The 123,027-nt window shown below is 47.5% G+C and overlaps 4 protein-coding genes and 1 pseudogene across 19 annotated transcripts; 3 read left to right on the forward strand and 2 right to left on the reverse strand.

The window, feature by feature from the left end:
* Positions 1 to 365: 365 nt before the first annotated feature.
* CENPM (centromere protein M) lies at positions 366 to 12,216 on the reverse strand. 4 transcript variants are annotated; one of them, XR_010125905.1, is made up of 7 exons: positions 12,033 to 12,187; positions 11,430 to 11,509; positions 10,919 to 11,011; positions 9,565 to 9,644; positions 7,945 to 8,036; positions 5,984 to 7,244; positions 2,420 to 2,551 (listed from the first exon to the last, which is right to left on the reverse strand). XR_010125905.1 is itself a non-coding variant. In XM_054469952.2 (6 exons), exons 1-6 carry the CDS (start codon positions 12,087 to 12,089, stop codon positions 2,411 to 2,413), a joined length of 543 nt encoding a protein of 180 aa, XP_054325927.1. In that variant the 5' UTR covers positions 12,090 to 12,216; the 3' UTR covers positions 1,524 to 2,410. The 4 variants fall into 4 exon arrangements, 2 of the variants coding, with proteins under 2 accessions (XP_063519033.1, XP_054325927.1); XR_010125904.1 differs by having other exon boundaries at positions 5,984 to 7,268; XM_054469952.2 differs by lacking the exon at positions 5,984 to 7,244 and having other exon boundaries at positions 1,524 to 2,551; positions 12,033 to 12,216.
* A 5,808-nt stretch (positions 12,217 to 18,024) lies between these two features.
* Positions 18,025 to 24,676, forward strand: SMIM45 (small integral membrane protein 45). 5 transcript variants are annotated; one of them, XM_054469956.2, is made up of 4 exons: positions 18,059 to 18,386; positions 19,205 to 19,454; positions 21,791 to 21,905; positions 23,130 to 24,676. In XM_054469956.2, exon 4 carries the CDS (start codon positions 23,427 to 23,429, stop codon positions 23,631 to 23,633), a length of 207 nt encoding a protein of 68 aa, XP_054325931.1. In that variant the 5' UTR covers positions 18,059 to 18,386; positions 19,205 to 19,454; positions 21,791 to 21,905; positions 23,130 to 23,426; the 3' UTR covers positions 23,634 to 24,676. The 5 variants fall into 5 exon arrangements, with proteins under 5 accessions (XP_054325930.1, XP_054325931.1, XP_054325932.1 ...); XM_054469957.2 differs by lacking the exon at positions 19,205 to 19,454 and having other exon boundaries at positions 18,081 to 18,386; positions 23,413 to 24,676; XM_054469959.2 differs by lacking the exon at positions 19,205 to 19,454 and having other exon boundaries at positions 18,108 to 18,386; positions 21,858 to 21,905; positions 23,413 to 24,676.
* A 9,620-nt stretch (positions 24,677 to 34,296) lies between these two features.
* On the forward strand, positions 34,297 to 63,654 carry SEPTIN3 (septin 3). 4 transcript variants are annotated; one of them, XM_054469960.2, is made up of 12 exons: positions 34,297 to 34,423; positions 37,208 to 38,730; positions 47,464 to 47,655; positions 51,416 to 51,544; positions 52,641 to 52,722; positions 53,053 to 53,190; positions 54,976 to 55,093; positions 56,989 to 57,084; positions 58,084 to 58,183; positions 59,704 to 59,755; positions 60,035 to 60,128; positions 62,326 to 63,654. In XM_054469960.2, exons 1-12 carry the CDS (start codon positions 34,398 to 34,400, stop codon positions 62,389 to 62,391), a joined length of 2,616 nt encoding a protein of 871 aa, XP_054325935.1. In that variant the 5' UTR covers positions 34,297 to 34,397; the 3' UTR covers positions 62,392 to 63,654. The 4 variants fall into 4 exon arrangements, with proteins under 4 accessions (XP_054325935.1, XP_054325936.1, XP_054325937.1 ...); XM_054469961.2 differs by lacking the exons at positions 34,297 to 34,423; positions 37,208 to 38,730 and adding an exon at positions 42,536 to 42,833; XM_054469962.2 differs by lacking the exons at positions 34,297 to 34,423; positions 37,208 to 38,730; positions 51,416 to 51,544 and adding an exon at positions 42,536 to 42,833.
* A 514-nt stretch (positions 63,655 to 64,168) lies between these two features.
* Positions 64,169 to 98,333, forward strand: WBP2NL (WBP2 N-terminal like). Of its 6 annotated transcripts, XM_063662969.1 has the most exons (10): positions 64,169 to 64,329; positions 84,606 to 84,714; positions 84,959 to 85,100; positions 85,300 to 85,392; positions 87,475 to 87,582; positions 92,004 to 92,374; positions 95,347 to 95,432; positions 96,125 to 96,239; positions 97,800 to 97,894; positions 98,038 to 98,333. In XM_063662969.1, exons 1-6 carry the CDS (start codon positions 64,268 to 64,270, stop codon positions 92,291 to 92,293), a joined length of 804 nt encoding a protein of 267 aa, XP_063519039.1. In that variant the 5' UTR covers positions 64,169 to 64,267; the 3' UTR covers positions 92,294 to 92,374; positions 95,347 to 95,432; positions 96,125 to 96,239; positions 97,800 to 97,894; positions 98,038 to 98,333. The 6 variants fall into 6 exon arrangements, with proteins under 6 accessions (XP_063519039.1, XP_054325950.2, XP_063519037.1 ...); XM_054469975.2 differs by lacking the exon at positions 97,800 to 97,894; XM_063662967.1 differs by lacking the exon at positions 97,800 to 97,894 and having other exon boundaries at positions 64,190 to 64,329; positions 95,382 to 95,432.
* On the reverse strand, positions 66,393 to 67,367 carry LOC129023340 (ADP/ATP translocase 2-like; annotated as a pseudogene).
* Positions 98,334 to 123,027: the final 24,694 nt, after the last annotated feature.

Below are 123,027 nucleotides of genomic sequence, written 5' to 3' on the forward strand. Positions count from 1 at the left end.
GATCACGTGAGGTCAGGAGTTTGAGACCAGCCTGGCCAACATGGCGAAACCCCATCTCTACTAAAAATACAAAAATCAGCTGGGCATGGTGGTGCGCACCTGTAATCCCAGCACTTTGGAAGGATGAGGCGGGCAGATCACCTGAGGTCAGGAGTTCAAGACCAGTCTGGCCAACATGGTGAAACCCGTCTCTACTAAAAATACAAAAATTAGCTGGGCATGGTGGCGTGCACCTGTAATCCCAGCTGCTCGGGAGGCTGAGGCAGGAGAATCACTTGAATCAGGGAGCAGAGGCTGCAGTGAGTTGAGATCACGCCACTGCACTCCAGCCTGGGCGACAGAGCGAGACTCCACACCCCACCAACCAAAAAAAAAAAAAACAAAAATGCAGAGAGGCCCCGAGGTGCTGGTGCAGTGCTGCCCAGGGCTTCAACTGGGGTCCATCCTGAGGCCTGAGGCTGGTGAGCATGCCCTGGCACGCGCAGGATGATGAATGTGGGGAGGGCACTGTCATGTTCCAAGGGAGTCAGGACCTGGCTGTCTTCCTGAAGTTTCTCCCTCCAGACACCTCCTTCACCCACAAGCTCCCATGTGCCAAGCCCGCTCTGTGCAGTGGCAGGAGCCTTGACCCGGCTACGGGATTTCTCGAGTCCAGTTCTGATGCCTCTACAATCCCTCTACAATCTCCAATTAGACTCAAGGGAGAAGGAAAGCAATTGGCACTGCACAATCTCTCGCCATCAACCCCAAAAGGAGGCCTCCAGCCAGCTTCTCTCACTTCTTGCAAACTTCTGACAGTGGTGTAATTCCTAATTTGCACCAGTTTTTGAACTCCACTGTGTGATTTCTTTTTTGGAGATAGTCTTGCTCTGTTGCCTGGGCTGAAGTGCAGTGGCGCGATCTCAGCTCACTGCAACCTCCGCCTCCTGGGTTCAAGCAATTTTCCTGCCTCAGTCTCTTGAGTAGCTGGGACTATAGGCGCAGGCTGCCATGCCCAGCTAATTTATTGTATTTTAGTGGAGACGGGGTTTCACCGTGTTGCCCAGGCTAGCCACAAACTCCTGAGCTCAGGCAATCCGCCCGCCTCGGCTTTCCATGTGATTTCAAATATTACTGTTCACTGAGTGCCTACCTAGCAAGGTGCAAGGCATTAACACGTTATGAACACAGCAACCTACACACAGGCATGGGGGTCACACAGTCCCAGGCATGTCCCCCATCATTTCATTCAATCCTCCCAACGTGACAAGGTGAGCAGAACCTCATCTCCATTCACATCTGAGAAAACAAGCTCCAAGAGGCAACAACCAGGTTCTATAATAGCAGAGCCAGGATGTGGAGTCTGATTGGCGTCCCGAGTCCAACCTTCCCTTACCCCGCCCCACTCTTTTTTTTTTTTTTTTTTTGAGACGGAGTCTCGATCTCCTGACCTCGTGATCTGCCCGCCTCAGCCTCCCAAAGTGCTGGGATTATAGGCGGGAACCACCACGCCCAGCTTTTTTTTTTTTTTTTTTTTTTGAGACGGAGTCTCGCTCTGTTGCCCAGGCTGGAGTGCAGTGGCGTAATCTCGGTTTAACACCACCTCCGCCTCCCAGGTTCAAGTGATTCTCCTGCTTCAGCCTCCTGAGTAGCTGAGACTACAGGCCCGCATCACCATGCCTGGCTAATTTTTGTATTTTTAGTAGAGACAGGGTTTCACTATGTTGGCCAGGCTGGTCTCGCTTTTTTTTTTTTTTTTGTGGCAGAGTCTCACTCTGTTGTCCAGGCTGGAGTGCAGTGGCACAATCTCAGCTCACTGCAACCTCTGCCTCCCCGGTTCAAATGATTCTGCTGCCTCAGCCTCCCGAGTAGCTGGGACTACAGGTGCCCACCACCACATCTGGCTAATTTTTGTATTTTTGTAGAGACGGGGATATACCATGTTGGCCAGGATGGTCTCGAATTCCTGACTTCAAGTGATCCACCCACCTCGGCCTCCCAAAGTGCTGGGATTACAGGCGTGAGCCTCTGCACCTGGCCCACCTTGCCCTACTCTTAATTGTTCTGAGTCAGTTTCCTCATCTACAAAGTCAAAGTGGTGAATGAGACCAGTGATTTTTAAACTTTTTTTAGCCACAGACCTTTTGTTCAAAGGAAACCTTAAATGGAGATGTAACACGCCAGCTGCTTAAAGACACAAGGCTCTGCAAGAGTGAGTGTGGGATGGGAGGGGGCTACGGTCTCACCAGCTGGGTCCCCTCGCTGCTTCTGCCCAGCTCTCCCTGCTGCAGCACAGGCACTGCAGGGAACCTTCGCAACCACTGGGGGCTGAGCCTGGGCCTGTCAAGCCCTGACTGGACATCCTCAACAGAGAATGTTTATGGAGTCAGCACGAAGCCATGAGGAGGGGCAGCCCAGGGGCCAGCCACCCTCACAGGTCCTCCAGGGAGGGGCCCTCAGAGCTTCTCAGCAGGGACAGCAGGTTCAGAGCTGAGACACCGGGCACGTGGCCAGCGCAGATCTGCAGCACGCGCACCAGGCGCTGCGCCATGGTGGCCCGAAAGCCTTCCACCTGCGGGGAGAGCAGAAAACAGTAGTGAGACAGAATGCAGCAGCTGGCCCTGCTCCCTTACCCAGAGCAGCTGCAGGGGCTGCCAGAGCAGGGCTGGGGGCGGAGACTCGGGGGTAGCTCAGGTCACCACTGCCCATCACAGCCACGCCCTCATTCATGCCACACCTCAGAGTAGCTTCCAACTGCCTCAGCTTGCCCAATCCTTCAACCTCTGGAGACATCCAGAGCCTGACCTCCTGCTCAAGAGGAAATGAAGGCTTAACAAGGCTGGCTAGGTTGAACAAGCTGTCTAGGGTCACCCAGCTAGTGACTCCAGAGCTGAGCTCTGAACCAGGGCTACTTCCAACCAATGCCCGGGCAGCTCGGGCCACAGAGGCTCAAGACCAGGGAGCAGAAGATACTCACAGGGATAGGAAGGAGGGAGGGACAGCGGGTGGCCCTCACCATAGATAAGAAGGTGCCATCAAAAAGGAATGGGCCCAGGGGAGCTGTGGAGCCAGAGAGGGACAAGACTGCTCTAGGCCTGGGCACAGATGCTCTAGACACATCCGCTGGAAGAACACGATGCTGCCCAGTGTCTTCCCCTGGCCGACATGTGGCCTCAGAAGCATCTCGTCTTCTGTTTCCTCTCTAGCTGGGGGCAGGTTGGGGTGTCACCACCCACCCAAAGTACAACACTAGAGACCAGGGCAGCCTCAACTTCCCTGCTCTTACTCCTACCACTTGCCACCATGACCTCCTTGGTATGAGACCCAGTGGCAGCTTCTCAGTCCTCACTGCACTGGTGCTATTGACAGAGTCCAACACAGCTGTTTACTCCCTCCTTGAAACGTTTTTTCTGCCTGGCTCCCAGGCCCCCACACTCACCCAGGGTTCCGCTCCCACACAGGCAGCTCCCTTATCTTTGCCCAGTATCTATATGCTGGGGCTCCAGAGCTTGGTCCTTGAATCTCTTCTCCCACACTCAGTCTCCCAGTGACCTCATCCAGTTCTGTGGCTTTAAAACCACCTAGTTGCTAATAACACCCAAATTACACCTCCAGGTCTTCCCTCTGAATGTCACACATGTATGCAGCTGTTTACTGGATTTCTCCACCTAGGTGGCTAATAGAAGACCCCTTAATCTTTGCATGCCAAAAGCAGAGCCCCTGAAGCCCCCCAAAACCTGCTCCTCCTGCAGGCTTCCCTATCTCAGCCAAAGACAACTCCATCCTTCCAGTCAGCTGGCAAAACCTTCAGAGTCGGCGAGGACTCTTCTTTCTCTCATGCCTCATATGTTGGCCACAGAACAGTTGGCCGGCTCCATCCTGGAAACAGCCGGTGTCACAGACCATCCCACCATCCTCTTCCCTGGCCAGCACTGAGTCCACGCTTAACTCCCCTAGAAAGAGCCTCCAGGCCGGGCGCAGTGGCTCACGCCTGTAATCCCACCACTTTGGGAGGCCGAGGCGGGCGGATCACGAGGTCAGGAGTTTGAGACCATCCTGGCCAATACGGTGAAACCCCGTCTCTACTAAAAATACAAAAATTAGCCAGGCATGGTAGCAGGTGCCTGTAATCCCATCTACTTGAGAGGCTGAGACAGACAAATCCCTTGAACTCTGGAAGCGGAGGTTGCAGTGAGCCGAGATTGTGCCATTGCACTCCAGCCTGGGCAACAGAGCGAGACTGTCTCAAAAAAAAAAGAAAGAGCCTCCAGACCTGTCTCTATTTCTGCCCTAGTTTCCCTTCAGTCCACTCTCCTCCCAGCAGCCAGAGGCGTCCATTTAAAACCCAAGTCAGGCCACATCCCTCCCTGGCCCCGAGCCCTCTAGCAGCTCCCCACCAGGCTCCAATGATCCAGCCCCACCATTCCTGATTTCTACACCCCAACCCGCCCTTTGCTATTGTGCTGCAGCCACCCAGGCCTCCCTGCCAGACCTTGAGCACACCAGGCAAGTCCCACACTCGGCCCATGCACTTGCTGTTCCTCCTGCCACGAGGTATCTCCATGCCCTGCCCGCCTACTTCCTTCAGGTCTTTATTTATTTAAAAGTCCTGTTTGCAGGGGCGTTCCCTAGTTACCCTGCCTAACTCTTGCCTGTTTACCACCACCTGACACGCCACGCCTCCACTTTCCAGCACATCATTTACCCCATTTGTTTCCTTGACTAGAACAAAGCTGGGGCTTTTTTTGTTTTGTTTTGAGACAGTCTCGCTTTGTCACCCAGGCTGGAGTGCAGTGGCACCATCTTGGCTCGCTGCAATCTCTGCCTCCCAGGTTCAAGCGATTCTTGTGCCTCAGCACCCTGAGTAGCTGGGATTACAGGTGCGTGCCACCATGCCCAGCTAATTTTTGTATTTTTAGTAAAGACTGGGTTTCACCATGTTGGCCAGGCTGGTCTCAAACTCCTGACCTCAGGTGATCCTCCCACCTCAGCCTCCCTGGGATTACAGGTGTGAGCCACCGTGCCCAGCAGGAAGCTGGGGTTTTTGACTATTTTGTTCTGTGCTGTGTCCCTGGAGCCTAGAACAGTGGCTGGCACCACAGAAACTCAGGAAGTATTTTTTTAATAAATCCTCTAAGTTTGGTGGCCTTTGTTCCTGAACTCTATCTCTAGGCTGCTGAGGCTCAGGTTCCACAACCTGCCTCCTGCAGCAGCCTCGACCCAGCCTCCTGCCTCTGGCCAGGCTTCCTCCAATCCACGTCACTCCAGAGATGTGACCCAAATGCCCGGGTCTGACCACAATCATGACTTTGCTCATGACATCCAGGAAGAAATGACCTAATTCTACCGCCAGGTTCCCAAAGCTCAGCAAATCCTTCTGCTGTTGCATATGTTACATGTCTGCTTATTTCATGAGATTCTGAGAGGGCAGGGCCAATATCTGACTCATTTGTGTTCCCAGGGCCCAGCACAGAGCCCTACCAGCAGACCTAGGCAATTATTTCACTGGGCCAATCACACACCTTCCTGTGTTTCCTCATCTATAAAACGGGGCTGGTAATTCCTGCCACGCAAAGGCCTCAAGATATATGGTGGGGCTCAAACTCAATTATGAAGAAGAGTGTTCTGAAGAGGACAACACCAGCACGAAGAGGGAGGCCAGTTCAAACCCTGGATGCTCCATCTGAGGGATGCAGGCCTACGTTCTGAGCAGGCATTTCTGCAGCTCCTGCTGCGGCTGGAACCAGGCTGGGACCTCCTGCTTCCTGCCCAGGCCGTGACAGAACCCAGCACCTGGCCTGGCCCGCCACCTCATGGCCACAGACAGAATTACACCACTTGTCACAAGGTGAGTAGGCACCCCGTCCCCCACCAGCATCTGAACTACAGAGCAAAGATCGTGATTCCCCTTTAGAGATGCTTTGTGGCAGACAAAGTGACCTATTCAAAGTCACACGGTCAGCAGGCTAGGATAGGAGAACAGCTGGCTCTACCCCTCACTCACGAGCTGTCTGATCCTGAGCAAGTCGCCTCTTCTCTCTGGGAGGAAAGCCTGGCGGGGCAGGCACTTCAGGTGTGCCCAGGCCTCAGGGTACCATCTGTGAGATCAGAGTGCTGATCTGGTCAGGGGTTCAAAAAGTAGTCATCAAATAGGAAAACAAATGCGTGACAGAGTCAAGTGTGTATCACGATCGATGCATCGACCAAGGGGCAGGCCTAATGGCTGCTGCCACATGAGGCAGTGATGAGACCTGCCCAATCCTAATGTGGTATGAAAACATCCCCATTTCTACTGGCAACAGCCACAGACTGCTATCCTCTGAATTCTGCCCTTAGACCAGAGGAGCGCCCTGACACCAGGATAAGGGACCCCGGTCTAGACAGTGGTGACGGATTGGTGGTGGCAGATCATGTGCTGACTCGGTTCTCCCTGCATTTCATCACTTTGCTTTCGGTAACAGGCACAAGACCCAGAACAGAGCAGAAACACAACTCTTCAAAATGTATCTCAAAACCAATAAACAGGTTTCCAAAGGAATGGAGCAGGCCTGGCACATGGGTGTGGCAGTGTGGGCCCTGTGACTCCTCAGTAGACCCATCGGGGAGAGCACATCAACTCCTGCTGAGGCCTCTTTAGCAAAAAGTCATCAGGATTTATCCTGCATAAAAAGCGGCTAAAGGCCAGGCTCGGTGGCTCACGCCTGTAATCCCAGCACTTTGGGAGGCTAAAGTGGGAGGATTGCTTGAGGCCAGGAGTTCAAAACCAGTGTGGGGAACACAGCAAGACCTCATCGCTATATTAAAAAGTAAATAAACGGTGGCCAGGCACAGTGGCTCATGCCTGTAATCCCAGCACTTTGGGAGGCCGAGGCGGGCGGATCATGAGGTCAGGAAATTGAGACCATCCTAGCTAACATGGTGAAACCCCGTCTCTACTAAAAAATACAAAAAATTAGCTGGGCGTGGTGGCGGGTGCCGGTAGTCCCAGCTACTTGGGAGGCTGAGGCAGGAGAATGGCGTGAACTCAGGAGGTGGAGCTTGCAGTGAGCCGAGATCGCGCCACGGCATTCCAGCCTGGGCAACAGAGTGAGACGCCCTCTCAAAAAAAAAAAAAAAAAAAAAAGTAAGTAAATAAATAAATACTTAGCTAGGTGTGGTGGTGCATGCTTGTAGTCCTAGTTACTCAGTAGGCTGAGGTGGGAGGTTCACTTGAGCCCAGGAGCTCGAGTCTGCAGTGAGCCATGATTACACCACTGCAATCCAGCCTGGGCAACAGAGCAAGATCTTATCTAAAACAACAACAACAACAACAACAATAAAAAGGCTACTTTCCTACACCTCGTGGTTAGTTTCACCTTGTGAGAAACACCAACAGAATCCAGTTGGGGCAGAACACCCTACATATGCATCCAACCATCTACCCACCTACCCAACAAACATCCCTACTGCCTGCTGGGGACCCTGGCTTGGGGTGAGACTAGACAAGATCTGAAATCCAGAGAGTTAAGGGCAAATCAGGCATTTTGACTCCCAGGGGACACAAGGATGCACCAGTTAATGAGACGGACATACGCCTGGCCTCACAATCACTTACACCCCAGCAGGAGAGTGGACTCACAAATACATACACATAAGACTTAGTTATAACTGAGTATGCAGAAACTCAGCAAAAGGAAAAGCAGGGCAGTACGTGCTAGAGCCTGGCATATAAGATGCACTCCAGATGAAAGCACATCACCCTCGCTTCACACCTGTGCACCCCAAGGCTCAGGGTGACCTGCCCAGGTCATAGCCAGTGAGCAGAAACTCCACTCAAACCAGGATCCTGTGTCTCCCTCCTCTTCAGGAGCTGCCTCGCTCGGATACTGAGTCCTTCTATAAGCATTCCCAATGTGCCCACTGTGTACTGACCACCCTTTCCCCGCACCCGAGTGTAGCGTTGGTCTCTGTGATCAGCATGCTCACCTCCAGGTCACAGTAGAGCAGGGGGCTTTGATAGGTGTGGGCCAGCTTCACCACGGTGTGCCGGTGAATGCTGCAGTGGCTCTCCCGCCCAGCTGGAAAGAAGCCATGAGTGCTATAGCTGCAATCTCAACCTTCCTGGCTGGAATTCAGGAAGTGCTGGGCAGAGTCACTCACTTCCCCACTCTAGGGCTCAGTTTCTAAGTCGCGAGGGTGACAGTCCTATTCTAGTTTCTTTTCTAGGTAGTCAAGAATATCAAATTAGACAATGAAGATAATAATAGCTCCTACCCCACTGAGTCACTCTAGAGTCAGTGAATTCGCATCTAGAAATTACTTGGCCTGCATTTGCTCACCAATGCTTCTTGAGAATTATCTGTGCCAGGCACTCTGCTCAAGGAGCTAACAGTTCAGCTGGGAAGGCAGACAGGTTAGACACCTCATGCATGCCGGAGTGACACTGGGGCTGAGTTTTGAGTTATTTGTAGGGGTTAGCAAGACAAAGAGGAAACGTATTTGACAGAAGCCTAGAGTAAACAAAAAGAGGAAGGGCTGGCCGGGGGCTGGGTGTGGTGGCTCACGCCTGTAATCCCAGCACTATCCACCTGTAAACCCAGCACTATCCGAGGCAGGTGGATACCTGAGGTCAGGAGTTCAAGACCAGCCTGGCCAACATGGTGAAACCCCATCTCTACTAAAATACAAAAATTAGCTGGGCATGATGGCGGGTGCCTGTAATCCCAGCTACTCGGGAGGCTGAGATGGGAGAATTGCTTGAACCCGGGAGACAGTGGTTGCGGTGAGCTGAGATCACACCACAGCACTCCAGCCTGGGCGGCGGAGTGAGACTCCGTCTAAAAAAAAAAGACGGGCCCTGTAACAGGTCTTACCTAGGTGTAAACCTTGGATCTACCACTTTTTACCTAGGGGCCTTGGGCAACTTAACCTCATGACTCTAAAATGGAGGTAATACCTACCTCAAACATTAATATGAAAACAAAGCAATTACTGTGTCTGCCTCACAGTGAGAGCTCAAAAGATGTTAGCCATTATTATTTTCACTGTTAATATTACAAAGTCTCAGGAACAGCAGGACTTTTTCAGAGAAAGATAAGCTGACCCAGAGAAGGAGAGTAACTGGAGATGAGACTAGCCCAGACGGCAGAGGCCAAACTGCAAAGTGCTTTGTGTCTTTAGAGTTTGGATTTTACTGAAAGTCACGGGCAACCACTAGGCAACTCCAAGCAATGGCAGAGTTATCTGCTCAGATTCACTCTTAGAAAGGCTGACAACAGGTCAGATTCCAAAGTATGTGTATATGTGTTCTTTCGGTTTTTAAATTTAACTTTTAAGTTCAGGGGTACATGTGCAGATTTGTTATGTAGGTAAACGTGTGTCATGGGGTTTGTTGTACAGGTCATTGTCACCCAGGTATTAAGCCTAGTACCCACTAGTTATTTTTCCTGATGTTCTCCTTCTTCCTGCTCTCCACCCTCCGATAGGCCCCAGTGCGTGTAAAATACGTGCTCTTTCCATCACCCAGGGTGCCTCAGCAAGAAGCTACCGCTGCCCCAGCTTTCCCTTGGCTGGGGGTGGGCAGTAACAGGCGAGGAATGTACTTACCACCTGTGGCGAGGAAACACACCTTCCCCAAGAAGAAGCTGGCATCCACATGGCGCAGGGACTCCTCTGTGTTCTGGAGGCTGGGGTGGCCAGGCCAGGGTGAGAAAACAAACCAGAGAACAAAACTTTACAACAGAGAAAGCAGAAGTCCTTGCTTCTCTGATCCTAGAGGCCAGAGAAGGACAAGAGGGTGACTTTCTCTGGAGAAATACTTTGTCCTTTAATTTTTTTTTTTTTTTTTTTTTGAGATGGAGTTTCACTTTGTCGCCCAGGCTGGAATGCAGTAGCGCAATCTTGGCTCACTGCAACCTCCGCCTCCTGGGTTCAAGTGATTCTCCTGCCGCAGCCTCCTGAGGAGCTGGGATTACAGGTGCATGACACCATGCCCAGCTCATTTTTGTATTTTTAGTAGAGACAGGATTTTGCCATGTTGGCCAGGCTGGTTTCAAACTCCTGACCTCAAGTGATCCACTGGCGTCGACCTCCCAAAGTGGCATGAGCCACCACGTCCCGTTATGTCCTTTAATGTTTTTAAAAAATAACTTCAACTTTTATTTTAGATTCAGGGGGTACATGTACAGGTTAATTACATGGGTATATCATGTGATGCTGAGGCTTGGGGTACAACTGATCCCATCACCCAAGTACTGAGCATAGGACCTAATCGTTTTTCAATCATTGCCCCCTCCCTCCTTCCCCGCTCTAGTAGTCCCCAGTGTCTATTGTTGCCATCTTTATGTCTATGAGGACCCCATGTTTAGCCCCCACTTACAAGTGAGAACATGTAGCACTTGATTTTTTGCTCCTGTGTTAATTCACTTAGCATAATGGCCTCCAGCTGCATATCCACAGTGCTGCAAAGGCCAGCTCTCATTCTTTATTACGCGTGTACTTTAATTTTTTTTTTTTGAGACAGAGTCTCGCTCTGTTGCCCAGGCTGGAGTGCAGTGGCCCAATCTCGGCTCACTGCAACCTCTGCCTCCTGGGTTCAAGCAATTCTCCCGCCTCAGCCTCCCGAGTAGCTGGGACTACAGGTACACACCACCACGCCCAGCTAATGTTTTGTATTTTAGTAGAGATGGGGTTTCACCATGTTGCCCAGGCTGGTCTCGGGCAATCTGCCCACCTTGGCCTCCCGAAGTGCTGGGATTACAGGTGTGAGCCATTGTGCCCGGCCGTTGTGTATTTTAAACATTGTGCACTGACCACTGGCTCCTCTCTCCTCACCTTACAGATTGACCTCAGCCAGCCTCTCCCATCCTCACCACTTCCCATCACAAGTTAGGTCACTGACCCAGCACAGTCCTGAGCCAGGCCTGCCTGAGCCCTGACTGCCCCTTCCTCTGGCTCTCACCTGTATTTGCTGTGAAGATTAACCACAAACACGATCAGGTCAATTCGGGGCCGATTCACACTGGAGGGCAAAGGGAGGGACTTTGCCAAGTGGCTGAAAAACAGGAAATTGCAGGACTCAAGATATCCGTACCCCCCTCACAGCGACCGTTTAAATGCTGCCCTTCATGTGGAAAGAGGCCGTCAAGGGCTCCCCACCTCATCCTAGCCACCCGAGGCTCTTGTGGCCACGACTCCTTGGGCCAGCACAGAGGAGGACAGGTCCGGTCCTATTCAGATTACTCCTGTCTGATTCCCTCTGCCAGAAAGGGGCTCTGTTTAGTCACCTAGTCACCATCTCGGCAAGGGGAGGTTGGGATATAAGACGGCATGGGACTAGCCAGCTACGCTGCATGCTGGGAGAAGGACCAGCCTCAGAGGAGGGGGCGCTGGGCTTCGGAGTTTAGCAGCTAGGACCGAATCCCTCTGGAGTGACAGACACGTGGGCCCAGGCCACAGCGGCGACTACTTACACCTTCAGCTCGGAGGCGCAGTCCTCCTTGAGCATCGAGTCCGCCAGCTGCTGCAGAAGAGCATCCTCCGTGCCCACCAGCTGCGCAGGGAGAGAGAGCGGACAGTCGAGCCCTAGGCACAGCACCCCCTGGGGAGGGCCTGGCCCTTCGACCCACTCCCAGGGGGATCGGGACACCGCCAGCAGGCGGCTCGGAGGACATTTCCCGAGAAGTGGACCCCGCGAAGCGGCACGGGCTGGGCGCCTGACGTTTGGACCCGCTGCAGGCCTGTGGGCACCGCACTCTCTACTATCCGACCCTCGCTCCGACCGCCGGCCTCTCCAGGAGGCCAGACCCCCAGACGCGGGAAAACCAATTCCAGGCGCTGGAACTCGCCAATCAGAAGCTGGGAAAGAGTCCGCCGAGCACCTATTGGTGGGTGCGTCCCTCAACCTCAGAGAGCGGCTACTCCAATTGGTTCAGAGCATGGCTCTCTGCCTATTCCCCGCCCCCGCGACGGTAGCGCGCGCTGGCTTGGCGCCTCAGGGAGCTCAGTTGACCTAGTGGCTGAAGCGCCGCCCAGGAAGAAAAGCCGGTGGGGGAAGCGGGGCCGCCTGCACCTACCAAGATGGTGGCCGTGTTCAGGCCGGGCAGCTTGTCCAGCGGCCTCAACACCGACATCCCAGCCGCAAGACCAACCGTTTCTCCTGCGGTGCGCGCCAATCTTTCAAACCGCCCTGAGTCCAGCCCCTAGAGCGCGGCTTGGGGGCACGTGCCTCCTTATAGGCGGGGCTTCGCGGGGCGGGGCGGGGCCTCTTAAAGGAACCGAACCTTTATCTCCTTTTCTGAGGGGCGTTCCAGCGCCACCCGTGGAACAGGCCTTTGGTTCCACGCTCCACAGTAAGCAGGTTTTTAGTGATTCCTTTGTTCACTTTCGTTCATTCATGCTCATACACAGTACTTTTTTTTTTTTTTTTTTTGAGACAGAGTCTCGCTTTGTGGCCCAGACTGGAGTGCAATGCGCGCAATCTTGGCTCACTGCAACCTCTGCCTCTCGAGTTTAATCGATTCTCCTGCCTCAGCCTCCCGAGGAGCTGGGACTACGGGCGTGCGTCACCACGCCCGACTTATTTTTTTATTTTTAGTAGAGACGAGGTTTCTCCAAGTTGCCCAGGCTGGTCTCAAACTCCTGGCCTCAAGTGATCCCGCCTCGGCCTCCCAAAGTGAGTGCTGAGATTACAGACGTGAGCCACCGTGCCTGGCCTTTTTTTTTTTTTTTTTTGGAGTGTCACTTTGTTGCCCAGGCTGGACTATAGTGACATGATCATAGCTCACTACAGCTTCAAACTCCTGGGCTCAAGTAATCTTCCTTGCTTAGCCTCCTGAGTGGCTGGAACTACAGGCAAGTGCCACCATGGGGATCTGGCCATGTTGCCCAGGTGGGTCGTAAACTCCTGGCCTCAAGCAGTCCTCCTGCTTCAGCCTCCTGAGTAGCTGGGACTACCGGTGCACACCAGCAGGCCCTGCCAATTGACTGCTTTTATAGTGAGTGGTAAGCATGCTGTTCTTTGTCCAGTGGGAGACTTTACCTCATCTTTCAAGGTTCCTTGCTGCAAACACAGCCTGGGTACAGAGCTGTCAGGATCTTGCTTTCTTGGCATACCCAGCAAGAACATGCAGGGACGCTCAGGGCCCATAGCGAACTGGTTCTCTCAACAGTTATATAATAACTTGTTTACTGTCTCTACATCTAAAATGTAAGAAACAAGAGGTTAGAGACTTTGTCACTTTGTATGTCTAGCACTCTAAAAGTGCCTGGTACATCGTAGTTAATAAATATTTGTTGAGTGAATGGATGGATTACATTCATCCATTCATTCTCAGCAGTCATTCATTCATCATTTCCTACGCCCAGACCCAATGCCCTACCCTGGGAAGACAGTTGAATCAGACATTATTGATTAACTTAGTGTGATGGGGGTGGGATAGGCAATGATGACAATGTGCTCATTGTTGTAGTATCTGGGAGAGCAGAGACACTGTCTAGCCGAAATCCTTCTTACTGCAGACTAAACTAACTATGTCTTGCTCAGAAAGATCGGGATGTAAATGGCCCCATAGAGCCACTGCCCTCAGCACAGATACGGCTTTGATTCCTCATGGCATGGGGTGTGGAGAGGACTTCCTGAAAGTCAAGCAGTAGTAGGCACTATGACAAGAAAATAAAGTAAGCTGAACGCCGTGGCTCACGCCTATAACCCAGCACTTTAGGAGACTGAGGCAGGTGAATCACTTGAGGCTGGGAGTTTGAGGCCAGCCTAGGCAATATAGTGAGACCTCATGTCTACAAAAAAATTTTAAAATTAGCTGAGCAGGGTGGGCATGGTGGTTCAACGCCTGTAATCCCAGCATTTTGGGAGGCCTAGGCGGGCGGATCACCTGACATCAGGAGTTTGAGACCAGCCTGACCAGCATGGAGAAACCCTGTCTGTACTACTAAAAATACAAAATTAGCTGGGCGTGGTGGTGCATGCCTGTAATCCCAGCTACTTGGGAGGCTGTGGTAGGAGAATTGCTTGAACTTGGGAGGCAGAGGTTGCGGTGAGTTGAGATTGAGCCATTGTACTCCAGCCTGGGCAATAAGAACAAAACTCCATCTCAAAAATCATAATATCCTGGGCGCAGTGGCTCATGCCTGTAATCCCAGCACTTTGGGAGGCTGAGGCAGGCGGATCACAAGGTCAGGAGATCGAGACCATCCTGGCCAACATGGTGAAACCTCGTCTCTACTAAAAATAGAAAAATTAGCCGGGCATAGTGGCGTGTGCCTGTAATCCCAGCTACTTGGGAGGCTGAGGCAGGAAAATCACTTGAACCCAGGAGGCGAAGGTTGCAGTGAGCCAAGACCGCGCCACTGCACTCCAGCCTGGCAACAAAGCGAGACTCCATCTCAAAAAAAAAAAAAAAAATTAGCTGGGTGTGGTGGTGTGTGCCTGTAATCCTAGCTACTCGGGAGGCTGAGGCAGGAGAATTGCTTGAACCAGGGAGCCAGAGGTTGTAGTGGGCCAAGATGGCACCAGTGCACTCCAGCCTGGCAACAGAGCGAGGCTCCATCTCAAAAAATATATAATAATAATAATAACTTAAAAAAATTATTATAAATAAATAAAATTAGCTGAGCATGGTGGTGTGCACCTTTGGTTCCAGTTACTCAGAAGGCTGAGGTGGGAGAATCACTTGAACCCGGGAGGCAGAGGTTGCAGTGAGCCTAGATGACGCTACTGCACTTCAGCCTGGGTGACAGAGTGAGACCCTGTCTCAAAAAAAAAAAAAAAATACTGGGCACGGTGGCTCACACCTGTAATCCCAGCACTCAGCACTTTGGGAGGCCAAGGCAGGTGGATCACCTGAGGTCAGGTGTTCGAGACCAGCTTGACCAACATGGTGAAACCTTGTCTCTACTAAAAATACAAAATTAGCCAGGTGTGGTGGTGCACACCTGCAATCCCAGCTACTTGGGAGGCTGAGGCAGCAGAATTGCTTGAACCTGGGAGGCGGAGGTTTGCAGTGAGCTGAGAATATGCCCATGTACTCTGGCCTGGGCAACAAGAGCGAAACTCCATCACAAAAACAAAAAACAAACAAATTAGCCGGATATGGTGGCAGTGGCGGGCGCCTGTAATCCCACCTACTCGGGAGGCTGAGGCAGGAGAATCGCTTGAACCTGGGAGGTGGAGGTTGCAGTGAGCTGAGATCGCACCACTGCACTGCAGCCTGGGTGACGTGTGAGACTCCATCTCAAAACAAACAAACAAAAAAAGATAAACTAAAGCTGACTGGGAGAAGAGATGGATGGGAGGAGGCTACTTTAGAGCAGGGAGGCCTCCCTAAGGTGACATTTGAGCAGATGCTTGAATTCAGTGAGAGAGGGGCCCCTTAAGTATGATGAAGAAGAGGCCTCAGGCAGAAGGCAGTGCAAGTGGAAAGCCCCTGAGTGGGAAGCACTCCTGGCACTTCCGAGGCGTAGCAAGGAGGCCGGTGGCTGTGGCAGATGGAGTAAGAACAGGGGAGGAGGTGAGGCCACGGAGGTGATTGAGCTCCAGGAGACTGAGGCCCTTAGAGAGCGGTGGGCTGGGAAAAGACTTTGGACTCTGGTGGGGACTTTCCAGGAGGGGCCGGGCTGAGACCCGTTGGGACAGCATGTGCCTGCCTCGGGGACCCTGGTCCCAGAGGGGCCAAACTGCTTCAGGGAATTACCACTCGTAAAGAGAAACAAGGCACTGCAGCGGGGGAGGCCATCGGGGAGCAGCCAGGAGCAGCAGGAACCCAGGGGAAGCTGCTGTGTGTCCCTGGGGAGCCTGCACTCCACTTCACCGGGGCAGTGATCATTGGCTGAGACGTGGGCAGTGGGACAGAAAGTAGTTGTGTTTAAGATCCATACATGATGAAGGGTAGGGATGGGGAGGAGGCCAGATAGAGGCCTGGAGGTTCTTACATCCTGAACACCCAAGCTGGCAGGGTCATCAGAGTCCTCTGGGCCAGCATTTTTCAAATCGGCTTCTGTGGAGCCCTGGGGAGATGACTTGGGGTCCTGTGACAGACGGGGGATTCCGAGTGGGTGGGGTCCAGAACCCACCCCCACCCAACCATTGAACCGAAGCAACCTTAGCTTTATCTCTGTTCTGTATTGAGCTTCCCATAAGCTTTTGTATGAATAAGGAATCAGTGGCTAAAACAATGCCCACAGGCCATGGATCACATACTTTACAGATTTATTGAGGCATAAGGGACACATATAATCAACTACACTTATTTCAAGGATACAATTTGATAAGTTTGACATATGTATATACTTAAGAAGCCACCATCACTATTAAGACCCTGAACATACCCTTCACCCCAAAAAGTTTACTCCTGCCCCTTTGTGATTCTTCCGCCAACTCCTCTGCTCTCCCACCCCAAAATGTTAAGAAGCACTTTGGCCAGGTGGTGGCTCACGCCTGTAATCCCAGTACTTTGGGAGGCTGAGGCAGCAGGATAGCTTGAGGCCAGAAGTTCAAGACCAGCTTGGGCAATATGGCAAAATCTTGTTTCTACAAAAAGTACAAAAATCAGCTGGGCATAGTGGCATGCATTTGTGGTCCCAGCTACTCGGGAGGCTGAGGTGGGAGGATCACCTGAGCCCAGGAGGCAGAGGTTGCAGTGAGCCATGATCACACCACTGTGTTCCAGCCTGAGTGAAAGAGCAAGACCTTGTCTTAAAAAAAAAAAAGCAAAAGGCCAGGCGCAGTGGCTCACGCCTGTAATCCTAGCACTTTGGGAGGCCGAGGTGGGCGGATCATGAGGTCAGTAGATCGAAACCATCCTGGCCAATATGGTAAACCCCGCCTCTACTAAAATACAAAAAATTAGCCAGGCATGGTGGTGCGCGCCTGTAGTCCCAGCTCCTGGGAAGGCTGAGGCAGGGGAATCGCTTGAACCCGGGAGGTAGAGGTTGCAGTGAGCTGAGATTGCACCACTGCACTCCAGCCTGGCAAACAGAGCAAGACTCCGTCTCAAAACAAAACAAAACAAACCTTCTGTGAACTCACAGTCACCCCCCAGTCCCGCATATGCTGGAAAGGACCCATCATACCTGAAGAGCCCCTAGACGGCCCAGAGGTGTCTGTGTTGGGGGACCTAGGTCCTGAAGCCACCTCACCAGAAGCTTTCCCCCTGCCCATCCCCAGGTTTCTGGGAACAGATTCCCTAGGGAGGTGGTTCCTGGAAGCCCCATGGGCCCTAGGGGGCTGCTCTCTCCGCCTGAGACAATAGCCCTCAACACATGGCAGATACCTTGTCTATGGCTTAGGGGGAGGGGGAGGATCCATGCTTGCGAAGGTGGACCCACCCCCAACGCCAGCCCTTGGCTTTGAATTCCAGCTCAGTCACTGAGAAGCTGAGGGCTCTGGGAGAAGGAGGAGGCCAGCAGCTTCACCTCTCTGCCTCATCCCAAAATGGGGTCTCAACACCAATCCAGCTGGGAGGACTGCAGGAAGTGATGTATGGGGCCAGCTGGAAGATGGGAGTGCTCAATGCCTGTGCCGGCTGTACACCAGCCAGGGGTGCTGTGGGGTAGATGAGGCAGAATGGGGAGGGGGAGCCATTTGCGAGGGTCCTGAAAGCCAGGCAGGGCTCCGACCCTGGCATTGCTACTTTCTTGCTGTGTGCCCATGAATGAGAATTAAATGAGTTAATATAATCAAAGCGTTGAAAACAGTGTCTGGTGCATAGGAAATGTTACATTGAGCCAATGTGTCTGAACTCTCAGACTCAGTCTTGGTTCTTCCTTCTATAACATATGACCCCCTTGAGCTCTACTGGTCACTGATTCTGTGTCCCCACCCGCTTGCCAGTTACCCCAGTATCTGTCTGCTCCCCAAATGGCAGACCATCAAACCCTTAGAGTTATCAGCCACGGTCCTCTCCTCTCTAGGCCCACCAGGCTTGGGGTGCTGCAGCCTGCTGGGTGACTTGCCCTCCCCGCACTCCTCCAATCCTGCCACCCTGTCATCTGCTGTACCACGTGCACAGTACCAGGGATCCAGAAGAGAAGGCTGGTTGCCAGGGCAACGGAAGATAAAGCCCTTGCTCTGCCAGGCTGCTGATTGGCTAAGACAGGTCCCACCTCCTGCCATCCTGAGAGTGGGGGTTAGGGGGAAGGGTCTCTGATGGGCAGGGAGAGGTACCAGCGTGCTGAGCCAGTCCAGGACTGCCCCCTCCTGGCCCACTCAGAGCCCCCGGGTGTGAGAAGCTCCGTCTCCCGTGGGTAGCATTGGCCCTGCCCTATCTCTGCCTCCAGCATCCAGGGCGGCCGCAGATGGCAGTGTCTCTGGGGACAGCAGCTGCGAACGAGTCCACGGGCCGACGCTGAGCTGCTCAGGCTGAGGCGGTGTGCTCAGCACAGAGCCCCCGGAACTGGCATCTGCAGGGCGTGAGGTGGGTCTTTGGGCACACGGAGGGCACCGAGTGGTGCCAGTGGCTTGGGAGGTAGGGAGAGGGGCTCTGCAAACTCACACTGACTCAGGCAGGACATTGGCTGAAATGAGGCTGGAAAATTCCATATAGATCATCTGGTAACCCCATCCCCACCCTGTCACTGTGCACAGGGGACCCTGAGGCCCAGAGAGGGTAAAGAAGGGGCCAAGGTCACACAGGAGGCCAGTGAGTGTGTTGCTTTTCCACCTAGGTCAGTACCCTGAGAAATCAAGGAGAGACCACGGGGTCCTCAGTCAGCCTCAGAATGCCTGGGATTTTGTGCGCAGGGCTGGAGAGATTGGGGGACCTTGATCTCTATTCCACACCCCGCAGCATTGTGGCTGAAATGGCTTCTGTTCTGCCCCAGCCCCCCATTCGCATGTTTAAGCTGGAAGGAAACTGGGGGGCCTGGCTGGGCCTGGATAGGGGGCACGAGTCACCTTGGACACAGTTAAGCCACACAGGGAGCAACCTCCCTGCCTGAGGTGCTCCTTCCCTACCTTTGCCAACCCTGGCAGCACCAGACAATCCTGCACTCTCTCCAGCTCACCAGAAAGGCAGCTGGGTAAGAGGTGCTGAGTCCTACATGCTCCCCTGCCCTGGCTGCACTAGTCACTTTGGACAATCAGTGCACTCTTCATTTTATTCCTTCACAAATAGGGCACTTTAAGACAATGTCGGTGCCTCAGAACAGCCAGTGAGGACCTTTGGGGTAGGAGAGGGGCTCCGGATGGATGCAGGACCAGGAAACAGCATCTTTCCCTCCCCTGGGGTCACAGCTCCCTTCACAGGCCCACCTGGGAGTAGAGAGACAAGAGGAGCTGGAGTTTGGAGACGGAGGTCAGAAAAGTGAGGGCTTCTCTCCGACCTACCTGGAGTTTTTCCCATCCATCCCCCTGCTTCCCTCCCCAGAAGCAAGGTGGGCATCTGCTCATTTCATCCTGCTCAGGTGCCTTTCCCTCCCCTGGAGGACGCAAGCCTCAGGGCATCGCTGGGGTTTGGCGTCTAGCTCTGCCACTTTCCAGTTGGGTAAGCCAAGGCAAGTTAGTGAGCCTGTCTGGGCCTCAGTTTCTTCATCTGTAAAATGTGGATACTGACACTTGCCCCATAGGCCTGTTGTGAGGTTTGTGGAAGAACTCAAAACAGTGCTCTACCTGCCGGGCAGGCAGAGGCGGGCTCCTCACGTCACCCCTTTCTTATAACTAGGGAAGGTTGGGGGTGGGTTCAATAGAGGAGATGATCTGTGATCTATGTTTTTTTTTTTTTTTGAGATGGAGTCTCGCTCTGTTGCCCAGGCTGGAGTGCAGTGGCGCCATCTCGGCTCACTTCAAGCTCTGCCTCTGGGGTTCACACCATTCTCCTGCCTCAGCCTCCCAAGTAGCTGGGACTACAGGCGCCTGCCACCACGCCTGGCTAATTTTTTGTATTTTTAGTAGAGACAGGGTTTCACTGTGTTAGCCAGGATGGTCTCGATCTCCTGATCTTATGATCCACCTGCCCCGGCCTCCCAAAGTGTTTTTTTTTTTTTTTTTTTTTTTTTTTTTTTTAACAGTCTCGCTCTGTTGCCCATGCTGGAGTGCAATGGCACCATCTTGGCTCACTGCAACCTCCGCCTCCCAGGCTCAAGCGATTTTCCTGCCTCAGCCTGTCGAGCAGCTGGGATTACAGGTGCCTGCCACCACCCCTGGCTAATTTTTGTATTTTTAGAAGAGACAGGGTTTCTCCATGTTGGCCAGGCTGGTCTTGAACTCCTGACTTCACGTGATCCACTGCCTCGGCCTCCCAAAATGCTGGAATTACAGGCGTGACCCACCACAGCCAGACTGTGATCTGGCTTTCTAAGTATGAGTAGGAATTTGCCAAGTGAACAAGAATGCAAAGAACATTGTAGAGAAAATAAAAGCATATGCAAAGATGAGGACTGCATAATGTGCAGGCGCATGTAGGTGACGGACAGGCAGTTCCATGTGACCACACATAGTGTGTGAGGTGAGGAGGGGGAGGTTGGCAGGGAGCAGATGGGCACCTTTGGGCCATTCTAAAGAGTCCGGGTGGGCCGAGCACGGTGGCTCATGCCTGTAATCCCAGCACTTTGGGAGTCGGAGGTTAGGATCACTTGAGGTCAGGAGTTTGAGACCAGCCTGGCCAATGTGGCAAAACCCCGTCTCTACTAAAAAATACAAAAACTACCTGGGCATGGTGGCAGATGCCTGTAATCCCAGCTACTCACAAGGGAGGCTGAGGCAGGAGAATCGCTTGAAGGCGGAGTTTGCGATGAGCCGAGATCATGCCATTGCACTCCAGCCTGGGCAACAGAATGAGACTGTCTCAAAAACACAAACAATAAAAAAGAGTCTGGGTGTATATAAGGTTTGTGACGCACCTTACACCTGCTGCCTTCCACTTTCCTGCCTTCTCCGCCTCTGGTTCAATGGAAATAACAATAGCTGATATTGACCCAGTGCTGATTCTGTGCCAGGCAGAATGGTGCAAAATGCTTTTTTATTTTAATTTATTATTTTTTTTTTGAGACAGAGTTTCACTCTTGTTGCCCAGGCTGGAGTGCAATGGCACAGTCGTGGCTCACTGGAACCTCCACCTCCTGGGTTCAAGCAATTCTCCTGCCTCAGCCTGCCGAGTAGTTCGGATTACAAGCATGTGTCACCACACCTGGCTAATTTTGTACTTTTAGTAGAGACAGGGTTTCACCATGTTGGTCAGGCTGGTCTTGAACTCTTGACCTCAGGTGACCCGTCCTCCTTGGCCTCCCAAAGTGCTGGGATTATAGGCATGAGCCATCTGCCCGGTCGCAAAATGCTCTTTAGGCATTGTCTTGCTAAAAATGCAAAGTACCCAGGCTGGGTGCGGTGCCTCACTCCTGTAATCCCAGCACTTTGGGAGGCCGAGGCGGGTGGATCACGAGGTCAGAAGATCGAGACCATCCTGGCTAACACGGTGAAACCCTGTCTCTACTAAAAATACAAAAAATTAGCTGGGCGCAGTGGCGGTCACCTGCAGTCCCAGCTACTCAGGAGGCTGAGGCAGGAGAATGGTGTGAACCTGGGAGGCGGAGCTTGCAGTGAGCTGAGATCACGCCACTGCATTCCAGCCTGGGTGACAGAGCGAGACTCCGTCTCAAAAAAAAAATTCAAAGTACCCTTAGGATGTGGGTGCTATTTCTATCCCCATTTTACAGATAAGGAAACTGAGGCTCAGAGAATAAGAACAAACTTACTATGTAGCACTTGTTATGTGCCAGGCACTGGTTCTGAATATTTTACATAAATTAACTCATTCAGCAGACACAAAAGCCCTATCCCCTGGGTACTTGTTACCATTCCCTTTTTTTTTTTTTTTTTTTTGAGACTGGATCTTGCTCCAGGCTGGAGTGCAGTGGCGTGATCACAGCTCACTGCAGCCTCGATCTCCCAGACTTAGGTGATCCTTCCACCTCAGCCTCCCGGGTAGTTGGGATTACAGGTATGTGCCACCATGCTCAGCTAATTTTTTGAGTTTTTAGTAGAGATGGGGTTTTGCCATGTTGCCCAGGCTGGTCTTGAAGTCCTGGGCTCAAGCAATCCACCCGCCTTGGCCTCCCAAAGTGCTGGGATTACAGGCATGAGCCACCACGTCCAGCCCCATTCCCATTTTATAGATGTAGAAACCAAAGCTCTGAATATCTTGCCCAAGTATTTTGGTGCTAGGGGCCGTGTCCTTATAACTATGAAACTGGACTTGTGTAGACTCCATTGATATCAACCAGGTCTCCTTCGATGGGTGTTTGTTCACTACACTTTCACCAGGCCACACTTTGCTAGGGCGTGCAAGTGGCTGGGAGAGCTACTCATCTCAGGGGCCGGTGCTGGCAATTGGCAGCCATGGCAGCTGCAGTCAGGGCTGGTCCCCGGGGCTCAGGGGCACAAGGAGACCAGAGGAGGCATCGCCCAACCTGTCCTTTACTGAGTGCCCTGCACAGGCCCCATCCAGGGATCAGTCACCCCACTGAATCCTCACTAGGACCAGTGTAGAGGTGTTGCCCCTTTCCCCTTCCATAGGGGAGGAAGCTGAGGCCCTGCGAGGTTAGGCAACTTGCCCAAGGGCACACATCCTGGCAAGAGACTGAACCAGAACTGCTCATGGCTAAGTTGCTCTGTTGCCCAGGCTGGAGCGCAGTGGCGTGATCTCGGCTCCCTGCAACCTCCACCTCCCAGGTTCAAACGATTCTTCTGTCTCAAATAGCTAGGATTACAGGCGCGTGCCATCACGCCCGGCTAATTTTTGTATTTTTAGTAGAGATGGGGTTTCACCATATTGGCCAGGCTGGTCTTGAACTCCTGACCTCAGGTGATCTGCCCACCTCGGCCTCCCAAAGTGCTGGGATTACAGGCGTGAGCCACCGTGCCCAGCCTAAGTCTCCTTAAAGGGTGAATAGGAGCTGGGTGTCCCCATGGCGTGGGGACAGCTGTGTGCTTGTCCACGAGGCCTGGGCTGCTGAGTCACCACGTGGTCTTTTTTTTTTTTTTCTGAGACGGAGTATCGCTCTGTCACCCAGGCTGGAGTGCAGTGGCGCGATCTTGGCTCACTGCAAGCTCCTCTGCCCAGGTTCACGCCATTCTCCTGCCTCAGCCTCCGGAGTAGCTGGGACTACAGGCGTGGGCCACCACGCCCGGTAATTTTTTTTTCTTTTTTTTGTGTTTTTAATAGAGACGGGGTTTCACAGTGTTAGCCAGGATGGTCTTGATCTCCTGATCTCGTGATCCGCCCACCTCAGCCTCCAAAGTGCTGGGATTACAGGCGTGAGCCACGGCGCCCGGCCTACCACGTGGTCTTGATCAGCCGCTTCCCCGCCCTTGCTCTCCTGGACCTCAGTCTCCCCATTTGTGAAGTGATGCTTGGGCCTCGGGCTCTGTGAAGCCTGAAGGTCTCCCTCTGGGTGGGCGGGACAAGGAGCACCTCTGCTGGCCCTCACCACCCTGTGTCTCCGCAGCCAAGGCCGCCGCGATGCCGCACTTCCTGGACTGGTTCGTGCCAGTCTACTTGGTCATCTCCGTCCTCATTCTGGTGGGCTTCGGCGCCTGCATCTACTACTTCGAGCCGGGCCTGCAGGAGGCGCACAAGTGGCGCATGCAGCGCCCCCTGGTGGACCGCGACCTCCGCAAGACGCTAATGGTGCGCGACAACCTGGCCTTCGGCGGCCCGGAGGTCTGAGCCGACTTGCAAAGGGGCTGGGCGGGCGGCACCGGGCGCTCTCCCCCAGCCCGTCCAGCCCGGAGACCCCCAAGGCAGAGGGAGGCCGGCCTCTTGGCCCTCCACGCTATCCCTCTGCAGCCTGGGCCCTCCCGACAGAGGCCCCAGGTGCGCTGGCAGTGGAGGTGGGGCACTTAGGTGCCTGGCTGGCCCAGGGCTTGCTCTCCGTGTCAAGCCGACTCACCCAGAGCCCACCCTCCCAAGCTCAGGGGCATCCTCCGCTGGGCCCCAGTGCCTTTGTGCTGCGCAGCACTCTGCCCCTCCACTGGAGTCAGGCATGTCTATGGCTGCCTGTCCTGAGGCTCCCGAGCCCTCATTTCTTCGTGAAATCCCGGGTTTCCCCACTCAGCTCCCCTGCCTCCACTCAATGGCACCGGCCCTGCAGCTTTAGGCGGCAGGCGTCGAAGCCAGCCCAAGGAAAGAACCTAAGAACCTCGTTTGGAGGGATGTCAGCTTGGGCCAGCCCAGCCGCACCCCGCAGGGCTCAGGCTTGGAACTGGTGAGGGTGTGCGGTGGGGGTATGCAGAGGGGTAAGACCGTGGTAGGGGAGAGGGTTGGGGAGGAGAGAGAGAGAGTCTGGGGGGAGCGGGCAAGCACGGGGAGATGAGATATGTATATGTGAGAGAGAGCGTGGGGGCCCCAGGCAGGGCAGGAGGTGGTGGAAACGGGCTGAACTCCGTGGGCCGTGTGAGGACTGTCTATAATGGGTCCCAATCCCCTCCCTCTGCTGGAGTTTCCTAGCCCTTCCCCTCCCCAAGACTGAGGCAGCAGGCAGGAGCCCCTGCCCTCCCTCCCTGTCCTGTGCCACACTTCTGGGGCCAAGCCCAGCCGCCTTGAGCCAGGCCCTGCCAGACTCCAAGCCCACCCTAGAACCCTTCTCCTGTGCAGAGACTCTGTTGCCTCACTTTGGACACAGATTGGCAACCTGCCTCACCCTGCCCCCTTCGCTGGGGCTTCCATCTTAATTTATTCTCAATAATAAAGACTTCATGATGATCTCTGCAGGACTGTGTCTTTTCCTGAAAGGAGGATCATGTCTGTCAACTCACTGGGTCCTCATGAAAAATATGACAGCTCCATAGTCCCCATTTTAGGGATGGGAACACTAAATCTCAGGGAAGGTAGGCCAGGGCTTCCCAAGAGCTGCATTACTGACATTTTGGACTCGATCAGTCTTGGTTGTAGGGGGCTGTCCTGCCCATTGTAGGATGTTTAGCAACCCTGGTTTCTACCCAGTAGATGCCAGTTGCAATTGCCCCCTATCCTGTTAGGACAATCAAAAATGTCAACTGGGCTGGGCTCGGTGGCTCATGCCTGTAATCCCAGCACTTTGGGAGGCTGAGGTGGGCGGATCACCTGAGGTCAGGAGTTTGAGACCAGCCTGGCCAACATGGTGAAACCCCATCTCTACTAAAAATACAAAATTAGCCAGGTGTGGTGGCGCATGCCTGTAATCCCAGCTACTGCAGAGGCCGAAGCGGGAGAATTGCTTGAATCTGGGAGGCAGAGTTTGCAGTGAGCCAAGATCCTGCCATTGTACTCCAGCCTGGGCAAAAAGAGTGCAACTCTGTTTCAAACAAAACAAAACAAAACAAAAAAACCCCAAACTGTTAACTGGAACTCCTGGAGTAGATTACCAGTTAGGATACAAATTCAGGCACAACCAAGATGCAAAACAACAGAGCCTTACACTGTCAACAAAAAGAGTCCAACTCTTTTCGGCTGGAGCGCAGTGGCATGATCTTGGCTCACTACAACCTCTGCCTCCCAGGTTCAAGCGATTCTCCTGCTTCAGCTTCCCGAGTAGCTGGGATTACAGGCGGCCGTCACCACGCCCGGCTAATTTTTGTATTTTTAGTAGAGACAGGGCTTCAATATTTTGGCCAGGCTGGTCTTGAACTCCTGACCTCAAGTGATCCACCCACCTCAGCCTCCCAAAGTGCTAGGATTATAGATATGAGCCACTGCGACCAGCCAAACTGCCTTAGTTTCTCAGAGAGTTAGGGGTGTGAGGCTGGGATTAGAAGCTCAGTGCAGCCCCTGTTCATCCAGACAACTCTTTCCCAGCCATGGTCAGAGGCAGGACTGAAAAGGGCCCAGGCAAATCTAGTTAGGAGTGATCATTGCAAGGGACAGAAACTCGACTGTCCTAGCTTGGCCAAGGAAGGCCAGATACCATGAGGACACTGGGGTGTTCTGTCCCTTTAGGACAGGAAAGTAGTGGGCTTAGGACAACTAGAGCCAGGCATGCAGACCCCCTTAGGATTCTTTCTCTTGTTAGTCACCACTATCACACCCTCAGCATGGAAAACAGCAGCCAGCTGCTGGCAATTTCTGTATCTCACAGCTCCATCCCCTGGAGCGACCAGTCCCTCGCTCTGCCCCCAGTGCAAATATCTCTGGGGTGGGATTCGTTGCCTCATTTTAGGTCAAGTGTCTATGTTAGGCCAGTCACCCAAGGCTGGGGCAGTGTCCTGTGGGTGGTTCAGCATGGGTCATCTCAGAACAAGGCAGATCCCTTGGGATGTAGGGAGAGGAAAAGGCAGGTTTCAGGAGAAATGATGTAAACTCCCCTATCCCCAAACCACAACAAACAGACTCTTTTGGAGGTAGATTAGGCTCAACTGGCTGAACGAGGGAGGGCCTCCAGGCATGATCTGGCCTGCAGCCAAGTTTGATTTGTCCCACATAGTGTTTTGAAAAAATGCAAATTAGTTGCCAATATTCACCAGTCAGGAGATTTCACACTAGAATCTCTTTTTCTGACTCCTCCTTAAAAATAAAAATTCTAGCCACACAGAGTCTGAAGTGTAAATGTGTTCATGGTCACGAGCTTCACAGCCTGGGCAGGGAGGGTGCTGACTGTGACCCTGCTGGAGGTCTCAAGGTGGCCAGTCCCCCTCTCAGGAGGGCCGCCTCCATTCAAGGGCTGTAGCAAGATTTCTCACCCTAGGCTGCCATCAAAGGAAGGGTGAGAGATTCATCCAAGCCCACTGCTCTTCAACCTGGATCCTTTCCCAGACTTCTCCCCTGGGCTCATTACATAAATGTTTATTTACACCTGTTCTTCCCCTAAAAGATTCAAGGTTTCAGTTGAAGGAGCCACATAACATGGGTGTAAGGAGGAAATACTTTAACTCTGACTCCTACTGTAATGCTGTTATTATTACTTGTTTCTAAGCCTCCTGGCAGCCAGAGGGAAAGGAAAAACACAAAGAGGTCTTTATTTGTTTAATTAATTAATTAATTAATTAATTTATTTATTTATTTATTTATTTTTGAGACAGAGTTTTTCCTCTTGTTGCCCAGGCTGGAATGCAATGGTGCTCAATGCAACCTCCGCCTCCCGGGTTCGAGCGATTCTCCTGCCTCAGCCTCCCAAGTAGCTGGGATTACAGGCATGTGCCACCACGCCCAGCTAATTTTGTATTTTTAGTAGAGACGGGGTTTCTCCATGTTGGTCAGGCTGGTCTCGAACGCCCGACCTCAGGCGATCCACCAGCCTCAGCCTCCCAAAGTGCTGGGATCACAGGCGTGAGCCACTGCGCCCAGCCTTTTTTTTTTCTTTTTTAGAAATGGGGTCTTGCTATGTTGCCCAGGCTGGTCTTGAACTCCTGGGCTCAAGCAATCCTCCCACCTCCCAAAGTGCTGGGATTACAGGCATGAGCCAGCACACCTGGCCCATCTTTTTATTGGTATGTCATAGAAGGGAGAGATTCAGTCTTCATGAAAGACAATTTTTTTCTGTTTTTTTTTTTTGAGACAGAGTTTCGCTCTTGTTGCCCAGGCTGGAGTGCAATGAGTGATCTTGGCTCACTGCAACCTCCGCCTCCCAGGTTCAAGTGATTCTCCTGCCAGTAGCTGGGATTACAGGCATGCGCCACCATGCTCAGCTAATTTTGTATTTTCAGTAGAGACGGGGTTTCGCCATGTTAGTCAGGCTGGTCTTGAATTCGTGACCTCAAGTGGTCCGCCCGCCTTGACCTCCCAAACTGCTGGAATTCCAGGAGTGAGCCATGGCACCCGACCTTTTTCTGGTTCTAAATATGAAAAAGAAATGCCTCAGATGGGATAGTAAAAACAACACAGTGGAGGGGAGGGAAGGTTTGACCCAGATGGCAGAGCCTACAGAAACAGGCCATTGCCCGTGGAGGCAGGATGTTTTTTCCATCTGCGAGGGGATGCCAGAGGACTGGACTAGGAGCGATTCGAGGTCAAGACCTGATAATAGTAAATCCTATAAAACCATTGATTTAAATTGCACATCCTTGGACAAGTTTCCTGAGCTCTCAGAAACATAACCAAACATTTTTGTGTCAGGCACTGAGAATGACAGATGATTAAAGCTCAAATAAATGTCCCCTGCCAGTGTCTGGCATTGTGCTCAGCTCCTGTCAGGTTCTCCGTATAGCCCTGTTCATTTCTTTTTTTTTTTTCTTTTTTCTTTTCCTTTTTTTTTTGAGACAGAGTCTCGCTCTGTCACCAGGCTGGAGTGCAGTGGCGCGTGGCGCAATCTTGGCTCACTGCAACCTCCGCCTCCCAGGTTGGAGCAATTTTCCTGCCTCAGCCTCCCGAGTAGCTGGGACTACGCGCCACCACACCCAGCTAATTTTTGCATTTTTAGTACAGAGAGGGTTTCACCATGTTGGCCAGGATGGTCTCGATCTCTTGACCTCGTGATCTGCCCACCTCGGCCTCCTAAAGTGCTGAGATTACAGGCATGAGCCACTGTGCCTGTCCAAGCCCCATTCATTTTCATATCACTCCTGCCCTACCTCCCTCATCGGGTGATGGCAAATGTTGGAGATAGTGGGGAAGAAAGCACTGTATAAACGCCATGTATCACATAGCTATCCTCTTTTTTTTTTTGAGTTGGAGTCTCGCCCTGTCGCCAGGCTGGAGTGCAGTGGCGCAGTCTTGGCTCACTGCAACCTCCGCCTCCCGGGTTCAAGCGATTCTCCTGCCTCAGCCTCCCAAATAGCTGGGATTGTGGGCACGCGCCGCCATGCCCAGCTAATTTTGTATTTTTAGTAGAGATGGGGGTTTCACCATGTTGGCCAGGCTGGTCTTGAGCCCCTGACCTCATGATCTGCCTGCCTCAGCCTCCCAAAGTGCTGGGATTACAGGCATGAGCCACTGCGCCCGGCCCATAGCTATCCTCTTGAACTCTACAGAGGCATGTCACGTACCTAGGCCTGGCACCAAGAATGTAATAGAGAAGAGGATGTCCCCGCATCAGAAGAGCTCACAAACTGGAGGTTATAGAGGTATAAACAGACGAACTATTATTATTAGTAGTAGTATTTTTTGAGAGGGAGTGTTACTCTGTTGCCCAGGCTGGAGTGCAGTGGTATGATCTCAGCTCACTGCAACCTCCACCTACAAGGTTCAAGCGATCCTCCTGCCTCAGCCTCCCAAGTGTCTGGGACTACAGGTGCACGTCACCATGCCAGGGTTATTTTTGTATTTTTAGTAGAGACTGGATTTTGTCATGTTGGTCAGGCTGGTCTCAAACTCCTGACCTCAAGTGATCCACCCACCTTGGCCTCCCAAAGTGCTGGGATTACAGGCGTGAGCCATTGTGCCCGGCCAACAGACAAATTATGAAACTGTACCTGCAGCAAGAGAAGTATGTGTGCAGAACTGAAAACGGAACCGAAGAAGTGCCTAATTTTGGGGGAAGGGGGTTGTCAAGGAAGGCTTCCCGGAGGGTATGACTATTAATCTGGGTTCTGGAGGTGGAATAAGAGTTTTCCCTGCAAAGGGAAAAGAAGGCTGCAAGTGTTAAGCCATGGACTCCGGAGAGAACCTAGTCCTTTTTGAGGACTGTGAGTGGTGTGGCCAAAACACAGAATGCAAGTAAGCCAGTGGCCGGAGGGCAGGGGTATTAAGCAACCAGAAAGTGGCTTTTCAAGGAAGGCTTAGACTCAGACTGAGAACCCAATGACCTTCCCATTACCACCTACTCGAGGAAGACTTCCCTGGCCCCACTAGCGGCTTTCCCCATTACAATGCTAATCTTGTGTTGTGATTTTGTTCACGTCAGTGGGGAGCAGTGACCACATCTTCTCATCTTGGCTTGCAGCCTTACTGGCACTGGGCAGGGCCTCCTTAAAAGCTTGCTTGTTGCACGAATGGGGCTAGTTTCTTTGGAAGTCCTGCCAGGGGTTGCCTGTTTGCTTAGAAACCAAGATTTCAGAAAGGCTTGGAGGTTTCCTGGGCGTCAAGCTGTGTGCAGGTTTTTAAAATGCTTTGAGAGGTTTTGCAGAGTCCTGGGAGCTTTCCCATCATCTGAGAGCTGTCAGGATGGGGAAGGGCAGGTGTGTCAGGGTTCGGCACAGAACAGGAGGACAGGAGGCGGGAATGTACAGGGTCCCTGAGTAAGAATGGCTGCAATGTTCGGATTCCAGCCCTGGAGGGTGGCACAGGCTCCTCATTGTTCCGCCCCCTCAGTTCTTCACACTGGCTGAGCAGGAACGGCTTGGGAAGGCTGAGAGACCAGCTTTGGGAGAAGAGCAAAGGCAACAGGCTCCCTCAAAAGACTATCACAGTCTCAGTCAACCACCCTTACAGAGAACCCCTGGCAGGCAGAGCTTTTTTCTCCCTCCCTCATAAGGTACGAAGGGCTCAGTATTTGGAGCCTGGAGACCTAGGTGTCCAGCTACTGATTCACTGTGTGAACCTTGGCAGGTCCATTTCCCTCTATTTCTGCAGCTGTAAACAGCTGGAACTGATGAGAAAGTCAGAGGAAATCATGGAAGATACATAAAAAAGGAAATCCGAGTGCCAAGGCAACAATTTGAATGGCTAACATGGACTGAGCTCATGGACTAGCAATTGCCCATTGCATTTTTTTGTTTGTTTAGAGGCAGAGTTTTGCTCTTTCGCCCAGACTGGAGTGAAGTGGTGTGATCTCAGCTCATTGCAACCTCTGCTCCTTGGGTTCAAGTGATTCTCCTGCCTCAGCCTCCCAAGTAGCTGGGATTATAGGCACCCACCATGACGCCCGGCTAATTTTTGTATTTTTAGTTGAGACGAGGTTTTGCCATGTTGGCTAGGCTGGTCTTGAACACCTGACCTCAGGTGATCTGCCTGCCTCAGCCTCCCAAAGTCCTGAGATTACAGGTGTGAGCCACCGCGCCCGGCCCCCATTGCATTGTGTGTGTGTGTGTGTGTGTGTGTGTGTGTGTGAGACAGAGTTTCGCTCTTGTCGCCCAGCTGGAGTGCAATGGTGTGATCTCAGCTCACTGCAACCTCTGCCTCCCGAGTTCAAACGATTCTCCTGCCTCAGCCTCCCAAAGTAGCTGGGATTATAGGCACGCGCCACCACGCCCAGCTAAGTTTTTTGTATTTTTAGTAGAGACAGGGTTTCACCATGTTGGCCAGGCTCGTCTTGAACTCCTGACCTCGTGATCCGCCTGCTTCGGCCTCCCAAAGTGCTGGGATTACAGGCTTGAGCCACCGCACCTGGCCCCCCATTGCATTCTTATGGCAGCCATGCAAGTGGGTCCTCATTGCTGTTCACCAAAGGTATCTGACTCTCCAGCTGTCAACACATGGTAGGATTAAACTTCCCTGCCTCCTTGTGATAGGTGGGGCCATAAGACTAGTTCTGGCCAATTCGTTGTAATTAGAAGTGAGTACAGGCCAAAGAATCTAATGGCTAGTCCACAATTTGTCACTCCCTCCTTCCCTCTGCCACATGACTAGCAATGCACTAGAAGGCAGCCTGGGTCCCAGAGGGAAGAGGGCACAGAGCAGAGCCTTAGTGGACCCAAATTACTGTGGACATGAGACATGGATGAGAAATCAATGTATCATTGCAGCCAGGCGTGGTGGCTCAGGCCTATAATCCCAGTACTTTGGGAGGCTGAAGTAGGAGGATCGCTTGAGGCCAGGGGTTTTAGACCAGCCTGGGCAACATGGCAAAACCCTGTCTCTACAAAAATTAGAAAAATTAGGCTGGGCGCAGCTCACGCCTGTAATCCCAGCACTTTGGGAGGCTGAGAAGGGTGGATCACTTGAGGTCAGAAGTTTGAGACCAGCCTAATCAACATGGTGAAACCCTGCCTCTACTAAAAATACAAAATTAGTTGGGTGTGCTGGCACATGCCTCTAATCCCAGCTACTTAGGAGGCTAAGGCAGGAGAATTGCTTGAAACTGGGAGGCACACTTTGCAGTGAGCTGAGATCATGCCATTGCACTCCATCCTGGGAAATAAGAGCAAAACTCCATCTCAAAAAAAAAAAAAAAGAAGAAGAAGAAAAATTAGCTGGGCGTGGTGGCACATGCCTGTAGTCCCAGCTACTCAGGAGGCTGAGGTGGGAGTATCACCTGAGCCTGGGTAGGTCAAGGCTACAGTGAGCTGTGATTGCACTACTGCACTCCAGCTTGGGCAACAGAGTGAGACCCTGTCTCAAAAAAAAAAAAAAAAAAAAAAAAAGTATGTTGTTATCAGCCACTGGGATTTGGGAATGGTTGTTACTGCAGCATAACTTAACTCATTCTGACTAATATAATCTCCGTTTTACAGATGAGATGGGAGCTCAGGGGGATTTACTTGTTTGAAAATCACATAGTTGTAACAAACCCAGGCTTGAAGGACTCCAGAGCCTATGCCACTTGTCTGGGAGGCCACCATGATGGTTTTGTGGTTGAGTGGAGGCCTCTGTTCTCTGAGGCCACTTCCAGGCCTATGGATCTTTCCTTTGATGGGAAAGCACCATATGTATAGATAGGAGAGGGCCGTTGTCACTTTGGGCCCCTAGAGGGCAGCTGAACCTTGGCCTGTAATTACTGGGCAGGCAGTGTCCTCTAACCCTCTAAGCAGGGCACATGTGCAGGAGGATGAGGAGATGAACACGACTCAGGCCTTGCTCTCAAGGCCCTAACAGGGAGCAAGATGGAGGAATTGTAGATCTTGAAGTAGAAGAGACCGACCACATGAGGGCATCTGATCCCTATTTTAAAAGGCAACTGAGTCCCAGAAGCACAAGTTAATCTGATAGATGTTGCCTGATGAATCGTTGGCCAAAGTGGGGAGAGAACCCAGGGCCCCTGATTTCAGCCCAAGGCTGCTTATCTCACAGAGATCACGTAATCCAATGGGGCTGGGCCCAGGAAAGGCTCCCTTGCTCCAATCTGTCCAGGCAGAGCTGTGCCCTCTCCTTCCCAGCACCCTCTGTTCGTCCTTAAGTCAGGCCGGTTCTCAGGGCCTCAAAGCAAGGAAGCGCCAGATAGCTCCCCTCCCCCATCCACTGGGATCCCAGCACGTTGCCCTGGTAACCAGAGCCCAGCCAAGTTTGAGAACCTAAAGCTGTAAGGGGAGAGAAAGGATAAGAAGAGGGATAGGGGCCGAGCACAGTGGCTCATGCCTGTAATCCCAGCACTTTGGGAGGCCGAGGCGGGCGGATCACGAGGACAGGAGATCAAGCCCATCCTGGCTAACACTGCAAAACCCCGTCTCTACTAAAAATACAAAAAAATTAGGTGGGCGTGGTGGCGGGTGCCTGTAGTCCCAGCTACTTGGGAGGCTGAGGCAGGAGAATGGTGTGATGGTGTGAACCCGGGAGGTGGAGCTTGCAGTGAGTCGAGATGGCGTCACTGAACTCCAGCCTGGGCGACAGAGCCACAATCCGTCTCAAAAAAAAAAAAAGAAGAGGGATGGGTGCTAGGCCCACACAATCACCATTCATTCATTCATTCATTATTTCTTTCTAAAGAAATTTACTGGTTGGGCACGGTGGCTCATGCATGTAATCTCAGCACTTTGGGAGGCTGAGGCAGATGGGTTACTTGAGGTCAGCAGTTCAAGACCAGCCTGGCCAACATGGTGAAACCCCGTCTCTACTAAAAATACAAAAATTAGCCAGGTGTGCTGGCACACACCTGTAATCCCAGCTACTTGGGAGGCTGAGGCAGGAGAATCCTGAGGCTTGAACCCGGGAGGCGGAGGTTGCAGTGAGCTGAGATCCCGCCACTGCGGTCCAGCCTGGGCGACACAGTGAGACTCTCAAGAAAAAGAAACTTACTGAAGCCAATTCTTGCCAGTCCCTGGGGCCCAGAGAAGAAGATCCAGGAACTTCAGAACTGAGCTATCCACCCAGGCATGGTGGATCATGACTGTAATCCCAGCACTTTGGGAGGTGGAGGTAGGAGTATTGCTTGAGCTCAGAAGTTCGAGACCAGCCTGAGCAACATAGGGAGACCCCCGTCTCTACAAAAAATAAAAACTTAGCTGGGCGTGGTGGTGCATGCCTGTGGTCCCAGCTACTCTGGAGGCAGAAGCGGGAGGATCACTTGTGCCCAAGAGGCTGCAGTGAGCCATGATGGCGAAACTGTCTTCCAGCCTGGGCTACAGAGTGAAACCCTGTTCAAAAAATCTAATAACAACAACAACAACAACAAATGAAACAGAGCTGAGCTAATATGGTAGCCACAAATTAAAATAAAATAAACTAAAAAATCCAGTTCCTTGGTCACTGTAGCCACATTTTAAGTGATCGGTAGCCATCTGTGGCTAGTGGCTACTGTACTGGAGAGCACAGACATAGAACATTTCCATTATCACCGAAAGTTCTATTGCCCAGCGCAGCTCCAGAAGCTCACTCGCTAAAGAGAGAGACACACAGGAGAGCAGACCAGACAACACAGTGTTGTGTGGGCTGCAATGTCCTCCTCGGTAAAAAGCAGGTGATGAGGCGATTAAAGGAGATGCCAGGAGAATGCTTAGCCTAGTTCCTGACTCAGGGTGAGTGCTCGGAGGACATCTGCCATCACTGTACAGGATAGTACTATAGGATCTGTTTACATACCTATCTTCCTAGCAGACTGTGAGCTCCGTCCAGCCCTGGCATGGTGCCGGGCACAGAGCAAGTGCTCAGGAAATAGTAGCTGTTATCAGCACCATTGTTATTATCACCATTGCTATGACAGAGGCAGCCGAGGGCTTTGTGAACACAGAAGAGGGCTCCCATCCCAGCCCCAGGGCGAGGGGCTGGTGAGAGTCTGCATTGCCAGAGCCAGGCTGGGTGGCTTTGTGGTCCCCTCAGGGGCAGGCCTAGGGCGGGGTCCTCTTCACACCCTTAGGGTCTGGGTACAGGGTCCGGCTGGAGCAATCTGGGGCTCAGGGAATAGTTGTGGAAGGAGCTCTAGCCTCCAGGAACTCCAGCCCCCTTGAGGAAAGACCAGGTGAGTGGGCAAGATGGCCTGAGGGTTGCAGAGCTGAACAGGGCATGAAGGGCACAGAGGCAGAGCCGGAGGGAGATTGGCGCTGGGACCACCAGAGTGCAGCCATATTTGGAGTACCCCTGTTTTTACTGCAGACTCCCCAGGCATCGGAGTCTGTGGGAGACAGAGCAGACTTGGGGAGGGCAGGCTACAGGGAACCACCCCGCAGGTGGCCGTGAGTGCCAGCCTGGCCGTTACCAGCCTCCCATGACTCTTCAGGATTCCAGAGGCTCAGAGCAGCCATTCACAGCCGCCCACTCCTAGAAAGCCAGCCCCTCCCTGCACCAGAGCCCAGCCCAGCACGGTCTTTGGGGATGTAGCTGGTGGGACAGTGAGCAGAGGGCTGGGCCCTGTGCCTGGGGACTGTGGCCTAGAGGCTGAGCAGGAGCTGAGGAGGGGACCAGAGGGACAAGGCCCCTAAGCTGGCCACCATGGCCAGACTCTGGGTGCAGGGGAGGTGAGGGGCCTGCGTGTGCCTTATCTTCCCAGACCCACTGGATCCTTCTTGTCCTCTGATCAAGGTAGGTGTGTGTGGGGGGTGGAGGGTGTGTGGGGGGTGGGAGGGTGTGGGGGTTTGGCGGGGGTGGGGTCGGGAAGGACCAAGCAATCCATGGAAGATGGGAGTGCAGTGAGGGGATGGGGGTCGGGTGATGCCCTCGGATACCCTGTCCTCTGGCCTGCTCTGTGTGTGGGTGTGCACACTGAGGGGAGCTGTTTGCGGCTAAGTGCAGGGTAAACGTGTGTGCCCAAGTGTATGTGGTTGTGCAGGAGGGGGCAGAAGTTCAGGACTCCAGCGATAGGCCAGGCGGGAAAGGCTTGGAGGCCAGGACAGTCTTGGATACAAATATATGGCTGGAGAGGGATGAGGGGCTGGGGGCTCCATTGTGAGGGGTGATGCCTTCCCCGTCCAGTGTCCTGCCTTCCCCGTCCCTGCTGCAGACCTCAAGGACCTGGCTACATGATCACTCCCCTCCCCATGAGCCCTCTGGAACTGACTCCTCCCATCAGCCCTGGCCTTGTCCCCAAGCCTGCTGTGTTAAAAGCAACCAAACCAACTTTGTTCCAGAGGGTGAGTTACTTGAAGTCCAGAGTAGCAGGGAGTGGCCCACCTACTAAGACCACAGCCAGAGTCCTGAGCTTCATCCTCGACACCCCTTTGTGCCCACTCCCTACCCCTGGCAGTCCCGCTGCTTCCACCCCTGTGCAATGCAGCCTCCTCCAGCCCCAGCCTTAGCCCTGCCCCTTCCACATCCCACGGAGCAGAGAGTTTCAACTATGTCCTCATGGGATCCTTGCTTCAATTCTGTTCCCATCTGATCCCTCTGTCACACTGCCCGAGTGGCCGTTCCCACCCACAGATCGGAATGGGTCACATTCCCTGGCCTAAGTTTGCTGTAGCCTGGCCTGGACCCCAGCTCACCTGCGGCCTTGGCTCTCCCCTCCCTGCTAGATACAGCCTAGGAGCCCCTTTTTGGATTTTCAGAAAGATGCCACACTTTCTCACCTTTGGGTCTTCTGTAGGAATAGCCTCAGCTCAGGTCTAGCCTCCCGCCTTTCTACCCTTAATGCTTAGCTTGGCGGAGCCCTGCCTACTTCCTTGCCTGGCATCCCTGGGCATGGCAGGCTCTTCAAGGGTGGGGACCGTGGCTTGTTCACCAGATAAGCTCCTTCTGTGAACACTCACTGCCTCTCCATTTCCCAACCTCACTTTCTCCAGGGCTGGCTCTGTTTCTGACTCCAGCACTAGGCCAGCTCAGGGCTCTTTCTTGGTTCTGGGGCTCTAAGCCAAATTGGTCCTCTCTCATCCTGCTACCTGGACACCTGAGCTCCTATGTTGGCTGCTGTGGGTGGGAACCCATAGCCCTTTGGTTCTTTCTGGAAGAAAAAGGGAGAGAGGTCTCCAGTAAGCACTGCCCTCCTCTGGAGTCCCTGAACATGTATGTGACCTCCATAGAGCTGTCCGCAGAGACAGGGGCCATACTCAGGCCCAGGCAAAGGGAGACATAAGCCTGGCCTGAGATTCCCCATGCTGGAGGCAGACTGCTCACCGGACGTGCCCACCCCACTGTGTGGTGGCTGGCCGGGGTGGGGTGGGTATGAGGTACAGGTCAGTCTGCAGCAGGTAGGAGCCGTAGGAGGACAGGAGGAAGTTACATGCGTCCTCCACTAAGGACTGGACAGTCCCCAGAACCAGGCCCCTTCAGACTTGGCATGCTCAGCTGCTGGTCAGGAAGGGGAGAGCTGAGACCTCCAGGCCTGAGCTTCTCACCCCTGCCTGGCCCCTTCTCTCTGTTGACTGCCTCAGGGAAAGACAAACGACCTGGATGGACCACGACTTTGCTCCTGCTCCTCCAGAGATGCAGTCGCATGGAGCTCCAGGCCCGGGAACTTCCTTCTCCCATAGCCATGTGCTGGGGCGCCCTATCCGCCCCTCGAGACTCCCTGGAGGAGGGTCCCCCCTCACCCCCGTCCTCAGGAAGACCATCCATCTGGATACCTTCCCCCAAAGCCATATCCCACAGACCTCCAGCCGGCTGGGCCTTGGAGCCAGGACCCGGAGTGTGCCCCCACAGGAGATGGGCAGTGCTCTGGGGGCTTCCTTGAGCCCCCTGCCCACCAGCAGCCTTGTACCCAGGAAGCTCAGCTCCATCTCCTTGACTCTCCGTCAGAACAGCCAGGCACGGTCCCTGGATCGCCCACTTTCTCACTGGGAAGAGTTGCCTACCCCAGGAAAGAAGGCTGCTCCCCATGAAGGAGGGAGGGTGTCCTCGCCAGGCTCACCACCTGTGACCCTAGTGCCAGGGGGCAGGGTCCACTCTGAGGGCCCAGGGAACCCAGGTCTGACCAAATCCAGCAGGATGCTTGCCACGGAGAAGCCCCTGGTGAGTTCCTACCTAGCCTTACCTTTCCAATCCCGGTTAGCCCAGAGTGCACCAGTCCTTGCAGAGCCAGGCTCGTTGGGCCAGGGGCACCTTGTCTCAGTGACTGACCACATGCCTACCAGAGCTTCTCCAGGAAAAGGCAAGCCCCGGGTCAGGGGGATCCCCAGACCCCGGGGGCGTCTCCAAAGGGCCAACACGGCTGTGAATTTGACTGCTATGGACACAAGGACAGACCCAGCCAGACATTTAGCCCCAATGGCCACCAACAGACCTAGCTTGGCTATCAATTTAGCCACACCAAACACATCCGGACTGGACACAGGCACAGAGTTCCCTGCTCTGGATATCAAGCTGGGCACAGCCAGAGACTTGTCTTCGGTAGGGACAGTCAAGTCAGGCAAAACCATGAACTTGGCTACAGCAAGCACAATCAAGCCGGGCACAGCCATGAATCTGACTACAGTTGGGACAACCAAGCCAGGGATGGTCATGGATTTGATAGCCTCAGAACCAGACAAGCTGGGCAAAGCCATGGCTACAAGAAGCACAGCCAACCCAGATACGACCACAGAGGGCACAGCCATGGATTCAGCAACATCAGACCCAGTCAAGCCGGACACAATCACAGCTACAGTGGGCACCAGTAGGTTGGAAACAGCCATGGCTTTGGCAAGAGTAAACAGAGCCAAGCTGGGCACGGCTATGAATTCCCTTCCCTTGGACACAAGCACGATGGGCACAGCTGTGGGTTCAGTTGTGCCAGTAACCCCAGACCCAGCCACTGGGAAGACCACACTGGGCAGTGTTAATAACCTAACCATATCAGACGTTGTTACATGCCTGCTAATGCCAAGCAGATCCACAGACCCAGCCCTCAACAACACTAACGCTGCCACGGACAGAGCCACAGAGCCTGCCTCACTGGACCTGGCTACAGAATACAAAGGTAAATGCAGAAACTTGGTTGGGGATGGACTAGGCTGCCGGGGAGGGGGAGGTGTGTGAGCTTGGAGATGGATCATGCTTGCATGGGTTGGGAAAGGGAGGAAGGACTCTAAGGTCAGGGTTGAATGGGTTGGGAGAAAAGGAAATGGGGATTGTAGGGACAGACATAGGGACTGTACCCTGAGCTGGGTTCTAACCTGCCAGTCTGAGGTCAGGCTGAGGGAAACTATCAGAAAGAAGGTTTTGGCCAGGTGTGGTGGCTCATACCTGTAATCCCAGCACTCTGGGAGGCTGAGATGGGAGGATTGCTTGAGTGCAGGAGTTTAAGACCAGCCTGAGCAAAATGGTGAGACTGTCTCTACGAAAAATAAAAAATAACGGGCCAGGCACGGTGGCTCATGCCTGTAATCCCAGTACTTTGGGAGGCCGAGGCGGGCAGATCACGAGGTCAGGAGATCGAGACCATTCTGGCCAACACGGTGAAACCCTGTCTCTACTAAAAATACAAAAAAAAAATTAGCCGGGCGTGGTGGTGGGTGCCTGTAGTCCCAGCTACTTGGGAGGCTGAGGCAGGAGAATGGCGTGAACCCAGGAGGTGGAGCTTGCAATGAGCCGAGATCGCGCCACTGCACTCCAGCCTGGGCAACAGAGCGAGATTCTGTCTCAAAAAAAATAAAAAAATAAAAATAAATAAAAAATAAGGGTTGGGCACAGTGGCTCACATCTGTAATCCCAACACTTTGGGGGGCCAAGGCGGGTGGATCACTTGAGGTCAGGAGTTCAAGACTAGCCTGGCCAACACGGTGATACCCCGTCTCTACTAAAAATACAAAAGTTAGCCAGGTGTGGTGGCATATGCCTATAGTCCCAGCTAGTTGGGAGGCTGAGGCACGAGAAGCACTTGAACCTGGGAGGCAGAGGCTGCAGTGAGCCAAGATCGTGCCACTGCACTCCAGCCTAGTGACAGAGTAAGACTCTGTCTCAAAAAATGAAATAAGATAAAATAAAATAAAAAATTAGCAGGGCATGGTGGCATGCATCTGTGGTCCCAGCTACTGGGGAGGCTGAGGTGGGAGAATTGCTTGAGCCCAGGAGGTCAAGGCTGCAGTGAACCATGATTGTGCCACTGCAGTCTAGCCTGGGTGACAGAGCAAGACCCTGTCTCAAAAAAGAAAAAAGAAAAAAGAAAAGAAAAAGAAAGGTTAACAGGGTAACTTGTGGAGGAGCAATTATGGTGAGTCCTCCTTTTAGCATCTCCCGGGGTTGTTTGTTTCCTGAAGACCTGGAATAATCAGGTGATCAATAGGTGTGTCCAGCTTTAAAAGCAGTGGCTCACACCTGTAATCCCAGCACTCTGGGAGGCTAAGGTGTGTGGATCACGAGGTGAGGAGTTCAAGACTAGCCTGGCCAGGCCAGGCGCGGTGGCTCACGCCTATAATCCCAGCACTTTGGGAGGCCGAGGCAGGTGGATCACAAGGTCAGGAGATAGAGACCATCCTGGCTAACAAGGTGAAACCCCGTCTCTACTAAAAATACAAAAATTAGCCAGGTGTGGTGGTGGGCGCCTGTAGTCCCAGCTACTTGGGAGGCTGAGGCAGGAGAATGGCGTGAACCTGGGAGGCAGAGCTTGCAGTGAGCCGAGATTGCGCCACTGCACTCCAGTCTGGGTGACAGAGCAAGACTCTGTCTCAAAAAAAAAAAAAAAAAAACAAACTAGCCTGCCCAATGTGATGAAACCCCGTCTCTACTAAAAATACAAAAAATTAGCCAGGTGTGTAGGCTGAGGCAGAGAATTGCTTGAACCCGGGAGGCAGAGGTTGCAGTGAGTCGAGATTGTGCCACTGCACTCCAGCCTGGGCGACAGAGTGAGACTCCGTCTCAAAAAAAAAAAAAAAAAAAAAAAAAGCAAGCCTCCTACCTCCTACATGAAAATACTGACTAGTGCTTTAGGAAGTTGTGATTTGTCTAATAGGTAGTCTCTGCAGCCTCCTCTGGATGTGAGATAATGACCTCACCTGAGACTTTCCAAATCCATTTACACTCAGCCTTTTAGGAAGGTATCTGTTGCTTAAAAGTTGTCTTACCTGGATGTCTCTTTCTTGGTCCCCCACCCCCAGCCCTTTAATCCTGAAAGGTAAGTTGGAGCCTTGTATATATGGAAGTCCTACACAGAACTCTAAATAGGGCAACACAAGGGCTGGACATTCATTTGGTCTTAGAAAGCCTGTGACATGCCTAAAGTCACACCAAAGCTGGCTGGTGGCAGTAAGCTGATTGGAATCCAGATTGTTGAAATTTCTACTTTGGGCAGCCTCATTTCCAACATTTCAAGGGCTCAGAGTTTCTGGGTCTGGAAAGGTGCCTAGAAGGCATCCAGTCTAACGCCTGAATTGAGTCATTAGATTGTCAGACCCCTTTCCCTCCACCCTGCACACTCAGTCTGGGCACCTCACCTAAATTCTGGTCTTCACTTCTCCCTACGAGACCTCAGCACTCCCTCCATCTGCAGCCCAGCCCTGTCTCCTGAAGTGCAGATGTGGGCAGCCAGCAGCCTGCTAGGCTTATCTACCCGGATGTCTCTGGGGCATGTCCAGAGGTAGCCCTTTTCTTCTTGAACTGACTCCTGCCTCCCTGACCTCACTGTCTCAGCTGTAGGCATCGCCTACCTTCTGTCAGGTGCCTAGAAACCCGGGTATCCTCTTCTTCCTCATCTCTCTCTTGCCATCTCATCCAGTCTACTTCCTATCTTGTTGGTTTACCTCCTCAGTACTCAACTATCTGTCTGGATGTCCCCTCCTCTCCATCCTTCTGCCCCTGTGAGGCCACCTCCCACCCACCGGCTTGTTCCCTGTCCACACACAACTGCTGCAACGACTCACATATTGAATGGCAGCACTTTCGGCTTAATATCCGTCAGTGACTCACCATTACCTTCCATTAAAGTCCAGCTTCCAAGACTGCGTGCGGACTTCTCCAGCCTCTTATTTAGCTCTACACACCTGTCTGGAATTTTCTCTGCTTCAGCAACACCAAGGACTCTAGGCTGTCCACTAGCACCACGCAGCCCTCACCTCTGGAGCCCCTCACCTCCGCTGTCCTCTCTTTGCCGAATACCTCTCCCTTTCCATTCTTCCCTTCCACTCCCATTTGCCTTTCCATCTGGCCCTCATCTCCTCCAAGAAGTCTTCCAAGCCCCCTCTCCCCAGGGTGCCCACCTGCCTGCACCCTCAGTTCCCTGTGTGCACCCCAGCCCCTGCATTAGGACATTCCATCTTCCTGTTTCCTCCACTAGACCCAGAACCTTCGAGGGGAGGGATGGTTGTTCTTACCCCTGTGCTCCCAGGGCCTGGCAATATGCTGTCCACTAGCATCCACTGAATGCATGAAATCTTTTTCTAATGGACAAATTGAGGCTCAGGGAAGTTCCTGTCTGGCTCAAGGTTATTGGTTCATCATCCTGGAGCAGGGCCTGGAACCCGGGCCCCTGACTCAGGGCTCTACAGGCACCCGCGCAACACCCCAGCCCCCGCGTGACTCACGCGCGCTCACGGCCGCCCGCGGCTGCCACTAGTCCCCTGCGCACCCCCCCGCCCGTCCCCGTCGCAGCCTAGCGGGTAAGGGGCGGGGAGCAGGTCCAGGGTGAGAGACGGGACTGGGATGCAGGCACCTTTCCGGGCCAGGCACCTGGAGCCCGCGGGTGCGGCTCCTGGACCGCCCGCAGCCTGGTTCCGGGGCCAGTTCCCGCGTGCGGGCGCGGGCACCGCGGGAAGGGGAGGGGCCCTCGGCGGGGCCGACGGGCGCGCGGTCACGTGGTGCGGGTGGCAGCGGCGGCGGCTGGCGGCGGCGGCAACGGTGCGCGCGGACAGGGGCGGCGCGGCGCCGAGCGAGCCGAGGCGAGGTCCCGGGGAGGGCGCGGCGGCGCGGGGCGCAGGGGCGGTGCGGCGGGGCCGCGGGCCGGGCGGGTGGGAGGAGAGCGCGAAGGGGCGAGGCCCGGTTGCAGGGGCCGCTCGGCCCGGGGGAGCCCGCGCCCCGCTCAGCCTTGCAGCCCCGCGCCCGGAGCATCTCCCTGGAGGAACGGAGACAAAGGAGGATTCATGTCCAAAGGTAGGGCGGCCGGCCAGGCCACCGGCACCCGCCAAGAGGAGGCTGCGGCCCCGGCCAGCGCGGCTGGAGGCGCTCCTGGGGGAGGGTTTCCGCGCCGAGGAGCCCACGCGCGGTGACAGATGCGCGGACACACGCACATACGGTGGCACCCACCTCGAGAGAGACAATCTCGGAGAGAGGCAGACACAGGACGCGGGGAGACGCAGGGACCCACGGACAAGCAAGCAGGGACCCAGATGCGCACAGAAAGCCCCATGCTGGAGTACACCAAGACACGCACACACACACACACCACGCACAGGTGCCAGGGCGATGCCAGCCGGATGAGAGACCTGTGCACTGATACATACGTCCCCTCCCCCCCAACCCCCACAGGCACACGCTGAGACAGGCACCAGCTGGTGGTCTCCAAGGGAACCCGTTGGCCTCCAGAGGACTGGGATGGGGGAAGGGGTGTCCCAGGGCCCTCTGTTCCTGCGAATAGGAAAGGACCGAGAGAGCTTTCGTGATTCCTTTTTCCAGAGCCTAGGGCTGGAACTGGGGTGGGCTGGAATTGCCTCTGTGGGGGGTGGTGGGGTCTTGAAGGCTGCAGGGGGCTGAGGAAGATCCACCTTCAGGGTGGAAGGAAGAGGGGGGCCTACACTAAGCAGGTGCTATTTTGGAAAAGTACCCTCCCCCAGCTGCCACCTTCCTAACAGAGGGGTGGGGTCCCTGGGCCAGACAAAGCCAAAGCCATTCATTTGCCCGTAAAAGGAAGTGCCAGGGTCTTTGCTTAGCATGGGAATGGAGGGGCTGTTTCTGTGGGGGACTTGGCTGCCCCGAGTCAGGTGGATGGTGCCTCTCCCTGGAGCACTGATGGGGCAGGTAGCTTCTGGCAGAGGGTGCTGCAGGCAGATTCCCCTTCTCCAGGGGCCCTGGGAGAGCCAGGAACTGAGGGGGGCCCCAAGGACCGTCTAGCCAGGATGGCAGACTTGAGCTGCACCCTGCTGTGACCTGAGCTCTTCCCCACCCTTGGGGAGACCCCCTCCAATCCTTGTTGCAGAGGAAGGAGGTGGTCTCAACAATTCTTCTCCCTGGACTGTGGCGGAGACAACAGCCATTGCTCACGGGGGGGTCATTGCTTACTGGGAGTCATTGCTCACGGGGAGTCATTGCTCACGGGGGTCAGCTGCTCTGCACGGGGAGAAGCATCTGAGAGAAGAGAAGGGTGATGTCTCTGATACCTGCCTCACTCTGAAGCTCTCATTCACTCATCATTCATTCATTCATTTATTGAGGAGTGCCTGTGGAATGCTAGGTAGACTGGGGCACAGAGATCAATAAGACACGGCCCTGCCCTAAAGAAGGGTGAGAACTAGTAGGTATTTGTGCCAGATAATTCACATTCTTCATTCTATATAACCTTCATAGCAACCCAGCAAGGTAGGTTCTATCCTCAGTTGTCTGAGCAGAAAACGAGGCTCATAAGGGTCACCCAGTCAGGATTCCAGCCTGGGTCACCTGCCCATCTGAGGTTGACATGGTGGGACCAGGGGCATTGTAGGGACACAGGGTGGAGCTACAGAATCCAGCTCCAGAGCAGCGTTGGTTCTGTGCCCCAGAAGTCTTTGTTTATTTGTCAGGCACCCTTACCAGACAGGGGGCCCTCAAGGGCAACAACCTTGTCTGGGGTACATAAGTGTCCTTGGAATTTAGCCTAGGGCTTGGCTGGTGTAGACCCCCATTTGATAGCATATGAAATGGCCTGGATGCGATGGAATGAATGAATGAGTGAATGTGATGAGTACCAGAAAACCTGCAGCGGGCACAGAAGAGGGCCATCCATCAGATGGCAAAGCAGAGGCTTTCCTGGGAGTAACAGTGGGGTTGAATGCTGGAGGAGGAGGAGGAGGAGGAGGAGGGAGCCAGGGGTTGGAGCGGGAACAGGATCTTCCAGCAAAGTTTGTGGCACAGTGACCTGCACACATTTGCTGTACTTGGGGCTGATGGGTGGCTCGTTAGCATGTGACTGGCATGTCACTGGCATGTCACTGGCATGTGGTGGGGAGGCTGACTTGCCAGCAGGCACTGTGTACGGTGCACACAATGGGTGCTCATATGTGCTTGCTGGAGGAATGAAAGTGAGATCTACCAGGTCCTGGTCCTGTAGCGGGCCTGTGGTAGCCCCTAGATGCTGCTTGGGAATCTGGTAGGACCCTCTCTCCAACAGGGTCTATCTTTTGGGAGTGCTCTTTTAGGATGCTGCAGTTGACAGGCCAGGGCTGAGCAGGCCATGGTGAGAACACACACTTTATAGGAATCTTTACACAACCTCTCTTAAGTAAATACAAGGCATACTTTCCAAGTCTGTAAAATTGAGATAAGACCACCCCCCTAAACCATGTGGCTCTATCTTATAACACAGGTTGAGACAAAATGGGCTCAGCTGCAGAGGCATAAGGGGCAAGGGAAAGGCCCAGCATGTGTGAGCAGCTGGGCAGGAAAAATGGGGCATTGGTCCCAGTGCAGGTGTGCTGAGTGGGGCCTGTGAGCCACGTGCAAGAGTGGAGGAGCAGGGCCAGGCTGCTGAGAGTCAGCTGCTGCAGGGCTGGGCCAATCTTGCTGCTGTGTGGAGCTGCCTGGCTGGGAACAGCTTCTTGGGAAGTAAGAGAGAGCCATGCCAGGCCCTGGGGAGGTCCTGAGGCTTTGGTAGATGTGGCTGTGCCTGGGAGTGACAGAAGAAAGAACAGTTTCCCATTGGGAGAGAGGGTCTTGCCAGTACCGGTGGAAGGACCAGGTGGAGGGAGATGAGAGTAGACTCCTGGCTGGGTTTAGGGGTGGGAAGGGAACACTTCTGTCCCCTCTCCCTCCCGCCCATCTGCTGCTCCATCAGGCCTCCCTGTAAGGTTGAGACTCTGCAGGGTGTTAGTCATGAAACATAGGATTCTAGAACGGCAGAGCTGGAAGGTGTCCTCAAGAGCACATGGAGTCCAATAACCATGCTTGTGTAACTGGCATCTGGGAACACCTTCCTTCAACCAATGCTTTCACATGTACTGTTTCATTTCCCCTACAGACCTGAAAGGGGCTGGTGCAAAAGGGTCTGGGACTTTAAGATATTGCTCAGTGCCTTTTTTTTTTTTTTTTTTTTTTTTTTTTTGAGACAGAGTTCGACTTTTTTGCTCAGGCTAGAGTGCAGTGGCACGATCTCGGCTCACTGCAACTCCGCCTTCCGATTTCAAGCAATTCTCCTGTCTCAGCCTCCTGAGTAGCTAGGATTACAGGCGCCTGCCACCATGCCTGGCTAATTTTTGTGTTTTTAATAGAGACAGGGTTTCACTATGTTGATCAGGCTGGTCTCGAACTCCTGACCTGGTGATCCGCCTGCCTTGGCCTCCCAAAGTGCTGGGATTACAGGCGTGAGCCACCGCGCCTGGCCATTGCTCAGTGCTTCTAAGCATCACGTCTCACGAAAGCTCACCACAGTCTCAGTGATGATCTTTTCATTTTACAGAGGGGGATGCAGGCTCATAGTAGGGAGGTGGTCTTCCCAAGTCCACAAAGCTGAGAAGTAGCAGAGCCAGGCTCTTTCCACTTCACCCCACACCCCAGTCGTATGGATGGGGAAATGGAGATGCTCTATTCTGGAACCTGCCCTGGTGGACAGTGGCCTGATAAGGAAACCCACAGATTTCTCCTGTGTGTGAATACACCCATGATCCACTAAACCCAGGGGGGATGTTTGCCCTTCCTCACTAGGGAAGGGCTGGTTCCTCAGCCTCCTCTTTCATCTGCCATCCACCACTCCAAGAGCACACTGTGTCGTCTTAGGCAAGTGACTACCCTCATCTGGTTCTCATCCCCTCCCCACTGGTTCCACATATTCAGAACAATGGCTGGGAGGGTGTCTGGGCTCCTCCAGGTACAGACACCCCTACTTTGCAGTGGTGCTCATGGTACACAGAGGACATCGAGGCTGGGAGATGAGAGTGATAGCCACTCTCCAGAGAAGGGTAGCCCTGTTTGCTTCTAAAAGATGAAGCAGCCAAGGTCAGTGACAGTTAATAGATGTTAGTGCAGGATCCTAAAAAATCTTTGCCCTTTATTCGGGGAGGGAGGCATGACTCAGGTCTGAATAACCCCAGACATTTCTTGGACCAGTGGTTCTCAGCCAGGGCAATGGTGCCTCCCAGGGGACATTTGGTACCATCTAGAGACATTTTCAGTTGTCACAACCTGGGGGGCTACTAAGGTCAGGGGTGCCACTAATCATCCTGTAATGCACGTGACAGCCTCCCACAATAAAGAATAACTCAAATGTCATTAGTGCCAAGATGGAGAAGCCCACGGGTTAGACGCACAGATGTGGGCTTCAGAGCAGTGAGGTGCATTTGAAAGTGCCCAGCAACCAGAGAACCTGGCACTGGCCCAGATTTTACCTCTGACCTGCTCTGTGTTCTTAGTTGAGTTCTTTCTCCTCCAGCCCTCAGTCTCTTTGTCTATGAAATGAGGGACCTGGACTGGATGATACTAAGATCCTTTTCAGGCCCAACTTTGTATGATTCTGTAGCAAGAGAAAAATACCATGCTTTCCATGTGACCTCTGCTGTCCTCCTGTTCACCCCTCCGACCCCCCACTTTGGCTCTGCAGGGCTCCCAGAGACCAGGACGGACGCAGCCATGTCAGAGCTGGTGCCTGAGCCCAGGCCTAAGCCAGCGGTGCCCATGAAGCCCATGAGCATCAACTCCAACCTGCTGGGCTACATCGGCATCGACACCATCATCGAGCAGATGCGCAAGAAGACCATGAAGACCGGTTTCGACTTCAACATCATGGTCGTTGGTACGGAAGGCTGTGGGGCTGCTGCAGGCCTGGTGGCGGGCAGCACCAAGGATCCCATTTCTTTCCCCCAAATGGCTGTGACCCTGGCTCTTCTAAGATGAGCTGTTTGTAGAAGGGAGAATTTCACCATGCTGATCACAAAGGCCTGACCCCTGTCTCCCCTTAAGACTAGCTGACCCAGGGGTAGGAGCTTCGGGTGGATGCCAGCCCAGCCCCCCATCACCAGCTGGGTGTACACAGGCAGCGCCTTCACCACTCTGATCCTGCTTTCGGGTTTGTGACATGAGAGAATCAGCAATGTTCTTCCTTACCTCTGAGAGCTGGTGGGAGGATTGGATGAAGGGTGGTCTTATTTCTACTCTTTTGTAGTGCTTTAAAACTTTGAGAGAAGGCTGGGTGTGGTGGCTCACGCCTGTAATCCCAGCACTTTGGGAGGCCGAGGTGGGTGGATCACCTGAGAACAGGAGTTCGAGACTAGCCTGACCAACATGGTGAAACCCTGTCTCTATTAAAAATACAAAAAAATTAGCTGGGCATGGTGGCGCATGCTTGTAATCCCAGCTACTCAGGAGGCTGAGGCAGGAGAATCACTTGAACCTGGGAGGCGGAGGTTGCAGTGAGCCAAGACCGCACCATTGGACCCCAGCCTGGGCAACAAGAGTGAAACTCCATCTCAAAAAAAAAAAAAAAAAAAAAAAGGGTAGGAAGGGACCTTTGCCCCGTCTCAGTGAGATGTCCAGTCAGTGCTGAAAAAGGAATCTGGCATCATCCTTTTGTCCTCTTCCTCCTTCGTCCCCCAATCAGTCATGCAGTCCTGTCCATTTTATCTCATACATATCTCTTATGTCTGCCCACTTCTCTCCTCTCTCCTGCTGCCACCCTATACTGAGCTAGGTCTCTCACCTGGCTTGCCGTGGCCGCCTGACTCCGTGCTGTCAAAGTGCTAACTGCAGCAAGATAAGCTCAGCTGGGGCTTGGGCCAGAGTATAAATCATCTGGAAAATCTTGCTATAAAAAACCTCCACTGAGCTAAACGGTGTGCTCAGTGACAAGGTAGATTTCTCTCCTGAGGCAGACTTCTTATCTCAAGAACCGGTAGCAAATGGTTCAGGGACCCTGGTAGCTGGGCTACTATGGGCCACACTCAGAGTGGCACCAACCCTCCTAGCTCTCTGTCGCCTTTCCTCTCCAATCCCTTGTCCACCAGTGACCAAATAATCTTCCAACCTTGCAAAACTTATCAAGTCACCCAACTTACTTAAAACTCTGTAATAACTCTCCTTTAACCTCAGGGTAAGTTTAAACTCATAGACTGTCCTGATGCTACCTCTTCAGCTCATCTCTGACCGCTTCCTATCTAGCATTCTACTCCTCACTCAGAAGAGGCAGTGCTCTTCCACATGCCATGCTCTCTCCTACCCTAGAGCTTTTGCATCTGCTTTTCCCTCTGGCTAGAACTCATGACTCTTTTGAAATCAACCTTCCGGTTTCAGCTTAGTTGCATTTCTCCAGAAGTCTTCTTTAGTCCCAGAGAGATTGGGTTGGATTCCCTTGGCAATGCTGTTCCAATACCCTGTGGCTGTTCTCTTTCACAGTGGTTATTGCAACATACCATAACTGTCTGCTTATGTTTTGGTCGCTCTCACACTAAACAGCTCCTTGAGGGTAAGGATGATGTTTTTTTCACCACAGTACCTCCAAATTTTAGGACAACACTTGGCACCTAAGAATAATTAATGAACGAATGTTCTTAGAAAACATCTCAGAGCAAGCATGGCAAATCCAAGACCCGTGAGCCACTTCTCTCCCCAGTGGTGCGCATGGCAGACTGCTAGTCAGTCATGGCACATGTTCAGTGCTGAGCCCAGATGTAGCCTTTTTAACATAATGATCTAGGTGGCTACTACCAGATAAGCAGCAGGAATGAGAAATGCACCTTATTTACCATCCCTGGTCTTGTCCAATTTCCTCTCTCCTCACCATCCTATCAGTAAAGAAACCAAAGCATGACTAATCCAAAGGCATTCAGGGAAAACAACGCAGGTGGGTCTGGAACTCTAGGCCCTTGTCCCCCAGCATGGTTCTTTTTCTAATATAATCACAAGAATGCACCAGCCCAGTATTTCTTAGATCTTACTCTCCACAGGACTCTTCTGGAAGCCCAGTTAAAATGCAGATTCAGAATCATAGGTCTGGGGTGGGGCCTGAGATTCTGCATTTCCTACTAGTGTCCGGGCAATGCCAAGGCTGCTTGTCAATTGCAAGTCTTTCTTGTGGGATTCTTGTACGTGTTGAAGTTTGAGAAGCACTGCTCAGACCAGCAGGTTTCTTTCTTTTGAGACAGAGTCTCGCTGTGTTGCCCAGGCTGGAGTACAGTTGCGTGATCCCGGCTCACTACAACCTCTGCCTCCTGGGTTCAAACGATCCTCAGCCTCCTGAGTAGCTGGGACTACAGGCATGTGCCACCATGCCTGGCTAATTTTTGTATTTTTAGTGGAGACAGGGTTTCGCCATGTTGGCCAGGCTGGTCTCGAACTTCTGGCCTCAAATGATCTGCCCGCCTAGGCCTTCCAGAATGCTGGGATTACAGGCATGAGCCACTGCGCCTGGCCTGACCAGTGGTTTTCCTTTTTTTTTTTTTCTGAGACGGAGTCTTGCTCTGTCGCCCAGGCTGGAGCGCAGTGGCGCGATCTCGGCTCACTGCAAGCTCCGCCTCCCAGGTTCATGCCATTCTCCTGCCTCAGCCTCCTGAGTAGCTGGGACTACAGGCGCCTGCCACCACGCCCAGCTAATTTTTTGTATTTTTTTTAGAAGAGACGGTGTTTCACCGTGTTAGCCAGCATGGACTCTATCTCCTCCTGACCTCATGAGCTGCCTGTCTCGGCCTCCCAAAGTGCTGGGATTACAGGTGTGAGCCACCGCACCCGGCCTGACCAGTGGTTTTCAAATGCTCTTTAGCTGTGAAACTTTTCCTTGAAATGAAATCTTCTGCAGATATGCATCTGGAAAACAGGTGAAAGGGAGCCATAGTGAAGGAAGTGGATGCAGAGGCCCTGCCTGCCCAGCCTCCTCCTCCTCCTCTCACAGTGCCCTCTCTGGCATGTATCTTCACAGGACACTAAGGCTTCTGGGAGCACAATCTAAAAACCGCTACACTAGAACAAAGAGTGGATATAGAGCCAAGATGTTATTTGGGTTCGAGTTCCTGGTCTTGCATGTATTAGTTACATTGCTCTGCACATATTTTGTTAGAAGAGGATTCATCTCTCTAGGACCACCTCAACTGAGGATAAAGATAGTTCTGCTTCAGGGTCCACAAGGCTGATATAAAGATGAATCTGGCTAACAAATGTGAATGTACAATATGCACTGTGAGGCAGTATCAGGATGCAAAGTCATTCTATTTTTCCTTTTAGTATCATTAAAAAGTGAAAACCTAAGCAAAAAATGGAATCACAACAAAACAGAAAACCATGACACTAGACGTATGCAGAGGGTGTCCCTTTTCCCAGTAGTCCTATGGCTCTGGGAAGGAGAGAATATGGAATCCAAGTGATGTTTCCCCAAGGCCCTCTGCAGTAAGCAGGAAGCCATTCCCACCTGCCTGCAATCCTCACTCAGCCTGGCCATCCCCCAGTGAGTGGTCAGACAAGGTGTTGGCCTGGATCATGGCTCTAGAATTCTGTAAGCTTATGGGGAAGTATTAGGCTCAGGAGGTGGATGCAGAGTCTCCCTACCTCCTCCTCCTGCTTTGCTGTAGGCCAGAGTGGACTGGGCAAATCAACGCTGGTCAACACGCTCTTCAAATCCCAAGTGAGCCGCAAGGCCTCCAGCTGGAACCGGGAGGAGAAGATCCCCAAGACAGTGGAGATCAAAGCTATCGGGCATGGTGAGGACCAGGCAGGGACCCCTATGGGCTTTGTTCAGTGAGTGCCTCTGCTGGAAAGGGGAAAGAATGGGGCTTATTGAAGAATAAGACCAATAAAAGGCAACCTTAAGAAAGAACAGACTTCAGCACTGCACTCTGAAGCAAACTCCTTAGACTGCAGGTTCAGGGAAGAGAGAGCAGGGAGCTCGAATGGAAGGAGGTGAGATTTGAGGTGGATGATAAAGTACAGGATTTAGACAGGTAGAAAGAGGTAAGGAGAGGGCAAGTATGGTGGCTCATGCCTGTAATCCCAGCAGTTCGGAAGGCCAAAGTGGGAGGATCGCTTGAGTCATGGAGTTCCAGACCATCTTGGTCAACACAGTGAAATCCTGTCTCTTTTTTTGTTTGTTTGTTTTTTTGTTTTTTGAGACGGAGTCTTACTCTGTCTGTCGCCCAGGCTGGAGTGCAGTGGCGCTACCTCGGCTCACTGCAAGCTCCACCGCCCGGGTTCACGCCATTCTCCCGCCTCAGCCTCCTGAGTAGTTGGGACTACAGGCACCCACCACCACACCTGGCTAATTTTTTTGTATTTTTAGTAGAGATGGGGTTTCACTGTGTTAGCCAGGATGGTCTTGATCTCCTGACGTCATGATCTGCCTGCCTCGGCCTCCCAAACTGCTGGGATAACAGGCGTGAGCCACCGAGCCTGGCCTGAAACCCTGTCTCTTAAAAAAAAATTAGCTGCGTATGATGGTGCGTACCTGTAGTCTAGCCATTGGGGAGGCTTAGGCGAGAGCATCGCTTGAGCTGGGGAGTTCGAGGCTACAGTGAGCTGTGATCGCACCACTGCACTCTAGCCTGGGTGACAGAGTGAGACCCTGTCTCTTAAAAAAAAAATAAAAGAAGAAGAAAAAGAAATGAGTAGAGAGGGTATTCCAGATTCCAGGTACAGGGAACAGCATAAGCCATGATATTGAGATGGAGAAGACCCTAAATTTGACTTTTCCAATAACTGATCCTGAAGAAGAGGTCTGGGTCCCCCTAGCTAGTAGGCTGCCAGGTACCTGGGGTCAGCTGTAGGACTGACCTCTCTGATACATTTTCTTTTCACCCCCAGTGATAGAGGAAGGTGGTGTCAAAATGAAGCTGACCGTCATCGACACCCCAGGCTTTGGAGACCAAATCAACAATGAAAACTGGTATCTGTCTGCCTCTGAGATCTTTGCCCTAAAGACTCTGCTGGGAAGATACTTACTATGGTGCAGATTCATTCATGTTGAGAACCATCTGCACCCTCCATGCTCTGTAGTTCCCGGTAGCCCAGGCCAGGGCCCCTGGGGAGCTCCACCCCTGCTAACTAACCATCCAGGAAAGCCATCGGTGCGGGGGCTGAGGGGGAATCCAGCAGCAGGTATCCTAGGCCCACCAGGGAATGACATGAATGTAAGGAGATTGCTACCAGATCATGCCTAAGCTGAACCCTAGGTCTTGTTCTTCTGATGCATCTATCTACTTTCCCTCCCCATCAGCTGGGAGCCCATTGAGAAGTACATCAATGAGCAGTACGAGAAGTTCCTGAAGGAGGAGGTGAACATCGCCAGGAAGAAACGCATCCCTGACACTCGTGTCCACTGCTGCCTTTACTTCATCTCCCCCACGGGACACTCGTATGTACCAACCCTACCCCTATTGCCAGGCCTGGTCTGGTTCGCATCATCTGTGCCCATTCTGGATTGGATGATCCATACGTTGACTCAGCTAGGGAGGGCCAGATGGGCTGGAACATAGTCATGGCCCATGACCTTGGGATTCCCCAGACTTTCCACGAGGAAGTTTGACTTTCTTGCTAGGAGGTTAAAGCTGTCCAACATCAGCCACCAATATCTGCCCACTGGTGTCCCAGCAGCACGGCACAACTGTATCAGCAAAGAGGACTTGGTGAATGTGAGCAGAGGGCACTTCATTTATTCACCAAATACCTGCTTTGGAAAAGAATTGGAGTTGAGGGGAGCAGCAAGAAGGGTGAAATAGGGCAGGGCAGGGCTCCTGGATTGGGGCTGGTGTTTGGAGGGTAGGGACCCAGTTGTAGGCATTTAGAAAGTACCAGCCTGGAGTGAGGCATTGTGTGTCCAGAGATGAAGGCCAACCATTGTCATGAAGTACTATCTGATAGGCAGAATAAGACACACACAAGCATGTTGGGAACTCTGATTGTGAGTGACGGGTGGGCCCCATGAAGGAATTGTTGGGAACAGGCAGAGGATGGAGATCCTAGGGGGCAGGCCAGAAACCTTCCTGCAGAGACAGGGGGAGGGGGGTCCCATAACATTACTAAGCCCAGCTGCTGGGCCACAGTTAAGCTCTTCAAAGGATGGCACAAGCAAGGTAGGCCCCAAATTTTCTAGGAACCAGGCAGTGATGGTAGGGGGAGGAGAGAGATGAAACAAGACCCCTGGGCTAGGCCCAGGAACTCAACAGAAGGCTGGTTTTATCCCTCCCTAGGCTTCGATCCCGTGGTCAGAATGAACCATCAGACAGCCTGACTTAATGAGTCCCTGAGATTGCAAAATAGAGCCAAGTTGGGGTCTCAGAGCCTGAGGTAGGATGGGGGATAGACTGTCACATTGTGGGAAGGGCAAGGCCTCCAGCTTGGCCCTGCAGGACTAACTCTGGGGGCTAGGAGGAGACCTGTCAAGAAGTAGTCTGATAGGCAGAACAAGACATACACACTAGGCATGGTGGCTCTTGCCTATAATCCCAACACTTTGGGAAGCCGAGGCAGGAAGATTGCTTGAGTCCAGGAGTTCAAGACCAGCCTGGGCAACATGGCAAGACATTGTCTCTACACAAAATTTAAAAATTAACCAGACATGGTGGTGTGCAACTGTGGTCCCAGCTCCTCTGGAGGCTGAGGTGGAAGGATGGCTTGAGCCCTGGAGGTCAAGGCTGCAATGAGCCAATGACCATATCACTGCACTCCAGCCTGGGCGACAAAGTGAGACCCTGTCTCAAAAAAAAAAAAAAAAAAAAAAAAGACACACACAGTGTTGTTTTTTTTCGTTGTTGTTGTTTGTTTTTTGTTTTTGAGACAGACAAAAAAGGAAAAAAGACACACACGCACAAGGACATATGAGTAGAGACAATAGTCCACAGATGCTCCCAGGAGAAAGAAATCCCTGAGTCAGAAAAGATGTCATGAAGCAGTGGTTTGTGGGGGGCTTAAAGAGAGGCAGGATCCGCATGGGGACTGAAGAAGAAAAAGGCAGGTGTTGAGGCTCCTCGGCAGATGGCAAGGCAGTGGGGCTGTGTTGGAGAGGAGAGGTAGCAGCCTCTTGGCTTCAGCCAGATGCCCAGCCCAGTGCTCTTCTCCTGTGGGTGTCCTGGAGTGGTGGCGGTGGCTGAGTTGGGGAGGGCAAGGTGGCTCTGATGATCCCGCCTTTTCTGTGCCCCAGCTTGCGACCTCTGGATCTCGAGTTCATGAAACACCTCAGCAAGGTTGTGAACATCATCCCTGTCATTGCTAAGGCTGACACCATGACCCTGGAGGAGAAGTCTGAATTCAAGCAAAGGGTGAGAAGGCCCCCCTGTCTTCTTTTCCTGTTCCCATCCCCTCCTTTCTCTCCGCTGGGTTCAGGCCATCTCCTAGCCCTCATCATTCTGCCTTCACCCCCACCCTCAACCCTCCCCCAATTCTCCACCCCAGCCCCCTTCTTAACCATTCAAGAGGCTGAGGTTGGTGGTATCTGGGGACTATGATGAAGAAAAGATGGCGCAGCTCCGGGCTGCCTTCTTCCCACCCTCCAAACCTACCTGTGAAGACCACTGAATACATGTATCACTGTGAACATAAGAAATCACTCCTCAAACGTTAGCCTAATTGAAGGACTAGACTAATTGACTAATTAGTGAGTCAGCTGGCCACTAGTCCTCACTGGCATCTTCTCTTTTTTTTTTTTTTTTTTTGGAGTCTCTCTCTGTCGCCCAGGCTGGAGTGCCGTGGCATGATCTCGGCTCACTGCAAGCTCCGCCTTCTGGGTTCACGCCATTCTCCTGCCTCAGCCTCCTGAGTAGCTGGGACTACAGGCACCCGCCACCACGCCTGGCTAATTTTGTTTTTTTCTTTTTAGAAGAGATGGGGTTTTACTGTGTTAGCCAGGATGGTCTTGGCTAGTCTCGATCTCCTGACCTCGTGATCTGCCTGCCTCGGCCTCCCAAAGTGCTGGGATTACAGGCATGAGCCACCGTGCCCAGCCCTCACTGGCATGTTCTATAAGCTCAGCCCTGTGCTGGATGTACAGGGTTGGGGAGGGGGGATTTGAGAGAAATGAAAAGACAATTGCTGCCTTTAAGAAATTTACAATCCGGTTGGGCGCGGTGGCTCATGCCTGTAATCCCAGCACTTTGGGAGGCAGAGGCAGGCGAATCACGAAGTCATGAGATCAAGACCATCCTGGCTAACACGGTGAAACCCTGTCTCTACTAAAAATACAAAAAAATTAGCTGGGCGTGGTGGCAGGCGCCTGTAGTCCCAGCTACTTGGGAGGCTGAGGCAGGAGAATGGTGTGAACCCAGGAGACGGCGCTTGCAGCGAGCTGAGATCGTGCCACTGCACTCCAGCCTGGGCGACAAACCGACACTCCGTTTCAAAAAAAAAAAAAAAGAAACTTACAATCAGCTAGGGGTGGTGGCTCACGCCTGTAATCCCAGCACTTTGGGAGGCCAAGGCGGGTGGATCACCTCAGGTCAGGAGTTCGAGACCAGCCTGGCCAACATGGTGAGACCCCATTTCTACTAAAAATACAAAAATTAGCTGGGCGTGGTGGCATATGCCTGTAATCCCAGCTACTAGGGAGGCTGAGGCAGGAGAATCACTGGAACCCGGGAGGTGGAGGTTGTAGTGAGCCAAGATCGCACCACGGTACTCCAGCCTGGACAACAGAGCAAGACTCTGTCTCAAACAAACAAACAAACAAACAACAAACAAATAAAAGTTACAATCAAATAGAACAGTGAAGAGGTCCTGGATGGTTTCCTGGAGAAGGCAAGACTTAAGTCGACCTTGAAAGAGAGCAAACAGTCTCGGAGTAGGGGGAGCCTCACCTTTCTTCCTTCCAATCAGGAATATAACATGCAGGGGTCTAAGCACTCCCCAGAGGGCTCAGCTGTGCTGCTTGTGTAAATCCCAGTCTCGCGGATCCTGAGATGAGCAAGCTGGTTGCGAGGTGCCTGGGACCTGAAGTTGCACCTCCTGGCCTCTTCCTCCTCTCAGGCTAGGTTGTAATTGTATAGCTGGGGCTTGCATTTATTCACCTTCTTCCTGCTCAGGGTCTCAGAGTTCAGAGATGACTGTGGATTATCCAGGCTGGATTTGGCTCTCTGCCCTCAGCTCACGCACACAGGTGCACACACCCCTCTTTTCCATTACCCTGACACTTGACTACCTTGTTTCTTCTCCTCGCCTCTAGGTTCGCAAGGAGCTTGAAGTAAATGGCATTGAATTCTACCCCCAGAAGGAATTTGATGAGGATTTGGAGGATAAGACGGAGAATGACAAAATCAGGGTGGGTGCCTGGGGTACTGCTGCTCCACTGATGCCCCCTTGGGACCTCTGGGATGTGTATCGTGCACGTCCTCTGTCTTTTCCCTTTCTGTACTCCCCCTAACCTTGCCTGACCCAGACCAGAAGTGACATAGGGGGATGGGGAGGACTATGGCCCTGGACTGTGAACTCACAGAAGGGCTCCCTGTACCCAGAAAGCCTTCTATCCTCAGACCACACAAAAGCCTCCTTTTCCCCCACAAGTTCTGGCAAAAACAGTATGTGGGGTGATGGGAGGGGCAGCAGGCAGGAAGAGCATCAGGCTGGGGTCCAGGAGGACCTATGCTGTGGTCAGACCCTGCTTTAGTTTCCCGTCTATGAAATGCAGGGGTTAGACTAAGTGAGTGGCTTATAGGCTTTTACCCCCACTAGAATAACTTAAAAAAATTAAATTGGCTGGGTGTGGTGGCTCATCCCTGTATCCCAGCACTTTGGGAGGCCTAGGTGGGAGAATCGCTTGAGCCTAGGAGTTCACGACCAGCCTGGGCAACATGGCAAAAATTTATCTCTACAAAAACTGCAAAAATTAGCCAGGCATGGTGGTGCATGCCTGTAATCCGAGCTACTCGGGAGGCTGAGGCAGGAGAATTGCTTGAACCCAGGAGGTGGAGGTTGCAGTGAGTTGAAATCATGCCATTGCACTCCAGCCTGGGCAACAAGAGTGAAACTCTGTCTCAAAAAAGAAAGTACAAAGCGCTTTGCAGCTGAAGGAGAGCTGATTCCTGAGGCTAACCAGCGAGGCAGTGGTACAATTGGGACTAGACCCAGGACTCTTGAATCTCAATCGGGTGCTCTTTTCAAGAGACTGAGCCTTGCCCTTGCCATCAGTGGTATCTCTGAATGAGCATCAGAAGTGTGTGGTTCAAGGCTAGAGGACCATATGCCGTCCTGCTCCTGAATGTCCATGTTGTTGGAGGATGATGGTGCACATGTGTCTGGTTTGTGTTTCTGCCCCGTACAGCAGGAGAGCATGCCTTTTGCCGTGGTGGGAAGTGACAAGGAGTACCAAGTGAATGGCAAGAGGGTCCTCGGCCGAAAAACTCCATGGGGAATCATCGAAGGTAATTCACTGCATCTTCTGGAAGAACTGGTTGCTGATCAGTTATTCAGTCCCATTTATTAAACATCTATAGATCAAGGCACTGTCTCAGGACATATGAAATGAATGCCAGCCAGATTCTGCCCATAAGGAGCTTACAGTCTCATTGAGAAGGCAATGCTCACAGGCAGGAGTAACAAGAGACTGATTTAGCACCTGACTGGGTGGCACTGACTTGGCGCATCAAAGGAGTTCAGAACACGGAGAGATTAGTAAGGCCTGGAAAAACTGAGAAAGGTTTTCACAGGAAGGGGGATGTGATCTGACAAACTGCCGGAGGGTTGTTCAGGTGTTGCCATTTCCATTTTATTATGAATGGATGTGACCTTGGGCGGGTCTTGATGATTCTGAAAGTGGTCAAAGAATCACTTTAATGACTTCATTCAATATGAAGGGAGGAGAGCGGGTGCTCCTGTTCTCAGAGTATAAGCTACCAAAGCACCGGAAGCTCAGGTTAAAAGCCTTGTCCAAAGTCACATAACTTGTTAGTGGTGAAACTTGATTTCAGACTCAGATTTTTTTTTTTTTTTTTGAGATGGAGTCTCACTCTGTCATCCAGGCTAGAGTGCAGTGACGCAATCTCAGCTCACTGCAACCTCTGCCTTCCAGGTTCAAGTAATTCTTCTGCCTTAGCCTCCCAAGTATCTGGGACTACAGGTGCGGACCCTGATTTTTGTATTTTTTATTTAGCCCAAAAAATTAGCCCAGCTAATTTTTGTATTTTTCGTAGAGATGGAGTTTTGTCATGTTGGTCAGGCTGGTCTTGAACTCCTGACCTCAGGTGATCCATCTGCCTTGGCCTCCCAAAGTGCTGGGATTACAGGTGTGAACCACCATGCCTGGCGATTTTACTTTTATTTTTAATAGAGGTGGGGTCTCACTGTGTTACCCAGGCTGATCTCAAACTCCTGGGCTCAAGTAATCCTCCTACTTTGGCCTCCCAAAGTGCTGGGATTACAGGCATGAGCCACGGCACCCAGCCTCATGTCTTAATCCTCATTCTGTTCCAACAGTGCTTGGCCAATGATTTGCAAATACTAGGTATTCAATATATGTTGAATTGGATTTGTCATGTAGTGCATGACCTTTCTAAAATGGCTTAATTATTATTTTCTCTGTGTTACTTCCAATCGGATTATAAGATTCGGAAGAATGGGAAGTGTATCTTAGGCCTTGGCCAGTTTCTCAGACTTGGTATTAGTTTTCTCTTCTATAAAATGGTAAAAATTATAGTCCCTCTTGGCTATTATTCCACAGCGTCTAGAAGGATGTTGTGCCCATTGTAGCTGCTTAATAAATATTTGTTCAATGAATCAAATCCAGTACACCCAAGTGAACAAACCTCTGGAAGGGTTACAAAAAATAACCTGTCCCATAGCTTTCTCCTAAATGCCTCCGTGACCCAAACAGAAGTTCACCTCCTGGGTGTTGCTGTATTAATAAACTGACTACTTGTTTTGCTTTGTTTTGTTTTGTTCATAGTGGAAAACCTCAACCACTGTGAGTTTGCCCTGCTTCGAGACTTTGTCATCAGGTAAGATGTCTCCCCTCCAGCTGTCCAGATAGCAGGTTGAATTATTTGGGGTCAGGGTCTATCTGTTCAGATTCACCTCCTGCATCTCCAGGTCTCTCTGACAGAGCTTTCTGCTCCAGTTCCAACTCCTGTTGCAAAATGGAAGGGGCTGTAGAAGAATCCTTAGCTCCTGGGAGTGGGTCCCATTCAGTGGGTCCAGTCCCTCGAAGTGATGTGTGTCACCGCCTCCTCTTCCTGCCCCTAATTGCAGCCCTCTTCTTCTCACCCTGTGTCCTCTAGGACCCACCTCCAGGACCTCAAGGAAGTGACACACAACATCCACTATGAGACTTACAGGGCCAAGCGGCTCAATGACAATGGAGGCCTCCCTCCGGTGAGCGTGGACACAGAGGAAAGCCACGACAGTAACCCATGACGACCACTTCTCTGTGTCATCACACATACCCACTTCACACACACACATCCCAAATACCACCACCAACCACCTTCTTCCTCTCAACTCTGTCCCACAGGCCTGTCTGGTATTTGTGGAGCATCTTGTCTGTGTGTGTGTGTGTGTGTGTGTGTGTTGTGTGTGTTGTGTGTGTGTGACAGAGAGAGAGCAAGAGAGCCTGTGTGTGTGCATGCAGGGGTGAGGTATTTTCACTGCCCTCCCTGGAGAGTCCCTTGTAAGTTTGGCTCCTCCATGCCTGTCCATTATCTGTCTCCTTTCCTTGTGTCCCAAAACAAAGCTGTTTGCCTCACTCAGGAGATCTGGGGGAGGTTTCATTTAAAAGTGCTGGGAACAGGTGAGCCACAGGCAACTCTTCTCTCGGAACCTGCACACAAACTGGGGCTATAGAGATTCTCCAAGGACAGATGGCAGTGGAGCTAGACCTGAGTAGGGGGCAGGGAGTTCAGGACAACCCTCCCTGTAAGTTGGGGGTGGTCTGGGGGTAAGGCTGGGGCTTCCTGGGAAAAGGAAGGCCATGAGAAGGCAGAGAAGTAGGCCAGAGCTGGCTTCTTGCAGAAAGCATCAGTGCCTACAAGTGGAGCTCCACCTTTCAGTCTGTGTCGTGTTCAGTGTCACAAAGCTACCACCTGTCACCAGAGCCTACTGCTGCTCTCCACTCAACTGGCCTCTGCTGCCAGGCCAGTGCCTGTCTCTGCTTCCGACTTTGTCTTCTTTCTCCCTTTCCCTCCCTCCCTCATACATTGCTTTCTCTCCCTCTCCTGCCTGTCTCTGACATCTCTCACTTCCTTTTAGATGAATCTACTTTAGGTTCATTCCTATATTTAGCATTTATGCCCAGTCTACTTCCAGAAATGACTTTAGACTGCCTTCACATAAAATCACAAAAGTATAGGACAGTACAAACTGAGATTGCCAGAGAAATTTGGGCCAAAGAAAGGAATAGGAAAGAAAGTTTCTGTAGTCAAGCACCGGAACAGGCCCTGAGCTCATAGGCAGCCAGCGTAAAGAGGGAAACACAGTGAGTTATGCAGTTCCCAGTGTCCAATTAAAGGAAGCACACATGCTAGTCACGTGAGACAACCTTTTATGGGGACATCAGGTTCTAGAACTAATTCTAAAGAAGTATCAGAAACAATATACATTATTTGTCTTTCTTAGTAATTTGGCTTCAAAGACAAATTTTTGACCACACCTCCCTTTTCTCCGTCAGACTTCTCTCCCTTCTAAGCAGGCTTCTCTGTTGCTCCATTTGCCTCATACATACTAGACCTCTCTTTTCTATTCCCCATCACTTTTGTGCTGAAGCTAATTATATTTATGTCTGTCTTTCTCTATTTTTCCCTAATTCCCTCTCCTCCTGACTCCTGTAGACATTCCCAATGATACCCACCTTCATACATTTAGGCTTTTCTTGCCTTTCCCTGAAGCCCTGTATTTATTAATGCATATATTTCCCCTGCTTGTTGTACAAGTAAGTTACTCTTTTCCTTTAATCTGTAAGATTCATGAAATTTGGGGCCGGGGAAACAGTTTAGCCTTAGGGAAGGGAAAACACTAAGTGAAACTGTTTACAATAACCTCATACAACCTCCTGTCCCATCTCCTGGTTCAGCCTAGGTGTTTCACTGGTCCTCTATGAATCCCAGCACTTATAATCCCAGTCTTTTATCACTCAGGTGCTAGGAAAAAAACATAGACTCAAGACCCAAGATTCAATGGACCAGGAGAAAGGGGGGCGGTGATCAGGTCACCGGTGACCCCAAACCTATGGTCTCGGTCTTTCCTGGAGGCTGCCAACCCAGCCCTCATCCTCCCTTGCTCACAAAGTTACAGGGTAGGCACCTGTCAGGATAGAACAGCAGCAGCGCTACAGCCCAGAGGTTATACATTTCAACAGAACAGGGATCCTTGGCTGCTGTAGAAGCAGTCCTGTATGGAGACCTTGGACCAGCAGGAGAAGATCTATGGGCATGGGAGGTGGGCGTTGGAAAGGCTGAGTAGGAATGGTGCCTGGCACCCCTGAACCATGATCTCAGCCTCCCTGGAGAAGGTATTTTATATGTCTGCTGCCAGCTGCTGGTCTCCACACCCTCAACTGTTCTCAACCCCCCTGCAGGGAGAAGGCCTCCTGGGCACTGTCCTTCCACCTGTGCCAGCCACCCCCTGCCCCACTGCTGAATGAAGGCCATTTCAAGCGCTGCTTCTCCCTCCATTCCTCTCAGCTGTTATTGCTGCAGGGCCAAGCCCTTTTTAGTGCTGTGCTCGTCCAGCTCACCACCACAGCCCCTCTCAGCCCTCAATAGGTGGGAGGGGCCAGCTGCCTCTTTAGGACAGTTGCATCCTCCATTTATCCAAACCACTCCTCTCCTCCCAGTGGAGTGGTGTTCTGCCAGCACTGCCCTACTGCATCATCTGTGTCAGCCGGTCTTAGCCCATCTGCAGGGTGAAAGAACTCATCAAGAGCTCCTTCTGCCCTTGTAAGCCCATCCCAGCTACTTGTAACCATCTCTAAGGGCAATGGCATTGCTCCCTACCCATTCATCTGCATGAGCTACTCTTGGCTTCCTTAAAGGGTCAAGAAAGCAATTTTTCTGCTTACTAGATTCATTGAGATCAGCTGTGTGAGCCCCAAAGTGGGACAAGGGTGTCTCCTTCATTACTTAAAGGTATTAATGAGGGTGGGTCACTACAGTTGTTGGGGAGCAAGGGCTAGGATCACTTTTTAAAAAATCACCACTTGTGGCTGGCCCAGAGTGCGGTTGTACATCCTCCCCAACTCATAACGCAGCCACTGAGGAAGAGTGGTTTTCCTAAGAAGACATTGCTGGAGTTGACTTTCTTCTGTCCAAACAAACAAACAAACACTAAACACACACACACAAACCCCCAGAAACCCACAATACGTACACGCTAAGGAAAAACTAGCACCCTTCTGTCCACTCAGCAATAAGAGGGATCTCTTCCCACCTACCCTACCTACTCCTACCCCCAACCCCCTTCCCCATTAATGTGAGTAATGAATTAGCCTGACCACAGGTGGTCACTGTAGGCTAATGGAAAATACCCAAGGGAGGGCAAAGCCCCCCCCCCCCCATCAGATGCATGAATGTTTGCGAATGTTGACTGCCACTGCCCCACATGCTGTGTCTTTATAGAATTCCCCTTTGCCCACCCTCTCCCTGTCTCCACCTGGACACAACTTGCTCAAAGGCTGGTGACTTGTGGGCCATTCATCTACAACCAAGTCCTGATGGAGCAAGAGGCCCACGCCTAGGGGATGCAAGAACAACCCATTTCTTAAATGTTACCAGTCCCAGCCAATCTTATGGTGACATCACAGTTAAATTTCCCAATTGAAAACAAGCAAACAGACACTCAAACTGGTCCTGTAATTGTTGCTAGACTTTATGTGTTGTACAACTAAACATTGCTGTTTGAACAGTAACTGCCTGGCCTGTCTTATTTGTGCTCCTTGACCAAATCAGCCATTATGTCATCTCACCCATGTGTGGAGGGTGAGACTCTCTTGGTAAGAAATAGCCACAGATATTAGAGATGAAAACACTTTGTGAGGTCAGTTCATCTTCAGTTGGCGTGAGGTCGGGCCTCAGTCATTATTTTCTAGTGTTTCATATCCAAAGTGAGTAATGGATGGGAGGTTGAGGTGGGAAGATGGCTTGAGCATGGGAGGTTGGAGGTGCAGTGAGCTGAGATCATTCCTGACGGGACCAACCCAAGTTCATACCTAAAGGCAGGGGGCTAAGGGGGCAGGTGAGGTCGGGAGGCCACTCACCTATCACTCACCCCTTCGCGCTCCGAGCCAATTCTCAGGGCCCGTCCCTTTCTCCCCTTTCTCCAGTGGGGGCCTTTATCCTGACTCCGCCCCGTCCCCCGCCCCCGGCACTGCCCCGTCACGTGACCCGCTCTCGCTCCTCCTCCTCCTCCTCCTCCTCCTCCTTACGTCATAATCTCTGCCCTCCCCTTCAGAGCCGTGCCCCACGGCTCGGCGCAGGTCCCGCCCCTTTCCATCTGCGGGGCGGCAGGAGGCCCGAAGCAAGATGGCGGTGAATCGGAGCCACACCGAGAACCGCCGCGGGGCCCTCATCCCTAACGGTGAAAGGTGCCTGAGGGGAAGCACGGCGTGCTGTCGGAGGAGAGGAGATGAATGGGATAGACACGGCGGCTCGCAAACTCTGAGCGAATCAGGGACTTTGCCGCCTTTTTTGGGCGCGGCGGTCTAGCTCCGCCCCCGACTGTTGGGAGCGCGCCCCCTCACTGGTGTTCTGGCATGTGAAGGTGGCGGAGGCCGGAACCCGTGGCCTCGTGCGTTTGAGGGGCGGGGGTGGGAATGCGCCTCTTCAAGGCGCGGGGCCCAGACGCGTGTCTCCTCAGGGCGGGGTGGGGAGGGGGTGCGAGACGCGTGTCTCCTTCGAAGAAAGGCCGGAGCTGACCGGCGGTCGTGAGCAGCCGGGGGCCTTCGGTGGCAGCGCGGCTGCCCTTGGGTGCCTGCGACTTTGTTGGATGAGGACAGGTACTGGGTGTGCATCTCCTTCTACTCCCACGAACAAGGTGTTGCACTTTGGTAAGAGGGATGAGGTGGTGGAGTGTGGATCATTCTGGAAAGATCTCAAACTGTTGTGGGGCTTCTCCTTGGACCTCGGAACTTTCTAAAGCCCTGTTTCCTCCTTGCTCCAACCAGGGAGATGTCTGCTTTTAAAAACAAAAGATTGAAAAGATTGAGGCCAGGTGCAGTGGCTCATGCCTCTTATCCCAACACTTTGGGAAGCTGAGGTGGCCCAGGAGTTTGAGACAAGGCTGGGCAACATAGTGAGACCCCATCTCTACAAAAAGTAGAAAATTAGTTGCCATGGTGGTGTGCACCCATAATCCCAGCTGCTTGGGAGGCGATGGTAAGAGGATCGCTTGAACTCAGGAGTTCCGGCTGCAGTGAGCCCAGATTGTACCACTGCACTCCAGCCTGGGTAACAGAGCCAGATCCTGTCTTAAAATAAAAGATGGGACTGAACAGATGCCTGGGCACAATGAAGCACTGTTGGTCGCAGGAAGCTGTGGGGCTTACACCAGTTGCTTTGCTCCTTGCGGTGCCTGCTGCTGGCCCCTGAGCTCTCTACTGGAGCAGACTCAGCCAGAGGGGTGCCCATCTCCACCTTCAAGGTACACTTGTTCACTAAGGCCTGACTCCACTGCGCTCCCCTCTTTACCTCACACGCCCCCTTTCCCGTTTCCCACGTTCAATCTCCCCCGCTGTGCAGTTCTAAATTACGCTCCTTTCTGGGCTCTGACTTGCCCTCAATTTCCTTTTCTCCCAACCAGCATTGAAACTCAAGCTGGATGATGTGCTTGGGGCCAGCACACTCAGGTCGGTTTGAATGCAGTTGTCAGGAAGATCGAAGTAGACATTACCACATGCTGATATCCAGATCTTTCTTCTCTCTTTCCTTCCTCCAGAAAGTTTTCTTGACAGATTTATATGGGCCTTAGGGGTTGTATGTCCTCACCTGCTTCTTACGTACCTCTGCTGCTTTGTTCCATTTTGTGGTAGATGATTGCTCACCACTCTGACAGTGGTGTCCCCGTGAGCACTTACTGAGAGCCATTTGAGCACTTGTCATTCCATGGTGTGAAGCCTTTTCTTTTCTTTTCTAAGATATTTTTGTTTCTCCAAATTTGTTATTTATTAGGAGTGACTGAAATAAAAAACATAATTGAGTCCCATCATCATCATCATCATCATCATCATCACAGAAATCGCTTTAAGAGAAAATGGTCAGATGAATATTATTGCTTCCCATTTGCAACCAGTAAATAGTTGCCACTGATAAATTGACAGCGAGGAGTCTGTCAAGAATGCTCAAGATAGCCGGGCGCGGGGGCCCACGCCTGTAATACCAGCAGTTTGGGAGGCCCAGGTGGGTGGATCACAAGATCGGGAGTTCAGGGCCAGCCTGGCCAATATGGTGAAACCCCGTCTCTACTAAAAACACACACACACACACACAAAAAGCCGGGAGTGGTGGCGGGTGTCTGTAGTCCCAGCTACTCAGGAGGTTGAGGCAGGAGAATTGCTTGAACCCAAAAGGTGGAGGTTGCAGTGAGCCGAGATTGTGCCACTGCACTCCACCCTGGGCAATAGAGGGAGACTCCGTCTCAAAAAAAAAGAATGCTCAAGATATGTTATATAATACAACATGCCTGTTCAAAGGGGGAAAAATCCTAGGAAATAACTTACATGTACTTCTTGGTTTCATCATACAAGACAAGCACAAAAGCACCACCCATGCCTCTGAGAACATTGGACCATGCACCCTTGAAAAAAGCTTTGCTTCCTTCATCATGAGTAATCTTCCTCCAGCAGTCAAATGTGCCTGTGTACATGATGTCAGTTCCTTTGCATCCTGACAGCATCATCATGCAGCGGCGAATGGTGTTAAATGGATAGGAAGTCCAGCAACGGCAGTGACAGTCTGTGCATCATCCAACTGATGACAGTGTGAGTGTTCTTGGGATCCGGAAGCATTCCCTTTGCAGTGTCATAGATACCGAAGTAGGCAGCAGGCAGCTCGGTAGATAATACCCTGCACAGACACGTTAAAGCCTTGGTACAGGCTCTTAATCCCATCAGATTTGTAGATCTTAACCAGGCAGTCACTGAAACCTCGGAATTCCCTTTCAGCTCCAGCTTTGCCCACATCAGCTGCTACACGAGTATGGGCAAAATCAGGAGGGTACACAAAACACAAGGATGTGGCCCCAGTGGCACCGCCTGATGCCAGATTCTCTGCAAAGTAGCACCAAAACTGGGACCTCTTGTCCACACCACCCAGGAAAATGTGCTTGTATTTATCTTTGAAGGCGAAGTTAAGAGCCTGGGTGGGGGAAGTATCTGATGACATTGGCCAGGTTACCGCACCAGAAGGACAGGACTCCATGCTCTTTGGGAATACAGACCATGCAGTCTCTAATGCCCTTGTATTGCTTATCTGCAGTGATCTGCTTGCTGGCATGCTGCACCTGTAGCAGCAGCTTGACCTGCTCGATGGGTGCTGCCGCTATCTTGGAGATGGCTGTGGCCACTCCACCTGCCAGGGAGTCCTTGACGAAGGACACAGCAGCCTCTGTCATGTTGAAAGAGGAGGTAGGCAGCTGTGGGATGGGACTGGTCCGGGAATCGGCTTTGACTCCGGGGCTGCCTGTGAAGTCATTTCTAATTTGGTGTTTGGGTGTCTTCTCACTCAGGCTATGGGTGTCTCTCTACTTTGCTGCTTGTGTGTTGGAGGAAGGGAAGGAAGCATGTTTTAAAAAACAAAACACGGAAACGCTGATTTTTGTCGTCCTTTGAATTACCTTTATGGGATCCATTTTGTGCTCCTGAATACTTAATAGCATTTATTGAACACTATTTCAAGTACTGTTCTTAGTTCTAAGAGCTTTATACTGTAGTTAAAACCACTTTACCGGCCAGGTGTGGTGGCTCACGCCTGTAATCCCAGCACTTTGGGAGGCCAAGGCCAGTGGATTGCATGAGACCAGGAGTTCAAGACCAGCCTGGCCAACATGGTGAAACCCCTGTCCCTACTAAAAATACAAAAATTAGCCAGGCATGGTGGTACACGTCTGTAATCCCAGTGACTCAGGAGGCTGAGGCACGAGAATTGCTTGAGCCTGGGAGGCAGAGGGGAGGTTGTAGTGAGCTGAGATCATGACACTACACTCCAGCCTGGGTAACAGGGTGAGACTCTGTCTCAAAACAAAACAAAACAAAAAAACTCAGTCTATCTACAGTGAAGATCAGTACTGTTTTCCCTCATTTCACAGGTGGGAAAACAAAAAGAAGTCATTTGCTTAAAGTACATGTGGGAGAGCTTGGATTTGGATTTGAACTTAGGTACTGTGCATAAACTCCTGTACTCCAGCTGTCCCTCTAAAAAGAAAAGGACTCTTTCTCTGTTTTCTTCTCACCAAAGAAGTCTCTATTAGTACCATAGCTTCCTGGATAGAAACTACTCTAAAGAACCAGAGATAGTGGTGCACATCTGTAGTCCCACCTATTCGAGAGTCTGAGGTGGAAGGATCACTTGAGGCCAGGAGTTCAAGACCACACTGAGCAAAATAGTGGGACCTCATCTCACAAAATGAAATTTAAAAAAAGAAAGAAAAAGAAAAAAAAAAGAAACTAGCCAGGCATGGTGGCACATGCCTGTAATCCCAGCTACTTGGGAGACTGAGGCCGGAGAATCGCTTGAACCCAAGGAGGCAGAGGTTTCAGTGAACCGAGATCACGCCATTGTACTCCAGCCTGGGCAACAAGAGTGAAACTCCATCTCAAAAAAAAAAAAAAAAAAAAAAGTGCTAGCTTATGAGGTAATTACATTGGTTCTCTGCAGAGGTAACCTGCCAAGAAGAGTTGCTATAGATGTTACTCTTATACTGTAAAACATTGTGAAATCAGATTGCTTTAAAATGATGTATTACAAAGTTATGGAAAAAAGCAATTGTGACTATGGAAGCCCAAGGCTTATATCCTAGCTCTGTCTTACACTAAATATGGGTACAGTGTTCCCACTTTTTGTAAAATGGGAGCTAATATCCTCCAACCTGTGTGCCTGACATGGTGATTAAAAGGATTAAGCAAAACAATAGTTTGTAATTTATTCTGTCAGAGCAAACTGCTGATAAATAAAAGGGAGTAAGTTGACTAAAAATAAATTTTTTTAAAAAATAAGAAAAATCCGAATAAAGCAAGTTTGTACTTTATAATTGTATACAAATAAAAGATGTTATTAAAAAAAAGAAACTAAAAAAAAAAAAAAAACGAGCAGGAGAAGATTCTTCAAAAAGGAGTCTTCAAAAAGATCATGGAAAATATGGGTTGTGAAAAAACTATGCATGGATTCCAGATTATTTTTCCACCAAAATTAACTCATACTAACTTGTTATAACAAGACTGAACAGAATTCAGTTTGAGGCACTAAGAAAGATAAGACATCAATTTGAAAAAGGGCTCCTATCAGAGCAACATAAATACTGCTAAAATTGAAGGAAGAACAAACATCAAATTTATGGTAAAGCTTGGGTGGAAGAATGGTGAAACCATTGATGCTTTGGGAAAAGTTTATGGGGAAATGGCCCAAATAAATCAGCAGTTTACAAATGGATAATGTAATAAGAAGGGACAAGAGGCCAGGCGCGATGGCTCACGCCTGCAATCCCAGCACTTTGGGAGGCCGAGGCAGGTGGATCACTTGAGGTCAGGAGTTTGAGACCAGCTGGCCAACATGGTGAAACCCTGTCTCTACTAAGAATACATAAAATTAGCCAGGCATGGTGGCACATGCCTGTAATCCCAGCTATTTGGGAGGCTGAGGCAGGAGAATTGCGGGAACCCAGGAGGCGGAGGTTGCAGTGAGCTGAGATCACGTGACTGCACTCCAGCCTGGGCAACACAGCGAGACTCCATATCAAAATAAGTAAATAAATAAAATTTAAAAAGAAGGAACAAGGGCTGGGTGCAGTGACTGATGCCTGTAATCCCAGAACTTTGGGAGGCTGAGGTGGGTGGATCACTTGAGTCCAGGAGTTTAAGACCAGCCTGGGCAACATGGTAAAACCCTATCTCTACTAAAAATACAAAAAATAATTGGATATGGTGGCATGTGCCTGTAGTCCTAGCTACTTGGGAGGCTGAGGTGGGAGAATCACTTGAACCTGGGAGGTGGAGGTTGCAGTGAGCTGAGATTGTGCCACTGCACTCCAGCCTCCAGCCTGGGTGACAGAGTGAGACCCTGTCTCAAAAAAGAGAAGGGACAAGATGATGTTAAAGATGAAGCCTGGGCAGGGCACAGTGGCTCATGGTTGTAATCCCAGCACTTTGGGAGGCCAAAGTGGGTGTATTGCCTGAGGTCAGGAGTTCCAGACCAGCTTGGCCAACATGGGGAAACCCCATCTCTACTAAAAATACAAAAAATTAGCTGGGTGTGGTGGTGGCACCTGTAATCCCAGCTATTCGGGAGGCCGAAGCAGGAGAATCGCTTGAACCCGAGAGGCTGAGGTTGCAACGAGCCAAGATCACGCCATTGCATTCCAGCCTGGGCAACAAGAGCGAAACTCTGTCTCAAAAAATAAATAGGCTGGGCATGGTGGCTCATGCTTGTCATCCCAGCACTTTGGGAGGCCAAGGTGGGCAGATCACAAAGTCAGGGGTTCGAGACCAGCCTGACCAACATGATGAAACCCCGTCTCTACTAAAAATAAAAAAATTAGCCAGGCATGGTGGTGCGTGCCTGTAATCCCAGCTACTCAGGAGGCTGAGGCGGGACAATCGCTTGAACCCAGGAGGCGGAAGTTGCAGTGAGCCAAGATCGCACCACTGCATTTCAGCCTGGGCGACAGAGAAAGACTCCGTCTCAAATAAATAAATAGGCCGGGCATGGTGGCTCATGCCTGTAATCCCAGCACTTTGGGAGGCCGAGGCAGGTGGATCACCTGAGGTCAGGAGTTTGAGACCAGCCTGGCCAAAATGATGAAACCCCATCTCTACTAAAAATACAAAAATTAGTTGGGGGTGGTGGTGGGTCCCTGTAATCCCAGCTACTCAGGAGGCTGAGGCAGGAGAATTGCTTGAACTCAGGAGGTGGAGGTTGCACTGAGTGGAGATCTCATCACTGCATTCCAGCCTGGGTGACACTCCTGAGTGAGACTCCGTCTCAAAAAAATAAAATAAATAAATAAATAGATGAAGCCTGTAGTGGCAGACCATCCACATTAATTTGTGAGGAAAAAATTCATCTCGTTCGTGCCCTAGTTGAAGAGAATTCATGATTAACAGCAGAAACAATAACCAATACTGTACACATATCATTTGGTTCAGTTTACAGAATTAAAGTTGAGCAAACTTTCCATTCAATGGGGGCCAAAACTATAGTGCCCAGATCAGCTGCAGGCAAGAGCAGAACTTGCAGTGGAAAATTTAAATATGTGGGATCAAGATCCTGAAGCATTTCTTCAAAGAATTGTAACAGGAAATGAAACATGGCTTTACCAGTATGATTCTGAAGATGAAGCACAATCAAAACAATGGCTACAAAGATGTGGAAGTGGTCCACTCAAAGCAAAAGTGAACAGACAGGTCAAGAGCAAAAGTCATGGCAACAGTTTTTTGAGATGCTCAAGGCATTTTCTTTATTGACTTTCTGGAGGGCCAAAGAACGGTAACATCTGCTTTATTTTAAGAAAATTAGCCAAAGCTTTAGCAGAAAAACACCCAGGAAAGCTTTACTAGAGTCCTTCTCCACCATGACAATGCTCCTGTTCGTCATTCTCATCAAACAAGGGCAATTTTGCAAGGGTTTGGATGGGAAATCATTAGGCATTCACGGATCATTAGGCTCCTTCTGATTTATTTTGTTTCCTAATCTTTTTTTTTTTCGAGACGGAGTCTCACTCTGTCACCCAGGCTGGAGTGCAGTGGCACGATCTCGGCTCACTGCAAGCTCTGCCTGTCGGGTTCACGCCATTCTCCTGCCTCAGCCTCCCAAGTAGCTGGGACTGCAGGCACCTGCCACCACACCCGGCTAACTTTTTGTATTTTTAGTAGAGACTAAACCCACTGATGGGGTTTCACTGTGTTAGCTAGGATGGTCTCGATCTCCTGACCTCGTGATCTGCCCGCCTCAGCCTCCCAAAGTGCTGGGATTACAGGCGTGAGCCACTGCGCCCGGCCGGCTTTGTTTCCTAATCTTAAAAATCTTGATTGGGCACCCATTTTTCTTCTGTTAAAAATGTAAAAAAGACTGCCTTGGCATGATTACATTTCCAGGACCCTCAGTTCTTTAGGGATGGACTAAACGGCTTGTGTCATAGCTTACTAAAGTGTCTTGAACTTGTTGGAACTTATGTTGAGAAATAAGGTTTATGTTTTTATCTTTTAATTCCATGAACTGTTCGGAGTTCCCATTATATTTTAACTCCTCTTGCCTATTCACAATACACAGTTGAGAAATTCATCACAGCTTGCTGTGTTTTGTACAGATTTTTTTCTGACCCCAGCTGAGAAGTCATGAACATATGGGCCAGACTTTACTGTAAAATGGGAATCATTGAGTTGTTTTATTTTATGCATTGTTAAAACGTGTGCTGGAAACCTGTCATTATAGAAAAATCAGAAAAAAAAATCTGTTATCCCAAATTTTTAACAGTAATGTTTACATTTTGGTATATGTCCTTCTGTACTTTTCCACATGGAAATCAACAGTTTTTTTTCTCCAACTGCTTTATAACTTATTTTCCTCATTTACCAGTATATTGGGAATGTTTTCTAGTGTATCTACATCATTATTTCCAATGGCTGGTATTCCAATGTGCATAAATCTTTACTCAACCCCTAATCTGGAATAGTCTGGGTTTTTGTTTCGTTTTTTGTTTGTTTGTGGTTTTTTGGTCATTACTATAAACATTCCTGCAATGAACATTTTTGAAAACATAATTTTGCCTACCTGTCAAAATGTTTCTTTGGGATATATTCCCGAAAGGGGAATTGTGAGGTCAGAGGATTAGACTTTTAAAAAGAGATTAAAAATATTTATTGGAAATATAAAAATCATTGTTCAAAATATTAAAATATACATGACTATACATGAAAATATACTTATTGCAGAATTACCCTACAGAATTATATCAACTTACATTCCTCTCAGTACTCTGAGTGCCCACTTCACCATATTTTTCCCAACAATTCTGTTCCCATTAAACAATTCCCTCTATCCCTCTCCCCGTGACACCTAGTAACAACCATTCTACTTTCTGTTTCTATGAATTTGACTACTTCAGATACCTCATGTAAGTGTGATCACAATATTTGTCTTTTTGTGGTTGGTTTATTTAACTTAGCATAACATCCTCAAGGTTCGTCCATGTTATAGCATGCGACAGGATTTCCTTCTTTTAAGGTTGAAAAATATTCCATGGTGTGTATATGTCACATTTTGTTTATCCATTCATGCACTGATGGACATTTAGGTTGCTTCCACCTCCTGGTTATTGTGAATAGTGCTGCTATCAACATAAGTATTCAAATATCTATTCGAGACACTGCTGGCAATTCTTTTGGATGTATACCCAGAAGAAGGATTGCTAGCTTGTACGGTAGTTCTATTTTTAATTTTTTTGAGGAGCCTTCGGACTGTTTTCCATAGCAGCTACTCATTTTACATTTCTAGCAACAGTGCACAAGAGTTCCGGTTTCTCCACATCCTCACCAACACTTGTTTTTCTTCTCTTCTCTTCTCCTCTTCCTTTCCTTTCCTTTCCTTTCTCCCTCCCTTCCTTCTCCCTCCCTCTCCTCCTCTCCTCCCCTCCCTTCCCTTTTTTGACAGAGTCTCACTCTGTCACTCAGGCTGTAGTGTAGCCACAGGATCTTGGCTCATTGCAGCCTTAGCTTCCGGGGTTCAAGTGATTCACATGCCCTCAGCCTCCTGAGTAGCCAGGATTACAGGCATATGCCACTACACCCAGTTTTTTGTATTTTTAGTAGAGATGGGGTTTCGCTGTGTTGGCCAGGCTGTTCTCAAACTCTTAGCATCAAGTGATCCACTCACCTTGGCCTCCCAAAGTGCTGGGATTACAGGCATGAGCCACCATGCCTGGACCTGTTGGTTTTTTAAATATTAACCATCCTAATGGGTATAAGGTGATGTCTCATTGTGGTTTTGATTTGTATTTCTCTGATGATTAGTAATGACAATCTTTTTATATGCTCATTGGCCATTTGTGTATTATTGCTCTTGTTGCCCAGGCTGGAGTGCAATGGTGCGATCTCAGCTCAAGGCAACCTCCGCCTCCCAGGTTCAAGTGATTCTCCTGCCTCAGCCTCCTGAGTAGCTGGGATTACAGGCGCCCACCACCACACCTGGCTAATTTTTTTTTTTTTTTTTTTTTTTTTTTTTGAGATGGAGCCTCACTCTGTTGCCCAGGCTGGAGTGCAGTGGCATGATCTTGGCTCACTGCAACCTCTGCCTCCCAGGTTCACGCCATTCTCCTGCCTCAGCCTCCTGAGTAGCTGGGACTACAGGTGCCCGCCACCACACCCGGCTAATTTTTTCTATTTTTTAGTAGAGACGGGGTTTCACCATGTTAGCCAGGATGGTCTCGATCTCCTGATCTTGTGATCCACACACCTCGGCCTCCCAAAGTGCTGGGATTACAGGGAGCTCTTTACATACTCTAGATATTAAGCCCTTATCATAAATACAATTTGAAATATTTTCTCCCATTCCATAGGTTGCTCTTTCACTCTGGTGATTGTGTCCTTTGATACACAATTTTTAAGTTTGATATAGTCCCATTTGTTTATTTGTTCTTTTGTTGCCTGTGCTTTTGTTTTCTTATCTAAGAAGTCATTGCCAAGTCCAATGTCACGAAGATTTTCACTATGTTTTTTTCTAGGAGTTTTATAGTTTTGGGTCTTATGTTTAAGTCTTTAATCCATTTTGAGTTAATATTTGCATACAATGTAAGATAAAGGTATGAATTCATTCTTTTGCATGTGGATATCCAGTTTTCTAAAAGGACATCAATTGTTAAATAGATTGTCTTTTCCTCACTGAGTCATCTTAGTACCTTTGTTGAAGATTATTTGATCAATTCTCACATATATGTGAGGATTTATTTCTCTCTATTCTAGTCCATTGGAGTGTTTATCTTTAATGCCAGTACCATGCTGTTTTGGTTACTGTAGCTTTGTAATATACTTTGAAATCAGGCAGTGTGAATCTTCTTTGTTCTTCTTTTTAAAAATTATTTGGCTTTTTGGGGTCCCTTGAGATTCTATATGAATTTTATGATGTCACTTTCTGTTTGTGCAAAAAGTGTTGTTGAGATTTGGTAGGGATTGTGTTCAATCTCTCAATCACTCGAGTAGCCTGGACGTCTTAGCCTTATTAAGTTTTCAAATCCATGAACATGGGATATCTTTCCATTTATTTATGTCTTCAATATTTTTCACCAATGTTTTATAGTTTTCAGTGTACAAACCTTTCACCTCCTTGGTGAGGTTTATTCCTAAGTATTTTATTCTTTTTGATGCTACTGTAAATGGAATTGTTTCCTTAATCTCTTTTTTGGATCATTCATAATTAGTGTATAGAAATGCAACTATATTTGTGGGTTGATTTTATATGCTGCCACTTTACTGAATTCACTTATTTTGACAGCTTTTTGGTGGACTCTTTAGGTTTATTTACATATAAGATCATGCCATCTGTGAACCAAGTTAATTTTACTTCTTCCTTCCGAATTTGAATACCATTTATTTATTTATTTTATTTTTTGCCTAATTGCTCTGGCCAGGACTTCCAATACTATGTTGAATAGAAGTGGTGAAAGCAGGCATCCTTGCCTTGTTTCTAATCTTAGAGGAGAAGTTTTCAGTCTTTTGCCATTCAGTATGCTGTTAGCTGTAGGCTTTTCATATATGGCTTTTATTATGTTGAGGTAGCTTCCTTCTACTTTTAGTTTGTTGAGTGTTTTTATCATGAAAATATATTGAATCTTTTCTTTTCTTTTTTTCTTTTTTTTTGAGACGGAGTCTCACTCTCTCGCGCAGGCTGGAGTGCAGTGGTGCAATCTTGGCTCACTGCCAGCTCGGCCTCCCAGGTTCACGCCATTCTTCTGCCTCAGCCTTCTGAGTAGCTGGGACTACTGGCACCCGCCACCACACCCGGCTAATTTTTTGTATTTTTAGTAGAGACGGGGTTTCACCGTGTTAGCCAGGATGATCTCGATCTCCTGACCTCATGATCTGCCTGCCTCGGCCTCCCAAAGTGCTGGGATTACAGGCGTGAGCCACCATGCCCGGCCAAAGATATACTGAATCTTTTCATATGCTTTTTCTGCATCGATTGTGATGATCACATGGTTTTTTTCCTTCATTTTGTTCATATGGTGTATTACATTGATTGATTTTCCTATGCTGAACCATCCTTGCATTCTAGGAATAAACCCCATTTGGTCATAGTGTATAGTCCTTTTAATGTGCTGCTGAATTTGGTTTGCTAGTATTTTGTTGAGGATTTTTTACATCAATATTCATCAGAGATACTGACCTGTAATTTTATTTTATTGTAGTATCTTTGTCTGGCTTCAGTATCAGGGTAATGCTGGCCTCATAAAGTGAGCCTAGAAGTGTTTCTTCCTCTTTAATTTTGGGGAAGAGTTTCAGAAAGAGTAGTTAATTCTTTAAATGTTTGTATAATAGAATTTGTTGAGAGGTTTTTTTTTTTTCTCTTTTTGAGACAGGTTCTCACTCTGTCACCCTGGCTGGAGTGCAGTGATGTGACATGATCACAGCTTACTGCCGCCTCAATCTCCAAGGCTCAAGTGATCCTCTCACCTCAGCCTCCCGAGTAGCTGGGACTACAGGTGTGTGCTACCACACCCAGCTGTTTTTTTGTATATTTTGTAGAGATGAGGTTTTCAAGTTGCCCAGGCTGGTCGGAAACTCCTGGCCTCAAGCAATCCTCCTGTCTCAGCCTCCCAAAGTGCTGGGATTAAAGGCATGAGCCACCACATCTAGCTGAGAGGTTTTTGGTTTCTGATTCAATTTCCTTACTAGTTAATTGCTCTGTTTATATTTTATGTTTGTTCATGATTCAGTTTGGTAGGTTGTGTTTTTCTAGGGATTTATCCATTTCTTCTAGGTTATCCAACTTCACATACAATTGTCCTTGGTTTTCTCTTAATAATCCTTTGTAACTCCTTGGCATCAGTTTTTTTTTGGTTGTTGTTGTTGTTGTTTTTTGGAGACAGAGTCTTACTCTGTTGCCCAGGCTGGAGTGCAGTCGTGCAATCTTGGCTTGCTGCAACCTCTGCCTCCTGGCTTAAAGTGATTCTCCTGCCTCAGCCTCCCTTGTAGCTGGGCTTACAGGCGCCCACCACCCTGCCTGGCTAATTTTTTTGTATGTTTATACTAGAGATGGGGTTTCGCCATGTTGGCCAGGCTGGTCTCAGACTCCTGGCCTCAAGTAATCCACCTGCCTTGGCCTCCCAAAGTGCTGGGATTACAGGCATGAGCCACCACCATACCTGGCTGGCATCAGTTTTAATATCCTCTTTTTCATTTCTGATTTTAGTTGAGACTTCTCTCTTTTTCTTAATCTAGCTAAGAGTTTGTCAAGTTTGTTGAACTTAAATTTTTTTTCTTATTTTTTTCTATTTTCGCTTTTATTTATCTCTGTTCTAATCTTTATTATTTTCTTCCTTCTGCTAGCTTTGGGCTTCATTTGTTTTTCTTTAGTTCCTTGAGATATAAAGTTAGGTTGTCGATTTGAGATCTTCTTTATTAAAGTACACATCTACAGCTATAAACATCTTAGCACTGCATTTACAGCAACCCATAAGCTTGGTATGTTGTGTTTTCATATTCATTTTTCTCTAGGTACTTTCTAATTTCCCTCTGATTTCTTCTTTGACTCATTGTTTATTTAAGAGTGTATTGTTTAATTTCCACATATTTGTGGCAGTTTTCCTTGTGCTGTTGATTTCTAGTTTCTTTCCATTGTAATCAGAAAACATATTATAAAATATGGCATTTCTTGTACTTCAAATCTACTAGTAAAGAACTTTCATTTTTTGTTTATTTGGTAATGTCTTAATTTCTCTTTAATTTTTGAAGATAGTTTTGCCACTTATAGAATTCTTGGTTAAGAGTTTTTTGTTTTTAGGGCTGGGCACGGTGGCTGTCCCCTGTAATCACAGCACTTTGGGAGGCCGAGGTGGGTGGATCATGAGGTCAGAAGATCGAGACCATTCTGGCTAACATGGTGAAACCCTATCTCTACTAAAAATTCAAAAAATTAGTCGAGTGTGGTGGCACGTACCTGTAGTCCCAGCTACTCGGGAAGCTGAGGAAGGAGAATCACTTGAACTCAGGAGGTGGAGGTTGCAGTGAGCCAAGATCACACCACTGCACTCCAGTTTGGGCGATAGAGCGTGACTCTGTCTCAAAAAAAAAAAACAAACAAAAAAAAACGGAGTGTTTTATTTTTTACTTTTAGCAGTTTGAATATATCATCCCATTTCCTTTTGGCCTCCATGATTTCAATAAGAAATCAGCTGCTGGCCGGGCGTGGTGGCTCATGCCTGTAATCCCAGCACTTTGGGAGCCCAAGGTGAGCAGATCACCTGAGGCCGGGAGTTTGAGACCAGCCTGACCAACATGGAGAAACCCCATCTCTACTAAAAATACAAAATTAGCTGGGTGTGGTGGTGCATGCCTGTAATCCCAGCTACTCCAGAGGCTGAGGCAGGAGAATCACTTCAACCTGGGAGGCAGAGGTTGTGGTGAGCCAAGATTGCACCATTGCACTCTAGCCTGGGCAACAAGAGTGAAACTCTATCTCAAAAAAAAAAAGAAAAAGAAAAAGAAAAGAAATCAGCTGCTAGTCTGAGGATTCCTTGTGCATGATGAGTCACTTATCTTGCTAATTTCAAGATTCCTTATATTTGGCTTTCAATAATTTGATTATAATGTATGTCAATGTGGAATTGAGTTTATTCTACTTGGAGTTTGTTGAGCTTGGATGTGTAGATTCATGTATTTCATTAAATTTGGGAAGGTTTTGGCCATTATTTATTTATTTTGAGATAGGGTCTCTGTCACCTAGGCTAGAGTGCAGTGGCATGATCACAGCTCACTGCAGCCTCTACATCCCAGGCTCAAGTGATTCTCTTGCCTCAGCCTCCTGAGTAGCTGGGGCTACTGATGCATGCCACCACACCTGACTAAATTTTTATTTTTATTTTTATTTTTTGAGACAGAGTCTCACTCTGTTGCCCAGACTGGAGTGCATTGGTGCGATCTCAGTTCACTCTAACCTCTGCCTCCTGGGTTCACGCGATTCTCCGGCCTCAGCCTCCTGAGTAGCTGGGATTATAGGCACGTACCACCCACGCCTGGCTATTTTTTGTATTTTTAGTAGAGATGGGGTTTCACCATGTTGGTCAGGCTGGTCTCAAATTCCTGACTTCAGGTGATCCACCTGCCTCTGCCTTTCAAATACTAGGATTACAGGCATGAGCTACAGCACCCCGCCGGCAAATTTTTAAATTTTTGGTAGAGGTGAGGTTTCACTATGTTGCCCAAGCTGTTTTCAAACTCCTGAGCTCAAGCAATCCTCCCGCCTCAGCCTCCTAAACTGCTGGGATTACAGGTATGAGCCACTGTGTCCGGCTCAGATATTCTTTTTTCTTATTTTGAGACAGGGTCTCCCTCTGTCACCCAGGCTGGAGTGCAGTGGTACAATCGTGGCTCACTACAGCCTTGACCTCCCAGGCTGAAGCAGTCCTCCCACCTCAGTGTCTTGGGTAGCTGGGACTGTAGGTGCACTCCACCATGCTTGGCTAATTTTTTGTATTCTTTGTAGAGACAGGGTTTCACCATGTTGCCCTTGCTGGTGTTGAACACCTGTGCTCACGCATTCTGGCCACTGTGGCCTCCCAAAGTGCTAGGATTATAGGCATGAGCCACCGCGCCTGGCCCCAAATGTTCTTTATTCCCCTTTCTCTCTCTCCTCTCCTTCTTGAATTCCCATTCTAGATATATTGGTATGTTTGATGGTGTCCCACAGATCTCTTAGACTCTGTTCATTTTTTCTTTGTTTTTTCCCATTTGTGTTACTCAGGTAGTAACCGTTATTCCCATTGACCTACTTCAAGTTCAATAATTCTCTCTTCTGCCTGCCAAAATCGGCTGTTGGGCCCCAGTGATTAAATTGTTCATTTCGGTTGTAGTCTTCAACTCTAGAATTTCTGTTTGGTTCCTTTTAATAATTTCTGCCTCTTTATTGATATTCTCTACTTCCTGAGACTTTGTTTGTATTCTTTCTTTTAGTTATTTGGACATGGTTTGCTTTAACTCTCTGAGTATATTTACAATAGTTTATTTAAAGTGTTGTCTGATAAATCCAGTGTATGGGCTTCCTCAGGGACAGTTTTTATTAATTTATTTTGTTCCTGTGTATTCCCATACTTTCTTGTTCCTTAGCATGCCTAGTGATTTTTGTTTTTGTTGAAAACTGGACATTTTGAATATTTTAATGTAGTAACTCTGGAAAGTAGAATCTCCCTCTTCTTCAGGGTATATTTTTGTTGCTTGTGGTAGTTGTTATTTGTTTGTACAGTGACTAATTTTGTAAAGTCTGTATTCTTTGTTATTTGTGGCCACTGGAATCTCAGTTCTGTTACCTCAGTGGCCAGCTAGTGATTTGACAGAAATTTTCTTATATGTCTAGAACAATAACAACAAAATCTCCCAGCCCTTGCAGATGGGCTTTGTGTGTGTTGGAGCATGAGCGTGCCTTTCTCACTCAGCCAGGCAGTTTACAACTCTCCCTTCACCTTCACTTCTTTTTGCATCATTTCCTTTTTTTTTGAGACAGAGTCTTGCTCTGTTGCCCAGGCTGGAGTGCAATAGCATGATCTTGGCTCACTGCAACCTCTGCCTCCTGGGTTCAAGCAATTCTCCTACCTCAGCCTCCCGAGTAGCTGGGATTATAGGCGCCCACCACTAAACCCAGCTAATTTTTGTATTTTTAATAGAGATGCGATTTCGCCATGTTGGCCAGGCTGGTCTTGAACTCCTGACCTCAGGTGATCTGCCTGCCTCAGCCTCCCGTAGTGCTAGATTACAGGCATGAGCCACCGCACCGAGGCCTTTTTGCATCACTTCTAATTGTCAATCAGAGGTGAAAGCTTAGTGCCTCTTCAGTGTGTGTGTGTGTTTCATTTTTTGTTTGTTTTTAGTATGAATCTAGCCCTGGACATGTATGTGTATGGCTTCCTTGTTTCTCAGGAATATGTGTGAGCTTTTCAAAGCCTTTATTTCTCAAAGCATCTCATTGCTCATCCTTTCCTTTAGCTTTTCAATTTGTCTGTTTTTTTGCCCCAGTTGTCATCCCTTTTGCTAGGTAGCAGCAACTAATACATTGGCTTGGAAATTTTTTTTTTTTCTTGAGGTGGAATTTCGCTCTTGTTACCCAGGCTGGAGTGCAATGGGAAGATCTTGGCTCACTGCAAACTCTGCCTCCCAGGTTCAAGCAATTCTCCTGCCTCAGCCTCCCGAGTAGCTGGGATTACAGACACATGCCACCAGGCCCAGCTAATTTTGCATTTTTAGTAGAGACGGGGGTTTCTCCATGTTGGTCATGCTGGTCTCGAACTCCCGACCTCTGGTGATCCGCCTGTCTCAGCCTCCCAAAGTGCTGGGATTACAGGCATGAGCCACTGGACCTGGCCAGAAATGTTTTTGACAAATGCCCCCCGGTAGCCTCATCAGTCCCGGGAAAATTACAAATTAAGTACATGCCCTTTGAGCCAGTCCTTCAAGGAGCCACCAGACAAGTCAAACTACAATTTTTTAAAAATAAGTGTGTTCTGCTGCCTCCAGTACTTGGTATCTATCATGGGAATATAGATTGTTGTCTTCAAAGCTGCTGCCAAGCTAGTAGTGGGGGATGATACCAGGGAGGTTAAAATGTCATAAAGCTTACTTACTGAGATTCAGCTTTTTAAAAAAATTGTTTAAGCATTCTCCTAGTTGTCATAAGCTTTTGATTAGATTCTAGAGTTCTGAAAAAGTTGATTCTGACAGGTTTTCTTTTGCTTTATTTATTGCTTTTATGGCTAGACTGACATTTAAAGATTCCCATTCCACAGTTTTTTGCTAATGTCCTGTATTTTCATAGTCTTTTAAAAATCCTCCCCTTTTAATCTGCACATTACCACCCTAGTTCCAGTTTTTATCTTGCATCAGGACTATTTTAGGAATTCTTAAACTGATCCCTCCGATACACTACCTTCTTGATTATGTGACTTTCCTGTTGAGAAATCTGAAGCTCACAGTTTCTCCTTGCCTATCAAACAATGTCTTTAAGCTGTAGTTCCGGCATAGCTTTCCAACTTTATTTCACTGTTTCTCCTAACCTCACTTCCACGCTATGTTTTGATGAAGCCATACCACTAGGCTTCTCCCAAGTATGCAGTTTGCTTTCCATATCTGTTCCTGCACCTCCATGAATGCTGTTTGCTTCCCATCTGGATTGTCCTCTACCCTCACCTCTACCTACTGAATGCTACGCATCTCTCTCCCTATTTTTTTTTTTGAAACAGGGTCATAATCTGTTGCCCAGGGTGGAGTGCAGTGGATCACTGCAATCTGTGCCCCATGGCTCAAGCAATCTTCCCACCTCAGCCTCCCGAGTAGCTGAGATTACAGGCATGTACTACCATGCCTGGATAATTTTTGTATTTTAGTAGAGATGGGGTTTCACCATATTGGTCAAGCTGGTCTCTAACTCCCCAAATGATCCGCCAGCCTCGGCCTCCCAAAGTACTGGGATTACAGGCGTGAGCTGCTGTGCCCAGCCAGAATACTACCCATCTCTTAATCAGCTCAAATTGCAGTCTTTCTATTAGGTCATTCCTAATTACTTCAGCTAAAACTAATCTCTTCTTCCACTAAATTGCTATGACATTTTGTTACCAATAAATGTATTACATACATTTATATTATGTATGACATACATTTATATTATGTATGACATACATTTATATTATGTATGTCATATATTGTTTGCATTATGATCTGTATTCATGTTTTCATTCATTCTTTTAATAACTATTTAGAGCACCCACTGTTTGCTAGGGCTAGAGTAGCAAAGAAGGCAGACATTGTACCTAATGATCATTATACATTGGATACATATATCATTAAGAAAGAAAAGGCTGGGGGACTGGGTATGGTGGCGCATTCCTGTAGTCCTAGCACATTGGGAGGCTAAAGCAGGCAGATCTTTTGAGCCCAGGAGTTTGAGACCATCCTGGGCAACATGGTGAAACCTCATCTCTACTAAAAATACAAAAAAATTGGCCTGGTGCAGTGGCTCATGCCTGTAATCCCAGCACTTTGGGAGGTCGAGGCAGGCGGATCACCTGAGGTCAGGAGTTCCAGACCAGCCTGGCCAACATGGTGACCCCGTCTCTACCAAAAAATACAAAAATTAGCCTGGCGTGGTGGCAGGCGACTTAATCCCAGCTATTTGGGAGGCAGAGGCAGGAGAATCGTTTGAACCTGGGAGGTGGAGGTTGCAGTGAGCCGAGATCGAGCCATTGCACTCAAACCTGGGGGACAAGAGTGAGACTTCTCTCAAAAAAAAAAGATTAGCCAGGCATGGTGGTGCTTGCCTATGGTCCCAGCTACTCGAGAGGCTGAGTGGGAGGATCACCTGAGCCCAGGAGGTGGAGGTTGGTGAGCGGAGATTATGCCACTGCACTCCAGCCTGGGCTACGGAGTGAGACCCTGTCTCAAAAAAAAAAAAAGAAAGAAGAAAGAGAGAAAAAAGAAAGAAAGGAAGGGAAGGGAAGAATGGAAGGAAAGAAGGGAAGGGAAGAAGGGAAGGGAAGGGAAGAAGGGAAGGAAAGGCAAAAAGAAAAGGAAAGGAAAGAAAAGAAAGAAGTGAGGGAAGGGGGCAGGGAGAAAGAGAAAGAAGAAATAAGAAAAAAAGAAAGAAAAGAAAGAAAGATAAAGTAAGAAAAAAACAAAAGAACCCAGCAGGATTTGATGACTGACAGTAAGGTGAGTCCAAGCTTTCCAGGTTAACAGTAAGGAGAGAGCACGACAGGCTGAGGGAACATGTCAGAGGGGGCTGGGGCAGTCTGCTGCCTTACCCTCTTTACCAGCGTCAAAGAACCATTTCTATTAGCACAGTGCTTTACACTTACCGCACAAGAAGTATAAGAATTAATGAACACACATTGAGTATAGGAGTAGGTTTGACAAGAAAAAGAATCCAGTGATGAAGAGGGAGAAGAATAAGAGTAAATTGTCAGAGAATAAGATCATTTGAATTCCTTTTTATTTCAATAAAATAGTAGTAGTAGTAGTAATAGTAGCAGTAGCAGCAGCTAATGTTTATTCAGTGCTTACTCTGGAAAAAAAAAACCGCATTAAGGGCCGGGCGCGGTGGCATGCCTGTAATCCCAGCACTTTGGGAGGCTGAGGCGGGCAGATCACGGGGTCAGGAGATCGAGATCATCCTGGCTAACACAGTGAAACCCCGTCTCTACAAAAATACAAAAAAATTAGCGGGGCATGGTGGCGGGTACCTGTAGTCCCAGCTACTTGGGAGGCTGAGGCAGGAGAATGGCGTGAACCCACCCAGGAGGCGGAGCTTGCAGTGAGCCGAGATCGTGCCACTGCATTCCAACCTGGGCTACAGAGTGAGACTCCGTCTCAAAAAAAAAAAAAAAAAATTGCGTTAAGAACTTTATGTGTGTCATTTTACATACATTCTTTATTGTGTGCCATCTGTTCCTCATTTTCTACAGTCTCTTGAAGCAGTCTCCGAATGTGGAGCTCTCCTTCCCACAGCGATCAGAAGGCTCCAATGTCTTTAGTGGTACAAAGACGGGAACATTGTTTCTCACTTCATACCGGGTAATTTCTACTTCTACTTTAATCTGCTGATTAATTCTACATTTGTTTTCCTTAAAATGAAGAAAAGTTAAACATTGACTTTTGAAGTGTTTTTAAACATGTGCACTTTGGGATTTTCCACATTGAAGGGTGATGGAAGAAAAGATGATGTTTCTCAGTTAGACCTGAATGCACCTTGCTCTTGTAAGTGTCAATCCATGGACGAATTCTGCATTCCTTTTCCAAAGTTTCTGTCCTTGCGTAGGTGATTTTCATAACTTCGCGCTCCATCAATGATCCCATGTTGTCTTTTATGATGCCATTTGATCTGATGACGAACCTCACCGTTGAACAACCAGTATTTGCTGCAAACTTCATTAAGGGAACTATTCAGGCAGCTCCATATGGTAAGTGTTCCCTCAGAAGTGTGTATTTTTTTTCCCTCAAAATCTTCTAGAAGGTTTAAGATTCAAACTTGGGTCATGTTGAAATTCAAACAAAAGCTGCCCTACTTTGTCAGGTAGTGATTCCCTTGGTGTTTGTGGCAGTCTTTCTGTTGTCAGCTATGCCAGTTTTTTGGTGAGTGTGTGCCATTTCTTCCCCCAGGTGGCTGGGAAGGACAAGCTACTTTTAAATTAGTCTTCAGAAATGGAGGTGCCATTGAATTTGCCCAGTTGATGGTGAGAGCTGCCTCTGCTGGTAAGTGATGCTGATAAAGATACTAAGCACTTTGGGTTTTTTTGTTTGTTTGTTTGTTTGGGTTTTTTGTTGTTGTTGTTGCTGTTGTTGTTGTTTTGTTGTTTTTGAGACAGAGATTTTTGTATTTTTTGTAAGTCGAGGTTTCACCATGTTGCCCAGGCTGGTCTCGAACTCCTGAACTCAAATGATCCTCCTGCCTCAGCCTCACGAAATGCTGGGGTTACAGGCATGAGCCACCACGCCCAGCCCACTTTGGGGTTTTAAGGCTTGTGGAATTAAAGCAGGACTTCTACTCAGCCAAGATTTGCTGGCCTCTGTGGCCAGGCAGTTGGTATTTGCACACATATTCAGCAGGCATTTCCTGGGCCTGCCTACAATTGTCAAGTACCATGTTACAGGGTAGGAACACAAAGATTATTCAGTCCCTTCCTATCCTGAAGGAGCTTGCAATCTAGTGGGAGCTTACAGCCAGACACCCAAGTGACTAATTATACCTGATAGTCTTTTGTCCATTTAAACACTGACCTCAGATATCTACTGAGCGTCTCTTCCTTGGGTCAGGGAGCCCTTAGTTATTCTTCCTTTGGTGTGGCTTTTTATTTTTTCTTCTCTCTGGACTTGTCTTTGCTTTTCTCAGGTTTTAGTCCCCATCTTACATGAGAGGGGAGTAGAGGTACTGTCAAGACTTGTAGCACTGATCTAATGGATATACCACAGAACTCTTTCAAACTGTGACTACAAATAATTTTTTTATCATATATATATGTATATTTTTTGAGACAGAGTCTTGCTTTGTCACTCAGGCTGGAGTGCAATCGTGCGATCTCAGCTCACTGCAACCTCTACCTCCCGGGTTCAAGCGATTCTCCTCCCTCAGCCTCCCAAATAGCTGGGATTACAGGTGTCCGCCACCACGCCCAGCTAATTTTTGTATTTTTAGTAGAGACGGAGTTTCACCATGTTGGTCAGGCTGGTCTCGAACTCCTGACCTCAGGAGATCCACCCGCCTCGGCCTCCCAAAGTGCTGGGATCACAGGCGTGAGCCAGCATGCCTGGCCGGTCCTTGCGATCTTTAACCCATGGCTTCCATGGCCTCTTTGTACAGCCAGCAGATAAGGGAATAAAGATCTTCCCTGGGAAATTTTTATGGGCCAGGCCTGGAAACTGTGTACGTTACATCTGGTCACATGCCATAGGCAAAACTCAGTGTCGTAGGCCGATAATGGATCCACAGATACATCCCCATCCCAATCCTCAGAATCTGTGACTGTTACCTTATTTGTAAAAAGGGTATTTGTAGATATAATTAAGGATCTTGAGATGACAAGATTACCCTGGATTATTTAGGTGGCCTCTAAATGCCATCACAAGTGTTCTTATAAGAGAGATTCAGAGGGGAGACAAGACAAAAGTGTTTTCTTCGGTACCACACTTCCTTACACTGGTCTTTAATGGCTATATCTTACCAACTTGGTAGAATCCTCAGAAGTTTTTTCTGAATATCTATTATGATTAGGTGCTATGCTAGGCCTGGAATAAGCACAGGCAAATGAGACACAATCTCTGCCCTTAAGAAACATGCCATTCAGGACAAGGGTCATATTTCTTTTCTTTTCTTTCTTTTTTTTTTTTTTTTTTGTGAGACAAGGTCTTACTCTGTCACCCAGGCTGGAGGCTCCAGTGCAGTGGCACAAATAAGGCTCACTGCAGCCTCAAACTTCCAGGCTCAAGCAATCCTCCTGCCTCAGCTTCCTGAGTAGCTAGGACCACAGGCATGCACCACCATGCCTGGCTAATTTTTAAAAAAACTTTTTGTAGAGATAGGGTCTTGCCGTGTTGCCCAGGCTGGTCTTGAACTCCTGGGGTCAAGCAATCCTCCCATCTTGGCCTCCTAAAATGTTGGGATTACAGGTGTGAGCCACTTCACCCAGCCCATGTTTCTTTTTTATCTTGTGTCTCAAGAGCATTGTTGGAAACACATGTAAGGTGGTGATTAAATACTCTGTTAATTTTTCAGTTGATATCTGCTATATATCTGACTTAATTAAAAGAGTTCCTATTTTGCCAAATTTGTCTTTCCAGCTGCCCGAGGATTTCCACTTAGAACCTTAAATGACTGGTTCAGCTCTATGGGAATTTATGTAATTACTGGGGAAGGGAACATGTGCACTCCACAGATGCCTTGTTCAGGTAAGGTATGGCAGAGAGGTTCTTCCTGGAAGGTGGAAAATTATGCCAGAGGCTCAAAGATCTATCCCTTGCAGGCTTGCCTCCAGCTCCCCTGCAGGAGCCCCAGCAGAGGTTTAGGGGCTTGGAAAATGGTCGCATCTGTGACTTTGTTTCCAGACTGAAACCCAGTGGCAAAGTCAGCAAGTGACTGGGCTTTGGTTTCAGGCTTACTTTTAATGATATATACAAACCTGGAACATACTTGGCAACTCCTGTTAGTGGGAAGGGTCACTTCCTGTTTATAGCCTGAGCAGAAAATATATGCTCTTGCCCACTTCCTTGTTTCCATTTCACATAGCATAGTCATCGTACCTGTGTCACACCCTTCAACCTTACTGAGGACTCAAGCCCTGGGTCCTTTAACAGTTTGTGCTGTTAAAGTCCACTGCTACTGAATGGGGTTTCTGGAAAGTAATTCTCAAACATGGTCCACTGCCTACTGGTGGGCCACCAAGGGTCTCCTAATGCTGCCAAAACACAAAAATATGGGACTTTTCTTGAGTTCTCCTTGGAACTTGATATGCATGTCCATGGGCCTTTAGTTTTGTATGTAACTTAAAGGCTACTTATTTGTAACCTTGAAAGTTACCTTGGTTTTTAAAGGTTATTACAGTCTAATATTCAGAATCTAAAGAAATTGTTGCTAGGGTTTAACATTTTTTCAATTGGTGAAATTCACATAACATATAATTAACATTTTAATGTGTACAATTCAGTGGTATTTAGTGTAAAATTTAGCAGTATTTGACGTATTCACAATATTATACATCCACCAGCTCTCTCTAGTTTCAAAAGGTGGTGTTTTTTTTTTTTTGGAGACAGGGTCTCGCTTTGTCACCCAGGCTGTAGTACAGTGGTACCATCATGGCCCCCTGCAGCCTTGACCCCCTGGGCTCAAGCGATCCTCTTACCTCAGTACCCCCCAACCAGAGTAGGCTAGGACCACAGGCGCAATCCACCATGCCCAGCTAATTTTTATGTGTTTTTGTAGAGACAGAAATCTCCCTATGTTGCCCAGGCTGGTTTTGAACTCCTGGGCTCAAGCCATCTGCCCACCTTGCCCTCCCGAGGTGCTGGGATTATAGGCATGAGCCATCCCTGGCAGCCTTTTTTGTTTTTGTTTTTGTTTTTGTTTTTGTTTTGAGATGGAGTCTTGCTCTGTCGCCCAGGCTGGAGTGCAGTGGCGCGATGCAAGCTCCGCCTTCAGGGTTCACGCCATTCTCCTGCCTCAGCCTCCTGAGTAGCTGGGACTACTGGCGCCCGCCACCATGCCCGGCTAATTTTTTTTTGTATTTTTAGTAGAGACGGGGTTTCACCGTGTTAGCCAGGATGGTCTTGATCTCCTGACCTCGTGATCTGCCCGCCTCGGCCTCCCAAAGTGCTGGGATTACAGGCTTGAGTCACCGCACCCGGCACCTGCCAGCCTTTTTTTAAAAAAAATTTTATAGATACAGGGTCTCACTGTGTTGCTTAGGCTGGTCTCACGCTCCTGGGCTCAAGCAAGTCTACTGCCTTGGCTTCCCAAAGTGCTGGGATTACAGGTGTAAGCCACAGCATCTGGTCTAGTTTCAAAACTTTTTATCACCTAATAGCCACTAAGAAGTTAGTCCCCATTGTCCCCTCCCTGATCCCCTGGTATCCTCTAATATGCTTTCTGTCTTTATTGATTCACCTATTTTGAATATATCTCATAAAAGAAATCATACAATATGTGACCTTTTGTGTTTAGCTTATCTCACTCAAGATAATGTTTTTGAGGTTCCTCCAAGTTGTAGCTTGTAGCATGTAGCAATATTTCATTTCTTTTCCTGGCTGAATAATACTCCATTGTACATATATACCACAGTTTGTATATTCATTCCTCCATTGATGGACATTTGTCTTGTTTCCACCTTTTGGCTATTATGAATACTAGCTGCTATAAGCATTTGTATATAAGTTTCTACGTAGACATATGTTTTCATTTCTCCTGGATATACATATTGGAGTGGAATTTCTGGGTCATATGTTAATTCTCTAACTTTTTGAGGAACCACCAACTATTTTCCAGTGCTGCACTATTTTACATTCCTATGTAAATGTAAGTGTTCCTATTTCTACACATCCTCAGCAACACTTATCTTCCTTTTTTTTAAAAAAAGTATATCTATATTAAAGCCATCCTAGTGGGTATGAAGTGGTATCTCATTGTGGTTTTAATTTGCATTTCCTTAATGACTAATGATGTTGAACATCTTTTAATGTGCTTTTTATATACCTTCGTTGGAGAACTGTCTGTTCAAGTCTTTTGCCTATTTTTTTTTATTATTTAAATCGGATTGCTTGTCTTTTTGTTGTTGAGTTGTAAGCATTCTTTATATAGTCTGGATATGAAATCCTTGTCAGATATATTATTTGTAAATATTTTTAGGTTTTCTTTCACATTCTTGATAATGACTTTTTTTTTTTTTTTTTTTTTTTTTGAGACAGAGTCTCCCTGTGTCACCCAGGCTGGAGTGCAGTGGCACCATCTTGGCTCACTGCAACCTCTGCCTCCCGGGTTTAAGTGATTCTTGTGCCTTAGCCTCCTGAATAGCTGGGACTGCAGGTGTGTGCCACCATGCACAGCTAATCTTGGTATTTTTAGTAGAGATGTAGTTTCACCATGTTGTTCAGGCTCATCTAGAACTCCTGAGCTCAAATGATCTGCCTGCCTTGGCCAGTGGGTTACAGGTGTGAACAACTGTGCCCAGGCAAAAATGGCTTTTAATGCACAAAGGTTTTTAATTTTTATCAAATTTCTCTTTTTTCCTCTTGTTGCTCATGCTTTTGATGTAAAATGTAAGAATTCGTTGCCAAATCCAATGTCATGAAGATTTATCCCTGTTTTCTTCTAAGGATTTTATAGTTTTGGCTCTTATATCAAGCTTGTCCAACCCATGGCCCAGGATGGCTTTGAATGCAGCCCAACACAAATTCATAAACTTTCTTAAAATGTTATGAGATTTTTAAAAATAGTTCGTCAGCTATCGTTAGTGTTAGTATGTTTTATATGTGGCCCAAGACAATTCTTCACCAATGTGGCCCAGGGAAGCCAAAAGATTGGCCACCTCTGTTTTATATTAAGGCCATTGATTCACTACAGGTTAATTTTTGTCTGTAGAGGGAAGTGAGGGAAGAACCTCATTCTTCTACATGCAGATATCCAGTTGTCCCAGAATCATTTTTTGAAGAGACTATTTTTTTCCCATTGAATGGTCTTGGCATTCTGTCAAAAATCAACTGTTCGTAGATGCTTGGGTTTATTTCTGGACTCTTAATTCATTCCATTGGTCTCTAAGTCTATCTTTGTGCCAGTAACACACTGTCTTGATTACAGTAGTTTTGTAATAAATTTTGGATTAAAGCAAAATAACTTTACAGCTGTCCATTCACTTTATCCAGTTAAATCACTTTGGGGAATGTAACCCAAGGTAATAAGTAAAACTCATGTTTATTGTAAGGTTAATTAGAAAGTCAGAAACAACAAAAAGAGTCATCTATCCATATGATGAAATATTATCCAGCTTTGAATTTATGAAGTAAATTAACAATATGAAGACATTTCTTATAATATTAAGTAAAAGAGCCAGATTTCAAAAATCATATGGCTGGCCGGGCGCAGTGGCTCATGCCTGTAATCCCAGCACTTTGGGAGGCCAAGGCGGGTGGATCATGAGGTCAGGAGATCGAGACCATCCTGGCTAACATGGTGAAACCCTGTCTCTACTAAAAATACAAAAAAATAAGCTGGGCATGGTGGTGGGCGCTTGTAGTCCCAGCTACTCGGGAGGCTGAGGTGGGAGAATGGCATGAACCTGGGAGGCGGAGCTTGCAGTGAGCCGAGATCGCGCCACTGCACTCCAGCCTGGGCAACAGAGCGAGACTCCATCTCAAAATAATAATAATAATAATATGGCTGATATGATCATGATTATATAAAGAATATTCACAGAAATTCTACAAAGAAATACACCAAAATAGTAAGTGTTCGATGGTAGAATTATAGATGACTTTTTTCCATTCCTCTTTTCTCTATTTTCCAAACGCATATTCCTCATTAAGCATGTATTACTTTTTTTCATAATCAAACTTTATTAAGTAAAACACATATCTGTGCATGAGTATAAGTAACGCACCGATCTATTGATAGGGTTGTTTTCATGTTGATTTGAATCCCTGCACAACAGGAAGTGATATGCCTTCAATTGGTGATAGCTGGAGGAAATAGCTTTAGCCTTATTCTGCCTGACTTCTCTTCTTGCGTCAGTTCGCTTCAGCATTATTTTTTAAGTTCTTCCTTCTCACATATTCCTTGACTTAAAGGTAACTGAATTTTTTTTCCTTCTCATTATAATTCCCAGTTATTGTCTATGGAGCCCCACCTGCAGGATATGGAGCCCCACCTCCCGGATACGGAGCCCCACCTGCAGGATATGGAGCCCCACCTCCCGGATATGGAGCCCCACCTGCAGGATATGGAGCCCCACCTCTCGGATACGGAGCCCCACCTGCAGGAAATGAAGGCCCGCCTGTGGGATACAGAGCCTCACCTGCTGGATCTGGAGCCAGGCCTCACGAATCTACAGCAGCCCAGGCTCCTGAAAACGAGGCTTCTCTTCCCTCTGCCTCCTCTTCTCAGGTCCGTTCTTAACCTTCTAAGATGTAAACCTTGAAGACTCACCAAGCAAAGAGGTACCCTAAAATTGAAGTCAGGATAAGGAGGAGGACTCAGGTATGTGATCACAGAGGCTTCTCGCAGGTAGTTGTTCCACCCTTTGGAAGGGCAATCTTATGGGGGAAGGTGAAGCTTTACTTCTGTGCCTAGATTTTAGAAGCAGAATCAACTCTTGATTAGCTGGCTAAAGGAAAAGTACCATTGTAGGGCTAATTCCCCAGTAATTTGGTTGACATTGGGTTGCATTTTTAAACATAACTTTTTCCACACTCGCATTCAGGGTTCCCGTCTTCCCATCCTCATTCAAGAAACATCTATTATGCTCTGTTTGCTAGGCACTAAGATGCGTGCTAAAAACGTCATGTTGAACACTTAGTTGTTTGAAAAAGCTAAATTTTCAATAGTGAGAGTATTATAAATTACGGTACATCCACAAAATGGAGTATTATACACCTGTTGAAAACTATGTCTAGAGGTACAGAAAGCCTTCTTTGAGGATGCCAAAAACAACAAATAAAAGCATGATAAATTGACTATATCAAAATTTAAAACTTCTCTGTGACAGAAGTTAAAAGACAGGCAACAGAATAGGAGAAAGTGATTTTCAACATATATATTAATTTATAGTCAGAATACGTGAATAACTACAAATCAGTTCTCCCCAGAATGACAGAAATATGAATTGCTGAATAACCAAGGCAATAGCATGGCCAAAAAATGTTTGAAAAGATGTTCAGCTTGACTAGTGTTAAGGAAATGCAACTTGAGATGAGAAAACATTTTTATCTCCAAAGATTTACAAATATTAAAACTCTTGATATGGCACTTTCACATCTTAAAATCTACCTCTGAGAAAACTTGCATGTGTGCACAAAGATGCATGTGGGAAGATTTCATTATATTCATTGTTTCTAACAGCACAAAATTAGAAATAACCTATATGTCCATTAATAGGAAATATATGAATAGGCTATGGTATGCCCATACTACGTATGCAGAAATTTCTAAGACTTGTTGATAAAGAGAAAAAGCAAGTTGTAGGGAGCATATACTATAGTGATTTTCAGCCTCATCAGACTGAATGCCCCATTTTATAACAAATATTTATATTTTATAACAAACATTTATATTTGTATATTTATAACAAATATTTTGTAATGTCTCCTTCACTTCAATGAAGTTTATAGATAATTGCATATGATTCCACACCATTTCAACCAAAATTAATAGGCCATAAATGTGATAGAGGAAATAAAAGGAGTTTGTAGTAAAATTTTAAGTGTTTTAATATATAAATGCTCAGATTCTACCACACTAGAAGACATACTGAAGTAATCAAGGGTTTACTCCCATATACATAGTCACCATAGGTATAAAGATTAGAAATGCTAACTGATATGAATATGTTGCTTTGGTGGCTTGAATACCATTGCTATTGGCAATATTGTTCTCCAAAATGGTGAACAACCTTTGAAAATTTTCCAAATAAAACAAAGTTTAGTCTTCCTTTGATTTACACAGTGGTTGAATTCCTGAAAATTTCTGTATATATTAAAGTCATATAAAACAGAGTTAGGCTGTAGGCTCAAATGATTATAAACATGCTTCACCTACATCACTGACTGGAGAGCCATTTGAAAGTCAGGAGACATAGGACAATTAAGGTACTGCCCTGTACGTGTCAGGATGTCTCGCATCTTTGACTCCTCACCCATTAAATGCCAATAATGGCCTCTAATTGGGATAACCAAAAATGCTCCCACTTATTTCCTAATTGCTCCCTGGGGGGCAGTGCCATCCCTGCTGAGGCCCACTACTCTAGACTGTTTCAATGCTTTCAGCCCCTTCAGAGCTCACCATTCTCCCACTCTGGCAAGGTAGGCAAAGTTCTTAATTTCATTGGCCTTTCCTTATCTTATTGTAGGCTCATCAAGCCACCTAAAAGGGAGGCCTTAAAAATACAGGCCGGGCGCGGTGGCTCACGCCTGTAATCCCAGCACTTTGGGAAGCTGAGGCGGGCGGATCACCTGAGGTCAGGAGTTCGAGACCAGCCTCAACATGGAGAAACCCTGTCTCTACTAAAAATACAAAATTAGCCAGGCGTAGTGGTGTATGCCTGTAATCCCAGCTAATCGGGAGGCTAAGGCAGGAGAATCGCTTGAACCTGGGAGGCGGAGGTTGCGGTGAGCCGAGATCGCGCCATTGCACTCCAGCCTGGGCAACAAGAGCGAAACTCCGTCTCAAAAAAAAAAAAAAAAAAAAAAATTAGTATCCAGGTGTGGTGGCACATGCCTGTAATCCCAGCACTTTGGTAGGATAAGGTGGGAGAATCACTTGAGGCCAGTTCAAGACCAGCAAGGGGCAATATGGCGAGACCCTTCCTCTAGGAAAACAAAAAAAAAAGCCAGGTGTTGTGGTGTGCACTTGACCCAGAAGACATTTAAATCAATATATTTTCTATACATTTTTTTTTTTTTTTGAGACAGAGTCTTGCTTTATCACCCAGGCTGGAGTGCAGTGGCACAATCTTGGCTCACTGCAACCTCCACCTCCCAGGTTCAGGCAATTCTCGTGCCTCAGCCTCCTGAGTAGCTGGGATTACAGGCAGGTAACACCGTGCCCAGCTAATTTTTTTTATTTTTAGTAGAGATGGGGTCTGGCCATGTCGGCCAGGCTGGTCTTGAACTCCTGGCCTAAAGTGATCTGCCCGTCTCAGCCTCCTGAAGTGCTGGGATTACAGGCATGAGCCACTGCGCCTGGCCTTCTGTGCATATTTCTTATATGTAGTTGAAATCATGCTATATAATGTTTCCCCAGATATTTTACATTTTCATAGGTTTTGAAGAAATGCTTGCAAATATTGTTAGTGACCACATAACATTCTGTGACACAGTCACACCATAATGTATTTTCTCAATCCCTCTTTTAAGGTATTTGAGTTGTTTCCAGGTTTTTGTTATTACAACTTCGTGATTAACTTCTTTGTATATGGAGCTTTTTAAAAGTTTTAAATGCTTTCCTTAACACAGCTTAGTCATTGATTGATCTGCATTGTGAAAATTAGGAAACCAGATGCTCCCATGTTCTCAAGGACAGCCTTTCTTAAGGAAGTCAGGTAGATATTAATGGGTTTTATGTGAAATGGAGTAACTGGGTTAAATATAATTGAAAAAGACAAGAAAACTGGTTTCTTTACAACTCTTAGAGCCTTGACTATACTAATGGACAATCTCCAAGAAGGAGAGATTTTCAAAATTTACAGTTTTTTCAAAATTATTTGATTTTGGAATATTCAGTAAACATTTTGTTCAGTGGAACAAACTTTGAGAAACACTTTCTGGAATTATGGGATATTAGAATTAGAATGGACTTCAGGTATCTGGAGTATGCTAGACCTTAAAGCTCTTTCCAAAAATGAAGACAAGTCAAAAGACCATTCTTCCTTCCATTCCAAAAAAAAGAGCTTTATGTCCAATTTGCAGAAAGCAGGGTGGGACATCTTGAAGATATAATATATAGAAAGTAGCTGCTGCTTCCTCTCAGAAATTACTGGGATAGAGTTACGGGTCTAGGAAGCTGGAATGTCAAAACGCAGGGACAGCCACTTTGCCCAGGCAACTGGCATGAAGGGAAGAAGTGAAAAGGGAAAGTGTGGCTGTAAACCTCTCTAAAGTTTCCAAACAGGGAATCCAGGCAATATTGGATCTCAAACATGGGTCATAGGATCTGGCGCTTTTATCCCTAAAATTTTTGGAGGAAAATAGCCAGATATTTTAAGTTTCTTCTCTTCTTACTTCCAAACTACAGTACGTGGGTAGTTCCTCTCCATTGACAAGGAGAGGAAGAGAGGAGAGACTCAACCAACTAGAGCAGGGATAAGGTTTCCCTTGTTCAACTTTTCAGTGTCTGCTGGAACGTGATGGTAAGTTGAGAACAGGGTGAATGGGTGAGGCCTTTTTTATATCAGAAAGTTTTCCGAGTAACTAATCTCTGGCAAATATTTGGGGATTCGAATTCTAAAATAATACAAACTAGACTTCTCTTCTGCTCTTCATTTTAGTTATACTTGTACCAGGTAGATTTGAGGTGGGGTCCAGTTACCTGAAAAGCGTAGCAGGTGCGAGTTTCTTAAAGGTGGAATTCCACCATGTTCTCCTGTGCAAAGGGTACCTGTTTACCTGGTCCACCAAACTGCCCCAGTACAACCAAAGGCTGTGACTGTGTAAGGATAGAACCAAGTGGAGCCACAGTTTGGACGCACGTGGTGCTGTGTGGCACACCTACTGTTAGCTCCCACTGTCTGGTACAGTTGTTTCCCCCTAAGGCTCAGTCCAGTTTGTTCTGTAAGAAGAGCTTTGTGTCCTGTATATTCAAAGGACCCTGGTTTTTGCTTTGCTTAGGACAAATCCAGTCAGAATTCAGCTGAGACTTCTGCATGCTCAGAGCACTCATGTGCTGAGTTCCTCAGCTCCTCACTGACATTTTGAGTAGTTTCTTTCTGACTCACTCACTGTGCTGGTGGATTCCGCTCTTCCTGTCTTCCCCAGCTGCAATACAGAAACTATACTCTGTTGTCTACTCTTTCATTTCCTATTAGAAATATAAAGGGATAGAAATAAGAAGACCTTTTAGTCCTGGACTGTCTGGTATTGGCCCCTAAAATGAGCCTCCAAATACTCCTTTTCATGGGTAAGTGGATGCTCCCCAGCCTGCTAGAGCAGAACCTTCCTGGCTCAGCTACCCTGAGATATCAGGAGAAAAACATATAGTTGGTGTGATTTCCTCTTTTTGTTTTTTTTTTTTTCAAGATACAGTCTGGCTCTGTCCCCCAGGCTGGAGTGCAGTGGCGCGATCTTGGCTCACTGCAACCTTTGCCCCACAGGTTCAAGCGATTCTCCTGCTTCAGCCTCCCGAATAGCTGGGATGACAGGTGCCTGCCACCATGCTCGGCTAATTTTTGTGTTTTTAGTCGAGACAGGGTTTCATCATATTGGCCGGGCTGGTTTCGAACTCCTGACCTCAAGTGATCCACTCGCCTCGGCCTCCCAAAGTGCTGGGATTACAGGCATCGGCCTGTGCCTGGCCGATTTTTCAATCCATAGATTAATATGTTCAAGAAATATTGCATGTCTTTGTTTTCTGTAAATTTATTTCTGTTACCAAGATCCCCACCACCATCTGCTTTGTTGGTGGGCTCCTCACAAATCCTAAGATTATGCAAAGGTATCTAGATTTTATTTGGATAAAGATGCTGAGAAGGTTCTTCTGGTCATCAGACTGCTTCTGAAACAGCCACTATCCAGTCCTTGCAGTCCCATCAAGTCTAAAAGCTTGTTTCCTTGGGACCCCAGAATCTTGGGTAGGGCTTAGAACCAGGTGTCAGAGATCCAACTCTGTGTACCATATTGCTCCTTAGAACTGGGGAGTAGGACCCCAAAGCCCTCTTTATCCTTGAGAGTCTGACAATTCCTTAAACTTCCAGATTCTGCCCTCTCAGCTGTGCTGTTGGTCTGCATCACCTCCATCTCTTAAGCATCTATCCTAATCCAAATCTCAGGATTTGGGTTTACCCAAAAGGTAATAGAAACCCTTTGCCTTCATGTTGACTTGGCTTTCCTTGCCTAGCACTTGGTTGCTTGCTTGAAAATCGTGTATGTATATATATAAAATGTAGAAGCCCAGTTCAAATTAATAACGTAAAAAATTATTCTGTTACACAGATTACCTCATTGTCAGGTAGGAAGTGAAACATACGATATTCTTCCTGGCCTTTACCTTGAGAGTCTTCTGGAGCCTGAAGAGGGTGGGGCAGACAACCATGGACTGCTAGAGAATAAACTTTTTCTGAAGCTTCCTAAATGGATTGGAAAGAAGGGTTCTGTCAAAGGGAAAGGGTCTATACAGATGTGACTAGCAGTTTGATTAGTTTAGATGTATGATTTAGTAGCCAATATAAGAAACGTGTAATTTTTAGTAATTAGAATTTATTATAAATAATAAAGCAAGGTATTAATTATTAATGTTATGGTATCTATGGGGTGTCACTTTTCTAGCCAGAAACCTCTGTGGACAAGTGGCACCTCTGCCCAAGTTTTGCTTGGGCCCACTGGGCTCATTCCACCCACCCGGCCTGGCAGGCTGCACTTGGCTCATGCTACCAGCCTGGATCCCACGCCTTCCAAGAGAGATTGCATGGAGTGACAAGGGGTGTGTGGAGAAGTGTGGGGTCTGGTTATTTTTCAGTCAGATGTGCCAGCTGCTGCAGTGGGGTGGTCAGCTCCAGGTACCAGCATGGGCACCAGCTCTCCGTGAGGCTGCAGCTGGACCAGTTGCACTCCAAGCAGCTTCCACAGCTGGCACCAGGGACAAGGTGGTGCCCAGAAGCTTGGAGATGCCAGGAACCATAGGGCCCCAAAGAGGGAGTCACAGCCCTGGCTCCGAGAGCTCCCAGGTCTGGGCTTCCCAAAGGGCTGCAGCTCTTCTTTTCTTCTCTTTGCCCACAACATGTTGAGCAAGGGGCATGTCTCAACCCTGTTTGTGTTACAGGTCTTTTAGCCTCATTTAGTGGGTCCAGAGTTCTTCAATGAGGTACACAGACAAGTAGAGGGTGAGCAATAAGAATGAGGTACACAGACAAGTGGAGAGTGAGCAAGACAAACAGGAGCTATTGAGTGACAATAGCTCAGAGGAGGCCTTGGAGTGGGTAGCTCCTATCTGCAGGCAGGTCTTCCTGTCATCTCTGCAGCTCTCAGCAGAGAGGAGGCCCTGGAGTGGGTAGCTCTTCACTGCAGCTCATTGTCCTGATGTCTGCTGCTCTCAGCAGAGAGAGGTCCTGGAATGGGTAGCTCCTCTCTGCAGCTGGTCGTCCCAGCATCTACTTAGCTCTGGCTGAGCCCAGGGATTTTATGGGCCTCAGAGGGGAAGAAGTGCGTATCGATTGATCCATATGTGGCCATGGGCAGGCCCAGAAAAGGCACCACAAGTTCTCACTCCAGTCCATGGGACTGGCATCCTGGCCCCCAGCTTTCAAGCCCTCCCTGGCCTGAAGGTGGGACCTCACCAGGGACCCATCCTCTTCTACCCAGGAACCTGTCTGCCTCCTGCCGTTGATGGTACCCAGGCTGTAGGTGCCAAGCCAAGCTGCCCTCAGCTCCCTTCAGCTTCCTTCTATGTTCATTGTGCCCAAAATCTGGAGGGGGCTGGGGCAGCAGGGGGCTGGTGTGTCAGCACTGCCCAACTTTGCTCTGAGATCAGAGAACGCAGGGAGAAGCTAGGCAGTAGGAACAGGCATTTCCATGCCTGCAAGGGCAAGGGGGGGCCTTCCTGGGCCCCCAAGAGTGCAAGGATGCCTGGGTCTGCAGCCACGGTTTGGGCAGCTGGAGCTGTGCCTGGGAGGGTGGAGCTCCCACCTGCCCCTCTGGGCCCTGGGAGCACAGGGATGCCTGGGTCTGCAGCCATGGCTTGGGTGGCTGCAGGAGCATCCAGGGAGCTCCCACCCCAACTTGGAAGGGGCAGGTCTCCCGCTTGTCCCTGGCTTTTGCCTTCTCCATGGAGCATGCAGCCCTGGCCATGCCTAGTTGCTGCAACCATCATGATGGCAGCAGTTGCTCCAGATGGCCTGCTGCTGCCGTCATTAATATGTAGCTATTAAACACAGTTGGTGAATCACTTTTTTGTTTCTTAAATTATTTTGCAATAATTTAATATTTTGACATAAAAATTATATATATTTAATGTATACAACTGAATGTTTTTGTGAAACATTGTTAAATGACCATCACATTCCAACTAATTAACATATCTATTACCTGTATATAGTTACCATTTTTATACCCTTTGACCAACATCCTCCATTTCCCCCTCTTCCCAGCCCCTGGCAACCACCATCCTCCTTTCTGTTTCTATCGTTTGACTATTTTAGATTCTACATAAAAGGGAGATCATGCAGTATTTCTCTTTCTGTGTCTTGCCTATTTTGTTTAACATAACTTCCTCCAGCTTCATCCATTTTGTTACAAATGGCAGGATTTTCTTTTTTAAAGGCTGAATAATAATCTGTTTTGTATGTGTGTATAATCACATTTTCTTTACCTGTTCATCCACTGAAGGACATTTAGGTTGTTTCCATATCTTGACTATTGTGCAAAATGCTACAGTGAACATGGGAGTACAGATATCCCTTTACTATCCTATAGGATTGTTTGATCATATGTTCTATTTTTTTTTTTTTTTCTTTGAGACCAAGTCTCGCTCTATCGCCCAGGCTGGAGTGCAGTGGTGTGACCTGGGCTCACTGCAAGCTCTGCCTCCTGGGTTCACACCATTCTCCTGCCTCAGCCTCCCAAGCAGCTGGGACCACAGGCGCCTGCCACCATGCCTGGCTAATTTTTTTTACTTTTAGTAGAGATGGGGTTTCACCATGTTAGCCAGGATGGTCTCGATCTCTTGGCCTTGTGACCTGCCCGCCTTGGCCTCCCAAAGTGCTGGGATTATGGACGTGAGCCACCGTGTCCAGCCGTGTGTTCTATTTTTCATTTTTGGGAACCTTCATACTTTTTCCATAATGGCTGTATGAATTTATATTCCTAACAGCAGTGTACAAGGGTTCTCTTTTCTCCATATCCTTGACAACATTTGTTATCTTTTATCTTTTTGATAATAGCCTAAAAGGTGTGAAGTGATATCTCATTATGGTTTTGATCTGCATTTACCTGATGATTACAAATGTTGAACACATTTTCATATGCTTATTGGCCATCTGAATTTCCTTTTTTGAGAATTATCTATTTTGGTTCTTTGCCCATTTTTTAATCCAGTTGTTTGTATTTTTAGCATTCAGTTGTATGAGTTCCTTATATATTTTGGATATTAATCCCTTATGAGCTATATAGTTTCCAAACATTATTTTCCCATTCTGTAGGTTGCGTTTTCATTTTTTGGATTATTTCTTCTGCTCTGCAGAAGCTTTTTAGTTTGATGTAATCCCACTTGTCTATTTTTTCTTTCATTGCCTGTGCTTTTGGTGTCATATTGAGAAAATTATTGCAAGACCAATGTCAAGAAGGTTTTCCCAATGTTTTATTCCAGGAATTTTGCAGTTTCAAGTTTTACGTTTGAGACTTTTGTCTGCTTGAGTTGATTGTTGTGTAGTATGAGATAGGGGTCAGATTTCATTTGTGTGTGTGTGTGTGTGTAGATACCCAGTTTTTCCAGTACTGTCTATTGAACAGATTATCCTTTCCCGATTGTGTGTTCTTAGCACCCTTGTCAAAGTAAGTTGTTCATTAGTATGTGAGTTTATTTCTGGGTTCTCTGTTCTGTTCCATTTTGTCTGTGTCTGTTTTTATGCCAGCACCATACTATTTTGGTGATAGCTTTGTAAGATAGATAATTTGTAGTCAGGAAGTGTGATTCTCCAGCTTTTTGTTCTTGTTGAAAATTGCTTTGCTATTCCGGGTTTTTTGTAGTTCCATATGAATTTTAGGATTTTTTTTTCTATTTTTGTAAAAAGTGCAATTGGGATTTTGATAGGGATTGCATTGAATCTGTAGATTGCTTTAGGTAGTATGGACACTTAGACAATATTAATTCTTCCAATCTGTGAACATGAGATGTCTTTCCACTTGTGTTTTTATTCCATTTATTTGTGTCATTTATTTTGCTGAGTCCCGTAAATTCCTAAGTATTTTAAAATTTTTGTTGCTAAAGTAAATGAGGTTGCATTCTTAATTTCCCTTTCAGATAGTTCATTTTTGGTACATAGAGATGCTATGGAGTTTTATATGTTGATTTTGTGTCCTGAAACTTTACTGGATTCATTTATTAGTTCTACCAGTTTTGAGGGGAGGTGCGGGGAGAGAGAGAGAGCGTGAGAGTGTGTGTGTGTGTAGTCTTTTGAGTTTTCTATGTATGTGATCATGGCATGCAAAAATAATCTTACTTTTTCTTTTCTGACTTGGAAGCCTCTGTTTTTCTTGCCTGATTGCCCTGGCTATGACTTCCAGTACTATGTTGATTAACAGTGATAAGAGTGGACATCCTTTCCTTATTCTGTATCTTAGAGGAAAAGCTTTCAGTCTTTCGCCATTGAGCGTGATGTTAGTTGTGGGCATTTCATAAGTGACCTTTATTGCATTGAGGTAAATTTCTTTCATACTTGTTTTGTTGAGTCTTTATCATGAAAGGATGTTGACTTTTGTCAAATGCTTTTTCTAGGTCTACTGATGTGATCATCTGTTTTTTGTGTTTCCTTCCTCTTATTGTGATTTATCACATTGGTTGATTTTCATATGTTAACTGACCTTGTATCCTATGGAGAAATTCCACTCTATCATGTTGTATAATCATTTTAATGTGCTGTTGAATTTGGTTTGCTAGTGTTTTATTAACGATTTTTGCATTTATGTTCATCAGGGATATTGCCTGGTAATTTTCTTATGTTACCTTTAGCTTTGGAATCAGGGTGATGCTGACTTTACAAAATGAGTTTGGGAGTGCATTCTCTTTTTTAATTTTTGGAAGAATTTAAGAAGGGCTAGTGTTCTTTGAATGTTTGGTAGAATTATTGTATGAAACCATCCGGTCCTGGGCATTTCTTTGTTGGATTTTTTTTTTTTTTTTTTTTGAGACCAAGTCTCGCTCTGTCGCCCAGGCTGGAGTGCAGTGGCGTGATCTTGGCTCACTGCAAGCTCCATCTCCCGGGTTCACGCCATTCTCCTGCCTCAGCCTCCCAAGTAGCTGGGACTACAGACGCCTGCCACCACGCCCAGCTAATTTTTCGTATTTTTAGTAGAGATGGGGTTTCACCGTGTTAGCCAGGATGGTCTCGATCTCCTGACCTCAAGTGATCCACCCACCTCTGCCTCCCAAAGTGCTGGGATTACAGGCGTGAGCCACCGCGCCCAGCTGGATTTTTTTTTTTCTTTTTTGAGATAGGGTCTTACTCTGTTGCCTAGGCTGCAGTGCAGTGGTGTGATCATTGCTCACTGCAGCCTCAATCTCCTGGGCTCAGGTGATCCTCCTGCCTCAGCCTCCTACGTAGCTGGGACTACAGGTGCACACCACCATTCCTGGCTCATTTTTTTTTTTTGAGATGGAGTCTCACCCCGTTGCCCAGGGTGGAGTGCAGTGGCACCGTGTTGGCTCATTGCAACTTCCGTCTCCTGGGTTCAAGCAATTCTCTTGCCTCAACCTCCCAAGTAGCTGGGATTACAGGCGCCCACCACCATGCCTGGCTAATTTTTGTATTTTTTTTAGTAGAGACAGGGTTTCACCATGTTGGACAGGCTGATGTCGAACTCCTGACCTCAGCTGATCCACCGCCTTGGCCTCCCAAAGTGCTGGGATTACAGGCTTTTTTTTTTTTTCCAGTATCAGTGAGGTCTTCCTGTGTTGCTTAGGCTGGTCTCAAACTCCAGAGCCCAAGCAATCCTCCTGGCTCAGCCTTCCAAAGTACTGTGATTATAGGTGTGAGCCGCCACGCTCAGCCTGGAATGTTTTTGATTACTGATTCAACTCCTTGTTTGTTATTGGTCTGCTCAGGCTTTCTGTTTCTTCTTGATTCGGTCTTGATAGTGTGTGTGTTACTAAGAATTTATCCATTTCTTCTAGGTTATTCCATTTATTGGCATATAGGTTGTCATAATAGTCCCTTATGATCCTTTTTATTTCTGCATCATCCATTGTAATATCTCCTCTCTTATTTATGATTTTATTTATTTGAATCTTCTATTTTAATCTAGCTAAAGGCTTGTTGATTTTGTTGATCTTTTTAAAAAGCCAACTTAGTTTTTTCTATTCTCTATTTTGTTTATTTCCGCTCTAATTTTTCTTATTTCTGTCCTTCTGCTAACTTTGGGTTGAGTTTGTTCCTCTTTTTCTAGTTTCTTGATTTGTACAGTTAGGTTTTGTTTGTTTGTTTGTTTTTTCCCCCGAGATGAAGTCTTGTTTTGTTACCCAGAGCTGGAGTGCAGTGGCTCAACCTCAGCTCACTGCAACCTCCACCTCCTGGGTTCAAGCGATTCTCCTGCCTCAGCCTCCAGAGTAGCTGGGACTACAGGCAGGCGCCACCATACCCGGCTAACTTTTTGTATTTTTAGTAGACATGGGGTTTCACTATGTTGGATAGGCTGGTTTCGAACTCTTGACTTCAAGTGATCCACCCACCTTGGCCTCCCACCATGCCTTGGCCAAAGTTAGGTTCTTTAATTGAGATCTGTTTTCTCTCTCTTTTTTTTTTTTTGAGACAGAGTCTTGCTCTGTTGCCTAGGCTGGAGTGCAATGGTGCGATCTCAGCTCACTGCAACCTCTGCCTCCTGGGTTCAAGTAATTCTCCTGCCTCAGCCTCCTGAGTAGCTGGGATTATAGGTGCCTGCCACCACGCCCAGCTAATTTTTTGTATTTTAGTAGAGACGAGGTTTCACCATGTTCTCCAGGCTAGTCTTGAACTCCTGACCTCAAGTGATCTGCCTGCCTTGGCCTCCCAAAGTGCTGGGATAACAGGCGTGTAAGCCACCTCGCCTGACCGAGATCTTTCTTCTTTTTAAACGTAGGTGTTTAATGCTATACATTTCCCTTATGGAACTGCTTTTGCCGATTCCTGTACATTTTAGAAAGTTGGAATTTTATTTTTCTCTCAAGATATTTTAAAGTTCTCTCTGGATTTCTCTTTTATCCAGTTGTTCAAGAGTGTATTGTTTTTATGAATTTGTGAATTTTTCTATTTTCTTTTTGTTACCGATTTCTAGTTCATTCCACTGTGGCCTAAGAAGATACCAGGTATTATTTCAGCCTTCTTAAATTTGTTAAAACTTGTTTTGTGACTTAACATGTGACCTATCCTGGAATATGTTCCATGTATACTTGAGATGAAATTGTATTCTGCTGCTGTTGGCTAAAAAGTTTTGTATGTTAGGTCCATTTGGTGTATAGTGTTATTCAAATCAGTTGTTTTTTTATTGGTTGTCTGCCTGAATGTGCTATCCATTATTAAAAGTGGAGTATTGAATTCTCCTACTATTAAATTGTTTTTAACCTCTTTCTTCATATCTGTCCATATTTGATTTATATATTTAAGTGCTCTGATGTTCAGTACATACATGTTTATAATTGTTATAGCTTCCTGTTGAATTGAAACTTTTATCATTATATGACTTTCTTTGTCCCTAGTAACAGTTTTGGACTTAAAAGTATGTTTTGGCTGGGCACGGTGGCACACACCTGTAATACCAGCACTTTGGGAGCGGAGGCTGAGGCAGGTGGATCACGAGGTCAAGAGAGCGAGACCATCCTGGCCAACATGGTGAAACCCCATCTCTACTAAAAATATATAAATTAGCTGGGCGTGGTGGCACACACCTGTAGTCCCAGCTACTCAAGGGGCTGAGGTAGGAGAATCACTTGAACCCAGGAGGCGGAGGTTACAGTGAGCCGAGATCATGCCACTGCACTCCAACCTGGCAACAGGGCGAGATTCTGTCTTAAAAAAAAAAAAAAAAAGGTCTGTTTTGTCTGATAAAAGTATAGCCACTTTTGCTCTCTTTTGGTTACTATTTGCGTAGAGTATCTTTTTCTATCCCTTCACCTTTAGTCTGAATGTCCTTATAGCTAAAGTAAGCCTTTTGTAGACAGTATATTACTGGATCTTTTTTTTTTTTTTTTTTAAATCCATTAAGCTACCCTATGCCTTTTGATTGGGGGGGTTTAATCCATTTACATTTAAAGTATTTATTGGTAGGTGAGGACTTAATATTGCCATTCTGTTAATTGTTTTCAATCTGTTTTGCAGCTCTTCTGTTTTCTTCCTTTCTTTTCTTCTTTTGTTATTTGATGATTTTTTGGTTTGCTTTCATTCTTCCTTTGTCTATATCTTTCGTGTATATACTACAGGGTTTTTCTTTGTGGTTCCTATGAGGCTTGTATATATATTTTATTTCATTTCATTTCATTTATTTATTTTATTTTATTTAATGGGGTCTCACTCTGTCACCTAGGCTGGAATGCAGTGGCATGATCTCGGCTCACTGCAACCTCCACCTCCCGGGTTCAAGTGATTCTCGTGCCTCGGCCTCCTGAGTAGCTGGGACTACAGGTGCGTGCTACCACGCCTGGCTAATTTTTGAATTTTTAGTAGAGATGAGGTTTTGCCATGTTGGCCATGCTGGTCTCGAGCTCCTGATCTCAAGTGATCCACCTGCCTTGGCCTTTCAAAGTGCTGGGATTACAATCATGAGCCACCATACCTGGCTACATTTTCTTTCAGTTACAACCATCTATTTAACGATAACTTAAATTCAATTGCATACAAAAACTTTACACTCATACTCCCCTCCACTATGTACTCTTCAAGTCAGAGTTTAACTTCTTTTTATATTGTGAATCTATTACCAAATTTTTTTGGTTATAGTTATTCTTGATATAACTATATCAACTTTTTGTTTTTCAACTTTTGTAGTGTTATGGGTAAATTGGGCACCACCATTACAGTGTTATATTATTTTGTATTTGACTATATATTTACCTTTGCCTGTGAGATTTATGCTTTCACATTGCTGATTAGCATGTTTTAAATTCCATTTGAAGAACTCCCTTAAGCATTTCTTGTAAGACAGGTCTAATGCTGACAAACTCAGTTTTTGTTTATGTGGGAAAGACTATCTCTCTTTCATTTTTAAAGGATAGCTTTTCAGGGTATAGTATTCTTGGTTGCCATTTTATGTCAATATTTGGAACATATTATCCCGTGCTTTCCTGGCCTACAAAATTTTTGTGGAGAAATCTGCTGATAGTCTCATAGGGATTCCCTTGAATGACAAGTTGCTTTTTTCTTGCATCTTTCAAAATTTTTTGACTTTGACAGTTTCATTGTGATGTGTCTTGTTGTACACTTGTGTTCAACCTATTTGGGATCCTATGGGCTTCTTCAGTCTGGATGTCTATTTCTTTCCAAAGATTTGGAAATCTTTTTAGTTATTTCTTCAAATACACTTTCTACTTCCTTCTCTCTCTTCTTCATCTCATAACCCCATAATGTGTATATTAGTTCACTTGATAGTGTCTCATAAATCCTATAAGCTTTCTGCATACATTTTAGTTTTTTTCTCTTTTCTCCTCCAGTTAGATAATTTCAAATAACCTGTTTTTGAGTCTGCGGATTCTTCTACTTGAGTCATCTTCTGAAGTTCTGTATTGCATTTTGTAGTTCAGTCATTATATTCTTCAGCTCCAGAATGTTTCTTTTTAATTTTTCTCTATCTTTGCTGAACTTCTCATTTCGTTCTTGTATTCTTTTCCTGATTTCATTAAATTGTTTATCTGTGTTCTCTTGTAGTTTGTGGAATTTCTCTAAAACAATTACTGTGAATTTTTTATCAGGCGGTTCATGGATATCCATCTCTTTGGATTATTTACTAGAAGTTTATTTTCTTCCTTTGGTGTTGTCATGTTTCCCTGATTCCTTGTGATCCTTCTAGGCTTGCATAGGTGTTTGCACATTTAGAGAAGTAATCATTGGCTGGGTATGGTGGTCCATGCCTGCAACTCCAGCATTTTGGGAGGCCAAGGTGGGCAGATCACTTGAGCCCAGCAGTTCGAGATGACCAGCTTGGGCAACATGGTTAAACCCTGTCTCTACCAAAAAAGATAGAAAAATTAGCCAGGCGTGGTGGTATATACTTGTAGTCCCAGCTACTCAGGAGGCTAAGGCAGGAGGATCCCTTGAGCCCAGGAGGCAGAGGTTGCAGTGAGCCAAGAAGAAAAAAAAAAAAGGAGAAGAAGCAATCCAACTCTTCTAGGTTTTATAGAGTAGCTTTGGTAAGGAAAGACTTTCACTCCTCAGGAGTGGGTGGGCAGCATGCTGCAGTGTGCCATGGCATTGGTTCTAGTGGTCCTCCACAAAGAGTAGGGGCATGTGGCAGCTCCAGGTTCATGGAGCAGTACAGTGTCTTATTGGCTCAGGGAGCTGGGTCTGTGATGTCAGCAACTGTGTGGTCCTTGGAGACAAGAGTTGTGGGGGCCTACAGTGGCTGCAAGGGCTGTTGAGGTTCTCAGCAATGCTTCCAGGTGCAGCAGCAAGGGACTGGAACAAGTTGCCGGGGGGGTCTAGGGCTGGTGGTGTGTATATGCTCAGTTATAGGAGCCAGCTGCTGGCACATGTGTGATGGCAATGGCCAGATTTGGGCATATATTGCAGTGAAGGCCAGGACCAACAGCAGGGGCTGGAGTCAACTCTAGGCACACACACAGTGGCAGTTATGTGTGTGTGTAGCTGTGGGGTTGGTAGTGTGCATCCTTGTGAATTTAAGGGCCAGTTATAGGCATGTGCATAGAGGGAAGGGCCAGCAACCATTCTGGATCAGCTGCATGCATGTGCACAACTGAGGAGAAGCAAATTGCTTTTAAAGTCCAAATGTTCTTTCAACAGTCTTTGACATGCTAGCCAAAACTACTGGAGCTAGATTTTTTTTTTTCCTGAGATGGAGTCTTGCTCCGTTGCCCAGGCTAGAGTGCAGTGGCATGATCTAAGCTCACTGCAACCTCCACCGCCTGGGTTCAAGCGATTCTCCTGCCTCAGTCTCCCGAATAGCTGGGATTATAGGGAACTGCCATCATACCCGGCTAATTTTTTGTATTTTTGTATAGACAGGGTTTCATCATATTGGCCAAGCTGGTCTTGAACTACTGGCCTCAAGTGATCCACCCACCTTGGCCTCCCAAAGTTCTGGGATTACAGGCGTAAGTCACCTCGCCCGCCCTGCAGCTAGAGTTTTAAGTTGTTAACCAAAGAAAAGATTTCCTTCTCTGTTGTCTTTTCAGTTTGGAGAAGAGTTACCCGAACGTGACTTGCTCTCCTGTTTCACCAAGTCTGTGCCTAGAATGCTTTCTATCCATCCCTGTCCCTATCCCACCAGGCGTGTGCCACCATGTCTGGCTAATTTTTTTTTTTAATCTTTTTTTTATCTCTACAGACAAGGTCTCGTTATGTTGACTAGGCTGGTCTTGAACTCCTGACCTCAAGCGATCCTCCCACTTCAACCACCCAAAATGCTGAGATTATAAGCATGTGCCACCGCGACCAGCTGGCCTTACCTTTCAATACAGCCCCACTGGGGATTAAGTTTCAACAATGTTGATTAAGTTTCAATTAATGTTGTCAGAGGGGACAAACATTCAAGCCATAGCAGGAATTAATAGAGAAAATCAACAAAACCAAATTTCGTTCTTTGAAAAGATCAATAAAAATTTTGGTTTTGGCTAGGTACAGTGGCTCATGCCTGTAATCCCAGCATTTTGGGAAGCCAAGGCACGAGGATTGATTAAGCCCAGGAGTTTGAGACTAGCCTGGGCAATGAGGGGAGACCCTGTCTCTACAAATAATAAAAAACTTTCACTGGGCATGGTGGTGTGTGCCGGTAGTCTCAGCTACTGGGGAGGCTGAGGCAGGGAGATTGCTTGAACCCAGGAAGTCAAGGCTGCAGTGGGCCATGTTCATGCCACTGCATTCCAGCATGGGTGACAGAGACTGTGTTTCAAAAAATAAATTTTTAAAAATTTATTTTGTAGAGATGGATGTCACTCTGTCACCCAGGCTGGAGTGCAGTGGCTTGATCATAGCTCACTGTAACTAGGAACTCCTGGGCTCAAGTTGATCCTCCTGCCTCAGCCTCCTGAATAGCTGGGACTACAGGCACATGCCACACCTGGCTAATTTTTATTTATTTATTTATTTTTTATTTTTTTAAGAGAGACGGGCATCTCACTATGTTGCCCGGTCTGGTCTTGAACTCCTGGCCTTAATCAATCCTCTTGTCTCAGTCTCCCAAAGCACTGGGATTAGAAGCATGAGCCACTATGCCCAGCCTAAAATCAATAAAATTTTAAAACTTTGGCTGGGCGCGGTGGCTCACGCCTGTAATCCTAGCACTTTGGGAGTCCGAGGCGGGTGGATCATGAGGTCAGGAGATCGAGACCATCCTGGCCAACATGGTGAAACCCCGTCTCTACTAAAAAAAATACAAAAAATTAGCCGGGCATGGTGGCGGGCGCCTGTAGTCCCAGCTGCTCTGGAGGTTGAGGCAGGAGAATGGTGTGAACCCAGGAGGCGGAGCTTGCAGTGAGCCCAGATCACGCCACTGCACTCCAGCCTGGGCGACAGAGCGAGACTCTGTCTCAAAACAACAACAACAACAACAACAACAAAAAAAAACCTCTCGCCAGGCTAACTAACGAAAAAGGACAAATTTCTGTGAAGTGAAATTTCGTAGAAATGAAAGAGAAAAATCACTGTTGATCCCATGGGCATTACAAGGATTGTAAGGAATATTGTGAACAACTCTTTGCCCATGAATTCTATAACCTAGATGAAATGGACTAATTCCTTGAAAGATAAACTCACACAAGAAGAAACAGACAATCTCAGTAGCCCTATATGTATTTTAAAAATTGAGTCAATAATTAATAACCTTCCAAAAAATAAAGCACCAGGCTTAGGTGAGTTCACTGGTAAATTCAGTATGTTCCAGAAAATAGGAGCAGAGCCTTGCATGGTTCATTAAGGTTCAAATTATAACTGATTTACATTTTCAACTATATTTACTTTTTAAATGCTTGACTTTCTCATTTTAAAGTCTAAACTAGACATCTTAATTGGTGAAAGTTGTTTAAGCTACTTATTGTTGATAGACACATCCTGTCAAGTGAAGTAGTTTTATAGGTATGAGTTTTTTCTCACCCTCCACCAGGGTGGGTGGAATAAGTTGATTTGGCCAATGTGTAATATTTAAACTGTTCTATAAAATAAGTGTCTGGCCATTTGGTATGATTTCTGTGTGTGAAAGGTCCCAGAATCAAAATGGTACATCCATAATCAGCAACCATTTAACCTTCTTTGTTCTAAAACAAACAAAAACCAAAGGGCACTGGTTGGTAGGGTGAGGTGGGGGAGTATTTTAATTTTGGGAATTTGGGAAGCAGACAGCTTTACTTTATAAGGTTGGAACAGCAGCACTATCCATGAAATATAAACCAAAAATCTTTACTGTTTCTCAGTTTCCTAGATTGCTATTATTTGGTCCTAAGTTGAGTATTCCACAGAAAGTGGTAATTATCTTTTCTCTCTTCCTCTGTTAGAAAATTAGGTTAATAATGGATTCCTATAATGGGAGCATCACCACTTACTAAAACACACATAGAATGATGAGTAAAAAAAGTTTTCTAGGATTGTCTTTTATTCTGCCACATTTATTGATAAACAGTGAAGAAATTTTTAAAAAAGTTTTAAGAATTGTTTGTCACATCATTTTTAGAAATGTTCTACCTGTATATGGTAATGTCCCATTTTAAAAATATTGGATATCTTCAATCTTAAACATTTCTATTTAGCTGATTGGTTCTCACATATACTTCTAAAAGAGAAATTTTATGTTATAAGAGTTACTTTTTTGGATTAGATTTATTAATCTCAGTTACCTACTATTCTGACATTTTAGGAAGGAGGTAATTGTTTTTAATGATGGATAAACTTGTGCTGGTGTTTTGGATCTTATGATGCTGAGCATGTTCTGAACTGGTGCTAATGTCTAATATAATTTTATATTTACAAACATACGTGCTACCCAGAGATTAATTTAGTCCATATGAACTATTGACCCCTCTTGAGATGGCAACATACGCACTCCTAAATCAGTGTGTTCAGACTTTTCAGGTATCTAACTCATTTCCAAACATGTACCATGTTTATAAACCTCTTGATTTCCAGCAACATACTATAGAAAACACCTGCTATTCAAAACACAACTTCTACTCAGTGTCATCCATTGCTATCGTGAGAGACAACATAGCAATATCTGGTATGTTGCAAGCTTTCAAGATAGCCTGAACTTAAAAAGTTGGTCCATTAGTTGTATCTGATGGATATAAATTTGCCTCCTAGTTCACTTTGTGTCAAGAGCTAAAACTGTGAACCTAACTTTCTCTTATGGTGGGTAATAACTGAAAATAAAGATGTATTTTCAAGCTCAAAAAAAAAAAAAAGAAAAGAAAAAGAAAATAGGAGCAGAGAGGAACACTTACTGACTCATTCTCTGAGACCAAAAATATGTAAATACCAAAACCATGGCCGGACGTGGTGGCTCATGCCTTGAGACCAGCCTGGCCAACATGGTGAAACACTATCTCTACTAAAAGTACAAAAATTAGCTTGGTGTTGTGTCGGGCGCCTGTAATCCCAGCTACTCAGGAGGCTGAGGCAGGAGAATTGCTTGAACCTGGGAGGCAGAGGTTGCAGTGAGCTGAGATCACACAGCTGCAGAGAGTGAGTCTCATCTCAAAAACAACAACAACAACAAACCCCCTGCCTCCCAAAAAAAAACCAATCAAAAAAATTTTTTTTTTCTTTTGAGGCAGAGTCTCACTCTGTCGCCCAGGCTGGAGTGCAGTGGCGCCGTCTCGGCTCACTGCAAGCTCCGCCTCCTGGGTTCACGCCATTCTCCTGCCTCAGCCTCCCCAGCAGCTGGGAGTACAGGTGCACACCACCACACCTGGCTCATTTTTTTATTTTTAGAAGAGACGGGGTTTCATCGTGTTAGCCAGAATGGTCTCGATCTCCTGACCTTGTGGTCTGCCCATCTCAGCCTCCCAAAGTGCTGGGATTACAGGCGTGAGCCACCGCGCCCAGCCTAAAACCAATCAATATATTTTAAGAAAGAAAATCTGCAGACCAGTATCTCTCATAAACATAGATGCAAAAATCCTCAAAACAAAATATTAATAAACTGAATCCAAGAATATATTAAAAATACACCATGACCAAGTAGAATTTATCCAGGTGTGCAGAACAGTTTCAACATTTGACATTAATATAATCCATCACATCAACAATCTAAAGAAGAAAAATAGGCCGGGCGTGGTGGCTCACACCTGTAATCCCAGCACTTTGTGAGGCCGAGGCGGGCGGATCACAAGGTCAAGAGATCAAGACCATCCTGGCCAACATGGTGAAACCCCGTCTCTATTAAAAGTACAAAAATTAGCCAGGCGTGGTGGTGCACGCCTGTAATCCCAGCTACTCGGGAGGCTGAGGCAGGAGAATCACTTGAACCCGGGAGGCAGAGGTTGCAGTGAGCCGGGATTGCGCCATTGCACTCCAGCCTGGCAACAGAGCGAGACTCCATCTCAAAAAAAAAGAAAAATAATATCATATCAATAGATACAGAAAAAGCACTTAAAAAATCTAGCTTCTCTTCATGATAAAAACCCTCAGCAGGCCGGGCGTGGTGGCTCACACCTATAATCCCAGCATTCTGGGAGGCCGAGGCAGGTGGATCATGAGGTCAGGAGATCAAGACCATCCTGGCTAACACAGTGAAACCCCGTCTCTACTAAAAATACAAAAAATTAGCCGGGTGTGGTGGCGGGTGCCTGTGGTCCCAGCTACTCTGGAGACTGAGGCCGGAGAATGGCGTGAACCCGGGAGGCGGAGCTTGCAGTGAGCCAGGATTGCGCCACTGCACTCCAGCCTGGGCGACAGAGCGAGACTCGGTCTCAAAAAAAAAGAAAAGAAACCCTCAGCAAACTAGGAATAGAGGGGAATATCCTCAGCTTGATAAAGAACATCTGTACAAAAACTAAAAACCCTACAGGTGACATAAAACTCTGTGGTGGCAAAGGAGATGCTTTCTTGCTAAGATCAGGAACAAGGCAGTGTCCCCTCTCACTATTCCTATTCTATTGAACTTCCTGTTGGAAGTTCTGGCTGATCCAGTAAGATAAGGAAAGGAAATAAAAGCATATATATTCAGAATGAAGGAAAAACCTACTTTGTTCACAAGTGACCAACACAATACTGAAAAGAACAAAGTCAAAGGACTGATCCTTTAAGACTTGCTGTAAAGTTATAGTAATCAAGACAATGTGGTATTAGCAAAGCAGTAGACAAGTAGATCAGTGGAACAGAATAGAATCCAGAATGTACCACACAAATATAGTCAACATTTTTTACAAAGGGACACAGGTAATTCAATGGAGTAAGGATAGTCTTCCCAACAAGTGGTGCTAGCGCAATTGGACATTCATATCCCAAAAGAAAAAAAAAATCTAGACACAGACTTTACACTTTTCATAAAAATTAACTCAATATAGACCTAATTGTAAAACACCGAGCTATAAAAGTTCTAGAAGATAACATAGGAGGCCGGGCGTGGTGGCTCATGCCTGTAATCCCAGCACTTTTGGAGGCCGAGGTGGGTGGATCACGAGGTCAGGAGATCGAGACCATCCTGGCTAACACGGTGAAACCCCCGCCTCTACTAAAAATACAAAAAGTTAGCCGGGCGTGGTGGCGGGCGCCTGTAGTCCTAGCTACTCAGGAGGCTGAGGCAGGAGAATGGCGTGAACCTGAGAGGCGGAGCTTGCAGTGAGCAGAGATTGCGCCACTGCACTCCAGCTTGGGCAACAGAGCAAGACTCCGTCTCAAAAAAAAAAAAAAAAAATTTTTTTTGGCTTTTCCAGTGAGTCTTTAGAAACAACATCAAAAGCATGAAAAAAGAAAAAAATAAAAAATCAATAGGTTGAATACAAATACAAAATACAAATACAAAATTTAGCCAGGCATGGTGGCACATGCCTATAATCTCAGCTACTGGGGAGGCTGAGGCAGGAGAATTGCTTGAACCTGAGAGGCAGAGGTTGCAGTGAGCCAAGATTGTGCCATTGCACTCCAGCCTAGGCAAAGAAGCGAGACTCCGTCTCAAAAAAAAAAAAAAAAAAAAAAAAAAAAAATGGCACATTTTGGTGTGGCACATTCTGCCATCTTTTATATCTAAAATTTACAGGTGGCTCATGCCTGTAATCTTTGGGAGGCCGAAGTGGGAAGATTGCTTGAGGCCAGTTTAAGACCAGTCTGGGCAACATAGTGAGACCCTTTCTCTACAAAAAACTATAAAAATTAGCTGGGCATTCCTATAGTCCTAGCTACTCGGGAGGCTTAGGTGGGAGGATTGCTTGAGGCTACAGTGAACAATGATTGTGCCACTGCCTTCTAGCCTGGGTGACAGAGCGAGACCCTGTCTCTAAAAACAAAAAATCCAACTCTTACAACTCAATAATTAAAAAAACAAAAAACAACAACAAAAAACAACCTGGGCCAGGCATGGTGGCTCACGCTTGTAATCCCAGCACTTTGGGAAGCCGAGGCAGGCGAATCACCTGAGGTTAGGAGTTTGAGACCAGGCTAGCCAACATGACAAAACCCCGTCTCTACTAAAAAAATATAAAAATTAGCTGGGTGTGGTGGCACCTGCCTGTAATCCCAGCTACTCAGGAGGTTGAGGCCGGAGGATCTCTTGAACCCAGGAGGTGGAGGTTGCAGTGAGCCGAGATCATGCCACTGCACTCCAGTGTGGGCAAAAGAGTGAGACTTCATTCCCCCGCTCCCTCCCCCAAAAAAAACTTAATTAAAAAATGGATAAAAGACCCAAACAGACACCTCACCAAAGAAGATAAACAGATGGCAGACACACGTATTAGAAGATGCTGAACATCATATGTCATTAAGGAATTGCAAATTAAAACAGATACTATTATACACCTATTGGAATGGCTAAAATCCAAAATGCTGACACCACCAAATTCTGGTGAGGATGTGGAGCAACAGGAACGCTCATTACTTCCTGGGAGTACAAAATGGTACACTTTAGTAAGAAACTGCCAAACTGTCTTCCAAACTAAATATACTCTTACCATATGTCCCAGCAATTGTGCTCCTTGGTATTTATCCAAATGAGTTGAAAATCTATGTCCACAAAAACCTGCACTCAAATATTTATAGCAGCTTTTTTCATAATTGCTGAAACCTGGAAGCAACAAAGATGTCCTTGAATAGTTGAATGGATAAACAGTGGTATATCTATACAATGGGATATTATTCATTTAAGTACGTTGCTTAAAAACTAATGTGCTATCAAACCATGAAAAGATATGGAGGAACCCTAAATTCATATTACTAAGTGAAAGAAGCCAATCTGAAAGGCTGTTTACTGTATGATTCAAACTCTGTGACATTCTGGAAAAGGCAAAACTATGGAGACAGTGAAAAGATCAGTGATTGCCAGGAGTGGGGGAGAGGGAAGGGAGGGATGAACCAGGTGGAACAAGGATTTTTAGGGCAGTGAAACTATTCTGTATGATACTGTAACAGTGGGTGTGCCTCATGACACATTAGTGAAAACCCAGTGAATGTACAGCATAAAGAGTGAACCCTAATGTAAATTACGAATGTTTGCTAATAATGTATCAGTACTATCAATTATAACAAATCTACCACATTAATGCAGGATGTTAACAATAGGAGAAACAGTGAATGAAGAGAGGGTATATGGGAACTCTGCATTTTCTGCTTAATTGTTCAGGAAACCTAAACCTGGTCTTTAAAAGACTGGGGTCAGGGGAGGGATGGGAAGCCCATTTAGCAGGAGAGACTGTGATTTCCCACAGCTTTTTAAGTGTCTGAGGGTTCCCAAGCTAGGTGGCAAAAACCACCATGTAGAAAAGCCTGGGCCTGAATAACTACTTATTCAGGTGCCATTCTCAGTGCTTTACATAAATTAGCTCACTTAATTCCTGAGCGATAATCCCATGAGGTAGGAACTATTATCCCCACTATAAAGGAAGTAGAATATTATAATACATTATCCTCATTATAGAGGAAGTAGAAGCACAGAGAGATTAAGTAGGGTGCTCAAGATTGCACAGCTGTAAATGGAGCAAGGATTTAAATCTAGGCATTAGGATATATAACTAAATTACCATCTTATTCTCATTCTATAAACCAGTCAGTCTTTTTAGTAAGGAAAATCATCTCAATTTATTATTTTACACACCCCAAGTCAGTGCAGATAGCTTTGTTCCAACCTGGAGAGGTAAAGGGTCTTTGTAGAGGTAAAGATCTGTCTTTGTAGGCCTTCACACACAGCCTCTCCAGGGACTGTCTTGAGGAATAGTTTCTGAGAACTTCTTGAAGCTCTTTAAACAGGAACCAACTTGTTTTTTTTTTTCCCTCTTTCTTTTTTCTTTTTTTTGAGATGGAGTCTGGCTCTGTCACCCGGGCTGGAGTACAGTGGTGCGATCCCGGCTCACTGCAACCTCCACCTGGTTCCAGCGATTCTTGTGCCCCAGCCTCTCGAGTAGGTGGGACTACAGGTGTGTACCACCATGCCCAGCTAATTTTTTATATTTTTAGTAGAGACAGGGTTTCACTATGTTGGCCAGGCTGGTCTCGAACTCCTGACCTCAGGTGATCCACCCACCTTGGCCTCCCAAAGTGCTGGGATTAGAGGCATGAGCTGCTGTGCCAGGCCTGGAACCCACTTGTATTTTTTCTTTGGAGTCCAGAAATTCTAGACTGTTGCTGGAAATAAGAGTGGCAAAATAGGTACTTTTCAACAATTTCCCCTCTAACACTTTTGTCTATTTTACCAATGTGTCTTTGGCCTGTGCATATTGCCTTGGCAGCCCCTCCCAACGGTCACTGAGTCCTGGAGATCTGGCCAGTCCTTCTTCATCTTCACTGCGATCACCCCGTCCCAGCCTCCCTGTCTCTCACCTGGATCCTTGAACAGCAGCTAATTGTAGGCTCTCTATATACCTGAAAGGCTCCAGTCAGGAGACAAAAGCCATGTGTTATTTGAACAGAAAGATAGGCAACTGTAAGTACTATAATTCCAGAACATTTTCATTACCTAAAAAGAAACCCCATAACCATTAGCAATCACTTCTCATTTCCTCTTCTCTCCATCCCTTGGCAACCATTTATCTACTTTTTGTCTCTGTAGGTTTGCCTATTCCAGACATTTCTTATAAATGGAATAATACAATTCATGTCCTTTTGTGTCTGGCTTTCACTTATAAAGTTTTCAAGGTTCAACCATGTTGTAGCATGTGTCAGTATGGATATACTGTGTGGACTGCATGGATGTAACACATTTTGTTCATTCATCAGTTGATAGACATTTGAGTTGTTTATACTTTTTGGCTATTATGAATAATGCTATGAACATTCACATACAAGTCTTTGTGTAGGCATATTTTTAAATTTCTCTTAGGTATCTACCTAAGAGTGGAATTGCTGGATCATATGGTAACTCTGTTTAACATTTTGAGGAACTGCCAGGCAGGTTTCTACAGTGACTGATGACTAAAGATGTAACATGGGCATCGTTTTTTTTCTCTTTTTCTTTTTTTTAAAGACCAGAGTCACTCTCATCCAGGCGGGAGTACAGTGGCGCGATCTCGGCTCACCACAACCTCCACCTCCCGGGTTCAAGCAGTTCTCCTGCCTCAGCCTCCTAAGTAGCTGGGACTACAGGTGCATGCCACCATGCCTGGCTAATTTTTGTATTTTTAGTAGAGACGGGGTTTTACTATGTTGGCCAGGCTGGTCTCGAACTCCTGACCTCATGATCCACCTGCCTCGGCCTCCCAATGTGCTGGAATTACAGGCATGAGCCACCACACCTGGCCATTGTTGGGCATCTTTTCATGAGCTTATTAGCCATTTGTATAACTCTTTGGAGATATGTCTATTCAAATTCTTTGCCTGTTTTTAATTAAGTCATTTGTCTTTTTATTAAGTTGTATATATCTGGATACTAGAACCTAATCGGAGTATATGATTTACAAATGCTGCATCCCATGCTGCGAGTTGTCTTTTAACTTTGTTTATTTTTTATTTAAAAAAAAAATAGAGACAAAGTCTTACTATGTTGCTCAGGCTCTTGAACTCCTGGCCTCAAGTGATCCTCCCGTCCCAGCCTCCCAGTGTGCTGGGATTACAAGTGTATGCAACTATGCAGGGCCTCTTTTAATTTTCTTGATAGTATACTTTGACACAGAAAAGTTTTGAATTTTGATCAAGTCCAACTTACCTATTTTTTTGATTGCTTCTGATTAAAAAAAATTTTTTTTTTGAGACAGAGTCTCACACTGTCACCCAGGCTAGAGTGCAGTGGCACGATCACTGAAACCTCCACCTCTCAGGTTCAAGCAATTCTCCTGCTTCAGCCTCCTGAGCAGCTGGGATTACAGGCACATGGCACCATGCCTAGGTAATTTTTTTTTTTATTTTTTTATTTTTTAGTAGAGATAGGGTTTCACCTTGTTGGCCAGGCTGGTCTCAAACTCCTGACCTCAGGTGATCCACCTGCCTTGGCCTCCCAAAGTGCTGGGATTATAAGCATGACCCACCATACCCAGCCTGTTTCTGATTTTAGTGTCCTATCTAAGAAACTGTGGCATAATGTAAAGTCACTAAGATTTACACTTATGTTTTATTCTAAGAGTTTTATAGTTTTCAGTCTTACATTTAGGTCTTTTAACCTTTTTGAGTTACATTCATTTTTTTTACATGTGGATATCTAGTTGTCCCAGCACCATTTATTTAAAAGACTATTTTCTAATTGAAGGGTCGTAGTACCTTTGTAAAAAAAAAAAAAGTCAGTTAACTGGCTGGTTGCAGTGGTTCATGCCTGTGATCCCAGTGCTTTGGGAGGCCAACGTGGGAGGTTCGCCTGAACCCAGGGGTTTAAGCCTGCACTGAGCTATGTCACACTAGTACACGCCAGCCTGGGCAACAGAGTGAAACCTGGTGTCTAAAAAAAAAAAAAAATCAATTAACTATAGATGTATGGGTTTATTTCTGGACTCTCAACTGTACGTCTGTTGTTATACCAGTACCACACTGTTTTTATTACTGTAGCTTTTTGGTAGATACTGAAATTGAAAGTGTGTGTCCTCTTTTTCTTTCTTTTTTTTTTTTTTCCTGAGACGGAGTTTCGCTCTGTCACCCAGGCTGGAGTGCAATGGTGTGATCTCAGCTCACTGCAACCTCTGCTTCCTGAGTTCAAATGATTCTCCTGCATCAACAGGCACCCACCACCACACCCAGCTAATTTTTTTTTTGAGACTGAGTCTCGCTCTGTCGCCCAGGCTGGAGTGCACTGGCGCAATCTTGGCTCACTGCAACCTTCGCCTCAGGGTTCAAGTGATTTTCCTGCCTCATCCTCCAGAGTAGCTGGGATTACAGGCACCCACCACCAAGCCCGGCTAATTTTTGTATTTTTAGTAGAGCCGGGGTTTCACCATGTTGGTCAGGCTGATCTGGAACTCCCAACCTCAGGTGATCTGCCCGACTTGGCCTCCAAAAGTGCTGGGATTACAGGTGTGAGCCACCGTGCCTGGCAATTTCAGTCTTTTACAATTTAATGATACTTATTTTATGGCCTAACATATGGTCTGTCCTAGAGAATATTCCATTTGTACTGAGAAGAATGTATATTCTGCTGCTATTGGGTGGAATGTTCTGTAGATGTCTGTTAGGTCTAATTGGTTTATAATTAGTATTGGTAATATAATTGGTAACACTTATTGTTGAATTATCTATTTCTCTATTCAATTGTGTCTGGTTTTGCTTTATATATTTGGACTCTTGTTAGGTATACTAATGTGTATAATTATATCTTTTTTGGTGGATTGATCCTTTCAATGTTATAAAATCTTTTGGATCTATTAACAATTTTTGTCTTAAAGTCTTTTTCTGATATTAACATAGACCCCCCCCCCAACCCTAGTACTTTTGCTACCATTTGCATGGTGTATCTTTTTCTGTCCTTTTACTTCCAACTTATTATGTCTTTGAGTCTAAAGTGTCTCTTAAACAAAGCACATTTTTGGATTGTGTGTGCACTTCTGTGTGTATGTTTTAAATGCATTCTGTTGATCTATGTTTAATCCATTTATATGTAATTATTGATAAGGTTTACATTTGCCATTTTACTATTTGTGTGTTATGTCTTAAGTCTCTTTTATTCCACATTTCTTCCATTACTGCCTTTTTTTGTGTGTTTGACATTTTATTTTGTACCATTTTATCTCTGTCATATATTTACTAGATTTTTAAAGTTTTTTTGTGGCTGCCATAGGGATTACCATTAACATCTTATTCTGAACTATCTGATTCTGATTAATACTAATTCATGCCACTTGTATACAAAATTTTGCTTCTTATATAGCTGTTCCCCTCCTCCTTTATGCTGTTATTGTTACAAATTACATCTTTACACGTGGTCTACCCATCTTAGTTTATAATTACTGCATTTAAGTTACCTTTTAAATCAGATGGGGACAAAAAATGAGTTACAAACCAAAATCATTTATATTTACTTATGTGGTTCTATTTACTGGTGCTCTTTATTTCTCCATGTGGATTCAAGTTACTAGTTTCCTTCCATTTTGGCCTGAAGGACATCCTATAGTATTTTATGTAGGGCAGGTTGGCTAGAGATGAACTCTGTTTTTGTTTATCTGGGAATGTTTTCATGTTGCCTTCATTTTTGAAAGATAGTCTGGCCAAATACAGATTTTTTCATAGTCTTTTTCTTTCAACACTTTGAATATGTCAACCCACTGCCTTTTTTTCATTTTTAATTTTTGTGGATGCATAGTAGGTGTATATATTTATGGAGTACATGAGATGTTTTGATACAGGCATTGCATTCCTGTAATAATCACATCATGGAAAATGGGGTATCTAGTGCCTCAAGCATTTATCCTTTGTGACAAACAATCTAATTATACTTAGTTATTTTTAAATGTACCCATTGCCTTCTTGTTTCCATGGTTTCTGATGAGAAGTCAGTTATAAATCTTATTGAGACTCCCTTGTGTGATGAGTTGCTTTTGTCTTGCCTCTTTCAGAACTGTCTTTTGAGGGTTTGATTATGATATGTCTAGGTATGGAGCTCTTTGAGTTCAACCTACTTGGAGTTCATTGAGCTTCTTGGATAGGTAGATTAATATTTTCCATCAAATGTGAGACATTTTCAACCATTCTTCCTTCCAATATTCTGCCCCTTTCTCTTTTTTTATGTGTATTGGTACATTTGGTGGTATCCCAAAGGTTTTAGAAGTTTTGCTCATTGTTCTTCATTCTTGTTTCTTTCTTTTTCTCAGAGAGGTTAATTTCAACAGATCTGTCTTCAAGTTTGCTGATTCTTTTTCTGTCAAATCTACTATTAAACCTCTTCAGTGAATTCCTCATTTCAACTATTGTACTTTCCAACTTCAGAATTTGTGCTTTCTTCCCCACTACAGTTTTATCTCTTCTTTGTTATTCTGTTTGGGCATCATTCTTATTCTTTCCTTTATTTCTTTAGACCTGGCTTCCTTTGGCTCTTTGAACATGTTTAAAATAGCTGATTTAAAATCTGGTAATAAGGTAAAATACCACATAGCTTGCTGTTCCTACTAGAATTCAACTTTTTTTTTTTTTTTTTTCCCCCAGTTGAAGTTTTCTGGGTTGCTGCAAGCTTTTGGCTAATTTCCAGAGTTCTGTGAAAGTTGATTTTGATAGTATGTGGCAGGTTTTTCAATGCTTTTATGAAGGGAGCAAACTTTCAGTAGTTCATACTGGACTATTTTACTGGATCTTGATTTAGACAAATACATATATATGTGTGTGTGTGTATATATATATATATATATATTTTTTTTTTTTTTGAGATGGAGTCTGGTTCTGTCGCCCAGGCTGGAGTGCAGTGATGCCATCTCGGCTCACTGCAACCTCCACCTCCCAGGATCACGCCATTCTCCTGCCTCAGCCTCCCGAGTAGCTGGGACTACAGGTGCCCACCACCATGCCTGGCTAATTTTTTGTATTTTTAATA

The sequence above is a fragment of the Pongo pygmaeus genome, chromosome 23 (assembly GCF_028885625.2).
Source record: "Pongo pygmaeus isolate AG05252 chromosome 23, NHGRI_mPonPyg2-v2.0_pri, whole genome shotgun sequence".
Taxonomy (NCBI): Eukaryota; Metazoa; Chordata; class Mammalia; order Primates; family Hominidae; genus Pongo; species Pongo pygmaeus.

Bases quoted from the DNA above. Each gene is read 5' to 3' on its own strand.
- WBP2NL (XM_063662969.1), top strand. From the start codon at position 64,268: ATGGCGGTGAATCGGAGCCACACCGAGAACCGCCGCGGGGCCCTCATC. The intron at 85,101-85,299 runs GTAAGTGTTCCC...TTCTTCCCCCAG, and splicing joins TATTCAGGCAGCTCCATATG to GTGGCTGGGAAGGACAAGCT. The intron at 85,393-87,474 runs GTAAGTGATGCT...TTGTCTTTCCAG, and splicing joins GGTGAGAGCTGCCTCTGCTG to CTGCCCGAGGATTTCCACTT.
- SEPTIN3 (XM_054469960.2), top strand. From the start codon at position 34,398: ATGCTTAGCCTAGTTCCTGACTCAGG. The intron at 52,723-53,052 runs GTATCTGTCTGC...CCTCCCCATCAG, and splicing joins CAAATCAACAATGAAAACTG to CTGGGAGCCCATTGAGAAGT. The intron at 59,756-60,034 runs GTAAGATGTCTC...TGTGTCCTCTAG, and splicing joins CTTCGAGACTTTGTCATCAG to GACCCACCTCCAGGACCTCA.
- CENPM (XM_054469952.2), bottom strand. From the start codon at position 12,089: ATGTCGGTGTTGAGGCCGCTGGACAAGCTGCCCGGCCTGAACACGGCC. The intron at 11,510-12,032 runs GTAGGTGCAGGC...CTCCCTGCGCAG, and splicing joins TGAACACGGCCACCATCTTG to CTGGTGGGCACGGAGGATGC. The intron at 2,552-7,944 runs GTGAGCATGCTG...CTCTCCCCGCAG, and splicing joins TGCTCTACTGTGACCTGGAG to GTGGAAGGCTTTCGGGCCAC.
- SMIM45 (XM_054469955.2), top strand. From the start codon at position 23,427: ATGCCGCACTTCCTGGACTGGTTCGTGCCAGTCTACTTGGTCATCTCC.